This window comes from Schistocerca nitens, chromosome 5, assembly GCF_023898315.1.
Source record: "Schistocerca nitens isolate TAMUIC-IGC-003100 chromosome 5, iqSchNite1.1, whole genome shotgun sequence".
Lineage (NCBI taxonomy): Eukaryota > Metazoa > Arthropoda > Insecta > Orthoptera > Acrididae > Schistocerca > Schistocerca nitens.
Genome location: NC_064618.1, coordinates 327728822 through 327873000, shown reverse-complemented (window position 1 = coordinate 327873000; position 144179 = coordinate 327728822). Strand labels below are relative to the sequence as shown.

Below are 144179 nucleotides of genomic sequence, written 5' to 3'. Positions count from 1 at the left end.
AAACGACTGACCCAACCTACACACCAAGACAGGCAAATCGTCTTCCTTAACTACGACGATATTATCGATCTGGCAGTGCCGTATTCCTTCTGATGTACAAACCTGCATTGCTGCAGCTAATGCAGGTACCCATTAAATCACCTCTTCCAAAAACTGATTCAGCTATTGTACATACGTGTATTGCCACCTGTGACACCTATTAGCGGGAATCTCAGGATCAAGGGTTTAGGATAGGCACAAAGAGGGTTCCCCATTACATCTTCAATGTTCCAGTCTTCAAAAGGCTTGTCGTGCTTCACTGAACCAGCCTACAAATCTCCAATTTCAACACGAGTTTTCGTTGCTGAATGTGTGCCCCAGATGATTTATTTGACTGACAAATTCCAACCAAATTTTGTGTCAGTCAGTTTGTGGTGACTTGGCTTTTCTAACCTTCCTCTGTCTAAGATATTCAAGAAAACATCTGGTCCCAGAACCATGTCTATTCTGGCAGGTGTATAGAAGTAGAGATCATCAAGAGGCAGTATCAACCTGTTGTACCTGTTGTAGCTAGATGGTAACTTATTGTCGACACCACCCATAATGGCACAAGTGGTTATAAGTATTGGAACAAAGCCTATTCCACATTCCACAACACTCTGCATTGTTGCCAAATGTATCCAAGATGGCAGCGATGACATTATCCAAGATGGCGTCATGTAGACTTGGTAACAGCGCATGATATCTTCCAAGTGGTGGCGATGACGTCATTTAAGATGGTGGATTTTGGCTGGAAGGTTATTCACTCCTTTGTAAATTGTTCATTTGACTGCTTCTGCTCATTTAGTGCCTTTATTTAATTGAGAGAAGATCGATTGTGGTGTGTGGAAGACATGTTTGCCTGTTCTCTAGACATCAGAAAGACCTTAGTTGGCTTGCAAATTATAGGGGTGATTTAGAATCTGTTACATCACCTACTCCAGTATTCAAGAGTGGAAATATCAGTTTGCTATATTTGATTCTAGTTAGTTAGTGGTTTACAGCACACTGCACGTAGCTAAAGTTTGGGATTTGTAGAGAAATAATTTCCAGTCTATATGTTGGGAATTATGTTGCGCTAGCGATCGGTAGGATTCCGCCTAGTGCTTGATATCGAGAAGTACCTTGAAAATGGTATAATATTATGGCGAAAATATATGTGTTCTTGTAATCCCCGAGGCTGGAGATGTGCGCAGAAAAGCGACCAAGCAAGGAGCAGAAACTGTAATGCTTTCGTGCCGAGGGGAAACGAGTGCACGTTAGTACACGTTACAGAAACGGCTGATGGTGATTCCTTAGGTCTGAGGAGCATCGTGACATATAGCTGGTCTGAGTGTAGGCATACCATAATTTTTTCGGATGCTGTACAAATATAAGATATGACTGCACTGTTTGTGTAAAATATGTTTATATTGTATTGTAAAGTTACTATGGCTTATGTTGTGTAAAATGTATATATGTATATATATAGCATCGTAAAGTTACTATGCTTTATGTTATTGCATGACTAGAGAGGATGACTGTGTGTCCTATCGTGATGGATGTATAGATTCAGCACATCGATACACACAAGGGTATGAGAGAGATTTTTTACGTGGAAAATTATGTGCACTGTAGATACTGAGATTCGTTCCAGAAGAACAGTTGTCAAGAGGAGACATTACTTGTATATCAATCGGTGTCAGACTGTAGCAGCAATCGTGACATTTAATTGTAGTTACACTGGTAAATATCTTCCTGTGTCCAAATATTCTTGTGAGTCTAGTATGTATTTGATGATCTGTAGACAACTTTCTGGGTTTAACTGTCAATGCAATTTAGTTATCTGTCCAAAATAGTTTTACCAGCGAATGTCCCATCTGCAGAGAGAAAAATAAAGCGGATTGTGCTACGATACTGGTGGCATCAGTAATTCGGCGAGTTAACTCGATAAGAGCCAATCATAATGCTCAGTTCATTCACATCCTTTGTGCTGTGATATAAGAGCCTCTACATAGTGGTGAGAACATTTGCGTATGTTCAGAGCAGGTAGACTATCACGTTAGGTCCACGAGGAAGACTGCTTTTGGTGTTATTTTCGTAAACAGGTCCTGTTAGGGCAAGAATTTCCGTGCATACAACTGAGACATCAAGAAAGCGAGCGTTAACTATTTCTGGAACACTATACTATTCCCGAGAGGTCGACTTGCCTGTTATTTTTTACAAAGCCATGTGAAGTAAGAATAAGATTGAGAACGTTTTAGGTGGCGAGTCACCACACGGACGTTTCCTGGCGAGATGTCAGTGACACTGGGTGCGCCGGCACTGCTGAACATATCACACATGGTCTGTTACAAATGCTAGATAGAAAGCAGTTTGTGGTATTCTGCAACGGGTTTCTGCGGCAACTAGCTCTTCGCAGGACCACATGCAGGGTGAGGGTTCACATCGGCAGCATCGACCACACTCACGCCCGGCCCTGCTTGGAGCATCTGTGCTCTGTAAAAAATTCGTCACTCCCATCCGATAGCCTCATCAACGGTGTCTAGGTGATCACGTATTTAGAGAGAAATTTCTGAGGTACCAAGTATGAAGGGATGTTGCAGCCTCATGCTTGAGGGTAGCTGTGCGTGGTTTGATAGCTGACGGATGTGTCACTTCGTGGGGGGACCGGGGGTGGCGGAGGGTGCTTGTGTGTGTCTGTTGCATTGTTTTGCAAGCAGGTCTGTAGGCTGTGCTATGCGTTATTTGGACAGTTTACGAGTACTATGGATGTCTACACGTTACTGTACTGCGTTATTAGGAGTAGTCTGCAAGTGTGTACCGAAATTATTTCGTTAATTTAGGACTTGCTGGCCGTTGTCGCCGAGCAGTCTGGAATGGCGCAACCGCTATGGTTGCAGGTTAGAATCCTGCCTCGGGCATGGATGTGTGTGATGTCCTAAGGTTAGTTAGGTTTAAGTAGTTCTACGTTCTAGGGGACTGATGACCTCAGACGTCAAGTCCCATAGTGCTCAGAGCCATTTGAACCAATTATTTCTTAGAAGTTGTTTGCTTGTCTGGATAGCATTATTTAGAAGTAGTTTGCAGGTCTGTGGGCTGTGTGAGATGGCTCCCAAGCATGTGAAAAGGTCTATTTTGTATCAGTGTGATGCGAGGTTTGTCCGGAAAATATGTATAAAAGTTGAATAATGTCTTTATGTTACAAGTTGCAGTCACCGCCAGGTGGGTCTACTGCTGTAATCAATCCCATCAACTCTCAGTTCGAGTCAGAGCACTCTGTGTGAAGGTGGGAGTGTGCGGCAGCTTGTTGACAGTTACCCTTTTTCATCTGTCGACGGCATGGAGCTCTCTCTGATTGAGGAACAGAACGTCAACATCAAGTTTCTTGTAAGATAGGCAAGAATGGCGGTAAGATTTTTGAGTATTTGAAACAGGTTTACGGAGACAATTCTCTGAAGGAACCAACCGTGAACAAGTGGTTAAAAAGGTTCCGGGATGACTGAGAAGAAGTAAACGATGACCCTCGCCCAGGACGCCCGTCGACATCGAGTTCCGATGCAAATGTTGAACGAATTCGGGCTTGTCTTCTTAAAGATCGTAGATTGACAGTCAGAATGATTGCTGACGAGCTGTCAATCCCCAAAACAATCGTTCACGAAATCCTGACACAAAAACTTGAGATGAAGAAATTGTGTGCGAAAATCGTACCGAAGCTCTTGACGCCAGAACAGAAAGCAAAGAGGATTGAGTGCTGTGAGGATTGGTTGTAAGCAGAGGAACGACGGGACTTTCTCAACCGAGTCATCATTGGAGACGAGTCCTGGTTTTACGAATTCGATGTGGAGCTCAAATCTCAAAGCAAGGAATGGAAACTAGCAGGAGAACCGAGAACAAAAAAGTCGCGAAAATCAAGGTCCAATGTGAAGATAATGTTGATTGTTTCCTTTGATTCTAGGGGCATTGTTCACAAGGAATTTGTCCCTCCCAGCCAGAGAGTGAACGGAAAATTTTAAGTTGAAGTTCTGACACGCCTCAGAGCTCGTGTGGCCCGAGTTCGACCGGAGTTGGCAAAAGGGGGCAGGTGGATCCTTCATCACGACAAAGCGCCCGCTCTCACATCGCTCGTTGTGCGGGAGTTTTTGGGCCTAAGCTCAATCACCGTAACAGACCACCCGCCTTATTCACCCGATTTAGCCCCGTGTGACTTCTTCATGTTCCTGAAATGCTAAATGGTGCTTCGGGGGCGGCACTTGGGAGATGTGGAAGCCATCAAGGTGGAAACGACATGGCAACTGAACAACATCACAACTGAAGACTTTCAGCAATGTTATCAACAGTGAAACGGCGTTGTCAGAAGTGTATCGCGTTTCACGGCGAGTACTTTGAAGGAGACCATATTGTAATACCTGAATAATTGTAAAATAAAGTTATTATTCAACTTTTATACGTATTTTCGGGACAAAACTCGTAAATGTACTTCATCCCTAAATAAAATGTTCGAAAGCAAATAGAGTACACTCCTTTTTTACTGTACCCAGCAGCCCAGCGCAGTCTGAGTTATTTTTGCGCCCTTTTCCCCCTTCCCCACCATCTCGGATTATGTCAGAGGAGGGATGACAATACCCTCTGGTGGTAGTAATGTGTACTAGGTCATTTGGAGTCTAGATCTCGTGGTGGAGACATTGTTTGCAAAATAAAAACTTATGTCCATAATAGACAGAGTCGTTTTCCTGCCATTTACCCCCCACCATCTTGGATTATGTCATGCACTATGCATGTTAGTACACATTAGTGCACGTTAGCCAGACAACATGGGCTGGTAGGCAGATGTGGCGGTTGGTTGAGGATCGTGCTAGAGACTTTAACTATTTCATTCCAAGCATTCTCGAAAATTGGTTCCTAGTCCACAGTAGCTCTCTCTGGTGGTGTCAATATGTACTAGGCCTCGTGGTGAACATATTGTATGCCGCCATCTTGGATAACGGTACTTGCATCATCACCTGACCTCACAACACGGCCCTCTCGTGGCAGTACTGTGTACTAAGTTGGAGTCTGGAGCTTTTGGTGAAGGCAATGTTTGCCGCCATCTTGGATTACGTCACAGATGAGAGCGCCTTCTGGTGGTGGCTATGTGTACTAAGTCAGGTGGAGTCTGGAACTTGTGGTGAACACCCAGATGGCCAAACCGCTTGAAATAGTTTAAATAAAGACTTCTGTCCAAGTCCTTTCCCAACAAATCCTTAGGAGGGGGTGGCGGTCAGGTGACTGAGATTAGTCCAAGTGTCTTTTCTTTCGCGCATTTTCTTAGATGAGTAGAGAAACCCCAAGTGAGCTTTTCTTACCACCAAAATTTAAAACTGGCGCCAGTTCATAGGAGGTAGTGGCAGTCAGACGACTTAGGTTAGTGGAAGTAGCTAAGTGAACTATCTTCCGACGATTTTATTTGGTTGGTTGCAAAACCCCAAGTGACCTTAGTTTACCGCCAAAATTCAATCTTGGCGCCAGTTCATAGGAAGAAGTGCCAGTTGGGTGACTTACGTTAGTGGAAGAAGACCAAGTGACCTTTATTCCTGTGATTTTCTTTGCTTAGTAGAGATAACAGCGGTGTGATGCATTATCCTGTTGGAATTCAAACTCGGCGCCAGTTAATAGAAGGATGTGTCGACTTAGGTTAGTAGAAGTGACCTAACTTCCCGCAATTTTCTTAGGATGGTAGCGAAACCCCAAGTGACGTTTGTTTATTGCAAAAATTCAAACTTGGCGCTAGTTCGTAGGAGGAAGTGGCTGTCAGATGACTTTGGTTAGTGGAGGTAGCTCAAGTGGCCTATCTTCCTGCGATTTTCTTTGCTTAGTAGAGGAGTGATGCGTTAACCCATTGGAATTTGAACTTCCCGCCATTTTTCTGTGGGTCGGGGGTGTGGCACTTTCCCACCAAAGTTTAAACTTCCATCCAAAATCCGTCATCTTGAATGACGTCATCGCCGCCATCTTGGATGACGTCATGCGCTGTTGCCAAGTCTACATGGTGCCATCTTGGATGATGTCATCACATTAGATTAATACTAGTTCCATGGATCATGAATACGATATTTCGTAATGATGTGGAACGAGTCAAATTTTCCAATACATGACATAATTAAGTTAATTTAACAACATACGTTAGTTAATATAACAACTTTTTTATTTTTTGTGCTTTTTTATTTATTTATATTTTTATTTTTATTTTTTTAATATTTTTTTCTTAATTTATATCTAAAAATTCCTCTATGGAGTAGAAGGAGTTGTCATTCAGAAATTCTTTTAATTTCTTCTTAAATACTTGTTGGTTATCTGTCAGACTTTTGATACTATTTGGTAAGTGACCAAAGACTTTAGTGCCAGTATAATTCACCCCTTTCTGTGCCAAAGTTAGATTTAATCTTGAATAGTGAAGATCATCCTTTCTCCTAGTACTGTAGTTATGCACACTGCTATTACTTTTGAATTGGGTTTGGTTGTTAATAACAAATTTCATAAGAGAGTATATATACTGAGAAGCTACTGTGAATATCCCTAGATCCTTAAATAAATGTCTGCAGGATGATCTTGGGTGGACTCCAGCTATTATTCTGATTACACGCTTTTGTGCAATAAATACTTTATTCCTCAGTGATGAATTACCCCAAAATATGATGCCATATGAAACAATGAGTGAAAATAGACGTAGTAAGCTAATTTACTAAGATGTTTATCACCAAAATTTGCAATGACCCTTCTTGCATAAGTAGCTGAACTCAAACATTTCAGCAGATCATAAATGTGTTTCTTCCAATTTAATCTCTCATCAATGGACACACCTAAAAATTTGGAATATTCTACCTTAGCTATATGCTTCTGATTAAGGTCTATATTTATTAATGGCGTCATATCATTCACTGTATGGAACTGTATGTACTGTGTCTTATCAAAATTCAGTGAGAGTCCATTTACAAGGAACCACTTAGTAATTTTCTGAAAGACAGTATTGACAATTTCATCAGTTAATTCTTGTTTGTCAGGTGTGATTACTATACTTGTATCATCAGCAAAGAGAAATAACTTTGCCTCTTCATGAATATAGAATGGCAAGTCATTAATATATATTAAGAACAACAAAGGACCCAATACTGACCCTTGTGGAACCCCATTCTTGATAGTTCCCCAGTTTGAGGAATGTGCTGATCTTTGCATGTTATGAGAACTACATATTTCAACTTTCTGCACTCTTCCAGTTAGGTACGAATTAACCATTTGTGCACTATCCCACTCATGCCACAATACTTGAGCTTGTCTAGCAGAATTTCATGATTTACACAATCAAAAGCCTTTTAGAGATCACAAAAAATCCCAATGGGTGGTGTTCGGTTATTCAGATCATTCAAAATTTGATCGGTGAAAGCATATATGTCATTTTCTGTTGAAAAACCTTTCCGGAAACCAAACTGACATTTTGTTAGTGCTTCATTTTTACAGATATGTGAAGTTTCTCTTGACTACATTACTTTCTCAAAAATTTTGGATAAAGCTGTTAGAAGGGAGATTGGACGGTAATTGTTGACATCAGATCTCTCCCCCTTTTTATGCAAAGGTATAACAATAGCATATTTCAGTCTATCAGGGAAAATGCCCTGTTCAGAGAGCTATTACACAGGTGGCTGAGAATCTTACTTATCTGTTGAGAACAAGCTTTTAGTATTTTGCTGGAAATGCCATCAATTCCATGTGAGGTTTTGCTTTTAAGCAAGTTTATTATTTTCCTAATTTCAGAGGGAGAAGTGGGTGAGACTTCAATTGTATCAAATTGCATAGGTATGGCCTCTTCCATCACCGCCATCTTGGATACATCTGGCAACAATACAGAGTGTTCCAGAAAAGGCTTTGTTCCAATACTGTTAAATATGAGAATAATTAAACTTGGAAGACCTTACAAGTTTGTGACACAAACGTGACAAAGCTATTGTTTATGCTGTTCATTGGGAATGACTGTTTTCTTAGTTTCAGGTTCGGTGCCATGCCCTTGGATATAATGGATTGTTGGCTTGCACTGTCTAGGAGCGCCCTAGAAGATTGCTGTCTACTCATTCTGTCTTTTATATTGACAACAGATGTTGCCAACAATGTGTTACAGTTGACATGTGATCTCCCCTTAGTGACCTGTGAGACAAGAAGCATTTTCTAGAGTATTCAATCTGGCTGCACCCGTGTCAGATGACTTATGGAGCAAACCTTCCATTACAGGTCTTACAAGCAGGAACCTTGCACTTATTAGCAAATGATCAGGGCAGATGCACAACAAACACATCTCACTTTTCATGACAAATGCACATTGACCATTGGTATTTGTTGCTGTAAATCTCTTGCATTTGGTTACAGTGATGTTGGTTAGAAAATCTGTCATTTTCTTTTTTATCAGTGTAAGCCTGAGGTGCCTTCCTCAAATGCTTCATTTGACTTAAACTACTGGAAATACTTTGCTAATCTTCTGAATTATTGCAGCTAAATTGAACCAGCTCGAAGGCTTGACATTTTGTTTCTAAAAATTTCATCATTTGATTTAAAATGTTGACTATGGACTCAGGCATTTGTACCTTCCATTCATTACGATCTGTGGGTCGCAAACCAACCAAATTTGCTTCTGAAAGTATCACTTCATGAAGCGGAATGTCAGGTTTGAGAGCCACTAAAGCTTTCAGATGGCTACAGACATTATTAATTAATTGCTTATAATCGTTTTCCATACTGTAGGTATGGCCAACAAAATTTTTGCATGTCTGGCTGCAATTATTTTTAGATTATCGTACTTCTCCATAATGAGCCCCTAAGCTATAGATAAATTTCAGATGTGACAGTTACTTGTTTCAATAGATCTTTTGCTTCACCCCACGAAGTAGAAATTAGGTAATGAAACTTTTGTTCATCATTAATTAATTTGTTATTCGACAACCACTTAACTTAGTAGCCCCCTAAAATTCGGCAAGTTAATAGCAGGTAGATTCAAAGTGTTGACACTTCCTGTCGGGCTCTATTCTATAGACTATGGTAGCTGCACGCACCTCTCCATTGAACCTTTGGTCGTGGATTCAATAAAGTCACAGGAATCCTTCAATTCCGCCCTGTCCGTACTACGCTCTGCAGATTCGTCTTCAGTTTCCAGCCGACTCAAAATCAGCATGAACCAGCGTCATTCTGGTTAATCTTGATTCAAACACTTCAATACTAGCGCTTTCGGCAGTGTGCAAAAATTCCCTAAGTATACTAACCGTGTTTTCTCAGAGGAATCCATTTCAGTAATAGGCAGATGATAACAGGAAGCCAACAGTCCCATTTATGGGGTTGCAGTCAGTGCGAACTGGAACTGCAAAGACGCCTCAGAAGCTACAAGCTGGTATGGTAGGGACTGCAGTGTCCGACGGTGGGAGCAGAGTATGTGACACCAAGCGGAATACTAGAAAAAGTTGACTCGGAAGCACTGAGAACAAGGGAAACAGTCATTTTCCGTGACGACTGGAACAGATTGTTTAACGTGAATGACCACCAAATGTAGGGTAATAAATTCAATATGTCGCATCACAAGCCCTGGTGTGACCCCAAAGTTATTGGCAACCATTTTATAGATTTTTAAAAAAGTGCCCTTAGCTAAAAGTCTGGGGACTGCAATATACAATTACAGAATCGATCGCGTGTTTGACCCTGTGCGGGACTGTTTACATGTTTTAATCTCTAACAAACAGTGTTTGCAATTTGCTTCTCTGTATTCTCCTCCATTCACAACCATTCCATGTCAGCTAATAAATATCTTACAGAACAGTTGCTGCATGGTTTTGGTTTTTAACAACGGTGTGCTGTATGTCTATTGAGATTATAGGGATACATACAATATGACTGCCGTATTTGATGCTTTCCTGGGAAAGAGAACCATCTGCTTCTAAGCTGACATGGATCCGTGTTAAAGGATGACAGACAGTAGATGGAGTAATCGGTTGAGAGGGGTCGTAACGAGGTATGATTTAATGGTGGACTGATGATGCATTCTAGAGAGAGGGAGATGTTGCGGCAGGTCATTTACCACTCATTTAACCATTTTTCCCGTTGTTCTCTGGGGGTGTATCAGTTGCTTAGTATAACATGCGCTCGACTCGTATACAATTGCGTGTTCTGTGTGTGACTTAGAGCGCAATCTACCTGCGATTTGTTGACTGCAATCCTCTCCATACCACAGTCAGTAGAGGACTTACAGCACATGTGTGACGAATCATCTCCACCATGCCGATGGAAAATCTCTTTCGGCATCCTCTTCTAGACGAATGAAGAGGTATGCGAAGTACTCCATCCCCTTGCCACATCTCAGACATAAATCGAGTCTTCGGCTTCGTAACTGAAGTGATTGTAAGTTAGAAAAATTGTTCAAATGGCTTTAAGCACTATGGCACTTAACATCCGAGGTCATCAGTCCCCTAGACTTAGAACTGCTTAAACCTAACTAACCTAAGGACATCACACACATCCATGCCCTAGGCAGGATTCGAAACTGCGACCATAGCAGCCGTGTGGTTCCGGAGTGAAGTGCCTAGAACCGCTCGGCCACAACGGCCGGCTCTAAGTTAGTGAGTGGGGTTTTTGAGGTATTACAATCCCTGTGTATTTTATTGACAGATGTTGTGTGTGTGTGGAGGAGACTGTGTTCTGCTCACGAGGCTAGTGCAGCAAGGTATGTAATTTCACATGTCAAACACTGCTGCTATGCATTCCTCAATTTCGTCATAAGAAGTAGTAGCTTCAAGTATTTTCCATTCTTCGTGGTCATTTTATAGAACATATGCCAGCATAGCACAATTTCTGAGTCATAATCGGATGTGAACAGTGAGCGCTATACACCCATGGAAAGCTATATAATGCCATGTATCACAAAGAATCTTCTTTTTTTCCTTTGGTGCAGATGGTAGTAATTTTATCATCTTAAAGTTTCTCGCCATAGTGAGTGCGCTAGAAAACTGGAAGGGTGAATGTACGCCAGGTGTTCGAAATATATTTCCTGCGTTGGGATATTAAGAGCGTTGCATTCCACTCAATTAGTATATTGGAAACCACATTGATTTACCGCTGTACCATGTTTAAATGCAGAACTGTGTAGCCTTAGGAACGCGTGTTTTTTTCTACAATCATTTCTCTATTTCCACCTCCTTCCTGGTATGAAATCAAACTCTACAACAATACTACAGAACTGATAGCACAAGTAATTCACGTAAAATGTTTCAAACTCCTTCGATCTGGAGCTCCATCATACATAAGCCATACGTTTCTTCTGCTTCTTAATCGTCTGTTACATCACCACAACACTCTCAAATGTATTGGGCTCATATCTGCTGTACACCAATAAAGGGTACTAACCTCCTCAGTATGAATCCATCTAGAGAAATCGTATGTAATTGGATGAGTGACAAAAGTAAGAATGGTACAGAACAATTTTCATGGGACAGTAATACACTACTGGAATGAGAATACCGTTCTATATCACAGGCATCAGTTGGTTGAGCTAATTTGGAACAGGTATTATCCTCTTCCTGAAAGTAAATTATCGAAGTGTATTGACTACTTGGAACTCAGCCCGTTCTGTTCCTTAACGAGACGTCAAATATGGAGGGAATAGTTTGCTCCTACTTCTGGACAGTTCCAAATTAAATCAGAGATCATGTTGCAGAGTGGATGCGTTAAAGACAGAGGAGCATTTTCAAGAAGCGTAGAGAGACCATCTAGAGTTTTGCTCAGGATACACAAATGCAAAAATACGTTGTGACTTCCATCCACACAGGGAGAAATGGCCAATCATAATAAAATCATACCGAATTTATAAAGTGTTCCGACTAAGGAAAGTAGTTTTTGCACCTGTCCTCTGATGATGGCTACTTCCTACAGTAAGAAACAGTATTTTCATTATGCTGTGTATGCAGTGTAACAGGGTTTGCGATGTGTCCACGTGTATATAGTAGTCACAAAATTTTTAAGGGGAGTGTTTTAACCATGATGCACAATTTGAGATGCATGTTGTAATGTCATTGGCTGATAGCATCACGAGCTCGACGAGATGAGGAATCTTGTTGACGTGACAAGTCATCAAGTGTGGTGGTTTGGAACTTGGGTAATTGGGTAAACAGAAAACCTGGTAAAATTATGAAAATTGATGGATAATCCGTAAAACTAAGTTAATAAGAGAAAAATTTGGATGGGTGAGGATACTTACAAGCTTCCCTGGGTGTGCAAAACTCATTCTGTTCCTCCACTGGTGCAATTGACAACTGATGGTCCACATTACCCATGCTTTACGGGCTTAAGGCCTGGAGAGTACCCCTTGTTAAACGTATGGTTATGCATTGTAAGCTATAAAAATGAAACCGAGTAAGGTGGCTCAATGGTTAGCACACAGGACTCACATTCGGGAGGACGATGGTTCAAACCCGCAGGCTGGCCATCCTGATTTAGGTCTTACGTGATTTCCCTAAATTGCTTCAGGCAAGTGCTGGGATGGTTCACTTGAAAGGGCATGGCCGATTTCCTTCCCTTCCTTCGCTTATCCAATGGGACCAATGGCCTGACTGTTTGGTCCCCGCCCACAAATCAACCAACCAACCATGAAAGTGAAAAATGTAATATCCAAAGATTCGGTGGTCATGATGACTACCATCCAGGATACCAAAACGGTGACCATACATCTGGGTGCGATATACCCTGTTAATGTGAGGAATCAGTTCTCTTGGTCTCTCTGAAAATGGACGGCTGGGAAGTCTGCTACCCTGTTACTGTGCAGCAAATGTTTAAATGTAGAGGTCATAACCTTCAGACAGCTGTTTAGATACGCTCCACAATCCTGCAAACTCTCTCAGTTTCCATAAGTTGCGATGTCTTCCACATTTTTGCCGATAAGAAACATCGCCTCTTTCTTTTATTTTAACCATCCTGTGTGTAGTGAGAGCAGCTTAACTTAGACTTCGCGATGTCCTGCTCTCTGTGATAACTGATGGATCGAAATGTGTTAATGCTGGTGTAGCTCTTGGTACAGACCACAAAGTCATGTGGAAGAGGAAAATGTATAGCAGTGTACAAAGCTGTAGTCATACACTGCTTGGGTGTGTTATGGTAGGAAAACAATGTATCAAACTGCTTATGAACGAACAACACATAAAATCTCTCTTGTGATTGATAGTCAGTGGGATATAGACCTCTTACATTACCACGACAAAACTTTACACAAGGCTGTACAAGCGACTTTGATCACTTCTCCAATGGTCCAGTATGTGTAAATTTAATATGCCCAATATCAACACATAGATGGTATATGTGGTAGTAGAGAGACAAGGTAATATCGAGTTCCCTATCAGCTGACATTATCAAAGTTTTTAATAGTTCATAGTTTTGCTCGATTGGATGCTATAAAAATAGCGAAGAGAAAGAGAGAGAGAGAGAGAGAGAGATTGTGCTGTCGGCAAAGCCTCTGACACCATTGTACTGTCATATTTCTAACATAGTGATAGAAATATGATAAAGGAGATCAGGACATGTAGGGGGTGATATTTCTAGACTGACATTCGATATCAATGAGTTATAGATGTTATGCTTCTGAATTTCTTCGCGCACTCTGCTTATACTCTGCATCATTGTGAATATCCTCCTGTATGTTAGTGTGCTATTTTTCTCGTTGTGGTAGCTCTCTTCCTAGTCAGTGAGGAGTGGAGGAGTAGACAGCCTTCTAACTACTGGAACAGTGCAGTCGGAATGTCATGTGATTTCGAGAGAATTAACAGGGTTCTGTGACTTGGCGGGGGACATCTCCTACTCGTGAAAATCATATGGATTCAAATGCTATGTATGCCGGAAGTTTCGTGAGACGAAAGAGGAGTTGAGAGGTGAGCTCTTTCCGGTTTCTTATAAGTGTTGTGGGCAACAATATTACAATCTCTCACACTCACCTCATGGAGTGACTGCAGTGAGAAAATGGGGAACTAACACAAAAATTTTACCCAGAGAGACAATAAACAGTAGAAGTTCCTTCTTTTGTTTTCTCAATAAATGAGAACTAATATTCTTCCATGAGTTTTGTGTACCTATAAATCGATGGAGTGACTTCTTAACAGGTAGACAAAATTTACATTTACATTTACTTACTTCGCAAGCCATTGTATGGTGTGTGGCAGAGGATACCCCGTACTTCCCTTTCCTATTCCACTCATAAATAGAACAAGGCAAAAAGACTGCCTATATACATCCTTATGAAGGCTAATTTCTCATTTCTTGTCTCTGTGGTCCATGTGAAATGTATCTTCGTGGCAGCAGAATCCTTCTGCAGTCAGAATGGCGGTTCTCAATAATGTTCCTCGAAAAGAACATAATCTTCCCTCTAGGGATTCCCATTTGAGCTACCTGGTGAGTGTAATCCAACTGCTGGAAACAATTACCCACCATGCAAACGGACTGTCATGATCAATTTAATTAATTAGTCAATCAATTTGACATCGTTGATGTTCAAATGGTTCAAATGGCTCTGAGCACTATGGGACTTAACATCTGAGGTCATCAGTCCCCTAGAACTTAGAACTACTTAAACCTAACTAACCTAAGGACATCACACACATCCATGCCCGAGGCAGGATTCGAACCTGCGACCGTAGCGGTCTCGCGGTTCCAGATTGTAGCACCTAGAACCGCTCGGCCATGCCGGCCGGCGACATCGTTGATGTGCCGCCAGCTGGGTGGAAGCGAGGGTAAGAGTGCCACGGATATGATTCGAGAGTTGGAGTGGTAATCAGCCGTTTTTCCATTGTGGCGAAATTTTGTAACAGAATTTCAATCTCCCACCTACACAGGGAGGGATGATCACCGTAATAAAATCAGGTATGTTACTAAATTTGTAAATTGATATGTACTATAAACCTGAACTCCTCTGTGCCGCTACCTTGAGAGACTATGTAGGTGACAAGGCATTTAGTTACTTGAAGAGAGTTTGAATGCTAGGAGGCATCCTGTTACTGAGGTAGTGCATGCTCTTAGCGTTCTGTCATGAACCAAAAATTAGCTTTGTTCTAGTCCTATGATGCAGGCCATGGCAGATATTAAGATAATAAGAGAAGATTTTTTTTACCGGATGAGAAAGTACTTCGAGTAAATATTCCCTATGCCATTTTGTTGTACATGATACTTTTGCGATGTGAAAATGTGTGTATGATTCGATTTTTTTTCTGTCTTCAAAAATAACATGTATAAAAGGGAGAAATCTACACTCAAGTGAGAAATTCGAGGTTTGTGGTCAACGACATCTCTGTCTCGGTTTGGGTAAAGTGGATTTTTAAACTGGGCAGTCTATAGCAGGTTGGAATTTGTATGAATTACTGTATACATCCAAGCTGCTATTGCTTGTCTTGCAGTGCACTGCGACTGGCAGGAAGAGTCACAAAGAGTCGGTGACTGGAAGTCAGGGCATAAGGCTGTTGTGAGTGGTGGGTACAAAGAAAAATTCCAGCTGACCAGCTACTTGGCTCTTACTGACAGCTGCAGGAACAAGCTCCAGTAGTGGCCCTGATGGAGCCCTCTCGATAGCTGAATAGTGAGCTAGCCAGAATGCATGTAGGGTGGCGACAGAAGTGAATATGTGTATTGGATGAGAAGATTTAATATGGTGACTTTTGTGTTGGCAGAAGAGCCAACACCGTGTTACGAGTGGAGGCCGAAACGCACGTGTTTTAGCTCACACAGGCTGGCGTGAGGAGGGAAGAATTATACTGACGTGAGGTCTGGAACATGATAAGGAATGGGAATTCAGAAAGCGGACATAATTAGTTTGATACTTAACTTTAATCCATTCATGATGAACGTCGCTCTTGACGGTACATGATTCACAATATTATCTGTTCAGAATACATTCTTGAGGAATATGGCGCCTTGCTAGGTCGTAGCAAATGACGTAGCTGAAGGCTGTGCTAAACTGTCGTCTCTGCAAATGAGAGCGTATGTAGACAGTGAACCATCGCTAGCAAAGTCGGCTGTACAACTGGGGCGAGTGCTAGGAAGACTCTCTAGAATAGACCTGCCGTGTGACGGCGGTCGGTCTGCAATCACATAGTGGCGACACGCGGGTCCGACGTATACTAACGGACCGCGGCCGATTTCAAGGCTACCACCTAGCTAGTGTGGTGTCTGGTGGTGACACCACAGTGACGGTTTGCACTGGACAATTATTTCCTCTCATGTAAACTGATTAGTTAATGGGTGGATAGTCAAGGTGATACTCTAAAAAAAAAAAATGGTTCAGATGGCTCTGAGCACTATGGGACTTAACATCTGTGGTCATCAGTCCCCTAGAACTTAGAACTACTTAAACCTAACTAACCTAAGGACATCACACACATCCATGCCCGAATCAGGATTCGAACCTGCGACCGTAGCAGTCGCGCGGTTCCGGACGGAAGTGCCTAAGTGTCTGCTATGGAACGTGTGTGAATACCGAGAGATTGGTGCTTAACTGTTGATGTGGTCAACGCAAATAGCAAATCCTATTTTTCTGCAGTGTGGTGTGGTTGTGAGCCCGGTGGCGGATGGTGCGCCCTTTGCGATTATGGATGTTGCGCGTTTTCCCCAACTCTTACGTGGATGTTTGACACAGAAGAAGGTAAAAAAGACATTGTGGTACTCGGAGTTCCCCTATGTTGTTTTTTGATTTCCCATTACAGTAATTCATTTTTACATACCTTAATTTTTATTCACCCTGATAATGTTGGCTGTTAATGTAAGCATTTTATCAGCATTTTTTTAGAAAAAACAGTCATCTATAACAACTGTCATGGTTTGATGTTATGACTAGATTCAGCTATTGAACACTGTCATAGCTCAAAAACTGCAGACACCATCTGCTGAGAGTTGCATGCACTTGTATGTTTTGATATCCAGTGGGATGTGTGCAACCAGAATATGCACTATACTTCTGGCATGTTTATGATGTAAAGCTTTACTCTAAGTCTGATCCTGTTTGGTTTGCAATGGACTGCAGCACATGCCATAATAAGATAATCTGCTGCTTCCTTCTTATTTCCGGTGTGGGCTGTCAATTTAGTGGAAAAGCAGGTTACATGTATTAAAAAAATGCCTTTCAGTCATCTTCTGTTCCATTCTATTTTATAGGACATTGTTCAGTGTTTTTAAAGCTTTGACAAAGCGCATTTACCTGCTGGGATATTTGATGCATACCCATCGCTACCAAATATCAGTAAGTGGTTTAATATTTTCTTGGTAATCCAATCCCATTAAATTGTGTCAGGGTACTGTTAGGATTTTTTGTATTTCTTGTGTAGGTTAGTTTGAAGATGCCTAAATAAAGGTTAAACACACCATTAGGAAATGATAAAAGGTTTTAACACTGGAACCGAGACAGCTTGTTTCTCCATATCAGGGGAAAAGAGTTGTTCTTCATTTTTCAAGTGGAAACCAATTTCCTGAGGTGGGAAAGAAGGAAGATCAAGGATAGTACCAAAAATACGGAAGAAGTGAACATAAAGATTGAATTGAAACCTGCATTTCTGGTTCTGTGTATTAGTACTAATTTGATTTAAAAGTTGGTTTTCAGTTTGTATAATTTCTTAGTATTTTCTGCAGTACGGTATACATACATAACTTTGTCTATTTTCTTTATGATTGCAAGCTTGTTGTAGAAATTAATGCAGGCTATTAGTGCTTATAATTAATAATATTACTATAAAGTTTCGTGTTCTCTGAGTCTTCTTGTATCAATAGTATATGGTTACTACTGATTATCTGTTACCATTTTTATTACCTAAAGAATTTTGTTTTGCTGCATCAGTAATAAAATTTAAAGCCACTTCATTTACTTTGCATAAAACTTTCAACATGCTGTGTCTAAAATCATTATAAAATATGATCTATGGACAAAAACAGACTAATCTAAACTAAACTAAGAAAAGGTTAACGTTGTTTCTAATCACAAGGAATCCAGCAAAAATTTGTGTAACCTCTGTATATTATATTTCTAGCCATCCTCACTTCAGTTTCTTAAATCCCTCTGATACCTTCAACCACTGCCACTTCTTTACAATTTAATCATTTTCTTTGCCTTTCTCATTAATCCCAGTGATAAATTGTTTGCCCTCATGAAGTCAAAGTTGTGGCTTGTCATACACTAGCTGTAGATTTTCCATTGCAGATATATCTAGAATTTTTTTAATTTGCTATCCAATACCCTTAATGAGTTCTATGATAATTCACTCTTCCATGAATTTGTTTCTGGGTCCAGCTGCATGTACCTTAAAATTTCCCTTGGTACATGAGTCATCATTTTGTCCAACAACAAAATGGATAATCTTCAATTTCCTTCTTTCAGTATACCAACACTATGTCATTTTACTCTTAACATCAGTAATTTTCGATCCTGTTCTATTGTATTCAACCACTGTCATTAAAGGTCTCCTGTAGCCAAAGCAAACAGAACAATCTCAATACATAAGCAGCTCTAGTAATATTCATACTTACTCCTTCTGTGCATGAACTTAATTTAAAAAGTTTTGGTGAAATAGAATCACTTCTCAAACTCCTTTTTGATGTTGAATTGTCTAGTCCTCCAGTATAAAATAACTAAAACCCAGCTTTACTGTAAATCTCACTTGATCATCAATATCACCATCAGTCATTTGACATGCATCACTGAGTAATGACCTTTGGACTTATACATTCATTATTGTCTTCAGAAATATGAGTCCATGTTTCCCCTGTACATTTTCTGGCACCATCTCCCTGCCTTCCATTAGACCATTGTTTCTATCCATGAGGAACTTGACTGGTGTGAGGAACACTAAAAACTTCTACTTTGATGTATCTGATACGATTAGAGCCTTGGATTACAAATCTGCCTGGCCTTTCTATGTTGTATGAAATGAGGTTAAATGAAAAGGTGCAGACTTAGGTTCTACATACACCAATAAATATCACATGTGAACTGTCAGAAGGATGCATGTCACTCATCTACATCTACATCCATATTCCCCAAGCCACCTGACGGTGTGTGGCGGAGGGTACCCTGAGTACCTCTATCGGTTTTCCATTCTATTCCAGTCTCGTATTGTTCGTGGGAAGGACTGTCGGTATGCCTCTGTGTGGGCTCTAATCTCTCTGATTTTATCCTCATGGCCTCTTCGCGAGATATACGTAGAAGGGAGCAATATACTGCTTGACTCTTCATTCTCGAAACTTTAATAAAAGCCCGTACCGAGCTACTGAGCGTCTCGCCTGCAGAGTCTTCCACTGGAGTTTATCTATCATCTCCGTAACACTTTCACGACTACTAAATGATCCTGTAACGAAGCGCGCTGCTCTCCATTGGATCTTCTCTATCTCTTTTATCAACCCTATCTGGTAAGGATCCCATCACTGCTGAGCAGTATTCAAGCAGTGGGCGAATAAGCGTACTGGAACCTACTTCCTTTGTTTTCGGATTGCATTTCCTTAGGATTCTTCCAATGAATCTCAGTCTGGCATCTGCTCTACCGACGATCAACCTTATATGATCATTCCATTTTAAATCACTCCTAATGCGTACTCCCAGATAATTTATGGAATTAACTGCTTCCAGTTGCTGACCTGCTATTTTGTAGCTAAATGATATGGGATCTATCTTTCTATGTATTCGCAGCACATTACACTTGTCTACATTGAGATTGAATTGCCATTCCCTGCACCATGCGTCAATTCGCTGCAGATCCTCCTGCATTTCAGTACAATTTTCATTGTTACAACCTCTCGATACACCACAGCATCATCCGCAAAAAGCCTCAGTGTACTTCTGATGTCATCCACAAGCTAATTCGTGGTAAAAGAGAAATTTCAATAAATATTATGCTTTTTTTCATATTTGTATTATGTTTTTGTTTATATGCTTCCAAGCTAAAACGATCACAGGTGCTCTGAAAGGAGACAAACGAGACGTTACATCAGTGCAGAATGTCTACATACTGTCAATACAACCTGTTATGGAATACCGAATTTTGATGTAATTTCACAATAATAGCACAGGAGCCATATTGTGCTATATAATTTATGAACTATTTAAATAATAACAGTATTCTCATAAAATAATAAAATAATTATTCGATAAATGTTCCTATGTACTTACAAATTACTAGTGATAGGAAGAACCTAATGAAAACAATTGATTAATTCGGTTGATGGAAAACAATCACACATATGGCTTTTTTTTATGAATCAGTTGAATTATTCAATCATTCTTTTGAGTGAAACCAGTCTATGGGAGCAACCGAGACATCATTTTGGTGACTGAATTATTCAGTCATTCTTTTCAAGTGAAAAACATGTTATATTAAAAATATTTTTATTTAAATAGTTATTTTGTGCTTTAAGTCTTGTTTTGATGAGAGGCATGTGGTAAGTTTCAGGTTTATTGCAGTTTTATTTCAACTCAGTCAACCTATGTATTGCTTCCTTCTACATATATCTCGCTAAAAGACCCCAATCATACAAATTAGACAGAATCAAGCTGACATAGAAGCTTAGCATGAATCGTTCTTAACTGCAAAATATTTGCAACTGGGACAGGAAAACAGGGAATAGAACTGCTACACCAAGTACTCTCCACCAAACACCAGAAAAGAAAGACAGTTAACTGCTCTGTCATTTAGAAGTTCTAAGCTAAGTTGAACCTCTCAAGTCTTCAGCTTATTGGAAAGTTAGTTTAAAACCAGTTGAAAAATTTGTACCAAAAAGATAGGGATACTGAAAATCAAAGTATCCTTCGCCACACACCAGACTCTAAAGTGAGTTATTATTGCAGGGCCATCCATTTCTGAGCTATGATGAAAATTTCAAGTCTCTAGCTTATCCGGAAGTTAGTTTAAAATCAACAGTAAAATTTTTACCAACAAACAGACAAAAATTCAAAACAGACAAGAAATCGACCTAATAAAAATGTGTTAAAAAGTAATTTTTGATTTATATACACACAAATTTACAGTGTAGCACCAGTAAACTTTTGAAACCAACAAAATATTAAAGCTGTGAGTACCGGGCGTGAGTCGTGCTTCGGTAGCTCAGATGGTAGAGCACTTGCCCGCGATAGGCAAAGGTCCCGAGTTCGAGTCTTGGTCGGGCACACAGTTTTAATCTGTCAGGAAATTTCATATCTGCGCACTCTCTGCTGCAGAGTGAAAATCTCATTCTGCAAATATTAATATTTAATGTCACAAGTACGAAAATTCGCACTTGAGTAAGTAAATATACACATTTTGAAAATGCTTCATTTTTAGAAATATATTTTGCTTCACGTGTCTTTGAAATAAAATACTTTATTTGTCTCTAAAAAAGTTGTCAACCCTGGTCATGGTTCACGTATAACCAAAAGGCTGAAAAAGTATATAAACAAAAAAAGCACTCAAACCTAGAGACTGAGTGAAAACATTGATATCATGGCCACAACAGATAGAGACTTGTCAGTCGTTTGTCTCACATTGAATGAAACCGCTCAAACCCAATGAGTGAGTGAAAACATTCATATAATGGCCACCACTGAATAAGACTTGTTTCGAATTGAGTGGAACTACTTAAGCCTAGTGGATGACTGAAAACATTCATACATATTATATGGCCATAGAGGGTAGTTTCATTCGGTTCTTTCATTTGACTGGAAAACCGACTGAAGGATAAATAGTCAACTGATCAGTCAGTTGTTAAAAACACTCAAGCGTCCATCACTACAAATTACCTTTTTATTTTTAATTGCATAGGACTGATCATCTGAGATATTCCTGACACACTAACAATCACACTACATTGCAACACTAAGGTTGAAATATATACTCAGATCAGTGCAAAATTAAAACTCGGTTTTTTTAGTAATCTGGAATTGAATTAATCACAAAACAGGAGCAACTGCTATACAAGTACTTTCACTAGCGTTCAGCAAAAAAATCTGACATTTATTCTCAGTTATTCGTGTCTATTCTTCCATGATAAGTAAATGGAGTACTGCAGATAAAACCATAAGTTTTAAATAAGTTTCCCAACTGATCTCCCAATAAAATAAATATGCACACTATTGCTGACAATTTCGTCACAACTGATTCTGCAACTGTGTTGAAATTTGAAATTTATCCAATATTTCACCATTTCAGTTGGACCTTTGTTTTCATGATACTTGCTATCAAGACAGCGTAAGAAGATCCCTGACAGCTCGCAGTGCTATTGTCAACATTCAACTGTCACTCCATTTACATGGGGTTCCCAAAACCGGATTTCGTAAAACGATTTCTCAATACCGCATCTGAGTGGTCATGTAAACACTTCAAAATCGATTCTGGAAATCTGTTTCTAGTTGCCGGTTTTCCAATCCCGCAATCGCTTTTCTCTCACATTTAAAAGAAGAGGTTTTGAAACGTGCTTCAGTTGTCATGTTTCGTCTTGTTTTTTAAAAAAAATCGTCTAATATGGACGAAATGTCTTTTCTGACAGTGAAGGATAAGTAGAAATGTTAGACTGAAGCTGTTTATTATACCTTGTCTGATTGAAGAGAAGTAGGGATTGTGCTGACTAAATCAGAAACTGTAACAGCTGTTTCCCAGACGCCATATTTAACTGGGCTAGCAAATGTGCTTCAGACCTTAACATGTAAATCGAAGTTTGGTTTTCGTCTTTCGGAAGATGTGTCGTATGTAAAAGTTGTGTGTGAAGCGCTAAGGGCTGCAGACGAAACCAGTAACCATCTATAGAGCTGTGATAACGATGAGGCTTTGCAGAGTTAACAAAATCGCATTACATTGTTGGCTGGGGTAGCCCCTGACGCTGCGGTGCCCAGCCCCCTCCAACAGTTAGGGATCAACTTACCAAATCAGCTATAGTTTCGATCAGTATTTAGTCAGCTTCAGAACTATGTAAGTATGTGGGCAGCCTGTCATATCTAAACTGTAATGCACAGTTCTATGAACTACAGTACTCTGATGTGTTGTTCCATATGGATACTCTGCAGATGATCGAATATTAAATGAAACCAGTCATATTGAAAATAAATGTATAATGGAATCACGGAAATAAAGGATACATTTTGAAACAAAAATAATCAAAAGCATGTATCTGAACAGAAAAATTATTAAGATAGTGTGAGGTGTGCAGGACAGCATACGGCTTCTTACAACTGCAGAAATCAATTGTTTGAATTATTTCTGTCAGCATACCATCTTTTCCATCCCTCTAAAATATTGGTTTTGTAGCCAAACTCATTGAACATATCTTTCTTACATTATAAACACTGTGGCAAATTTTAATATTTATACATGACTAATATGTATTTACTTAATTTAGCTTTCTCAGTAGATATTAAAGTAGATGCCCATCTATTAGAGACATATGTAACATTTACATACAATAATCTATATACCATAAAGCAACTCAGTTCAAGTTCACAGTATGTAAAATCGTTACAGTTCAAAGATTTCATGACTTATTTAGAGGTCTTTTTTCCTCTGTGTCAGTTACAGCATTTTCATTAGGCGACTTTGAGACCATAGTGTCATTTAGCACATTGGTATTTGCTTGGTGGTTACAGACACAGGGGTTCTGAAAAATGGTAACTAGGTAACATCAGTATAAAAGCGAACATCCTTGTGTTTACTTCAGTAAAGGCATCTCTTCGTATTCTGCACATGACTCGTTAGTTTGGAATCGTCTCTCAACAACACATGAAACAATACAGCACACACTGTATTAACATTCAATATCTTAATGTTTCCTGAAATGAATATGTTCCCAAAAAGTAGTCTTGAAGCATGTTTACATCCTAAGTCTTGTCTGAACTTCATTTCATTGCTTTAATCTGGGAAACAGTTACCTTACAAATAAAACAACAAAACCAACAAACGTTTCAAAAACTGCATGCTTCAAAATTAATTGCAAAAATAATTTCTGTATGAATGAAAGTAGACTTGCCATCTTCTATTTCTTTGACAGATTCACCTCCACATTTGAATCATATATTTATGCTTTATTTATCTGCTGACCAGGAGCGCTTTAGCATATTCTATGCGAATTTCGTAACATCGTCACAATTTTACACTTTCAAACGGTAAAAATCGCTGCTGACAGAAGTCAGTGGTCAAGAGACGGCCCATTGTCATTTGCAACAATGCGTCTCTCGTTAAGTTCAAGCTAGCTTCACTGTATAGCGTCCGCAACTCGTAGCAAGAGCACAGTTTCTTCATACAATACAGAAATATGTGTGTCCGTCATTGGCAGTGAGTATCTGCATTGCAAGGCTTCGTAGCACAAGTGTGTTTAGCGTGATACTGAATCGTGACACAGCGCCCTATAAGATTGCATGTCCTCAAATCTGCATCTATATCGTGAAAACAGCTGTGAAGTATATGATACTGGATACCTCCAGTTATACCAAATATTAGCGTTTCTCTAGTTTCGTTTGAGTATGGAGTGCGGAAACAATGACTGCTTAAGTATAGTGTATAGACTGTTAAAATATAGTATTTCTTCTCGTTTCGTTTGAGTGTGAAATGTGGAAAGAACGACTGTTTATAAATGACCCGTTGCGAGCTGTGATTTTCTTCAGGGTCCCTACTTAGTATGTTTCTAAATTCTTCGCACAATACTGGTTCTTGAAATTTTGTAAGTAGGGTTTCGCGGGAAAGTTGGCCATCTTCAAACATCTGCCAGTTTTTTTTTCGGAATTTTCGGGTGTCAAGCAAATTTGTGAACGTTCATACTAGATGTTCAATATCCTCTTGTCTCTATGTGGTGCGGACCCTTCATATTGTAGGTTGGGACTCGCAAGTGTTTTGAAAGCATTCTCGTTTGTAGATTGAGTGCGTCTCTCAAGTATGCTACCAGTGTAACAAGTCGTATCTCCTGCTGTACCATTATCATTTAAAAATCCTACAACTTGTTATACTCAAGTATTTTTATGAGTTGACTGATTCCAACTGTGGCTGTTTATTGTACCCCTAGTTATTATTTAAAAGGCAATTTTTTTTTTTATTTATGGAGGACGTTCGGGTATTTCGTGATGATGGCGTAGAATGCCCTAGCATATGACAGCTCCATGCGCTCGAGGAAAAGCTCCAAGAATGTCTGTCGTGAAGTTCCTAACGGTACGAGACATATTGTAGATTCATCTTCTCGCCTTGAGATGGATCGTTATTATATTTGTGTTTTGGTTTCTATTTTCTAACTTAGAAGATACATTTTTTCATTATAATGCCATTACTGTGGTGTATTTGTTTTCAACAAAAAAAGGTAAAAGACCAGTAATACAATCCGCATAAATTAAGCACTTTTCAGATATGTTGACGCGAATAAGCTAAAACAAACGAAATTCTATTCCCGTTTCCAAAGTTTCGAAACCAGCGTGGCATCCGCATGTTCAGTATGGTTGTGTTGCATATCTCTGGCGACAACGGTAAAGTTCTGTGAACTTTTTATTTGTCAACAAGTCAGGTAGTTATTGTAACCTAAAGAAAATGTGAAATATTTTTCTTGTAGCGTTGTTGTGGAACGGGTTTGTCATTTTACCGGCATAATAACAGTTGTTACTGAAGATTTCTGGGATAAATATATAATTAATGCCGACTGACATAACCTGCTGTATCACAGTTCTGCATTGTGTTGTTTATATTAATCTCAGGTTGCAAAAATAAGAATGTCGCTTTACGATGATATGGATGCAATCAAACAGAAGTCGGAACAAGTTGCCGGCTGGTCGTCTGGCATAAAGTTACTGCAGTCCCAACTGCAGTTAAAGAAGGCTGTCCAAACGCAGGTAAGAACGAGGAATCGTGGTATTCCGAAATAGCCTGCTGCAACACAGGAAACTGCGGTACCGTTATCCTGTGTTTGCGTTTGCTATTCGTAAGGTAATTTATAATGAGACGTAATCGAAACTGATATCTTCAGTAACCCTTCTCAGTACTACACCAAATGCGAAAAAATACATTAAATTAATTTACTATGTCGAATCCCCCCCACTCTCTCACACACAAAAAAAGAAAAGCTTAACCTGTTACATTCTGAATGAACTTAATGGTTTTAAGAAGCCGAGATACACCTTTTCTCATTAGATGGTTTAGTCACTTCAATAAGTAGTTTAGAATAACCTCTCAGTGTTGTTTATTGTTAATTATAGTGTAGTAACTTTGTGATAGATTTATTTGTTAGGTCTTGTAAAATCTGTAAGCCTATAACGATCAGTATGATTAGTGTTAGTTCTAATTTTTTGTTATACCTACCTTATAGATGCTGTGTGCCATGGTTTATCTGCCTATTAATGTTTGTCTCATTCCTCGTGTGTGCTAGGATTTATGGAACATAAACGGATATCTGTCGGTGAATCATAACATACTGTAGTAATTTGCCCTTGGAGTAACAGTTTTCCTTGTTTTCCATTTCAGGCAGATTTTCAGTATCAACTGATCTCTGGTATCAGTTGGTATGCATCTTACATTAAATAACTGTAAATTGTATTAGTCACAGCGTAAGTCATAATTGTAGAATCAAATCCAAACATCTGTTAGATACAGATTTGAGTACCTCCATTTGAGTTGACAAGCATATATCTGCAGAGCTTTGAGTTCCTCATTTGAGAAAGAGATTATGTAAAGCATTCAAATATATCAGGGGTACGCAACTGACTAACTTCCTCAACGACAGCTAATAATTCGGCATATGATCACACCATAGATTTTCAAGGCACAAATGATACAACAGAGCACTGTACATGGCAGCTCAAAGCCCTGGTGGCTCCACCCATCAAAGGTTTAAGTTGCCATGCACGGTGATATCTCTTATTTGTGCCTTGAAAATGACACAGGTCTCACCTGTTGAAATATCAGCAGTTGTCAGGAGCATTACCTGGCAACATTTCCATGAGTTGTTTGAATATTCACTTAACTATGAAGTTTAAACTCACACCTCCATTTGAAGTAGCTTAACATGTGGCATTGGACTGAACAGCAACTAAACAAAAATAGAAAATTATAGAATTTGGAGCTTGCAGACCCAGTTTACTGAATTTATTGTTGAATGGATGAGATGTGAGAAAAAGAGTGTTGCAGTACAGAGAAGTTATATTTGAATCTTAAGTTAAGAGATATCTTTATTACACAGATTGGAATTGATATTCAGTAGTGGCATGCAACAAACAGGACGTAAATTCCAGTGAGGTAGAATAGGTACAGAGTAATAAGAAAGCAGGTAATGGTACCAGCACACAGCATTCCATCTGATATCTGTATACCCCTTCTGTGTGTCATTTGTGCTGAAAATTCGTTGTTCTCAAGAAGGGTGTTAATTTTATCTTTGTCCTACACGTCTGGTACCTGGAGTCCAACTAGTTTTAAGCTCTTGATGAATATCACGGATCCATTGTCCTCCTGACTTATTTCTAAGATTCGTCAGTACATGTTGTTTCCTTGCATTCACTAGATGCAAAATAAATAAGAGATTCTTGTCTTCTTCATTATGCTGGTGAGTGGATCAATCTCTTGAAAGACAGTTTCATTGAGGAGGATTCTCCAGACCCCCTTCACTCCGAATTTTTTTTATTTATGCTAGTTCTAATGAGAGTTTTGAGAAGCTGATCTGTTCTTCTTTCATTTTTAATTTAGAAGAGGGTTTCATAAGCTTATGTGGCTCTTGGGAGAGTACAATTTTATGCTGTTAAATTGTAGTGTCTGTCGACAAGCATCTCTTCTTATTCATTGACCAGGTTAGAAACTGAGCTGCTTTCATTTTGTTGGTTCTATTTCTCCATGTTTCCGTCTCACTTAATTTGCTTTTGATAATTTCTCCAATATATTTAAGCTGTAGAACTAGTTCAGGTTTTGGTTGTTTTACTTATACACATAGGCACGATCTGTTTTCTCAGAGGAGACAAAGAGAAAATTCTATTACAAGTTAATTAATTCATAATAACATACCCATTATTATTTAACTATCTGCTTTTACGTGTATTTATAATTATATGCTTTTAGACCCTTGCATTCAAACAAAATCCACACAAGAAAATGACTTTGTCGTATGCATAACGGGTTCAAATGATGTTGCGAAAAATGAAGCAGATGTCTGCGAAAAAGTGCTTCAGAACTTTCTCGAAAAATATAAATCAAGGAATACAGTTGTTGCTACAGTGCCTCATAGGCACGATCTAATCTATAGTTCGTGCGTTAATAAAGAAATTCGAAGAACGAATATTAAAATAAAGAAACTGTGCTCTGAATACGCAAATTGTGCTGTGGTCGATATAAGTAAACTGCAGCGTAACCTTCACACCAGACATGGGCACCGCCTAAACTATGAAGGGAAAAAGTTTGTGTGTGAACGTGTCAATGAAATAATTAAAGAAAGACTCACACGGAATAAAACAATCTACAAAAGTAGCAGTTTGAGTAATACCTGGAATGTACATCATTTTTTAGTATAAAAGTCTGTGAATCGGCGGGTAATAAACCTCCTGTACTTGAACTAGGTGCTAAAAGAGTGTTCACAGACAATAAACAATAAAGATAAATCTGTTACTGTGATGCAAACGAACATTCGCTGCATTAGGAACAAAGTATTACAATTAGAACATTTTTGCAGTATTGAAAACGTTGATGTTGTTTGTATCTCAGAACATTGGCTGACAGAAGATCAAGTACAATATTTTGTTCCTCAAGGGTATGCTGTTGGAGACATTATGTGTAGAAGTGAAAGAAAGAATGGAGGTGTCCTAATATTTGTTAAAGATAGTATAATGTTTACTAAAATAGATGTTAGCTCTTACTGTGCAGAACTAGATGGAGAATTTAGCTGTATAAGACTAAACATAGAGAATACTATAATTGTTAGCTTATATAGATAACCAGGAGGAGATGTAAATACATTTATCGAAAGATTTGAGCTGCTTATGAGGAAAATACTAAAATCTAACATAAAACTAATTATCTGTGGCGATTTCAACATTGAAATGGCCAACAGTGATGAACATGTTACTAGGACGTTTTTCAATATCTTAAGATCACTAAATTTACAATGTACAAATTACATACCAACACGGGATAAGGCTTGCTTAGATAATATTATAGTAAATTTTTCTAGAGATATGTATGATGTCAGACTTGCCAGTGGAGCCCTAGCTGATCATGAACCATTGATTTTAACATTCTCCTGTGATTAGTTGCCTAAATCAGACAAATCAGCCAGAATCAAGTCTAATGCCACATGGGTAAGAGGGCAGAAAGATGAATATATTAATTTATTTATTGACAGAATATCTGATGTTAACTGGAACTTTGTATACAACACACAACCTGAGAAGGGTGCTGGTGGAATGGTGTTTAACAACTTCCTGGAAATACTCGTAGAGTTATGGTAGTCAAGCTTACCATTAATCAAAAGTAGCCCTAAGCATAAACAGAAAAACAAACAGCTAAAATGGTATACAGATGAGCTAGCTCTCACTACGGAGGAGATGGTTCAAATGGCTCTCAGCACTATGGGACTTAAAGGGAGGAGATGCTCAGACTGTACAGAATAGGATATAAAAATTCTTGTAAACAAGGACCTGAGCTAGATAATACTTCGTATAGAGCTTATCTAAAATGTAAAAAAATCTACAAAGACAAACTGTCCTTGGCCAAAAAAACAAGCATGTGAACATTACATTGAAAGTGCTCCCAACAAATGTAAAGCAGCATGGGACATCATCAACCAATATAATTCACAAACCCATACACAAGATGCAATGCTGGTCCCAGAAGAAGTAAATAATTACTTCCTAACCTCAGTGAGCGAGCTGAAAAACAAAATCAAGCAAAATGGCACTTGTGCACTAGATCATCTTCATGCTGTGCCCCATAGGATGTATACTTTCCACTGGAATGTTGTCACCCCAGAGGATATTGTAAAAGATGTGGCAAGGTTCACCAACTCCAAAAGTATGGACTGTTATTGGTTTTCTAACTATGTAATGAAAAAAATAATACACCTTATCTGTCAACCTCTTTCTTTCATTTTTAATATGTGTTTAGAATCTGGAGTTTTCCCAGATGCACTCAAAACTGCTAAAGTGATGCCAGTCTTTAAAAAGGGAGATAAGCATCTGCCCCAAAACTATCGACCAGTTTCTATTGTCCCAATTTTCTCTAAAGTTTTTGAATATGTAATGTACAGTCAACTAAATAACTATTTTGATAAGCATGATCTCCTCTCCAACAGACAGTTTGCATATCAACATGGTAAAAATACCACTACTGCTGTCACTGAAGTTGTTAACCAGATGTTAACTGCATTCAAAAATAAGGATCTAGTATCAGTCGTACTATGTGATCTTAGCAGAGCCTTCAACTGCATACCATCTAACAACCTACTCGCAAAAATGGAATTTTATGGCATACACAAACCATCTTTGGATGTAATCAAATCATACTTAAGTAACAGGAGACAGTTTGTATCAATTAAAAATAGATGCTCCTCACTGAAGGAAGTTCGAACTGGAGTGCCTCAGGGCTCGGTCCTAGGTCCTTTTCTGTTCATCATTGCAATTAATGACTTACCTTACCATGTAGGTGCAAATTCAGTTGTGTGTTATGCAGATGATACAACATTGCTCAATACACACCATGACTCAACAGAACTGCATCAGGCAACACAGGAAAAACCAGAACTAGTAATGGATTGGTTTTCTTCTAATGAACTACTGTGTAATCCTGATAAAACACAAGAACTAATTCTGGGTTTAACTACAGCTGTTGAAAGCAAATCAATAAAACTGTTAGGATTCCACATTGATTCAAAATTAAACTGGGAGGAACACATTAGCCATATCTGCAAGAGAATAGCAAGAGTGTGTTATCTCATCTGGAGACTGACGGATGTAATCACTGATGAGTATCTAAAGGTGGTATATTTTGGCCTCTTTCAGTCACACATTTCCTATGGCATATTGTTATGGGGACATTCTTGCTTTGTCAGTGAAATTCTGAAAATTCAAAAAAAAAAAAAAAAGTAATCAGAATAATGAGCAAAGTTAAGCCCAAGGAACACTGCCGCCCACTCTTTATCAAGCACATGATATTAACTGTTGTGAATCTATACATCTTCACAGCACTGCTTTATGTCAAAAGCAACTTAAATGAGTTCGAGACCAGAGAGAACATACATCCCCACAACACCAGAGGCAAACTGGACTTCGACATACCAAGACACAGACTCACAAAGACTGCAAACTCACACAAAATAATGAGTTTAAAACTCTTCAATAAACTTCCAGCATCTGCTCAGTCACTGAACAGTAATATTTTCAAACGTAAGGTTTATGACTGGTTACTCAAACACCCATTTTATAGGATAACAGAATATTTTGAAATAATCATTGACATTAGTATATAAGAATATTCCTAAAAGAAAAGGAATTAAATTGTAAAAACTTTACTGTAAAGTTATTGTTAATTGTATATTTAATGTTCAGACCTATTCCGCTGTAAGTGGTCAATGGTGGATATACTGAATACTGCATGTTGCGTATGTGATGAGAGATTTTACAAGTGACTACATGATCCATAAAATAGGTCTTGCTTATCATTGGTATGAAGCAGACCATCTTAGTATGAAATGTATCTCAATTCTTACCAGTGGCACATGGCTGATAATGTATGGTAATATACCACAAATGTGCAGAGATTAGATAATGATACAAAATTTATTGGATGGCATTTAGATTAAACTTAATTTTGTGATGTTACTGAATTTGACAATGTTGTATCCTAATGCATCATTTCACAATTCCCTGTTGAGGGAACCTTTTACTCATGAACTGACTGTAATTTGAGAGATCCTGAAGTAACATGTCAGACATTCTCTCTTAAAGTGAACCAGCATTGCTCAGATAGAACATGAATGAAGAGAACAATGAAAATAATAGATGTGTAACTAACTCATCTTAGAAATCACGTCAGCGAGCAAGATGATGCAGTGTTTAAGAAACTGAACTTGCATTCAAAAGGAAAGAGCTTAAAAACTTGAACCTCCTGTACAGACTTCAGTCATAGGAAGCCATGGAGAAAATCACAAAAATGAGGAAGTTGAGGTATTACCAGACACATCTGAGAAAGAAATTGATAATTTCTAATGGATGACATAAGAAAAGACATAATCACAAGTTTATCTGATACAGTTTGAATTTGGGACAGAAATCCACCATAGACTGTATAATAATAATTGAAGAATTTGGAAGATGTCTCACAGAAGTGAAAGTGATTCCACACATTAATTTCAACTGAGACCACAGACTTTTGGTAGGAACACTGAAGAAATTCAGAAAATGTGCATGCGAAGGAAAAAAAGACAGGCAAAAATAGAGAAACCCAGGGATATAGAGGGAGAAGTATAAGACACAATTTCCTGTTGATGAGAGGATACATGTGGAGTAAAAATGGAGGAGATTCAAACATGCCCTAGTCAAGGCAGCAGAAGAAACATTTGGAAGTACATCAACAAAAATCAGACACAAAGAAGCTCCATGTTGGAATGAGGGAATTGCAGATGCAGTATGGAACATAATAGAGACAAATGAAAACAACTAAGCAGAGCAGCAAGGAAAATGGTAGCATTAGTCAAGATGTTTTGGGAAAAATTCACAAAAGAAATAGAAGAGAATTTTAATGATGACAAGAAGATATTATACCACATATCAGGTAAAAGAAGGAAGCAGAAAGAAAAACTTAAAAAGGCATCCAAAAAGAGGAAAAACCCATGTGGGAGGAAGAAGAAGTTTTGAAAGTGCAGAAAGAATACTTCCAGGTGCTATATGAAGGACACGATGTAACAAATACACATGATGAAACAGAGGGAGACAAAAGAAATATTACCATCACAGAGGTAATTGAAAGAAAGTATCAGCAGATGTTGTATCTAGATAAAGTTGTATGAGAAATGAAAAATGATGAAGTTCCTGGAGCAGATGGCGTCATAGTGAAAATGATCAAAACCACAGGACCTATCGGAATTCATGCCTGTGTAGAATAATGAGGATAGTGCAGACATATGAAAAGATTCCTGATGATTGGACAAAGGCAATTACTGCGCCTACATTTAAGAAGGGTAACAAGGGGCTGTGCGAGAATTAACAGAGGAATAGAACTATTGTGCCACTTCATGAAGATTTATGAAAAGATAGTTGAAAGTGAAATAATAAAAATCAGCAGGAAAAATAAATGGTTTAACTTGCAGTGAAAAATTATTAAAGAAGGTAGATGCTTTGAGGTATCTAGGAATTAAATCAACCAAGAAATAAACATCGAGGATGAAATTTCAGAGAGAATAGAGAATTATTTGAAATTTAATTACTGTATATTGGCCATAATTATAAATTAGAAAATACCTGTCAAAGCAAAGATCATGATCTGCAAGTCATTCAAAATGTTGGAATATCTAAACAGAATACAAGAAACAGAAATGTGCTTTCTATGAGGGACAAATAATTTACACATGGAGAGAGTGGTTCAAAACCAGAACGGACAATAACAGAGACAAATGGAAATAACTGATCAGAGCAGCAAGGAAAATGATAGCATTAGCTAAGAAGGTGTCTTGGGAAAAATTCACAAAAGAAATAGAAGAGAATTTTAATGATGACAAGAAAATGTTATTCAACATATTAGGTAGCAGAAGGCATCTAAAAGAAAATACTTCAAAAGTCGTCAACAAAGAAGGAAAAACCCATGTGGGAGGAAGAAATTTTGAAAATATGGAAAGAACACTTCCAAGAACCATATGAAGGGCGTGATTAAAAATAAACATAAAACCATACACACATGATGAGATAGAGAGAGACGAAAGAAACAGCACCATCACAGAGGAAGTAGAATGAGAAGTTTAGCAGATGTTAGATGCAGAGAAAGCTATATGAGAAATGATCCCTCCTGGGTAATATGAAAAGGGACAGAATAAGGAATTATGAGGCCCCTAAAAGAAACTAGGGAGAGTAATAGGCTTAAATCGTTTGGCCACGTCAAAAGAATGGGAGCAGAAAGACTTTCAAGAAGAGCCGTTGAATGGACACAATACAGACGAAGACCAATTGGTGGACCTTAAACAAGATGGAGAGACCAGGTGAAGGATGATGTGAACTGAAGAGGGCTGCCATGAGAAGAGATGCTAAATGATAGTCTGTGGAAGAAAAATAATAATAATAATAAGATGAAATATCAGGTGGATAAACCTAAAGTGATAACAAATAAACTGTATTTGTCAATATCAATGAAATTCGCCAACAGCCATGTAACTGAGATGTTATTTTATTTTGACTACCAGTTTAGGCATTCCTTTATGCTGCCTTCAAGCCCCATATGCTTCTCTGAAAATAAGCAATATTGTCATACAATGCAATATATTCCTGGATGTCCTGAATTCAAACCGTTTCACGAGTGCTTCATTTGAAGACTTGATAGCAATGACATCCAGGAAAATATGGGACTGTATGACAATATCATTTATTTTGAGAGATGCATATGGGGCCTGAAGATGGCATGGTGGAATGCCAAAACTGATAGTCAAGATAAAATAACATCTCAGTTACATGTTTGTTGGCAAATGTCATTGATATTGATAATTACTTGACCAGCTATTGTCTACTGTTGCATTCATTCCAGTTAATCACAATGTTATAACACACTAAGAGGATCTAAATGTGGGTAAGTTCTGGTTAAAGGAGACCACTCGCCGAAAAGCAGGTGCATTGAGTCATCAGTAGGCACCTGGACCTGAAATATTCCTACAGGAAATAGATGATGATTGCCAAAACAACCACCTTCAGCTTCAGTTTGAAAAGGCACTGTTTGTCACTACCTTCAGCTTTTGTGGAGCCTGCTGAAAATGTACATTGCAGAAGTGCTCTGCATTTCTTCTTCAACAGTATGTAGTTGTGAGAGTTTCATTGTGTTAACACCATGTATCGCCTGGTGTCCTGAATGTAGGCTAAAATGTTATTAGCCTGGCAGACACTTTTGATCCTAAACAAGTTTGGAGTCTTACAGAAAGGCAAAAAGATTAAGATGTAACATCCCGTCAACGACAAAAGGAGTTTTACAAGATCTATATGTAAACTGCTACATAAAGACAAGACATTGTTTCCAAAAATCTTGATAAAGGTCTTCATTGATTTAATTCACGTTTACACCATGCTCTAATAAACGTTCAAGTGAGAGGGGGGAGGATGGACATAGAGAGGCAGAAGGAGGAAATGGAGGGGGGGGGGGGGGGAGTAGGAGATGGATAAAGAGAGGAGCGGTAAACATTGTTTCCAAAAATCTCCAAAAGTTCTTGACCAATTTACTTCAGATTGTGACTCTAATAAAAATTCGAACAGACATAAGCCATGTGTTACTTAAAACAGCAATATACAGATTTTCTGCTAAAAGTGACTGTGATAAAGAAATCCTGTGCTGTGAAAATGTGCAGGTCATTTACCTTCTCACAGCAGTTTTAATTAGGTTAGCAGGACATTTAAACCACTAGACAAATTGTTTTTGCCATATATATTCTTTTTCCCAGTATATAATTTTCAACAAGTTTTGTATTTACAAAAATATGCCGTTTTGCTTCCTACCTCACAGTTGGTCTTAACAGAAAACAGGAAAGCTGTATTTATGACATATGATTAGAATACTACTAAGGAATCTGAAACTTCAAAATCCTACTCATTTGCAGATTTAAACTATGTGAAATAGTGTCATTGTAGCTATTATCCTCACAGATCCAGCAGCTGGATAGGTCTCTCTCATACCCATGCACCAATGATCCCAGCCAATTTACATGTTCATTTTAAGCAACTTCAGTTTCCATTCAAGGTTTCATTAGCAATAACAATAAACATGGTTGAAGGGCGGGGGGTGGGGGGGGTGGATGTAGGAAGGAGAAGAGAGGAGGGGGAGGAGTAGATGGACAGAAGGAGGGTGGAGAAGGAGATTAGGACTTCCACCCAATTCCCATACAGGGTTATTACAAATGATTGAAGCGATTTCACAGCTCTACAATAACTTTATTATTTGAGATATTTTCACAATGCTTTGCACACACATACAAAAACTCAAAAAGTTTTTTTAGGCATTCACAAATGTTCGATATGTGCCCCTTTAGTGATTCGGCAGACATCAAGCCGATAATAAAGTTCCTCCCAACTCCGCGCAGCATGTCCCCATCAATGAGTTCGAAAGCATCGTTGATGCGAGCTCGCAGTTCTGGCACGTTTCTTGGTAGAGGAGGTTTAAACACTGAATCTTTCACATAACCCCACAGAAAGAAATCGCATGGGGTTAAGTCGGGAGAGCGTGGAGGCCATGACATGAATTGCTGATCATGATTTCCACCACGACCGATCCATCGGTTTTCTAATCTCCTGTTTAAGAAATGCCGAACATTATGATGGAAGTGCGGTGGAGCACCATCCTGTTGAAAGATGAAGTCGGCGCTGTCTGTCTCCAGTTGTGGCATGAGCCAATTTTCCAGCATGTCCAGATACATGTGTCCTGTAACGTTTTTTTCGCAGAAGAAAAAGGGGCCGTAAACTTTAAACCGTGAGATTGCACAAAACACGGTAACTTTTGGTGAATTGCGAATTTGCTGCACGAATGCGTGAGGATTCTCTACCGCCAAGATTCGCACATTGTGTCTGTTCACTTCACCATTAAGAAAAAATGTTGCTTCATCACTGAAAACAAGTTTCACACTGAACGCATCCTCTTCCATGAGCTGTTGCAACCACGCCGAAAATTCAAAGCGTTTGACTTTGTCATCGGGTGTCAGGGCTTGTAGCAATTGTAAACAGTAAGGCTTCTGCTTTAGCCTTTTCCGTAAGATTTTCCAAACCGTCGGCTGTGGTACATTTAGCTCCCTGCTTGCTTTATTCGTCGACTTCCGCGGGCTACGCGTGAAACTTGCCCGCATGCGTTCAACCGTTTCTTTGCTCACTGCAGGCCGACCCGTTGATTTCCCCTTACAGAGGCATCCAGAAGCCTTAAACTGCGCATACCATCGCCAAATGGAGTTAGCAGTTGGTGGATCTTTGTTGAACTTCGTCCTGAAGTGTCGTTGCATTGTTATGACTGACTGATGTGAGTGCATTTCAAGCACGACATACGCTTTCTCGGCTCCTGTCGCCATTTTGTCTCACTGAGCTCTCGAGCGCTCTGACGGCAGAAACCTGAAGTGCAGCTTCAGCAGAACAAAACTTTATGAGTTTTTCTACGTATCTGTAGTGTGTCGTGACCATATGTCAATGAATGGAGCTACAGTGAATTTATGAAATCGCCTCAATCATTTGTAATAGCCCTGTACATATTCAGCCATTTTTAAGTATTGCTGTGTTCGCTAGTCTTATATGTAAACCTTAAGAAAAGAGGAGTGGAGAGTCTCTGTTTAAGTTTTCATTAATATGTTTGTGGTTTATTTGAATTAAGCAATGTGTGTTTCCCTTGCAGCCAAGAAGAGATGCTCTCCGCAAATCAGGACAGATACTTGCACCTGTCATTGATTTGAAATCTAAAAAGGATGATGAAGATTCAAATTCTAATTCCAGTTTTGGCAGCTATTCAGGAAAGGTAAACAGATAATCACCTGTTACACAATAACCCCAAAAATCTAATGCATTTATTTGTATATGTGTTATTCATTATTGTTTTAGGAAGGAAAAGGCAATAACTCATCAAGAGACTTGGATTGGAATGTGGAAGGTGAATATGATCCAATGTGGCCAAATGATTATGAAAAGGTGGTGAAAGGTATGTCTGAGAATAATGCATAATTTTGTTGCTTTTATATTGTGTTTGCTGACTTATTTAATCTCATTTTTCAGTTGATAGAGATAAAACTTATTTCAAAGAGAGCATGATCTAGTATCAAGACAACTGTTTTTGCTTGTACAGTAATTGCTGAGGAAGAGAACATAAGTACTTATTTATTTGTTTATTTTGATCTCAAGATCCCTATGTTGTTTAACGTACAAAGAATGTAGCACAAGTCATGTCCATATAAATTCAAAAATTTGGCAGAGAAATATTTTAAGGTACAATAATAAGCTATAACAGTAAATTATATAGCACAGCCCAACAAAAATTATGTAACTTACGTTTCACATTTATATACAACACATAAGTAAGACTAACATTGAAAATAATAAGAATTATAATACTACCAAAAGTGCAATAAAGATCTAAGTAGAGTTTATACAAATTGTCCTTTAGATGTCCATCAACTGAATAAAAATAGCGTGTAAGTAAAATGTTCTTAACTTTATCGTTAGGTAAAAAGTTCTTAACTTCATCCCTAAATGTATACCTGTTTCCATAAACTTATAGGGATAAATATTGTAGATCACATTGCCCATATTTCATACTACATAGAGCTTCCTGGTTGTATTTGGCTCTGAAGATGTTTGCAGTGGAACGTGTGTTCCAATATATAAATACAGAGAGAAGTCAGTATTTTTAATTCCCCAGAAATTAGCTTAGGGAATATTCGAAGAGACACCTATTTCATTATCTTTTTGAGTCTCTTTTACATCAGAAAATTTTTCCAATGTACTGACCTCCAGAACAGGCAACCATAAGAGATTGTCAGTGGGATTTGGAAAAGGAGACAGTTCAGGTAAGACTTCAGGCATATTCAGAGACAGAACATTGATGAACAAAAGGAAAAGCAGGGGCCCCAGAAATGAGTCTGGAGGGACACCATACCTAACTACAATTTCATTAGACAGAACTTTATTAGCATCTTTACTAGAAATTACAGCCACATGCATCCTATTTGTGAGGGGAAAAAAAAACTAAAACCACTTATTGCAAGTGCCTCCAATACCTAATGACTCCAATTTTTGCAGGAGCAATAGGCAGATCAGAAACGAAGTCCATATTGTGTTCTTAAAACCATTCTTTCACGGTATGTGCATGATGATTGAGTGCATTGCTATCTTTGAGAAATAAAATCCCTATGGTTGTATTTGGAACAATATCAGTTACATTTAGTTAATGCGTAAACATGAGAGGTCCAGATTCAAACTATGTAAATTTGTACTACGCAATACATCTGCCACAAATGACCTGTATCTTGGACTACATGAAAGAGGGACCCCTAGCCTCATGGCCACTTCCAGTTAGATTTTACTACATTTAAACCTACACCCATACTTCGCAAACAACTGCAAAGTGCATGGCAGAGGGTACATCCTCTTGTACCTGTTGTTAGAGTTTCTTCCCATATCATTCACGTATGGAGCAAGGGAATAATGATTGTTTGAATGCCTCTGTGCGTGCTGTAATTATTTTCCTCTTTCCTCACGATCCCTGTGTGAGGAATACAGAGGGAGTTGTATATTCCTAGAGTCTTCATTTTTAGTCTACATCTATTTTCAAGGGTCTGCCAGTTCAGTTTTTTCAGCATCACTGTAACACCTTCCCAGTTGCCAAACCTACCTGTGATCATACTTGGTGTCCTTCTCTGTATACATTCAGTATCCCCTATTAGTCCTATTTGCTATGGGTCCCACATACTTGCCCATTATTCTAGAACAAGTCCCACAAGTGGTTTGTCAGCAGTCTCCTTTGTAGGTTGATTGCACTTCCCCAGTATTTACCAATAATGCTACTACCTGCTTTACCCACAATAGAGCCTATGTGATCATTCTGTTTCATATCCCTGCAAAGGTTTACATTCAGGTATTTGTACAAGTTGGCCAATTCTAACTATGGCTCATTGATATTGTAGTCATAGGATACCAAGGTGTTTTTTTTTCCTGTGAAGTGCACAGTTTACATTCCTGAACATGTAAGGCAAGTTGCCAATCTTTTCTCCACTTACAAAGATCTGACAATATTTATACAGCTTCTTTCAGACAGTACTTCATTATAGATGACTGCATCATCTGCAAAAGGTCTGAGGTTACTATTAATGTTACCTGCAAGGTCATTAATGAACAACATGAACAGCAAGGATCCCAACACACTTCCCTGGGGCGCACCTGAAGATGACGACGACTCTCCATCCAAGATAACATGCTGTGACCTCCCGGTCAAAAAGTCCTTAATCTAGTCACAAATTGCACTTCATACCTTATATGATCAAACTTCAGACAATAAGCGAAGGTGTGATACTGAGTCAAATGCTTTTTGGAAGTCAAGAAATACCACATCTACCTGACAACCTTGACCCAAAGCTTTCAGTATGTCATGTGAGAAGTGTGAGTTGGGTTTGACATGATCAATATTTTCGGAAACTATGCTGGCTGGCATGGAGGAGGTTATTCTGTTCACGATACCTCATTTCGTTTGAACTCACAATATTTTCTAAGATTCTACAACAAATAATTGTCAAAGATAATTGACAGTAGTTTTGTGGATCACGTCTACTACCCTTCATTAAACAGATGTTACCTGTACTTACTTCCAACTAGTGTGTATGGCTTAATGTTTCAGGGATCAGTCATGGATTATATTTAGAAAAAATATAGTTAGAAGAGAGACTCCCTCGGCTGCAAATTCAGTATAGAAGCTGATAGGGATTCAATCAGGCCCAGGAGCTTTGTTCAATTTTAATGATTTCAGCTGGTTCTCATCACCACTGACATGATCACTGATTCCACTCATCTCTTCAGTGGTTAGAGGATTAAACTGTGGAATTCTCTTGAGTTTTCCTTTGTTAAGGAACATTTGAAAATAGAGCTAAGCATTTCAGATTTTGCTTCGCTACACTCAATTTCTGTTCCTGTCTCATTTGTTAGGGACTGGACTCTTAACTTTGGTGCCACTAACAGGCTTTACATATGACCAGAATTTCTTTGGCTTTTGTGAAAGATCATTTGACAGTATTCTGCTATGGTCGTGACTGGAGGCTTCATGCAGTTCCCTCTTGACTGCCAAATGTGTTTCATTCAGCATCTCTCTATCTATAGTCCTGTGCTTTATTTTACACCTATTATGCAGTAGTCTCTGTATCTTTATAAGTTCCTTTACGGTGACTGTATACAACGGAGTTGCCTCTGGTTATGAACTGTTGTAGTGGGTACATATCTGTCCAGTGCATAGTCAACTATTCTTTTAAACTTGACATATAGATGCTCTATGTGCTCCTGCCCTGTGCAGAAAATTTCAAGTTCCTCATTGAGGTATATCTCTGTTGATTTTTTATCTCATTTACTGAACATATACACTCCTGGAAATTGAAATAAGAACACCGTGAATTCATTGTCCCAGGAAGGGGAAACTTTATTGACACATTCCTGGGGTCAGATACATCACATGATCACACTGACAGAACCACAGGCACATAGACACAGGCAACAGAGCATGCACAATTCGGCACTAGTACAGTGTATATCCACCTTTCGCAGCAATGCAGGCTGCTATTCTCCCATGGAGACGATCGTAGAGATGCTGGATGTAGTCCTGTGGAACGGCTTGCCATGCCATTTCCACCTGGCGCCTCAGTTGGACCAGCGTTCGTGCTGGACGTGCAGACCGCGTGAGACGACGCTTCATCCAGTCCCAAACATGCTCAATGGGGGACAGATCCGGAGATCTTGCTGGCCAGGGTAGTTGACTTACACCTTCTAGAGCACGTTGGGTGGCACGGGATACATGCGGACGTGCATTGTCCTGTTGGAACAGCAAGTTCCCTTGCCGGTCTAGGAATGGTAGAACGATGGGTTCGATGACGGTTTGGATGTACCGTGCACTATTCAGTGTCCCCTCGACGATCACCAGTGGTGTACGGCCAGTGTAGGAGATCGCTCCCCACACCATGATGCCGGGTGTTGGCCCTGTGTGCCTCGGGCGTATGCAGTCCTGATTGTGGCGCTCACCTGCACGGCGCCAAACACGCATACAACCATCATTGGCACCAAGGCAGAAGCGACTCTCATCGCTGAAGACGACACGTCTCCATTCGTCCCTCCATTCACGCCTGTCGCGACACCACTGGAGGCGGGCTGCACGATGTTGGGGCGTGAGCGGAAGACGGCCTAACGGTGTGCGGGACCGTAGCCCAGCTTCATGGAGACGGTTGCGAATGGTCCTCGCCGATACCCCAGGAGCAACAGTGTCCCTAATTTGCTGGGAAGTGGCGGTGCAGTCCCCTACGGCACTGTGTAGGATCCTACGGTCTTGGCGTGCATCCGTGCGTCGCTGCGGTCCGGTCCCAGGTCGACGGGCACGTGCACCTTCCGCCGACCACTGGCGACAACATCGATGTACTGTGGAGACCTCACGCCCCACGTGTTGAGCAATTCGGCGGTACGTCCACCCGGCCTCCCGCATGCCCACTATACGCCCTCGCTCAAAGTCCGTCAACTGCACATACGGTTCACGTCCACGCTGTTGTGGCATGCTACCAGTGTTAAAGACTACGATGGAGCTCCGTATGCCACGGCAAACTGGCTGACACTGACGGCGGCGGTGCACAAATGCTGCGCAGCTAGCGCCATTCGACGGCCAACACCGCGGTTCCTGGTGTGTCCGCTGTGCCGTGCGTGTGATCATTGCTTGTACAGCCCTCTCGCAGTGTCCGGAGCAAGTATGGTGGGTCTGACACACCGGTGTCAATGTGTTCTTTTTTCCATTTCCAGGAGTGTATATCTTTCTGTTTGTTTTAGTTGCCCTTTGTACTTTGGTAATCGTTGTTACCACAGCTGCATTATGATTGCTGATACCAGTTTCAATGTGGACATCCTCAAAGAGGCCAGATCTGTTTGTTGCCATTAGGTCCAATACATTTCCATCATTAGTGGAGTTCTGAACTATCTGTTCTAGGCAATTTTCAGAGAAGGCATTTAATAATGTTTCACAGGATATCTAATGATACACACCACTAACAAAACTGTGGTTTTCCAAATTGATTGTTGGAATGAATGTACTGCTGAATGTACACTGAAGCCCAGATGATGCTCTGGCTATTTCTGCCATAGCCCATTATGAATGCCACTTGGGTGTGTAGAACATGCTTTTTGTGAATGTTGTGGGCTTGATCGCTGCTGTATTCATCCACAGCAGTGTGTTTGCACATATGAGTTGCCATATCTAGCTTTCACCTTGGATATCAGTTGGTTGTTAGAGCCTTAGTTGATACTAATACTGGTTAACTCCTAACTGTAGCAACTTGCATACATTCCACACATCTAAACATGAGGAAGAGGCCCTTGTAATGTGTCCTCTATCAAACACTGAAAAATCCGTTTCTTGTCTTTGTCAACTTATGACCAACTATGTTGTGCAATCGTTAGATGCTACAGGGCTGCATATACAGAATCATCCCAAAAGCCATTTGTCCCTTGTTCATGTTATCAGTTAATGATATAGTATTCTGTGATCACTCTTTGCAGAATGTTGGAGAGAATGTGAGGCAAAGTACCAGAGTATATGGGGAAAGGAAGAAGGACAAGAGTGAAGTGTTGCAGTATATTTTGAAAGTTAGTATGGATCATTAAGGACAGAAGTTTGCACAGAAAGTGCCACAGAAAAAAAGTTTAGAGAATACAGTCTGTATTTATAGAGGAAGTGAACTGTAAGATGTACAGGGTGTAACAAAATGATACCAACAACATTGAAGTATTTTACTAGGTGTCTTGAGGAGAAAATGAGGCTAGAAATCCCTGTCTGGAAACATTATCCTCCAATGCTACAGATATTCAGAAGTATAAGAGCCCACACCTGCCACTAGACCACCCTATCAACCGGAAATGAAAATTTGTGTGCATACTGTTGTTGTGACAGGAGTGGTCAGCGTCTTATTTTCTGAATGAATGCTGTCAGATCTATTGTGGGAAGGTGTGCTCACAGTTTGTCAGTGTACATGGTGCTGCCTAAAGGGTGACCTATAGATAGATGTTGGCCCCTAAAACCAGTCTATGACACTATTATATGATGTTACAGAGAGTGATTTGTACCTAAAATTTGTTCCTCAACATACCCTCTACAAGATGCTGAAGTTTGTGAATATCATTTGTTACATCCTGTATAACTGAAGGAGATTCCAAATAAATTTCAGGCAGTTTAAACTGAATGACTTATAAAGTATAAAAGTGGGAGAAAGAGAAGTGCGAAGTTGGTTTGGCATTGTACAGATAATCTGATAATGGTAATTTTTCCCAAAATGGGGGCCCCAGTTTGTACAATGAGAGATTTTTATTTATACAGCCTTTAGTATGTAACCATTAATACAGTACATTTAGTAGAGCAGATGAAATGAGAGATTTCTTAGGATTTTCAGATATTATAGTTCAATATGATTTGAATGCAGCTTACCTGCTGTCTGCAAACATTCCTAGTTGCAAGACTGATCTTGAATTTGTTCCTAAACATTTGCTTGTGCTTGGTTAGTACACCAGAAGTGGGTGGTTTTCTGGCTGAAGTGCAAATGAGAATCAAACAATATTATGAAAAGGAAAGTTGCCACTCACTATATAGCAGAGATACTGAGTCGCAGATAGCCCCCCCCCCCCCCCAAACACACACACATACACAAAAGACTGCAGCCTCTGGAAGCTGAAGCCACACTGAGAATCAAAAATAGTGAACCCATTTGTTGGGCCATGTCTCGGACAAATACCTATGTCGTTATTCTTCACTACAAATGAAATTACAGTTAAATCAATACAGTGAAATGAATACCCTTAGCTGCATACAGGCGTTGATACAAGCCAATGGGAGCAGTTGAAAATGTGTGCCCTGGCCGGGACTCGAACCCTGGATCTCCTGCTTAAATGGCAGACGCTTTATCCATCTGAGCCACCGAGGACACAGAGGGTAGTGCAATTGCAGGGACTTATCTCTGGCACACCTCCCGTGAGACCCACATTCCCAACTTATTGTCCCGCACTATATTCGTAGTGCTCCTGCCCATTACACATGTCCGAAAGAACAGATACCATCTTCATATATATTCTTCACTACTCCAACAAGATATGAAAGAACATATATGAATTTGAAAGACTGGAAGTGAAGGACATGCAAATTAATCTTTGTTTTAGGCTATGAGACATACTCAGCTGGCCCAGTTGGTAGAGCATTATCCACAGAAAACAAATGGTTGGATTAAGGGTCTGCTTCACCACAAAGCATTAATGTGTGAAGTAGGCTAAAAATTTCATTGTGATAAGAACAAGGCTTGAAAAATGTCTGTAATTGAATTTTAGCTGGAGATAAACTTACTTTTTTTATTTGTATTTATTAATTTTTGTAACTGTTTACCTACTATTTAGCTTGAGGATTATGTAAGTCTATGGATAAGGGGTAAGTGAAGTGTCCACTGTGAAATGTCTGTCTTGTAACTTATGCTGATGAATGCTGAAATTTTTGCAGATTTACGAGAAATAAGAGAGAGGGAGAAAGAAAAGGAAGAGGAGGAAAAGAGAAGAAAAAATAGAGATGACAGAGATAAACGAGGAAGAGACAGGTAAAGTATTCAACAACGTTATGAATTTTATTATTATTATTAGAAAAGAATGATTTAGTCTTTTAATTTTCCCACTTCCAGTACAGTCTCTTCCCTGTATTTTGTAGAGGTTCAGTATTTTTAAGGTTATTGGGTTTGTTCATAAGTTTACTATATCTGTTGGTGTAGTTGCAGTTTTTTTATTTGTGTATGGAGTGTTGGAATATTGAATGCTTAAATGTGTGTGTGTGTTCTAACTGTCCAGAAGGCAAGTTTCCAAGTACTGTAGATAAAATTATTTAATTGGATAGATAAAAAATCTACTCACCAAGCAGCAGCAGAAGATAAAAGATTGTTGTGATTGGCAAGCTTTCGGAGCCAGTGACTCCTTCTTCAGGCAGAAGGGTTGAAGGGGAGGAAGAAGGGTGAAGGAAAAGGACTGGAGAGGTCTAGGAAAAGGGATAGATTTCGGAAAAGTCACCCAGAACCTCGGGTCAGGGGAGACTTTACCGTACAGGAGTCTTTCCTTCTCATTCCATACGGTAAGTCTCCCCTGGCCCACAGTTCTGGGTGACTTTCCTGAAATCTACCCCTTTTCCTAGACCTCTCCAGTCCTCTTACTTCACTCTTCTTCCTTCCTCTTCAATCCTTCTGCCTGAAGGAGGAGTCACTGGCTCCGAAAGCTTGCCAATCACATCATCTTTTATGTGTATCTTCTGCTGCCGCTTCGTGAGTAGATGTTTGATCCATCCAATTAAATAATTTTATCAGTAATTGATTGTTTTCATTGTTACAAGTACTGTAGATAGATACATATAAAAATATCTTATCTTTTGGAACTGTCATTTCCTTCCTTAGGCAGGAAAACAGGGACAGATTAGGAGTGAGCAGATTGGAGAGGGGGGGGGGGTTACGAACAAGGGGCAGGTAACTCAGACTATTTGTGCTTTTATAATTATGTATCTTTCTGTGCGAAAAATAGAGTCATGCCAACAACTGATGTAGCACATGTGCAGGATTCAGTGAGTAGGGTAGAATGCTGCAAATTTTTGGGTGCACATATCAGCGAAAACTTGAACTGGAAGAAGAATAGTAATGAGCTTTTCAAATAATTAAGTTCAGTTACTTTTGCTCTTCATATAATTGTTAATCTTGGAAACAATCAAATTAATCTCGTGATATATTTTGCATACTTTCACGCAACAATGGCTTATGGAGTAATTTTCTGGAGTAACTCACCTCTTAGAAAGGAAGTATTGATTGCACAAAAGTAAGCAGTAAATAATATGTGGTGTTCACCCACGGACATCATGTAGCTACCTCTTCAAGGAGCTAGGCATTTTAAGGACACCATCTCAGTACATGTATTTGCTGAAGAAATTTGGTGTAAATAATCCATCAGAAATTGAGACGCACATAGAGTATCATATCTGCAACACTAGAGGGGAAAAATGATCTTTATGTCATTCAAATGATCAGTGGAACATATAACTGACAGTACTTAGAATCTCATCCCCTAAGGGTAAGTACTGGCAAGCCAATCTGTTTCTGTGTAATTTTATAGTTTTTTCCAGTGTATTTTCCTCTTCATACAACACATTAAGCAATTAAGTGCACATATTGTGGTATGAATATTGTAACACCTTCCTTCTTTTGTGATTTGGCATCTTCTGTTTTTGTAGAGTTATTTTATTTTAAACTTGTTGCTCCCAAAGTTTTATAGCTTAAAATATTTGGAGAAAGTCTTACAGTATTGTGTTAAGAGATAGCTGGTTGTAGCAAAATTCCTGCTGATGATAGCATTTGAAAGAGAAAACAAGAGCAGAGCAAGACAAAAGGTTTCTGTACACTTGCAAAATGGACACTGACAGGGTGTACAGAAAATGTGCTTTTTTTGGTTTGTTGGGTGAGGTGGTAATACCCCAGACCATTGAATGCAGCTTTCCTTTGCATTAGCATCAAAACCCCATGTCTTGTCACTGGTCTCTGTTCTGTTTAATAGGCCTTCTCAATCTGCAGTCTAACGGGAAAGAATGTTCAGAGAAGTGGTCATTAGTTAAGTTTTGTGGTTCTCTGAACGGTACTGGAACCCATTGAGTGCTGAACTTGTGGTATCTTAATTGCTTAGTAACATGCAAAACACACACAGAAATCTGCAGAAAGTTATCTGACAACTGAAACGTCAGCTTTTTATGAATTTTTCTATATCAGTTTGTTGCTCAGTACAGATGGACAGCCACTCTTGTCATCATCTTGAACGTTTGTCCTTCCATTCTTAAACAAATTATACCATTGACACACACCACATTCCCTGATCACATAGTTCACTTACACAGGACATATCTGACAATTAATTGAGATTTTTTGCCACTAAATACAACATTAAAGAAAGGATTTCATATTTGGTGGGATTTTCAATTGGAACACTTATGTTCGATGGATGTACAGACAAACAAGAAACAATGTGGCTTTCTCTCTATTGGAGCACTAACCACAATGACCTACTTCCCACACTGCCTGAAAATGGAGACTGCTTCCTGGATAGTCCCTGTGAATGACCACAGAGTTGTTCAGATGTGCCGCACATGATGAGTTAAGACATGTTTCCACCTATGTTGATACTTCACAGAAAAGCATCAAAGGCTGAACATGTGAAGGAAAGTACAATGAACAATAAGTGAAAGAGTAACACATTAAAATCTGTCATTGTGGGTGAGGAGGATGGGGTACCAGCAATAGTGAGAATTGCAGTTACATTGCTTCTGCTGCGAATATAGAGGATAGGGGTTAGAGTGAGCTTCTAAGAGCACCGTGCTATGAGAATTATGTCTATTGCTACAATCTGAATTATTTTATTCAGTGTAATTCTTCTGTTCTGCTCTGTGTTTTTTGTGTTGCTTGAGCCAGAAAGTCTCAGCAAATACCTCATGTTTGATGACAAACTGTGATCTTAAATACAGTATTTTCTGAGTAACTTCAGCTGTAGACAAGCCAAGAACAGAATGGGTTTATGGGCGACATGTGCTGCTGCTGAGTGACTGGTATAAATCGAAGCAGAAACCCAAAGTGCAATAACTTGTGAGAAGTTCAAGTGCAAATCTTTGATGCTTGCTAGTCCTTCACAGTGCAAGCAGTAATCAACATGAAAATTTTTAACAGCTATTATCAAACACAGTTGCTTCAGCTCATGTCTATATTATTTGACAATGTTTGCTACATTGATGGATCACTTAGTTATGTCCATGACAGATGCCAAATGAGGTGGAGCGATCGTCAACAATTTCCCCATACACATTCAGCATGTGTCAACAGGTGTAAAACAAAGAATACATTCAGGAAGTATGTTGATCATTGGACACAGCTGACGAGTACAATCATTGGTTCACAGATGCTCAGGAGCATAGACAAAAAGCCCCAACAATTTGTAAATGGTAAGAAATTTAGAATGTCCCACATGACATGGTTCAACATACTGAGTGGATAGGTAACAGGAGTGAACAGAACAGTAGCTATCTATGCAGATAAAATCAGTACAGTGGGGGAAGACAATAAGCCACAATGAAGATTGGCATATGCACTCCCACACAAACAAGAGCAAATGTAAGGTTAAAGAGGAAACCTCAGGCTGAAAAATAAACGTCAGGGTCTTAAGCTTAAGGGGACCACACTGTGGTTCAGGTTGAAAAAAATCGATTTTTGGTTTTCATCATATTTCGATAGATTAAGATTTTATTTAAGTACTCTGAAAGGATTTTGCTGAACAATTTTTTTTTTTCCCCGAGCATTTAAAGAGCATTTTTCTACCACGTGTGTTTATGTGCCACGCCGACTTTTCTGTCGCCCACTTTTCTGCATATATTTTAGATCTTTATATCCCCTACATTGCACGTTAGGGATCTTTTTTTTTTTTTTTTTTCTCCCGAGTGTGTTGGCCATCGTTGGAATGCAACAGTCGGTATTCTTTTGTTTGTGCTGTTTGTAAACAACACGCTTTCAAACACGCGGTTAGTTTTGTTCGAGTAATTGTTATACTTACATTTGCAGTGCTTGTTGACGTGTGTTTTGTTGTGTTTATTGAAGATGAAGAAACGTAAAGGCATTTTGAAGAAATGACAATTTAGAGGAAACAAGTTTAGAAGGCTTTCTGTACAAGATGTTATATCGCCTGGCAACAATGTTTCTAATTGTAATTCTTCAACAAGTGTATCATCAAAGAAGCTCTCACCATTTCAAGAGAGTTATAATGAATTTACTGTAAGTGACAAGGGGTGCAGTAACATTATTATAAATTTGAGAATATTATCAGATGTAATTTCTAAATTTGTACAATTTAGAGAGTGTGATGAGTCACAGAGTGTGAAAATTTGTGAGAGTGCCAGTGGGAGAAAAGGCCTAGCAATTGCTCTGGATTTAATTTGCACTAAATGCTCAGCTGTGATTTCATTTATGAGTTCTTCAAAACCAGATGCAAGTGGCCCTTATGAAATCAATACTAGAGTAGTTTATGCCTTATGATCCATTGGCAAGGGCATGGCTGCAGGGAGAACATTTTGGTCAGAGATGAACTTACATCAACCACCAAATAAATTTGAAAAACTGACTGCAATATTAGAGAAAGCTGTATATGAGGTCAGTGAGGAAAGCATGAAACTGGCTGCTAGGGAAGCAGTGGAATAAAGTGATGGATGTTCGAATATTGCAGTTGCACTTGATAGAAGTTGGCAGAAAAGAGGACATACTTCTCTGAATGGAGTAGTGACCGTCACGAGTGTAGACACAGGTAAAGTGTTAGATGTGGAGATAATGTCTAAATATTGCAAATGTTGTAAAGTCAATGAACATAAAGAACACAACTGTGTGGCTAATTTTAGAGGAATAGGTGGTGATATGGAAGTTCATGGAGTACAACAAATATTCCATCGCTCCGTAGAAACAAGGGGCGTACGGTACACCAAATATTTGGGTGATGGTGACAGTAAGGCATACAACAATGTGGGGAACTCTAAGCCATATGGAGATTCCATTATTAGCAAAATAGAATGTGTAGGCCATGTTCAAAAACGTTTGGGAACAAGACTGAGAAAAATTAACTCTTGATATGAGAGGAAAAAAATTAGAAGATGGAAAATTGTTGACCGGACAGGGTTGGTTAACTAAAACTGAAATAGAAAACTTGCAGGTATACTTTGGGCAGGCAATTAGGAGAAATAAAGAAAATCTGGAGGCAATGAAGAGAGATGTTTGGGCCATATTCTTCCATGAGTCCTCTACTGATGATAAGCCATGTCATGGATTGTGTCCATCAGAAGAAAAATACAGTAGAGCTCAGGCAACTGGAGAATCTTATTCTCACCAGCATTCTCTTCCTGCTGCTGTTATTACAGCAATTAAACCTATTTTCAGAGACTTGGCTCATCCTGACCTTTTAAGGAAATGTCTGCATGGGCAGACACAGAACCCAAATGAATGTTTCAACAGCATAATGTGGAACCGCTTCCTAAAACTGTATTTGTAGGCATGCATACAATGAAACTAGGAGTTCATCGTGCTATTATTACATTCATTTGTGGTAATATTGGAAAGTGTTGGATACTGAAGAAGCTGGGAATTAATCCTGGTGAAAATATGATCACTGAGCTGCAACATTGCGATAAAATGAGGATAGCCGATGCAGACAGGTCTGCATCTAATATGGCCAAGAAAGCAAGACAAACATCCAGGAAGGTGAAAAAGAAGCTGGAAGACCTGCTAGAGGCCAAAGAAGGGCCATCATGTGCAGCAGGACAGTTTTAATTAACTGTAAGTAACAAATTTTGAAAGATTTTTTCTTTAAAGTCAATTTCCCGCAAACTAAAATTTTCAGTATATATACCCCATTATATCAGAAACTATCATAGATAAATGAATGAAATTTTCAGAGACTCTGCATAACATAAAAAGCCATCTCTGGTACTACATTCATTAATATTCCCTCATTAGGAAGTTCACAAAAAATATTTTCTGTTGGAAAAAAATTAATATTTTTTGTTAATAAATTTAAAAAAGTACTTCTTAAAAACTATAAAATGGATAAAGTAGATTTTAGTGCAGTTGACTCTATTATCAGCATGTAACATACAGTAAAAATATTAAGGTCCTGCATCAAATAATTTTGTCAGAAATAGGTCAAATACTTGCCTAAATTAACATGGGTTAGATAGGCAGGGTGTGATCCCCTTAAGGGCACACCAAAGAAACAATAAGAAACGAGGGAACAATGAAAAAAATTCCGGATTTCTACTACATTTCAAAATACATGTACCAAATACATGTTACCGGCATTCATTAGTGCAGGCAGGCAACATCAATGACGATGTAGCACAGGTATCCTTTTGTTACAATATATTTATTCCTTCCTGAGTCATCTTTTCCTCATTTTCATCATGTTTATTAACCCTATACTTCAATACCTACATTCCTCCTGCAAACTTGCTCTTGCCATACCCAAAGAACCATTCTTCATATCTTTCCTGCAGTCTTACGTAACCTTTGGTTTTGCTCCCAAAGGCCTCCTCATATTAATTATACCCTTCTCTATTTGCAAAACATCCTTCCACCAGTCCCTCCTTAAATTCAAGTCCAAGCATTCCTAAGCCTGTAAGCACCTTGTCCTTGACCAACACTTGTACACTGTCTTTGCTAACCACCACTCTCAACAGCTGTCTAGAACCCCTGGATGTGCCAGCACACTCAATATAAGGTCCATGAAACAAGTCACAAACTTGACCCCCTGCGGGTTCGGGGGTTAAAATAGGCCCGCGGTATTCCTGCCTGTCGTAAGAGGCGACTAAAAGGAGTCTCAAATGTTTCGGCCTTATGTGATGGTCCCCTCTCGGGTTTGACCTCCATCTTTCTAAATTGTTCCTAAGAGTGAGCCAATTGGGGAAGGGCGCCTTACATGGTGCACTGTATCCGTCGTGCATTGAGACCTTTAGCCGACTTTTCGTCGTTGCGATGGTGTCCCGCCCGTTTTCCATCTCTTGGGCTAGGATACGTCCCTGGGTGCGATTACCACGCTGCACTCTGCAGTGTTGCTTTTATCTGCGACGACGACCTTGGACATTTTTGCACCTAAGATCCAGCACGGTAGCCAGTCCGTTGTGGTGGGGCCGCCATGTACCCTGTTGGTTGTAGCCCCCTGACAACACAGGGATCGCTCTACTGATGCCTGCGCCGTTAACTCCCCACGTATGCGAAGGAGTAGATGCCCATCTCCCTGGGGCATCAGGACTCCCGGCAATGGCCATCCTGCCAGGTGGCTATTGCTGCGGCTGGGTGGCGCCCGTGGGGGGGAGGGCCCTTGGTCGGAGTAGGTGGCATCAAGGCGGATGACCCGCAATGAAGTGTGGTACATCATCTCTCGCTGGCGGCCAGCCACCAGCAGTCTCTAAGCGTTCGAGGGCTCATTTTAAAGCTAACGTTTATGACCCCAAATCGTTCCCATCCCTGGCCACTCCATGGGAGGAACGAAAGGCAATGAATGACAGTGACGTCTATTCGCCCAGGTATCTTGTCTGCACCAGAGCTGATGGTGACTCGTTTCTATCCGTGAAGCCTCAGTTCTTTGTAGAGCATTTAGAGGACAAGTTTGGGGAGGTGGAGGGCTTGTCCAAAATGCGCTCTGGGTCAGTTTTGATAAAAACGGCATCCTCTGCCCAGTCATGCAGGTTACTTGCTTGTGACAAGTTGGGGGATGTTCACGTTACCATCACCCCACATAAGAGATTAAATATGGTCCAGGGTGTTATTTTCCATAGGGACCTCCTTTTGTAGTCTGATGACGAGCTGCACGCCAATTTAGAGCGCCGAGGTGTACATTTCATCCAGCGTGTTCATCGGAGTCCGAGGGACAATCAGGTAGCTACCGGTGCCTTCATCTTGGCCTTCGAAGGTGATACCTTACCAGAGAAGGTCAAGGTGATGGTCTACCGGTGTGACGTCAAACCCTATATCCCTCCCCCAATGCGGTGCTTTAAGTGCTGGAAGTTCGGTCACATGTCCTCTCGCTGTACTTCTAGCCTCACATGTCGAGATTGTGGACGCCCATCTCATCCCGATACTCCATGTGCTCCGCCTCCCGTCTGTGTCAACTGTGGAGAGCCTCATTCCCCTTGCTCGCTGGACTGCAGTATCTTACAGAAAGAACGCAAAATCATGGAATATAAGCCCTTGAACCAACTGACTTACACTGAGGCTAAGTGGAAATTTGAACGGCTACATCCCGTGCGCATGATGTCATCTTATGCCTCCACTGTCACTCCTGCTCCAACTCCTTCAGCTGCAAGATATACAGTCAGCTCTCAGAGTCAGAGGACCTCACCTGCCCCCTTGACAATGGGGGCCCCTTCTCTCGCTGTTGCTCCCACACCATCTACCTCGGGAGCAGCACCCACTAAACCACCGGGGACACCAGTCCCCACTTCTAAGCCGGAGAAGTGTAAATCTTCTTCGGCTTCTCTCGCTCGGAAGGGATCCCTTGGGTCACTCCCTTCCCAGGTTCCTACCAGCGGCACAGCAGACACCAACCAGTGCCTGAAGCAGCCACAGGTCGCTGGTCGACGGGCTTCGCGATCCTCTTCGGTCCCAGAGACTGACTCTGATAAGCCCTCTCAACAACGGCAACCAAAGGAACAGCGAGAGAAAACGACTTTGAAGACCCGTAAGTCCAAGACACCTGTGGTGGCACCTACTCCACCGCTACCTAAAAGCTCTGCGTCTGAGGATGAGGTGGAGATCCTTGCGTCCGCTGAGGACCTCGATCTCACCAATCCCTCAGACGCAATGGATAGCACTTGCACGGGTGCTCCATCGGAGGCAACAGGTGACCCAGCGGCGTAATCTGCCTTCCCAGTCCCGTCACGCCTTTCTCTGCAGTGGACAATACCATCCTCCAGTGGAACTGCAGCGGTTTCTTCCACCATCTAGCTGAGCTCTGCCAACTTATCAGCCTTCACCCTTTCTTCTGCATTGCTCTTCAGGAAACTTGGTTTCCAGCAATGCGAACCCCCGCCCTCCGTGGCTATCGGGGTTGTTATAAGAACCGGGCAGCATATGAAAGGGTGTCTGGTGGCGTCTGCCTCTATGTCCTTCACACTCTGCACAGCGAGTCTATCCCTCTCCAAACACCTTTAGAGGCTGTCGCTGTTTGGGTGTGGACGCCACAGGCTGTTACCGTCTGCAGTCTTTACCTTCCACCGGATGGTGATGTCTCGCAGCATGTCCTGGCTGCGCTGATAGCCCAATTGCCGCCACCTTTCTTGCTATTGGGCGACTTCAACGCCCATAACCCTCTTTGGGGTGGGTCAGTGGCAACAGGTCGAGGCGCCACCGTTAAGCATTTATTGTTGCAGCTCGATCTCTCGATTTTAAATGATGGTGCCTTCACACACTTCAGTGTGGCGCATGGCACATACTCCGCCATTGACCTTTCAATCTGTAGCCCTAGCCTCTTACCGTCTGTCCAATGGAGTGTGCATGACGACCTGTGTGGTAGTGACCACTTTCCGATCTTTCTGTCACTACCACGGCGTCAGTCTTTTGGGCGCCCTGGCAGATGGGCTATGAATAAGGCTGACTGGGACTTGTTCTCCTCCACTGCCGCCATTGAGCCTCTCTCTAATGATGACATTGATGCGGTGGTTCAATCGGTCACCACCGGCATCGTTACTGCCACCGAATCTGCCATTCCCCGTTCCTCTGGGTCCCCTCGGCGGCGGACTGTGCCTTGGTGGTCGCCTGAGATCGCTGCAGCGATTAAAGATCGCCGGCGAGCGCTACAGCGTCACAAGCGACATCCCTGCATTGAACACCTCATCACCTTCAAACGGCTGCGTGCGCGGGCCCGCCGCCTTATCCGCCAAAGCAAGCAGGAGTGCTGGGAGCGGTATGTGTCTACCATTGGCCTCCAGGTCTGGGCCAAGATCCGACGCCTCTATGGCTATCGGACCCCTGTCAGCGTCCCTGCGCTCTCACTGAATGGAGCAGTTTGTACAGACTCCGGCGAAATTGCCAACAGCTTGGCAGAGCATTTTACTCTTAGTTCCGCTTCTTCCAATTACCCACTGGCCTTCCGCTCCATTAAAGAGCGGATGGAAAGTCGGAGCCTTTCGTTTCGCACCCACCACCCAGAATCTTACAATGCTCCATTCAGTGAGTGGGAATTTCGCAGTGCCCTAGCCGCTTGCCCTGATACCGCTCCTGGGCCAGATGGCATCCACTGTCAGATGCTGAAACACCTTTCAGTGGACTGCCAGCGGCGCCTCCTCGATCTTTACAACCGTCTTTGGGTCGAGGGGGAGTTTCCGTCGCAATGACGGGAAAGCATTGTCATCCCCGTTTTGAAACGTGGAAAGAACCCTCTGGAGGTGGACAGCTACCGTCCCATTAGCCTCACCAACGTTCTTTGCAAGTTGCTTGAACGGATGGTGAGCTGGCGCTTGAATTGGGTACTGGAGTCTCGGGGCCTTCTGGCTCCGTCTCAGGGTGGGTTCCATAAAGGCCGCTCCGCCACCGACAATCTGGTGAGCCTGGAGTCGGCCATCCGTACTGCCTTTGCCCGCCGTCAGCACCTGGTCGCTGTCTTTTTCGACATGCGGAAGGCGTACGATACGACATGGCGTCATCACATCCTTTCTACGCTTCATGGATGGGGTCTTCAGGGTCCTCTGCCGATTTTTATCCGCAATTTTCTGTCGTATCGTACCTTCCGCGTGCAAGTCGCGGCCTCGTATAGTTCCTCCCACGTCCAGGAGAACGGTGTGCCACAGGGTTCTGTTTTAAGTGTCTGCCTGTTTTTAATAGCCATTAACGGGCTCGCTGCGGCCGTGGGAAGTTCTGTCTCCGCTTCCCTGTATGCTGACGACTTCTGCCTTTACTACAGCTCTACTGGCATTGCAGCTGTTGAACATCAGCTACAGGGCGCTATCCGCAAGGCGCAGTCTTGGGCTGTAGCTCATGGGTTCCAGTTTTCGGCAGCCAAGACCTGCGTTATGCATTTCTGCCGGCGACGTACTATCCACCCGGAGCCGCAGCTTTCTCTTAACGGCAAACTTCTTTCAGTGGTGGAATCACACAGGTTTTTGGGGGTGGTTTTCGATGCCCGGTTGACTTGGCTGCCTCATATCCGGCAGCTCAAACAGGCATGTTGGCGGCATCTCAATGCTCTGCGATGTTTGAGCCACACCCGCTGGGGCGCCGACCGATCTACCCTGTTCCGGCTCTACCAGGCGTTAATCCAGTCTCGTCTGGATTATGGGAGCCTGGCTTATGGCTCAGCTTCCCCATCTGCGTTGCGGGTGTTGGACCCAATCCTCCATAGCGGGATACGTCTCGCCACTGGTGCTTTCCGCACCAGCCCTGTGGACAGCATACTAGTGGAGGCAGGTGTCCCTCCACTGCGGTTACGACGCCAACAATTACTGGCTGCTTATGCTGCCCATGTTTTTAGCTTGCCCGGGCATCCAAATTACCGTGTCCTGTTCCCGCAGTCAGTCGTCCATCTGCCAGACCGTTGGCCCCGGTCAGGTTGTCCGATCGCCGTACGCGTCAAGGAGCTTCTCTCCGGGCTTGGGTTTTTCCCTGTTCCACCTCCTTTCCGGGCACCTCTGCGTGCACCCCCGTGGTGTGTTCCTCGCCCATGCCTTCGGTTCGACTTGGCACAGGGCTCGAAGGACTCAGTCCCTCCAGAGGCCTTCCGCCGCCGCTTTTATTCCATCCTGGCCACGTATCAGGGCTCTGGAATTGTTTACACTGACGGTTCGATGGTTGCTGGTCGTGTCGGGTATGCGCTAACTCTAGGGGACCATTCCGAACAACGTTCCTTGCCAGATGGCTGCAGCGTTTACACTGCTGAGCTGGTCGCCATCTTTCGTGCCCTAGAGTATATTCGCTCCTGCTCAGGTGAGTCCTTCGTTCTCTGTAGCGATTCCCTGAGCGGTTCACGAGCTCTCGACCAGTGTTTTTCTCGTTCTCGTCTGGTGATGGCTATCCATGAGTCCCTGCATACTCTTGCGCGTTGCGGCCGCTCTGTGGTCTTTGTGTGGACCCCCGGTCACGTCGGTATCCCGGGCAATGAACGTGTTGACCACCTGGCCAAACAGGCCACCGGTGAACCCACCCTGGACATTGGCCTCCCGGAGACTGATTCGCGGGCAGTCTTCCGCCGCGAAGTTCTCTCGCTTTGGGACACTGAATGGCGCAATCTGCCCACGCCAAACAAACTCCGTTCTCTCAAGGCGACGACGCGTGTGTGGCAGTCATCCATGCAAGCCACTCGCAGAGATTCAGTTGTTCTTTGTCGGCTCCGCATTGGCCACACCCGACTGTCTCACAGTTATTTATTGCGTCGTGAGGACCCGCCTCTCTGTCGCTGTGGGGCGGTTTTGACGGTGGTGCACATTTTATTAACTTGTCCGCTATTAACTGTGCTCAGGCAGACATTTGCGCTGCCTGATATGCTCCCTGCCCTTTTACTAGATGACTCTGCCATGGTGGACTTAGTTTTGCGTTTTATTCGGGCAGGGGGTTTTTATAGTTAAATCTGAGTGTTTGTTTTTTAGTGTTGATTCTGGCTTTTAGCCTCTGATTTTAAACTGAGTTTTTAATGTGTTCTTGGTGGTTGGCTTTTCCTCTTTTTTCTTCTCTATGGTCGGCCAACCACCGTCACACTCTGTGTGTTTTAATTTGTTTTGTCTGATCTCTGTTGGAGTCTTTCTCGTCCTGTGTCGTCTGACATCTTTCCTGCTGTTCGTTTTTTATTCTCTTTGGGCGGTTTTAATTTTTTGGAAAAAGGGACCGATGACCATCGCAGTCTGGTCCCTTTAATCCCACAAACCAACCAACCAACCACAAACTTGAACAATATGCCTCATACCACCTAAAGAAACCGTGCAGTCTGTTGAATATCTCAAAAATTCTCTCTCCCGCCTACACGCACACACACGTGCTTACACACACACACACACACACACACACACACACACATTTTCCTCTCGCACATCTTCCATCATTAGCACTGCACCAACTGCTCACCATCTTCCCAGCCAGCAAGACGTGCCTGGCTCCTTACTTGCCGACCCAATCCTGGCATATCTGCCCCCCCCCCCCCATCCCTAAGCACAATCATAACCCTAATGAAACTCCAACATCTCACAACTACAGCCCTCATTCATTCCTTAACCTCTCATTCAGACCCATCGCTGATCTTGAGCCAAAGTGCTAACCTTCTGTTCCACATTCAATTTCAGTCACAGTGTCCTAGATAAAGACTTCCTCTCATCCACCCATAACATCAACCGGAAAAGACATTTCACCATGCAATCCTAACCCACAATCAACGTTATTGCCCATTGAACCCTGTCCAGAACAGATCTAACCCAAATCCCAAAGGGACCCTCCTTCTCTCCCCCAAAACATCCTATCCAAATATTCCAGGAATTCCTCCCTTCTAGCACTGCTTCTCAGTTCTTCCGGGGGGGGGGGGGGGGGGGGGGCAATCGGAACACCTAATCTTACACAAACTGTGTCTCGAACTACCCATGAACTGAAAGCACACACACTATCATCGTTTTTCCTGCAGATAAAGTCTCCGCTACTTTTATACTTGACCATGAGATGTATGTTACAGAGTTGTATCGTCAGCCCTTGGGCACTTCGACATATAAAAGTGTTCCTCATGACTCCATTCCCTCCAACCAGACTGCAGTACAGAAAGTCTGTAAAACTGTTGGTTCCTGACAAGGATTCACAGCTGCTTCAATAGAACTCCTTATCCTTTCTGATCTATGCATCCAAATTGTGTATAAATACGTCACAAAATACAGAAAACCAACCATCTCCAGCCACCCCATAGTAGATGACTGTAAAGCTCCCACAGAACAGATCTCAGGCCTGGTTGATCTTCATCTCCAACTCATCATACAGAGCTTCCCATATTACATAAAAGATACCAACCACTTCTTGGAATGTATCAAATTCATCCCCCCCTCCCTTCCCACCTGGAAAATCTTTGTGACCTTGCTTTGCACTAACATCCCTTATCCTCACAGTCCTAGAACACTACCCCTCCCAACAGCTTCCTGAAAACCTTTTGAAAACCTCATTTATTGTCACCCTAACCAGCTTCCCCCTTCCCCATAACCACTTCACCTTTGAGGGCTAGACCTACAAACAAATCGGGAAGACTTCTTTTGGATCAGCAGGTTCCTGTCATAAGTCCCCCTTTTCATGTGTTGCATGGAAGAGGCATTCTTCAATATGGAGAATTCTCCCCCCCCCCCCCCCCCCCCTACTTAGCACAGATCCAGTAAGTTTAAAGATGTTGAGACGGGAACATCTGACCTGCATGACAAACAAGGAGTTGGACGTCCTGTGACAGCAACCACTGAGTTTCACAAGCAAAATGTTGACAGATCAATTCAGGACGATCGTCACATCACTCAGAAAGAAATTGCAAGCACAGTCAGCATTTCACAAGAACGTGTGGATCACATTATTGCTTTGCTTGGCTATCGGAAGACCTGTGCATGATGGGTACCCCAGATGCTGACCCCTGAAATGAAAGTGCACAGACTTGAAATTTGCCAGGAACTCCTCTCGCATTATAAGAATGAAGATGATGCCTTTCTCCATTCAGTTGTGACAGGAGACGAAACATGGGTACACCATTATGACCCAGAGATGAAATGTCAGTCTATGGGATATTGACACAAAGACTTGCCCCAGAAAAAGAAGTTCAAGACGTAGCCCTCAGCTGGAAAAATCATGGCCACAGTGTTCTGGAATGCAGATGGTGTTATCCATGTTGATTTCCTCGATCGTGTAACAACAATAAATTCAGAGCATTACGTCACAACACTACGAAGTCTGAAATGATGGCTAACAAGGGTACATAAGGGAAAGGGAAATGTTTTCCTGCAGCATGACAACGCCAAACCACACACTTCGCATGCCACCACAGCAGAACTTCAGAGACTGAATCTTACCACCATACGGCATCCTCCATACAGTCCAGATTTAGCACCGTCTGACTGCCATCTGTTCCTGATAATGGAAGACGATTTGCAGGAACATCATTATACTTCTGATGAAGACATTGAGAGAACAGTGAGACTGTGGTTGCAGAAACAGAGTGTCGACTTCTTCCGTGACAGCTTCAGAAATTTGTTCATCGTTGGCAGAAATGTATCCAATTGGCTGGTGATTATGTGGAAAAATGATTATTGGTTTTAAAGATCAAATCCTAAGGATTATTTCTGAATTTGATTTATTAAAATATTCCCATCCAAACCCAATTAATGAAGGCAGAGGCATTACATTTCAGTCAATCCTCAAATTTCTGTAAACAACAAAAAATTAAATAAATGATCAATAAAATACTTCTGTTTTTGAAGTACTGCTCCAGTTTCATTAAATAGCTGCTATTAGTCTCCTGTTGCTATTTTAATATATGCATAACCATGTTGATGTTTATCAAAGAATAACAGTTGCTACATATGAAGGAAGAACGACAACTGATACTGATACATATGAGTTAGAATTGCTGTGATTTACCAGCATCGTCATTTTGCATGTGTGTGGAAGGGAAGTTGCTGGACTTTTCTTGAAATATGAGTTCTTGATATTTTATCTGTAAACAAACCTCTGTGTGGAACAAAATGCCTCTCTTGTAGCACCTGTGTTCATTATGTTCTCACTCTTACTAATTGACTCTGCAACTAAACAAACTCTTATTCATATGACCAAGTCTATCCTACCTGGTAACGGCACCAGACTGATGAGCAACAGTTACAAATTCATATTTTATTTCATTTCCTTAGGATTTTCCTAGCAACTCTCTGTCTGTCATCTACATTTTCTACAAGTAGTTTTGTGCATTTACTGTTGTAATCCTGCCAGACAGATCCATGGATCAGTCAAAACAATTATGCATATATCCAGTAAGGTTGCTAGGTGCAGTGTGGAGTCATACATCTATCAGCACCAGTTCATGTTGGTAAACAACTTTGGCAGATTTAAGGACTGCCCTGGAACACTTGAAATATTTGGCTGTTTTCTGGACACTGAGTTAGACTATGTTGATCACTGACATTGACATTTGGCTTACACATGGACATATCTATTTCCCTAATGTGGTGCTGTCTTCATTCTACCATGTGTTGTGCCATCTGTGAGTGAACTGATGGTGTGTGCCTGTGCAGAGAGAGTGGTTTGTATTGAAGTGCTTCCCAGTCAGTCAAACTTTATGTTCTCTAATGCTAACATATGACTTATTCAGAAAGTCTCTAGAGCTGCAGACAGCAAGCCGCAGACCCACACGTCTTCTCCTTATGGCCCATGACTATTTTATAAATAAAGGGCTAATCATTTGGAGTCGTCATATTTGTGATAGAAAAAGGCAAATGTGTTCCAGAGCTTAAAGATCTTCAGTGGTTAATAGAACTTGGATTTTTGACAGATTTAACTAATGAGTTAAATATGCTGAATATGAGGGTTAAAGGAAAAACAAATTAATATCTTATATGCACACAGATGTAAAGGCCTTCCAAACAGAAAACAAGCTCTTTATGAAACATATTGATAAGAAAACATTGGACCATTTCTCAAATTGTGAAAAACTGTCTAGGAAGCTGGGGTAAATTTTCATTAGAAAAATGATAAAATGAAATGCATTTTAATGCTGCTACAAAATCAGTTCAGTGAGAGATGTGTGTGACTTCATGATGGTTTCTGGTAAACTGTAGGTTTTAGCAAACTCTTAACTCGTGATATTGAGGACATACTGAATAATGTACAAATTAATGTGATGGATATTCAGCCTGACACTCTAGAAAACTCATTCTATGAAATCAGTGATCTTGTTAAACTTTAAGCAATTTGCCATCAAATTTTGAAGAATTGAAAAGGATTGCTTAGCAAAGAATTACAAGTTTTGGTAGCACATATTTACATTGGGGGCAGGGGTTCTTTCAGATAAAGATATGGGGAGTAGGAGAAGATGGCCTAAATTTCTGTTGTTCTTTACTTATTAAACTTAACCTACCTCTTGCCATTTGATGTGTTTATGGATGGCAGCTATTAAGTTATTCACCAGATTAAGGAAAATGTTTGACAATGCATGTGTTTGCAACTGAGTTCTGTTCATTTTTTACAGGTATGATAATTCTGATGAGAGGAGATCAAAGCAGACGACTGGTTTTGCTGGCCGCAGAGACAGTGATGAAGAAGAAGAGGAGAAGCCAACCACACCACGCGTGGGAGGTGTTGCCATTGCTCCTCCTCCCTCTCTTCAGGAACCAAGCCCAGCTCCTGCTGCACCTCCTGGGGCAGATGGACAAAAGTTACCACAAGTTTCTGGTGAAAAATATGGATTGTCATTTGGAGGTTCCGTTGCAGCCAAAATTATGGCCAAATATGGTTTCAAAGTAAGCAGTCATGTAAAATTAGTTTGAGATATATTGTGTTATACTCTGGTTACTGTTTGAAACTCTCAAAATGAGGATCGTAGGTAATAGATGCTGCACAAGTATACAGCCCTTTCCATTTTGCATTTTGTGTATACAGTCCCCCCCCCCCCCCCCCCCACACACACACAAAATAGCACATGTGCGAAGTCACACATAAGAATCATAATAACCTTGTGATGCCATTGGAATGCCTTGTTGCAATTATGTTAATGGTGAATCAGCTACAAATGCCAATCTCTGTACTACAGTGGAAAGAACTCTGGGTGCAGTCCAATTTGTACCCACCACAACCCTGCCACAAACCAGATTGAAAAAGATAAGTGGTGCTTTCCCTTGCTGGATATAACAGGGTGTATAATCCCTGGACAACTGGGAAGTCTGGGAAAAACCCAGAATTTTTTCATCCAGGATAAACTCGGGAAAAACCCAGAATTTTTCATTATTTTAATTTTCAGTCAGATTTTTTTAATTTTGACTGGTAAGAACAGAATAACTCAAACAAAGAATTCTAATTTTGCCTGCTGCTGCAGTATAATGAGAGAATAACACCTAAATAAAATTTCAGTTGCAAAGAAAACGTGCCATTTACAATAACAAAACAGTGTACACACAAGCATCTACCAGCAGCAAAATGTTTCAAAGATTGTGCAGTACTTCATGACAACAAACTGCTTTCACTGTTTTTCTCGTGGACCTCGTTTCAATGAGGTAACGTCACAACAGTTTATATTCTAACAGGTCACGGTAAAATACTGTGAATCGTGGTTTGAGAACCGTTATTTTCAAATTAACTTTCTGTTTATGCAAGATGAATTATTTACATGTTAGAATGTGCAGTGAATTTCTGAAATCACAGAGTGTTAGACTCTCATTCAAAACTTAATGCTGAGGGCCAGTCACTAGAAAAGTGTTCATTCCAGAAGAGCAATCGTTTATGTCATTGTTTAATATTTTACTGGCACATTTGTGTTTGATATATCTTAAAAAGTAGAACACGCTAAAAAAGACCAAGTTGCAAGATTAGTTTTTCATATTTATTTTAGTTCTTTCATGGATTACAAATTTTGCAGTAGTAATGGCAAAAAAAAAAAAGAGAGAGATAGAGAGAGAGAGGTGAGACATGACTTCTTGAGAAATTGCACATTAATTTATTTCTCTATGTAAAGGTCGAAGTGCTTGATGTAACATGCGTTCATCCAAGTAACCCATGAAATGTTCAGTGCACAACAATGAAATTTATAATTGTGCTTGTCAGAAATATTCAGCTGCTACAATTTAAGCTGTCTTCTTAGGACCCTGCCTAAATGCACCCTCATGGGAAAAAATTTTTGACGACCAATATTGTGTGCGAAAAGCATAGCTTTTCTTGTAGCTATGGTCTGTATATATTAATTTAAACCATTAACTTCTCCTATTTGTGTGTTTGTGCTACTTGAGAGTGATGTTGCTATTGACTTACTGCATCATGTGTCTTATGCTCTGAATATCTGCTGTCATTGACTGGCGAGATAACGCGACTTGAGCTATGACTCGCTGACAAAAGGGCATCGCAATCTTGATTTCATTGCTTCAGAAGGGCCATGCTGTATTTCGTGGAAGTCCTGTCGCTGTATTTGGTAGGGTTCCTATATATACTTTCGCAATTCAAAAACGTGCAATGTAGATGTTGCCATGCATCAAAGATCTTTCCAAAACACGTTGTTTTTTTGCTGGGTTTCATTTCTTATAGCACCAGGAAGTTCTATGCGGGCGTATAAAACCTTCACCATTTGAGGGATTGACAAGTTTTACAGCTTTGAGGGAAAGTATATTGTCACTTAGCACAGAAAAAAATGTATGGTGTATTTTCACCTGGGAAAAAGTGTATTTTTAACCAGAAATTCTGGGGGAAATCTTTTTTCTCCATACACACCCAGTATAAACAAGTGGTCATAAAGCACATTTCAGCTGTGTATCTATATGAAGTGTGTTGCACATCCCTTTGTACATGTTAAAGTATGTTGCATGAATCTGGGAATTGAACATAACTTAAAAAGGCCTGGAACAGCAGGCACAAAAATTTCTATGGTAGTTGTAGTGCAAATGGACACAAAAGCAAGGCTAAGGCTAGGAACCTGTTGAGGAACTTTGGTTCAAATTTAGGATAGCTGACCAAGCACTGGATAGATGTGCACCTGGAAGAACAGTTCGTGGTGGTAGAGCTCTCCATGGCATACAGTCTCTGGAAAACAAAAAATTCTAATGAAACAGTGACTGATATGTTTTTCAGGTTTGCAGCAAGATCCTAAAAATCAAACTGATATAATGTTTTAGCATTCGTACTGTGCTCCTTTGTGAAACAGTGCTCAGTCAATACAGACTTTTCTTGTTGTTGAGATTTTCTGTGGTGACAGTGTTCTGTACAACTATCATAGGCCATAAGCTTTCTCACTTGAAAAAGAAATCTGTCCATGCCAGGCTCATTTAGTCCCAAATCATCCTCAACAGAGCCTAATAGCTCACTGATCTTTGGTAGTTGACAGAACAAGGTCATCTTAAAATTCTCCCACTTTTTGAGGACACACACTCAGTATAAGTAAGGAAGGCAACTATATAATGAAAAGGATAGTTGCTATTCACCATACAGCAAAGATGCTCAATCGCGGGGGGGGGGGGGGGGGGGGGGGGGGGGGGGGCGAACAAGGCCTTTGTCAAAAAGACTCTCTCTCTCTCTCTCTCTCTCTCTCTCTCTCTCTCTCTCACACACACACACACACACACACACACACACACACACACACACACGGAAATGCAATTCACGCTACATGATCACAGTCTCTGGCAGCTGAAGCGAGGCTGCCATTCCTATCTGCAACTCACCATCTCTGCTATATGGTGAGTAGCAACTGTCGTTTCCATAATATTGTTACATTCCATCCTGGATTTTCCATTGTTTAAAGAAAGAAACTGTTCTACATCCATTTTCCTGTACTTTTAGTGATGGTCCAAATGCCGTAATGTGAAAATCCACTAATCAGAGTAGGTAGACTTTAGGTGTTCAGTTTTTCTCTATTTCAGCGAGTATGTGTTGCACACTGGCCATGGTACACAGTACAATTGCATACAGTTTCTGGCAGTGAGCCGGAGCAGAGTCAATAGGCAGCATTCACTTGTAAGTTAGACAGTTTGTCCATAAGCAGAGTCCAATGTTGTTCATTAGCCCAAAGATTAATCTGTAAGCAATTTCTCGTAGATTAATCTGCAAGCGGAGTCCACATCACAAAGAAGTAAATGAGTGTGCAGGAAACTTGAGAAAGATGGAGCATGGTGAGTACCAAACATGGAGTGCCTGTAGCTGATTCTGGCAAACCTTGTATACAGTCCTGTACTAGCCTAACTGCTCAGGTCATATGGTGTCACTAGCATGGCATGTGAATATCGGCTGTGTTCTGATAGTACAGTAACTATTGCCAGCTTGGAGTCACCCTCCATAAATGTCATCAGCAACTTCTGTAATCAGCTCTGTGTTTATGCCTGCTGTTTGGTGCCCTCTTCGTTGTTGTGATCCGTCTCTGGAGCTAGCTCCATATTTATGTTTTCTGTTTCCAGCAGTGACATAAGGAATATCTTCTGGCAAGTTGTCAGCATTGAAGATGGCAGTGAGACACCTGTGAAGTTCGGATTATTCCGAAAAGCACAGGAAGATGGATGTAAAACAGTTAATTTCCTTCCTTGTGCTTGGAGTGTGTCCTCTAAAATTGGGAGAATTTTGAAAAGAGTTAACATCAGCACTTCATTCAATCTACTTGTCAAGACCAGAGCACTGGATGGCTGGATGACTTTGGATAAAGGAAGCCTGTCAAATACAAAATTCCATGTTCTGGGTGAAAAGCTCGATGTAGGCCATGCAGTTCGTATGGTCCATGATAGATGCACAGAACACTGTTGCCACACAAGATTTCAACAAAACAGGAAACCTATACTACTTGAGCACTGTTCAATTGAGGGTCACTGTAGGAAATGTGCTGACACATTAGCAGCTGCTGGTGCGTCAGTGGTATTGGAGTAGTGTCCTAAAGGAAACAGTAGAGATTACATTAAGAGGTAATCTCATTAACTGAGACCATGAGTTTCCTTTAAGCAAAAGTGGAACCACCCCATTTAACAGATATTACATCAAAAGCAGATCTGGCAGTTGTTTCAATTGTTATATATCTCCCCTCCCATCATTCATCACAAGTGGCACTGCATGTGCACTCTGTGAGGGAAGAGCACTGACAGCTTCTGGCACACACACAGTGGGCAATGGCTCTGGCTTTTCAACAGTTCAGCATTGCATCTGAGGTTGACTGCCAAGTTGAATGCCAAAATAGTATGTCAGTTTGCTTTTTTAGGGTCTGGCTGCAAACCTGACAAACATTCAACAAGCTGCTATACCAGAAAAGCTTCTGTGGTCAAAACAATTCTGCACAGTAAATGGAAAACAAGGCACTGAGCTGTAGGTAGAATTATGTTAAACAAAATATGTATTTCTGTCAAAAGGTTGAGCATTGTACCAGGATCTTAATGGAAGACTGTACCAAACCCAAAGAAATTCTGGACTATTTAAAATCTGTCAGTGGTACCAAAATTAGTGTCCAGACACACATGAAGGATACAGGAACTAAAACTGAGGGCAGTAAAGATGAGAGATTTTGATATTACTGTCAGTGGCATTGAGATAACAGCAGAAGTTAATAAAGTTGAAAAAGACTCAATTCCTGGTGTAATCCTTATTTCATTTCACACAGAATTTGCAGCTAAGTGAAACCCTCTTATAACTATAATATGCGATTGATCCATCTAACAAAAACTGCATCCTGTATTTGGAAAAAAGCACAGGTCACACCCGTCTACAAGAAGGTTAGCAGATGTGATCCATAAGACTAATATTGACATTCATGTATTGTAGAATCTTAGAACACATTCTAAGCACAATCATAATGAGGTATTTTGGTCAGAACGGTCTCCTGTATTCCAATCAAGTGAGATTCTGTGAACACTGGTCTTGCAACACACTTTTCTGACATGACATCTTGAAAGCCAAGTTCAGTATCTTCACAGGCATGACAACACTGCTAAACAACAGTGTTCACACAAGGTACGGTACAGGCACACGGTGGGTTGACAACAAGCTAGGGACCAGCACCCCACCAGAGGAATAAAATCTGCACGCGAGTCAATCTATGGGAAGCAGAAAATCTGAAACTGCTTAGAGCTGTGTTCAGGCATAAGAATAGCATACCTGTATGGCAGGCATGGGTGGCTGATGACTGAATACACAGAAATGGCACGATGTGCACGACAGTTGAACTCGGTGTTAGAACTGCCCCACCCAGCTTACTGCCACCAACTGGTAAACAATTTGATTGGTGGTCTTCCCATACGATGCGTCACGTGTCCCCCATGGCAGCTCAACTGCCTCTTATTGCTATGTCTGCTGGCAGGGATACTAAATCCCTTTCCTTGAGAAGGCCACATAAGGCCTAAAATTACCAGGGTTGGGCCTTAAACTCAAGCACTAAACTGGAGAGAGCGTTGGAGACACCAGTAACGTACCGACCTCTGAAGGAAACAATGCCAACAATGATGGCTCCACAAGAGGTGTGAAAAGGTGCAGAGGCTGAGGCTGCAGCTTGTCCACTGGCAGTGGTTGGAGCCAGGCCACATCTCCCGGCTAGAAGGGAGAGGAGGCAAGGGGTGTGATGGAGGGCAGGTCAGAATCCATGGACTCCGCATCGGTAAACAAGGTATGAAGCGTCACCAGGGTCGAAGGTTGCAGGTGAAGCGGAGGATTGCCGAGGGTGAAGGAGGACCACAATGTGGAAGCACGACACAGCAAGTGGGAGCCTGCCCTCGGAAAAATATTGTGAAAGCCCCTGCCAGGTGACTGGGAGAGTGTAGCAGTGATGGCCCAACAGCCTTAATGGGTTACTGCTCCCAACTGATATCCACCACAAACAACTGCTGATCTTTATGGTCGATCATGACATCCAGCAGCCACCCTTGCTGCCTGCTAAAAGACCAGCCCCAAATGGCAGTCTCAGGAGGAAAATGCAGCGGGGCCACAGTGGACCGAGGTATGTGACTCAGGTTGCAACAAATCCAGGAGACCCCATGGGTGGTGCCCATGCAACCGTTTCACTGCATTGCGCCTCTTGAATAGTGTCATTGAGTTCATAGCCAGAAAACTTGACAACACATTGTCGTAGGAAGAGGCAGAAATGGACTTCTTCATTTGGGTCTTGAACGTACACATTAAGCACTCCACCTCCAAGTTAGAAGCCGAGTGAAACAGGACAGTCCTCAAATGCTGGATGCAATTTCAAATGCAAAACTCTTCATACTCCTCTGACACAAACTGCCAGCCATTAGCAGACATGAGGGTCATGGGAGATCCCTCAGTAGCAATACTGACCAATAACACTCAAACAATAGCAGTCTATAGTGTGGAGAACAACTTGGGGCCATTCTGGGAATTGTACAAGGCATTGACCAACAACAACCTTATGCTGCCCAAATACCAAACAGCGGAATCGACATGGACGTGTGGTCCAGGATTGGCCAAGGGGAAATCTGGCTTGGCAGTGCAGCCTAGTTCTGCTCGCAGGCCCTATAAGCCCACACTAGATGTTTGATGTCACAGTTGATTGCTGGCAAGTATACATGATGCTACGCTAAAGCCTTCATACCGCAGTGAGAAGCATGCAGTAGCTGGAGTATACAAGGATGCAATGCTGAGGGAATGACCACCCAACAGCTTTGCTCCTCTGTGCCAAGCAGAAGGACCAGCTGGACATCGTGCACTCACTCATGTAGGAGACCTGACCTCGAAACCCAACCGCATAGCCGTAATGGTTTTTCAGAATAGTGGGTCATCCGCTGCGGCGAGTCACAACCTCTCTTGCTGTAATGGAAAATCCAACAAGGTTTGCTACCAGCTATCATCCAAGATGAACACTAGAGCCTCCTGCTGATTGAACTCTGGAGCAAGCCCCACCGAAGCCGCAGAAGCGCATCCGCATTTGTGGTCTGGGAGATGAATCAGTAACATATATCATAAGAATAATTACTGAGAAAAAGTGCCTATCTCTGCAACTGGTGGGCAGTACTGTCTGGCAGCTCAGAACAAGAACTGATAAGGAAATCAGTGGCATGTGGTTGGTGACCAGTAGGAACTTCACCCCCTACAAGTAAACGTGAAACTTGTTAATTCCAAATATGATAGCTAATGCCTCCTTTTTCATCTGAGAATAATTAAGCTGGTCTGTGGAAAAGTCTTTGATGTGCGAGTGATGTGCTGCTCAGTGCCATCTCATTTCTGAAGGGACAGAGTTGTGCAAATGCCATACTAGCATGTAACAGCCCAGGGGTAAAGGTTTACCCAGTGTGAAATAAGCCAAACTGGGAGAAAAGCACAAATACTGCTTGAGGGACTGAAAAGTCTGTTGACACTCCACAGATCAGAGAAACTCAGTGCCCTTTTAGAGAAAGCGATTAAGAGGATGGCAGATGTGAATGGTCTGGGGAATGAACTTAACATAATATGAACTCTTGCATAAAAAAGACTGGAGCATCTTCAGGTTCCGGGACACTGGCATGTTGCTGATGGCTTTGACATCGTCATCCGTAGGGATGAGGCCACCTTTGCTCAGCACATGTCCCAAAAAATGCATCCTTGTGGAGGAAAAAACTGCACTTTTTCAGCTTGGAACAGAGGCCATTCTCCAGAAGGCACTGGATAACTGACTTTAGGTTTGGTAAATGCTTCTCTTGTGTAGAACCTGTCACCCAGATGTCATCAAAACAGTTTACATGACGAGGAGTGTCCTGAATCAACTGTTTCAAATATCATTGATAAATTCCCGGCACAGAGGAGATCCCAAAATGCAAGCAGTTGAATTGGTAAAGCACGAAGGGTGTGTTGAGTACCAAGAAATTTAAAGAAACTCTACCTACAGCATCTGCAAGTATGCAGCAAGCAAGTTGATGTGTGAAACCCCCCTCCCAGCTGTGCGAGTCAATCTGCGAGAAGCAGAAAGTCCAAAACCGTGCTCAGGGATAAATGCATCACGAAGCATGTGTGGATGGCTGATGACAGAATGCACAGAAATGACACAAGACGTAAGGCGAGGCCTGCGGTAGTTGAACTTAGCATTAGAACTGCCCTGCCTGGCATACTACCACTGACAGGTAAACACTTCCATCAGATGATATGCCCATAGAATGTGTCTTGTGTGCCCCCTGGCAGCTGTCTGCATTATTCAACGGCAATAGCTAACCCACCTCATTTGCCTCCATCACAATGTCCACTGGTGGAAGTAATGCAAGAATCAAGGCAGTCATATGAATGCGGTATTTCTTGACTTACAAAAAGCAATTGCCACGATGCCACATCAACCAAATGAAAATGTCTGGAATATTAAACAAAATTTGACATTGAATTGTGACTTTCTTGGCAGATTGGACTTAACATGTTACCTTGAATGGAGAGTCATTACCGAATGTAGAAGTAATTGAAGGCATGCCCTGTTAAATGTATTAGAACCCTTGCTCTTCATGCTGTATCTCGTTGTACTAGCAGACAGTAGTAACCTCAGACTGTCCTGAAATGTAAAACTGGGTACTTCACAAAACACAGAAACATAGTAGTCCATATCTGAAATATAAATGAGTTGCAGTTGGAATGAATCAATTCCTAGAAATACCTGGCTGTAACTATTTGTGGGTATAGTAAATGGAAAAATCACATAGGATCAGTTGTGATAGAGCAGGTGGCAGTCTATTTCATTGGTAGGATATTACGAAAATACAGTCAGTCAACAAAAAAATCTGTTATAAAACACTCATCGCCCTATCCTAGAATATTGCTCGAGGATATGGAATCCATATCGTATAGAACTAACGGGGGATATTGAAATTATGCAAAGGAGGACAGCCCACATGATCACAGGTTTTTATGGCCCATGGGAGAGTATCATTGATATGTTGAAAAATCTAAACTGACCAATGGTTGAAGATAAACACTATGAAACTATGTTTAAGTGAGCAGTGAACTACAGCCTCCTAAATATTGTATCCATATGGAACATGAAGGCAATATTAGAATAATTGCAGCATGCATAGAGACATTTAAAACAGTATTCTTCATTTACACTGTACTTGAATGGAACAGGAAGAAATCCTTGTTTATGGTTCATGAGAAGTACCTTCTGTCATGCACTTCACATTGGTTAGCAGAGTAAGAATGTAGATAAATATGTGGTGTTGTAGATAAAGCCATGGATGGGCCTGTAGAACATATAAACTTGTTGATTTCTTATGTCAGTCACACAGGGATAGCTGTAAAGATTTGGGCTCTAATATTTGCATTTTGCTCTTATTCTCACTCTTATAGTTGCCTTCACTGCCAATTATTAAATAAAAAACCTGGGCTTGAACATTATGTGGTGCACCTGTTGTTTCTTAAAAAGGATGTGTGTTTGAAAATCTTGATGCAGCATTATGCATGGATATAACTGTTTTGATTAGAAGAAATAGATAATAAACTTCATCAGCTTCCATAGTGAGAGTAATCAGATAAGCTCTGTCTTATGCAGTGAGTGTTGTGTTAGAGAGAAAAAGGTTGTTTCCTCCTCCTAGGTGGTACAGTGTATCAGTGATCCAGTTAATGAATAATGGCATAAATTTTACTTTTAGCTATTCTGGATTCATCTCAAATGTTTTTGTACAACTTTGTATTATGGTAATAATTGTCCTACCAGTGTGAAATATTTCATTATGTTGTCCACTGTCTGTTGATTTATGAAGAAGTTATGAACTACCTTCTGTAAAACTAAGTGATTACCCCGGAACGTGGGGCACAGTACCAGTTGCAATTATCTGACAGCTTCCAGTGGCAAGAAAAATTTATTTTTCAAAATTTTGTTTAATGACCAAATTTAAAAATTTAAAATACTGTCATAATCTATTCATCTTATGTTAAAAGTTTAAACCAATAAGAACAAGTGCTGCAGTTAGAAGAGGTGTGTTTGTCTTGAGGCTGCATAAGACAGTGTGCTGGTATGCAACTAGAAGTATCCAGTATTTGAGAATGAGAGCTCTGAGAGACTCCCAATAAACTTTACACATAATTTCAAAACTATACAGATCTTTCCCTCGCTGACACCCCTCACAAAACAATGAAGGAAAAAAAATTATTGTGAACATTTCGCTATTCATGCAGCCAAACCTCAGCATCAGGCATGACATTTTAATTTGTAACTTATTAGAGAAGGAAAGTTGCTGATTTGCTGCTCACCATGTAGCGGAGATGCTGAGTCACGATAGGCACAATAAAAGATTCACACAATTATAGCTTTCAGCCATTAAGGCCTTTGTGTGTGTGTGTGTGTGTGTGTGTGTGTGTGCGTGTGTGTGTGTGTGTGCGTGTGTGTGTGTGTGTGTTTCAAGCTTTCGCAACCCAGAGGGAAAGACGAAAGGATGTGGGATTTAAGGGAGAGGGTAAGGAGTCATACGTCTGCCTGTGTCTGTATATGTGCGGATGGATATGTGTGTGTGTGTGTGTGTGTGCGTGTGCGTGTGCGTGTGCGTGTGCGTGCGCGTGCATGCGTGCGTGAGTGTATACCTGTCCTTTTTTCCCCCATAAGGTAAGTCTTTCCACTCCTGGGATTGGAATGACACCTTACCCTCTCCTTTAAAACCAACATCCTTTCGTCTTTCCCTCTCCTTCCCTCTTTCCTGATGAAGCAACCTTGGGTTGCGAAAGCTTGAAATTTGTGTGCGTGTTTGTGTGTTTTTTATTGTCTCCTATCAACATACCAATGCTTTCGTTTGGTAAGTTACAGCATCGTTGTTTTTAGATATATATTTTTCCCATGTGGTATGTTTCCCTCTTTTATATATATAAAAACAAAGATGATGTAACTTACCAAACGGAAGCGTTGGTATGTTGATAGACACACAAACAAACACAAACACACACACAAAATTCAAGCTTTCGCAACCCACGTTTGCTTCATCAGGAAAGAGGGAAGGAGAGGGAAAGACGAAAGGATGTGGGTTTTAGGGGAGAGGGTAAGGAGTCATTCCAGTCCCGGGAGCAGAAATACTTACCTTAGGGGGAAAAAAGGACAGGCGCACACACACACACACACACACACACACACACACACACACACACACATCCATCCGCACATATACAGACACAAGCAGACATTTGTAAAGGCAAAGAGTTTGGCCAGAGATGTCAGTCGAGGCGGAAGTACAGAGGCAAAGATGTTGTTGAATGACAGGTGAGGTACGAGGGTCGGCATCTTGAAATTAGTGGAAGTTGAGGCCTGGTGGGTAATGGGAAGAGAGGATATACTGAAGGGTAAGTTCCCATCTCTGGAGTTCTGATAGGTTGGTGTTAGTGGGAAGTATCCAGATAACCCGGACGGTGTAACACTGTGCCAAGATGTGCTGGCCGTGCACCAAGGCATGTTTAGCCACAGGGTGATCCTCATTACCAACAAACACTGTCTGCCTGTGTCCGTTCATGCGAATGGACAGTTTGTTGCTGGTCATACCCACATAGAACGCTTCACAGTGTAGGCATGTCAGTTGGTAAATCACGTGGGTGCTTCCACAAGTGGCTCTGCATTTGATTGTGTACAACGTCCGGGTTACAGGACTGGAGTAGGTGGTGGTGGGAGGGTGCATGGGACAGGTCTTACACCGAGGGCGGTTACAAGGGTAGGAGCCGGGGGGTAGGGAAGGTGGTTTGGGAATTTCATAGGGATGAACCAAGAGGTTACGAAGGTTAGGTGAACGGCGGAAAGACACTCTTGGTGGAGTGGGGAGGATTTCATGAAGTATGGATCTCATTTCAGGGCAGGATTTGAGGAAGTCGTATCCCTGCTGGAGAGCCACATTCAGAGTCTGATCCAGTCCCGGAAAGTATCCTGTCACAAGTGGGGCACTTTTGGGGTTCTTCTGTGGGAGGTTCTGGGTTTGAGGGGATGAGGAAGGGGCTCTGGTTATTTGCTTATGTACCAGTTCGGGAGGGTAGTTGTGGATTGCGAAAGCTGTTTTCAGCTTGTTGGTGTAATGGTTCAGGGATTCCGGACTGGAGCAGATTCGTTTGCCACGAAGACCTAAGCTGTAGGGAAGGGACTGTTAGATATGGAAACATTCCACGTGGGAAAAATATATCTAAAAACAAAGATGATGTGACTTACCGAACGAAAGCGCTGGCAGGTCGATAGACACACAAACAAACACAAACACACACATAAAATTCAAGCTTTCCCAACAAACTGTTGCCTCATCAGGAAAGAGGGGAAGGAGAGGGAAAGACGAAAGGATGTGGGTTTTAAGGGAGAGGGTAAGGAGTCATTCCTATCCCGGGAGGGGAAAGACTTACCTTAGGGGGAAAAAAGGACAGGTATACACTCGCACACACACACATATCCATCCACACATATACAGAGACAAGCAGACATATTTAAAGACAAAGAGTTTGGGCAGAGGCGGAAGTGAAGAGGCAAAGATGATGTTGAATGACAGGTGAGGTATGAGTGGCGGCAACTTGAAATTAGCGGAGATTGAGGCCTGGTGGGTAACGGGAAGAGAGGATATATTGAAGAGCAAGTTCCCATCTCCGGAGTTCGGATAGGTTGGTGTTGGTGGGAAGTATCCAGATAACCCGGACGGTGTAACACTGTGCCAAGATGTGCTGGCCGTGCACCAAGGCATGTTTAGCCACAGGGTGATCCTCATTACCAACAAACACTGTCTGCCTGTGTCCATTCATGCGAATGGACAGTTTGTTGCTGGTCATTCCCACATAGAATGCATCACAGTGTAGGCAGGTCAGTTGGTAAATCACGTGGGTGCTTTCACATGTGGCTCTGCCTTTGATCGTGTACACCTTCCGGGTTACAGGACTCTCCAGTCCTGTAACCCGGAAGGTGTACACGATCAAAGGCAGAGCCACATGTGAAAGCACCCACGTGATTTACCAACTGACCTGCCTACACTGTGGTGGTGGGAGGGTGCATGGGACAGGTTTTACACCGGGGGCGGTTACAAGGATAGGAGCCAGAGGGTAGGGAAGGTGGTTTGGGGATTTCATAGCGATGAACTAACAGGTTACGAAGGTTAGGTGGACGGCGGAAAGACACTCTTGGTGGAGTGGGGATGTGATTTACCAGCTGACCTGCCTACACTGTGATGCATTCTATGTGGGAATGACCAGCAACAAACTGTCCATTTGCATGAACGGACACAGGCAGACAGTGTTTGTTGGTAATGAGGATCACCCTGTGGCTAAACATGCCTTGGTGCACGGCCAGCACATCTTGGCACAGTGTTACACCGTCCGGGTTATCTGGATACTTCCCACCACATATTTAAATATGTCTGCTTGTGTCTATATATGTGTGGATGGATATGTGTGTGTGTGTGTGTGTGTGTGTGTGTGTGTGTGCGCGCGAGTGTATACCTGTCCTTTTTTCCCCCTAAGGTAAGTCTTTCCGCTCCCGGGATTGGAATGACTCCTTACCCTCTCCCTTAAAACCCACATCCTTTCGTCTTTCCCTCTCCTTCCCCTCTTTCCTGATGAGGCAACAGTTTGTTGCGAAAGCTTGAATTTTGTTTCAGCCTCATGTTACACTTTCCACCTTCTTGTAACATGTCACCCTCACAACGACCCCATTAAGTTTTATTTACATTCCCTCCGCAAACATGCCTTCACCCTAGCCAGATTACACTCCCATATTTTATTTACTCAGGCTTGTCTTACATTTGGGATTACCCCCTAAGGCCTCACACTTAAAGTTCCCATCTCTGGCTGTACCCCTTCTTTCCATCAGTCCCTATACCAGTTCCAGACTGAACAATCCATTGCCCTCACCCACCTAATCCTTCACCTACACATCAACTCAGCCAATGAACACACCTGACAACTCCTATCCCTAATAAAAGTCCTCAATCTTTCCTCTCCCACATCCACACCAGCTGTTCAGAGCATCCTCCTACAGGCCAACTGCAAATTAGAACAGCATGCCACCCTCCACCTCAAAAAACTATTAAATCTCCTGGTTTCCCACCTCTGTAAAGCCAACTCACTCACCCTCCACAACCTTTCCAACAATCCTCAACCTCCTCTCATTGCACACAGACCCAGTCTTTCCCATCTACTCAATCTCCCACTTCCAGCTCCACTCCCCCAAAACCTCAAAATTCTAATCAAACACAATCTGGAACCACAACACCCCAATTCAGTAGTTGTCCTGCAGAACCTCAACAAATTCTCTGGAGGAAACCCTATCCACATTCCTCCAGAACCTCAACAACTTCTCCCCCATTTGCCTCACGTGGTCCCACTCAACCCAACAAGTCACCTTCCTAGATGTTGACCTCCACCTGAGAGATGGCTACATCAGTACCTCCATCCATATCAAACCTACTAACCACCAGCAATACCTCCAGTTTGACAGCTGCCACCCATTCTATACCAAGAAGACCCTTCCATGCAGCCTTGCCACCCATGGCCGTCCCATCAGCAGTGACGAGCAGTCCCTCCCAAAATATACCGAGGGTCTCACTGAAGCCTTCACTGACCTTAATTATCCTCCCATCCTTGTAAAAAAAAAAAAAAAAATCTCCCATGCCTTATCTTTCCAGTCTCCCACCACCTCCCAAAGTCCTACAGCCCAGCCACAGAGGAGCATTCCCCTCATAACTCAGTACCACCCGAGACTGGAGCAACTGAATTACCTTCTCTGCCAGGGTTTCGATTACCTCTCGTTGTGCCCTGAAATGAGAAATGTCCTGCCCACTATACTTCCCACCTGTCCAATAGCGGTATTCCGCTATCCACCAAACCTACACAATATACTCGTCCATCCCTACACAACCCCTGCTCCCAACCCCTTACCTCATATCTCATACCCCTGTAATAGACCTAGATGCAAGACCTGTCCCATACATCCTCCTACCACCATCTACTCATCTACTCCACTCCGGTCACTAACATCACCTATCCCATCAAAGGCAAGGCTACCTGTGAAACCAGTCATGTGATTTACAAGCTAAGCTGCAACCACTGTGCTGTATTCTATGTAGGCATGACAACCAATAAGCTGTATGTCCACATGAATGGCCACCGACAAACTGTGGCCAAAAAACAAGTGGACCACCCTGTTGCTGAACACGCTGCCAAACATGATATCCCTCACCTTAATGACTGCTTCACAGCCTGTGCCATATGGATCCTTCCCACCAACACCAGCTTTTCGGATTGAGTTGGTGGGAACTTTTCCTGCAATACATCCTACGTTCCCGTAACCCTCCTGGTTTCAACCTTCGTTAGTCACTGTCCTCACCTGTCCAACCCCATCCTTGTTCCCATTCCAGCACTACACAGCCGTCATTTCACCGCCACACCCAATTCTTTTTAATTTCTTTTTATTTTTCTCCTTTCCGCTACTTACTTCCCCCCCCCCCTTCCGCCCTTCGTGTAAACTGCAGCACTTCACTGTCCACCAGCTCCACCATACTATCCCCCCCCCCCCCTTCACTGACCTTAATTATCCTCCCATCCTTGTACAAAAACAAATCTCCTGTGCCTTATCTTTCCAGTCTCCCACCACCTCCCAAAGTCCCACAGCCCAGCCACAGAGGAGCATTCCCCTCGTAACTCAGTACCACCCGAGACTGGAGCAACTGAATTACCTTCTCTGCCAGGGTTTTGATTACCTCTCGTCGTGCTCTGAAATGAGACACTAGCTTCCGCCTTACCCCCATCCAGTCGCCACTCCCATCATGCACTGGTGTTGCTGCTCGCAGTGTGGTTTCAGTTATCTGAGACTGCAGACGTGTGTGCAAGTTGCGTTTTGTGTGTGTGTGTGTGTGTGTGTGTGTGTGTGTGTGTGTGTGTGTGTGTGTGTTGCCGACAAAGTCCTTAATGGCCGAAAGCTATAATTGTGTGAATCTGTTTGATGTGGCTATTGCAACTCAGCGTCTCCGCTATATGGTGAGTAGCAACTTTCCTTCTCTAATATTGTTACATTCAATCTTGGATTTTCCATAGTTTAATTTGTAACTTATTTACTAACAGCTCTATTTGCAACTGCTCTATTTGCAACATACTTTGCAGACATATCTACATATATCACTGAGTGTACGTGTAAAATTGTGTCATTCTAGGACACTTAGTTCAGGAGATAAGAGGTCATAAACATCGAAATGCGTGAAAAACTACTGTTTGCTGTAAATGCAGCACAAATTACCAACACTGTATTCAACCAGCACTTGGTGACACACAACAGACGTTAAGCATAATTTCAAACCTTTCTAAAACTTTGTCTCTTTTACATGGAGTCAGTTATTTATCCTATTAATGCATTTGTAAAGTAATCGAATGTTTCAAGCTGTTTTGAACGTGGTAGTACCATTCTTTAAATAATCATGAGTCTACTGGTACAGACACATTACCATCTTCTGTTTCTTTTTCCAGGAAGGTCAAGGCCTTGGAAAACAAGAACAAGGCATTTCTATGGCTTTACAAGTTGAGAAAACTAGTAAACGAGGGGGCCGTATAATAAGTGAAAAAGAAATAATGCCACCACCTCCACCATCTGCAGGCTCACCATCTTCTGCTTCTCAGTCAGCACCACAGGGCCAGCCAAAGCCTGAGCCATCTATTACGGAAATCATGAAGAGCCCAGCAAAAGTTGTGCTGCTCAGGGTATGCTATCAGTATGCTATAGTTACCACTTAGTGAGGTATGGTGTCTTTTTTGAAGTCACATGATCAGTTTTGATCAGGTTACAATAGCTCTTGTACTATAACAGTAGTATTGTTTATTACATTGTGTGATTTCAATTAGTTTGCATCACTGAGTCCTAGGGCCATTTCTTTAAAAGAAATGTGATTAATTGTTAAATTTAAGTAAAATAACCAAGTGATGCAATGTTTTTTTGTACCTTGCAGCCAATTCACTACCGCTCATGTTTTTCACCACACAGTCACAGAGTTATGTTGAACAGTGCATTTATTTAGGTTTTATGCTGAAACTAACTCTTGCCCAAGCTATTTTGAGGATAATTTTTTCATTTAATAGAATTTCTCTAAGTTACTTGATGATAAACGAACTATCTGCGTATTATTCCTCATAGTTATTGTGGTACTTCAGAATTTAGTTATTTGTCACATTTAATTCATATAGTTTAGTTTGAAAAACATTGTTGCTGAGTAGATTATATATTGTAGATCATACATTGTGGCATATGAAATGTGCGTAAAGTATCAAAATTGTCGTAAAGTTGAGATCAGAAAAACATCTATATTGAAACTAGACTAAACAGATTTTTATGTGTTGGAGGTTTTCAGCACCCAAAGCTGCAGACAGAGGATATGACATATTCAGTGGCCTAACTAGTGTGACACCCTTATTTTATATTTTCGTATGGCCCAGACTTAATAAACGCAAAATTGAGGAAAATGCAGAATCTAGGAAAACGTTGAAATCCCCAAAATATGAGCAAGAATGTATGTAATTGACATACATGATTAAAAATCATAATCCTCTTCAATACATTGTATAAAATCTGTGTAAGTGAAGGAAATTAAATGTACAATACAATGTTTATGCAGTAATTCATGATTGTAAATTTCATCAGTGACATGGCACCACAGGTGTTGGCTGGGATAGATACTGGGGGAAAAATCAGACAACGCCCGAAGGCCAATGCTTTGAATACATGGAAGTTGTGGGTGGTATGGGCAGGCACCATTTCTCAATAAAAGCCCTTTTTTTATCTTTAAAATTTTACAACTTTATTAACTTGATTTTAAAATAGTGAGTGAACATTCGTTATCATGAACAACAAGATCCTCAATATAGTTTGTTAATGAAAGTTCCTGAAGTATTTTAACAGATAAAGAAAAAGTCTCAGAATCAATTTACAAGACTTAAAACTCAAAATCCCTTTTCAAGCTAAGGAAAAAAAAATTACAAATTGCATAATGCAAGGTTAAGTAAAAGATTGTAACACCACATGGCAATACCAAAATTTTCACAGATATGACCTGTGATCTCTAAAGGTAATGAGATATTGATCACAAAATTTTTAAATAAAACAACTTAAATGCAATAAAATCTGATTACTATCAACGTACACTCAAACCCTGTAGTCTCTACAATGCGCACCGTATCACAAAATATTTTCCTTCCTTTTAAACACTTTACACCATAAACATCCTTGCATGTGATGCGTACTACTGCGGAATTATGACAAATAATCAAGCATAAATGTTATAATTAATCAGGTATGTAAAACTTTTACTTTCAAAATCAAAAAACACAAATCAACTCTTAACCTCAGTGGTTATATCTGTTAAAAAATATACAATACATATCTTTTGATTTGGCCGTGGTCACACGCTGTTGTGCACCGTGCTGTCCTTCAGAATCGTTTGCGGCATGGGAAAGATTTTCCATGATAGATAAAACATTGACAGGTGCAACCAACTTACACAACTTGCATACTAGGATTGTACGTCGATGTGGATGCGGCTCACAGATCTTAAAATGGGGAAGGGAGTAGATGTGGTACTACTGAACACTTCCACTATACCTTACCACACCAAACAGCAGTATGGTGGGGTAGAAAAGAGACAACCCCAGCAAAGGTAGTAAGAAAATATTTGGGGGTTTAAACTGTTGGGAGGGCCACACCAAACCACAGAATGATGTCCCAAGCTAAATTATGAAAATACTATGGGTGATTTCGCCACAACAAGCAGAACTGTAAAATACCATAAGAAGTGAACTGCATTTAACACGATTCATAAGCGTCCAACTGAAAAGCTCCACAGTCAATCCTTCCCTTACTACAGACCCTTAACAATACCTCCAAGGTTCACTCATGGACACTACGAGAGTGTCAAATTACTTGTTACAACTGTAGATAACAGTTGAACTTGCTGGGGCCAACTTAGGTTTCTTAATAAGACAAGCAATGATTTGGTGCCTCACTTTGATCCACCTTCGATCCAAAACAGTCATTTACTTTAAAGCAGCTAAATATATGACAATGCTGATATCATCGCTCTCCTCCCAAGCAGCGCTCTGACTGGAGACTGCAGTACCGAAGCAAAGTTTACACCACTCACAAGTCTGGTATATGCACCTCCAATGTGCACCTTTTTCACATTCTTGTGTTCACCTCATGCACCAAACTTGCCGTAATTCTTTGTCGGAATCCAAGGGCAGAACCAAGAAATCACTTCTCATCCCTTAAATGACCGCACGATGATCACCCTCAGGACAACACTGGCCTCCACACTAGGATCTTCGAGCCCACGGCTTCCGTTCCCAACTGACTGCTTCTGCGGGGCCCACGGATCGAGCAACCATACCCTCCAACACCACGTTGCTCCTCACACATAGTCCAGCACTCACTCCCAACTTAAGCCCCTTCTTCCTCCTCCTGACCACCTCGTGGTGCGCGGGAAGCCAACTCGCCAAAGATATGTGGCAACCAGAGACTCCAATCCGATCTTAATATTGACATCTCGGCAAGTAGGTAATGAAGCTATTTTCCAACCTGCAACAGTCAAAAATTATATGTGTAAATGCTCGTTTTTGAGAGTTCCTGCCTTTGTTCTCATCCAGAAAAAAGCAAAAATTGATGAACATGGTGACTTAAACTGAGAGGCTGTGATGTACCGTGAAAGGTGTTGGAATCTAACGTGTGTGTGTGTGTGTGTGTGTGTGTGTGTGTGTGTGTGTGTGTGTGTGTGTTTTGGAGGGGGGGGGGGGATGGTGATCGTCTTCTTTCTGTAGCCAGTGGCAGTGCAGCATTCTCTGGTTATGCAAGCACAGTGATCTCTAGTGTATTGCTTGTAAACTTTTCATTTGCTCATTGTGCTGAGTGGTTGTGGTGGAGCATTCTGCAGTATTACCAATGCGTGCCCTTTGCACTCCGAACTCATCGCTTGCTGTAGTGTAAACAAAACAGGTTTTGTGAAAGCACATATATACACACAAGTTTTCCTTCACATGTGGTACTTATTTATACCAATGGAGATGAAATAAAGTTAAGCCTGCTGTGATTTTGATGTTTCTCTGTTCCAGCAATCTGTTACAGTTATAACAATCTGTCTGCCATTACAACACATTAAACACCATTGAGTACTGCAACAAAGACGAACAAGCTGTCACACAATTGTTCACTGAACACATCTTGTTAATTGTATTTCCACTCATAGCAGTTGAGTAGCCTACGTTGGCTGCAGTCGGTAGAGGCTCGATAAATTCGAGATTCTGATGACGGCTCCAACCAGAACTACTGTAAATAAAATTAATCCTCAGTAGTGAAGGGAGTATGAGGTATAATATAAAGTGAAAATTGCAGTCATGCCATTTGCTGTACACTGATCACATCAGACAACTTTGGAACAAGCTGCCAAGTAAGCTTGCTATTTATTGCTGTATATGATAGAAGTCCCTGCATTAGCATGATGTTGCCATGCTTTACAGATATTGGCTGCAGGTGGAAAAGTCACTGCATTAGCATGATGTTGCCATGCTTTACAGCTATTGGCTGCAGATGGAAAACAAACATCCAAGATGTCACAAACATGTGAAATGTTCCCAGAATGAGATTTTCACTCTGCAGCGGAGTGTGCGCTGATATTTCATGTGAAATGTTCTAAACCGGAAGCTTTCACCATATTTCACAGTTTTAAGTTTATTTCATCATGTAGGCTATAAATTTTTACTATTTTCAATGTGAACATAAAATGAACCCTCAAAACTGCATGTTTTGAGGTATAATCTGTGGCAGTAGTGTGGTGAAAAATGGCTCAATTACCTCATACATCATTAGCAAATGTGATAGTCTTTTCAGTTCTGTACCCTACAGTATTACTAGTGACAAAACCCACTTTTTTCCTAATAGGTCTACTATATTAAGTAAAATTTTGAAATTTGTTTCTTGTTTATTTATGGATTTGCAATTTGGTTATTTCAGTTGATGTTGTGAGCGTCCTGGGAGGAGAAGAATGACATTCTCACACCAAATTTGGTTTATAGCTTCTGTGGCTGTTTATAATTTATTATCCAGTACTTCAGGAATTTCAGTTGTTTTGTAGGCTAAGATCTGTAAACTTATTACTAGTGGCGGTAGGGATAAACACTGAGGGGAGGGGAAAAGAATCTCATGCAGAACAGATTCTGTACACTATTCTACTGAAGACTATAAATCACACAAAATCTCGGCACTCAGAGACAGCAATTTCACCCTTAATGTAAAGGAAAAATAAAATGCAATACCAAGTTTCCTGGGCAAGAGTGATAAATAATCTAAACTTAATGTGGTGAACATATCATGATCTTCCAGTAGCCACTAAGTGCTATTCCTTCTCATCACCTAGGACGACACTTCCGCGTGTAGAGGCGGAGTGGAAAGGAAGCGTGGTGAGGATGAGAACTGCGCATACGTGGCAGCAGAGAGTGGGCAAACAAAATCCATGTTGCCGAACTGCATTGCTGTGGACAACAGTGAGGCTCATTTGCCTACGTTACATTGTATTATATGTTCAAATCTATGAGGGCAATAATAAATATTAAAAACAATTACGATCAATCGTCATGAGGACATTGTGTCCACTGCTCCACAGATTTACTCTGCATGACGTCGGGAGGCGAGAACAGCTGACACAGCTTTGTGAAGACATGAAGTACTGTTTCTCTCAAAATGCAATTGTCTAACAACAAGGTCATTGAAACTGTTTGCAATGATTATCGTTTATTGATATTAAAACTGCACTATAAGTAAAAATTTAATACACACAAAATTAACTTCAAGCACAAATTGAAATCATTATATTTGCTTGACAACTGCTTCTACTCAATAGAATTTTTAAAAATGTGTAAGGTGTGTGTGTGTGTGTGTGTGTGTGTGTGTGTGTGTGTGTAGTTAAGTGTAATCACTGTGTGTAAAAATGAATTATTGGTAGAAGAAGCTAATGTAAAAGACTATCGTAAAAATGGTCAGTAAGTTGTCATATTTTTTGCTGTAAATGGGCATTATGAGTGTAAACTAACACGTTCGACAGTTACTGTCATTTTAGGGTCTTATCCAGTTCGTGCATTGAAAATGACAGAGGTTTACAAGTGGAAATGTCAGACTTCTGACGAATTTATCCAGTTGCATTCTCGTGCGTTATTAGAGCATACAGCATGGTGGGAGAAGCTGTACTTCTGCTTGGGCAATATGTTAAACATTATAGTCTGCATAATTAAAAAAATACAAAGTCCTAATGAAAAAGGCTTGAAAGTTCTCATTATTATGTATGCAACTGATATGGTGACAAACACATTTTTTAAACTATGAGTTTTTAGAACTAAGAAATATTATTACTCTGTTCCAAAGTCTACATCGTAATACCGTCACTTCTATTTGAGTCTGTTTCTGAACAATCTGATTGTAAATTTACAATGATAGGTTCGAAGCTTATATCCATTATCGCTTCCCTGTCAAGTTTTCCTTTCTGAAGCTTTTCAGCATGCCGCACAGATTGTGCCCATGCTAAATTTGGGATGTTGTCTATGGCCTCATGCACAAGTGATTCAGTGTATGTTATCTTCAAAAAATCCCATATAGCCTTAAAATCCGTTGCCCAAATTAATTCCATGGAGATGCACTGTCAGTTACACAAGGGTAAACGCAAAACTGTTTGACCCCATCCACGTGCAAGGCAGTCAAGTTTGTACGATCTGTCATGTGACTTGTATAAATTAACGAGCTACAGGAGATTGGCACGAGTCCAGATTACATTGTACTTAATATTTTTATTTTCAAGCTGGGGAAAAATATCCGCTTTTCTGGTGTTTGTACTTGGTGTTTTCTCTGTAACAGTTGAATTATAACGCAGTGACCGACTTCAAAGCAAGGTATGACAAGAGTTGTGAATCACATCACGAAACTGACAGCGTTCATTTCCGAATGGTAGTGACTGCTGTTTTTCTTAATGTAAATACATGTTTATTCTCAGAAACAAAACTAGAAGAGTCAGCATGCAGAATAATTATCCGAGAACCTATTCCTAAGAGAAATTTAAAACCACCAGACCATCACTCATTTCCCAGCAGATCTTCCTGGAACGATTCTAACTGATCCATGTTTCATCAAGGTAATACACTATTGAACTACCTCCTCCTCTTGTATCGTGAATCTTTATCTGGTATATAGTTCGTGCAGCACCTATGGCACTTCTTTGAACTAAAGACTCTCTTCTTAACATATCTAGAACCAACATTATTTAAAATTCTTTGCATTGATGAAGTGCTTACCAATGAAGCCTGCATAAATGTAACACATTTTTGTGAGGTCAGGCATTCATCGTTCACATGGAGCACTTTAAAACATCATTATTGAAACTGTCCGTTTTTGTTACAGATTCCTTGTGATTTTGATGCTTTCCAGGTGTCATGAAATGAACTTTTTCTATGGTTCCTACAGCCCTGACAGTTTCGTTTACAATTCTCTTGCCGTCACAACATGGTTCTGGAGTCAGTTCTTGTGTTTTCAAATATCAGCAGAAGGAGACCTGCTTACAAATTCACATTTGAAAAAGTTATAAATGCTGTAAATAGTCCCCCTTGCCTGCTTGTTAAGCACTTCACATTTATTGCTGTCATCTGGCTTTTTTTAAATCACACTTAAACATTTACATTTACACATTCACAGCTATACTGCTGCAAGAAAAAAAAGGAAACAAAAAAAAAAAATTGACAGTTGAATGAATAATTCAGTTGTCGCAAAGTACGGCAACAGAACAGTGCAGCATGAAGGAGCAAGCTTCTAGCTCTCTAGGCTTAACTCTCTGCTAGCCACTCAGAAAGAGAATGAATATTATTGGCTACCAGTGGCTAGTGGAGGGGGATGCGCAGAACGGCTGAAAATTGGGCCGCCTTCTTACATGATGTGGACAATAATAAGAAACATGACACAAGAGAAGGGTTTCCTTGCATATAAAATATGAAAGAAAAGTCATGTGACTCAACATCAATGATTCAGGCTATTAAATTGAATTGTTGAGAGTCAGTATGTGAAAACCAAAACAGATTTGAACTATTGAGTTTTATATGCAGGTTGATTATTTATTAATTATAATACAATATTCACTTCTTAATCCAGTGCAGAATACTCGTTTGTTTGGGTATTTCCTGCCACTTAAGTAAAGAGGACTTTTTATCTAAATTTGGTAACGTTGCTAGCATATTGTCTTCCATATCATGTTGCTGCACATATTTTGCAGGCCCTGTAGTGCCTGAAAGAAACTCACATTTTTGGGAATTTCTTTATCACATTCCTTCTCTTCTTGTTTTTCCTCTGTGGCACAACAATTAAGCCTGATATGCTCTTTCAGTGCGTGGTCAACAGAGTCTATTTCACATACGCTTAAAATTTACATCACACAAAATGTACTTGGTGAAACCTAACTCTGCTGGCTGCACTGCATCCCTGTCCTTTCACTTCTTCTTTGTCCAGAACATTAGGCACTCACTATAGTCTCCCCATGTGCCAAAAAAACACATTTTTCATAGCAATTTTGTATTATGTTGGGACTGTTCCACACCTCTGAAATAGAGCTAAGAGCAACGAGGATACTTATCTTTAGTGTGGATGCATCTCCAAGTCGTCCTCCGTCAATCATCTCAACTGCTTTCCACACTAGCTGCTTGTGGTAATTAAATTTAAAAGCATGGATAATCCCCAAATCTAGAGCCTGCAAGTGGTCAGTTCATTTGGGGGGGGGGGGGATATTACTTCAACATTTCTCAGATTTTTTGGATGTTCAGGACACTGGTCAATGAACCACTTTTTCTATTTTTTGCTCCCATTTGACGATCTGATTGGATGAGGACGTCTTCAGAAATTTTCAGTCATCCAGAAATTTGAATTTGCTGTGTACTTCATGGGCAACTTTTTAATATTTTTTAGGCAGTGTGGTTTTAAACTTCCCAATTACAAGAGGTGGAAGCTTTTGCAAGAGGTGGAAGCTACTGTGAGCCATGTGCATTGCAGCACAGCAAAACTGTGATGCTCTGTTTTGACTTTTTCTTTATATGAAAAAGTTTTATTTGGCTGCATATTATAGAATAGTCCTATTTTGTCTGCACTGAAAATATCTTTCAATTTGTAGTCCTCAATCAATTCCATCAATTCACTTTTTCGCTCACAAACAGTTTTTTCATTAACACTTACACTTTCACCCCACAACATTTTGTAAACTAGGAATTATCAGTTTCCAACTGGGCAGTAATTTGTAAGGCCTTTTTTTCACGTTAGTTGCATCTGGTAACATTCACTGTATGAGCTTGCTCGAACTACATCACAAGGGTGGATTGCAGTTCTTCAAATGGTGATTACTTCGTCAATTTCCTCTTCTTAGAAGAAAAAGATCTACAATGGTTGAAGTTCTTCTCAGTGTCTTCACAATAGTATTTAAAGGCATCACTGGAATTTCAAGAGATGCTGCTAACTGTACACGAGTCCCGATACTAGAGTCAACTTGTTTTAGTACCTGCATTTTTCTTCTAGCAAAAAACGTAACATTTTTTGTTGTATTTATTGTTCATGTCTGAAACAAGATTGCTGACTTGCTCAACTCACAAACACACGTAACAACTGTATCTACAACAATGAACTTGCAGTAATTCATATTCTACTGTTCACTATCTGTTGATTGTTTTGCTCAGAGTAGCTTATAATTTTGGGATTTTTTAAAAATTTTATCTACTGAGAAAACAATGAATAAAAGTACAGCACATTGTAGTTTTCTGTTGCAAAAACACAAGACGCAAATAGAAGAGCATTGTAATAGTGTATCAGAGGTTCACTGTAGTTGTGCCACCCCTGTGTTAATAGATACAACAAACCACATCATAATTGGAAAAAAATATCAAAAGTACGTGCATAAAAAAAGCAGTGCATATTGCGAACATTTTGTCCATTGGATTACAAACTGTACATGCAAAATAAATTCAGCTTTAAATTGAGAGGCGGCTTTACGTTTTTGCAGATCCTATTGAGATTTCATATTTAGCTAATATGAAGTTCACAATTTGTTATTTCCTGGAAACTCACTCCTCAGCAGTTTTGCTACACTCAAAATTTCCAAAGCATAAATTTCCAACAGCATAAATGCTGGGTACTATTTGCCAAGGAGCAAAAGTTTACATATTTGATGGTTTCGATTTAAATAAAATAATAACTATAAATGTGATGTGATGTAGACTCGGGTGAAAAGGAATCGGTCCGGGCACAGAAAGTTTCTGCAGCTACAAACTAAAGCGTCATTGTCAGTTTCGCAAAATAAGTTCGGAGATATAGTAAGTTTTATTTTATGTGCTTTCCGTGACGGAAATGAGGTAGCAAGGATCGTAGCAGCTAAGTGGTTAAACCATAAGCATAAATGTGGACATCTGGTTAATGATAAACTTTGTAACCATTACTGTTATTGTTTAATGCTTTTCTTATAAGACACACTTCACATGGTTACTGCACTTACTATGCTCCTCTCCATCAAAGTGTTTTTTTAGGCTCAATGAGAGAAATGGAGACTTGGAAAAAATGAGTTCACTTCCCCAGTTGACATTACAAGCTTATCAACAGTCGGCTCAGGGAATTTCTGTACACTCTGTAAAATGTAAATTTAAAAGAAAGCTCGGACATTACAGTTTTGCTTCATGCCTTCTATCCATTGCTCCATAGTTCAGATATTACGGCTTTGGCACCACATTTTTCTGTGGGGCATTTGCTGACACGGTTCACGAATGCGACATTCAGTTCTGACTTTTGCAGCTGTCATTCTCTTACGAGGTACTTAACAAAAGTTCCTGGAATTTATGTGTAGCTGGTGAAGTCTATCTAGTACAACGAAACACTGCCAGATGGTACCTCATACATGCTGTAAAGGTTCGTGACTTGAGGGGCTTTGTGCTAGGCGGTCGCATTTAGTTTATATACACATTTGCCCACTCTTGTGTGTTGTATACTTGCAGAACTGACAATAACGGATGTCTCAGAACAACGTGTGTCCATTAACTTTTGTTTCAGACTAGAAAAACCGCTACATAAACATGTGACATATTGAAGCAAGCATTTGGGGAAGACACCTTAGGTCACAGTCAGACTTATGACTATTTTAAACTTTGTCAAGATTGCAGAACATTGTTTGACAATAATCCCCATTCAGGACAGTTGTCAACTGGCATTTCTCCTAAAATATCGCTGCTGTGCAGAATATGGTGCTGCAAGATCGTAGGCAGTGTTGTCGTGCTGTCTTATCGGGTATGCTGGAGGATTTTGCTGACGAAAGTGGCGCATGGGTGATTGATTCCTCTATCATAACAATGCGAGGTCACACACTGCTTTGTTCATCCAGGAGATTCCGGCAAAAAACAAAAGGCAGTTTTTCCTCATCTGTGATATTCACCTAACCTGGCACTGAGTGAATTTTTTTTGTTTCCCGGAATGAAACTCAACTCAAAGAGCCAAACTTCACACAGTTGAGGAGATTTAGACAGAATTGAAAGTGAAACGTGGACGATAAATAGTTAGACAAGAAGAGAATAGAAGCTTTCGAAATGTGGTGCTACAGAAGAATGCTGAAGATTAGATGGGTAGATCACATAACTAATGAGGAGGTATTGAATAGAATTGGAGAGAAGGGAAATTTGCGACACAACTTGACTAGAAGAAGGGATCGGTTGGTATGGCATATTCTAAGGCATCCAGGGATCACCAATTTGGTATTGGAGTGCAGCGTGGAGGGTAAAAATCGTAGAGGGAGACCAAGAGATGAATACACTAAACAGATTCAGAAGGATGTAGGTTGCTGTAGGTACTGGGAGATGAAGAAGCTTGCACAGGATAGAGTAGCATGGAGAGCTGCATCAAACCGGTCTCTGGACTGAAGACCACAACAACAACAACTACTAAATAGGCTCACAAAAAAAATACATTCCAAGGAGCTCCTAATTCATGGGAAAACAGCTGGGAGTGGTGTATACACCCTCAAGGGGACTGCTTTGAAAGTGATGGTGCTTAGTAAGACCCTGGTAAATATAATTTTATTCATTGTTCTATTCTGGGAACTTTTGGGTAGCACCTTGTATTTTTGGTAACAGTCCTCTTCAATGACTGTCCATCACAGCTACTCAACACACACTTTTATGCACATTATGACATAGCAGATGATGTTTTTCCGCTTACCGTGTATGTAGTATAAATCTTTGATAACATTCCTCTAAAAAACCTGACACTTTGGATTATTTGGTTTTGAAACCACCCATCATATGAGCACCAAGAATTTTCCCATATTCAAATTCACTTAGGTCTGACACTGCTCTGACCACAACTGACACTTGCAGCACATCATGGAGATTGCACAGGCACTGTTTGTGGTCAAAGACAGTAGTGCAAACCACAGGCGTGTCTAGTATCTGCATTTAACTTCAAGCATGAATTTCTCATGGAGTTCCCATTTTTTTTTTTTTTTTTGTCCAACTCTCATATGTATTTTCTTGTAAAACACATTTACTAATATTTATTCCATGATGGTTCATGACAATCACCATGATCGTCAAACCTTGAACTGACTATATTCCCTCTCTCGCATGTAGCTGCTTTCTACATAAGTGTGTGGAATGCGTATGATATTGTAGAACTGTGGCACGAACAGTTAAACAAGATTTCATCTCCTATTCTTGTTATCTCTGTCAGGAGTCTGTGGAAAGATTTTGGCAGAAATGAGTTAACGTTCTAGGAGCTAGAGGGAAGTGTCTCATGAAAATGTGTTACTTAAGTGCAGTTAAAGTAAAAGGATTAATATTTCAATTGATGTATCAGTGTAAATTGCCACTGTTCTCAAATATTGAGTGGTTGTTAATAGAAATCTTTGTAGTAAAGGCAATGGATTTCTTTATTCACATTAACTGGTTTTCATTTTACAAGCCCATGCTCAGACTTTAACTGACTATCATCATCAAAGAAGCTACAATACAAAATTTTAAATTCTTTGACAACTACGAGGTTTTATCCAAAATTTTCTGGACTGGTGTTGCCATCTGTTGAAAACCTTACCTTTGGACTAATGGTCACCATCACTCTCAAAGTAGTTCCCATCCGCACATACACACCGGTCCCAGCACTTCTGCTACTGGTTAAACGTTTTCTGGACATCCTATTCTTTGAGGGTGTTTATCACCGCCAGCGATGCTTCTTGAATCATCTCTAGAGTGTCGAACCGACGGCCTATCAACTTGAGTTTCAGTTTGGGGAATAGCGTGAAGTCGCAAGCTGCCAAATCTGGCGAGTACGGTGGGTGGGGTACAACCGCCATGTTGTTTTTTGCCAAAAAGGTCCTGGTGAACAAGGACGTGTGACAGGACGCATTGTCATCATGCAGCAGCCAGTTCCCTTGACGCCAAAGTTCAGGCCGTTGTCGCCACACGTTTTCACGGAGCCGTTGCAAAACATCACAGTAGTATGTGCAATTCACTGTTTGGTTGGGTGGAACGAATTCTTTGTGCACAATTCCCTTGGTATCAAAGAAAACGATGACCATGCTCTTCACCTGTCTTGCTTTTTGGGTCTTGGAGAGCCTGGGCTCTTCCACTGGGACGATTGTTGCTTTGTCTCTGGGTCATAACCATAAATCCAGCTCTCGTTGTGGTAACCCATGGCAAGAAGGTCGGATCATCAGATGCGGTCTGATGAAGGTCCGTGCACACTTCATCATGCTGTGCCTTCTGATCGGCAGTCAAAACCCTTGGCACAAATTCTGCAGTGACACGATGCATGCCCAATTCATCAGTCAACATCCTTTGACATGTCCCATAACCAATACTCACTTCATCCGCAAGGTCTTGAATGGTTTGATGTCGAACCAATTGTTGAAGTTTGGCAACAATGTCTGGCATTGTGCGGCTAACAGGCCTTCCAGTGTGAGCATCATCTTCGACGTCTGTATGGCCGGCCCTGAACCGAGCAAGCCAGTGAAACACACGGGTACAGCTCATACTCTGTCCCCAAACACTTGTTGAATCGTTGATAGAGTCTATGTAGCACTTTTCCAGAGATTCACACAGAATTTGATACACATGCTCTGTTCTGTTCGCAGATCCATTGTAAAATCACAAAACACAGAGTATTACAGAAATCACTGTGGACATGCAAACTGTGGACACGCAACACATCCTCCCAGCTGAATGCCACTCTGCACACCAACTCATCAGATAAGCAGCTCCCACCACCAACAGTGCAAAGATCTACTACTCCAACTTTCCAGATGGCAGCACCAGTCCCAAAAATTTTGGATTCCAGCTCGTATAGTTAGTTAAAGGCTGATGACGGTGTTCTATCCCAAAAAACTGTTAACCTGAATAAATTAATCTTGTAGAATGTATGCAATATAGTGCTTTCATTTATTATGACAATGTTGTACCAAGAAGGGACAGAAGAATCAGTTAACAGGAAGTGGATGAGGTTATTGTGAGTGTGCCTATTTGCTTGAAAAGTCATATCCAGATGGTATGATCAAATGTACCACAAACAGTTCTGATTGAATGTGCAAACATTAGAGAGTGGTCAAGATAATAACACTGTAATACAGTAAATTAATGCAACTGAGACGGACAAAATAAAAAATAAAAATTATCTAATTTCTTAAGGACTCGACAGTTGCAGATGTACCATCCCTGGCAGCATGCCTCGAATCATCAACTGTAATACAAGGTCAGAAAATGCTTGGCCAAATGTGTGTGGGGGTAATTATGTGTTGGACTCATAGTCAGGTGGAGAAGGGGTGAATTCCTGGCAGAGCAGAATAGAGTGAGACTGCCTAAAAATCAATCTGGACAAGATACATACCTCTAACAAAAGAGACCACTTGCTTAGTTAAGAGAAATGAAAAGGGGTAGCCAGAACTGACGATGCTCTGAGCAGCATGCTCTTGCTGTTGAAAGTAATTTGGCAGTGACTACTCATGCTTGGGTGCAGTGACTGCAGCATAGCTGATAAACAACAGGGCTGCTCCAAAAAATAGTGTTTGTAGGAATAGATCTCACTCATGTGACAGGGGGTTAGATACTGGAAAAACATATAAATGGTTGAGAACATTTTGTTGTTTGGATAGGAGGGAAGGGGGCGGGGCTTGCAGGAGGTGAAATACTTCTCTGAGAGGAGTACTACAGAGTTATGGGCAGAATGTTGCTCTTGTTCTCTTTGTACATAAATAACCTGACAGGTTCTGTGAGAGGAAATCTGTGACTGTTTGCTGATATGGAATATGGAAATACTGTGTGGCTAGGACATCCTGTTGGGTAGACCGGTCGCCTGGTGCAAGTCTTTCGACTTGACACCACTTCGGTGACTTGCATGTCGATGGGGATAAAATGATGATGATATAAGGACAACGCAACATCCAGTTCCTGAGCGGAGAAAATCTCCGACCCAGCCGGAAATCGAACCCGGGCCGTTAGGTATGACATTCCGTCGCGCTGACCACTCAGCTACCAGGGGCGGTCTCTTTGCTGATGAAACTGTTATATCTGGGAAAGTGTTGCTGTTGAGTGACTGTTGAAAGATATGGGATGACTTAGACATAATTTATGTTTTGTGTGATGAAATTCAGTTCGCTCTAAATGTTTAAAAAAAAATTAGTTAAGGCAAATGAGTGAGAAAGCCAATCCTGTAAAGTTCAAATACAGTATTAGTGGTGTCCTGCTTGACACTGACACATTTAAATACTGTATGTAGGGGTAACATTTCATTTAGGCATATAGATTGTTGTTTGTCCTTCACCTCATTTGTGAGCATAACAGGAAAGGAAATGAGTGCAGTTGGTCTTTGATTTTATGTTATCCAATTTTACGTTTTTTGTGATTCTACGCCATAAATTCATAGTGCCTGTGAAAAACCCTTAAGATCAATGCTAAAAATTCCCTGATTTTACCTTTCTTCCTAGTAAGGTTTACCTCGATTCTGCATTCTTATTCGATGTCTCAGTTGACTTCATCCAGTTTTCTTCCTATTGGTATTTGATATGACTGAATGAGTTATAACTGGCACAAAAGACAGACTGTTCATACAGCAGGTGGAGATGAGGGAATATTTTAGGCTCTTCCGGAAAAGGGGATGTAAAAGAGAAAATGCTGACGTAATTCACGATTGGCATTGCCAACACAACTTGCAATGTTTAGCTTCACCACACAATCAAGATACAACTACTATTAGGTTGTGGCAGCAATGGAAAAACGAGACAGTCAGCATGTGCCATGGCAGAGATGTCACATGGAGATAAAGCAAGGGTTTTGCGATAGCACTTGTAAAAGACTTGCGTGTTCAAGTCTGACACGATACAGTTGCAACAACTACATGCACCACACGCTGTAGAATGTAAAGATTGGCATCAGTGATAGAAGGCATGAAGCAAAACTGTAGCACCTGAACTCGCTTTTAAATTACATTCTACACAGTGTACGGAAATTTCACCATTTCCTTCAAAGTTGCAAAATCATTTTTGTTAACGAATTTGGTGATTTTTCACTGTCTTATTGAATATTTACGTTTAGCTTTTTGCCCAGTCATCACTAGCAATAAGCTAAATTTTTCTCACAAATATGGGAATGCGACTGCCACTGTCCATTGTTATAATGTTCTCATTATCACTGTTCATTATCATCGTCATGAATAATTTTCCCATGTTTCTGAGTTGATGACTGCAATTTTTCATTTGTTCAATTCCTTTTCTCCAAATTTGAAGATTTATTTATTTTTTAAGGAGTGGGTATCATGATTTTAATGATGGGAACTTACAATTTGGATGAGCATCCGCAGAATTGATATCAGTCAAGGGCACCAAAATATGAGAGAAACATTTGTTACAGTCATAATCCTCATTGTTCATGCCTGTAGTCCAAGATGGAACCTGTAAAAATAATGCTTGGATATGAAAAAAGCATGTGTGAGCAGAGAGAGGGAAAGAGAGTGAGAAAATCCACACACCTAATCATAAAGACTTTGTTTGTCAGGCTTGGCATGTAATATCAAATCTTCATCCTTTACTATGAAATTATCATTCGTAATTTTAATAACCTGCTCTGCAGCCCATAGCTGTTGCTACAGGAGCCGCAAATAGAGAAGGATTGCTGGTAATCATGCCATTTCTGTATAAATTGGAAAAGCATAATGGGTGATTTTTTTTTTTTTCCAAAGCTGCTTCAAAAGTTTTAGTTTTGATGTTTCACCAATCACTTCACTGGTAGAAAATTCTTGATAGGTTTTCATTTTCCAATAAACTAAGGAGTTTTTATGGAAAATCACTGCAGATGCATAGCAAGACACTATTCACGACTGTTAGAGGCTGTTACAAATGTAGGTGAATTGGCAGAATCAGCAAATTGCAATGGGCCAACAGCCCACTCACATGAGATACTCTAGGAGCTTGAAAGGGGTATCAACATGTTTCTGTTCTCACAGTTTGAGCCAATTGTTGAGCTCCATGTTGTGTCCTCCCCTTTTTTGTGCTGTTTAAAGTCAGTATTGTTGAGTGTTAGTGTTACACGGTGGAAATGTCTTGACTTCCTTGAAGTGTAAAAATGCTTGTTCAGATGTGAAATGAAATGTGCTACTTTTAGTTTGATAAGGGCTTGCCCTTTTTTTAATATTCCTCATCTAATGAACCTGACATTGTGATTGTGATCATATTATTCAGCATATGACACCCAATAACACAATATTACCACACAGCTACGGTTTCCAGAGACATGCTCTCGCCAACTGGGTGTGTGTTTATGAACCTTGTATCAGAAGTACTTGTATGTGGAAAGTAGAAGTCATAAAATACCGTCAGTGGGATGAATAGTCTTCGACTTACTTTACAGTTTTCAATGTGTGACTCTTGGTCCCCTCCTGCCAAACCACTGCCAAACAACAGCTGATATTATTGCTCAAGGACATCTTGTGCAATGTGCAAATAACTTTATTTATGGTTACTATGTCGCATGCTCAAGTACTTCTGTTTGGTAATCTGAACATGGACAGTCAGATGAAACTGACAATGAAACACACAATTAATATTTTCTTGGATGTGTAAGCTGCCTTAGTGAGAAAAAATTCATATACCAAAATATTCTGTTTCTTTCGTTACAAGTCCTAAATATGCAATAACATATCTCGCAGAAGAAGCTTATTCCATGGAAATCCTGAATTTTCTTGAAAATGTATTCTGTCATTCGGTCACAAACTAAACTGAAGTGATGAATGTAAAAAGATATTCTGCATCTTCCTGTATATTAACAGTTTATAAAAAAAGAATCCTTGAAGACTACATGCATTAATAATGATTAAACTTGTTTTTACTTATTATTTCTTTCCATTGATATTAACAGTAACAGTTACCAAATGTTGTTTCATGAATAGAACTTTCACACTGCAGACAAAATGATGAAACAACTATCACTCAGAGGCAGTGGAACTTTGATTTTACATTCTCGAATTCTACATTTCTTATGATGCTATGTCGTACTTTTGTAGCCCTTGTGGAAAACCCATAAGATCACTGCTAAAAATTCCCAGATTTTAGTTTTTTCCTAGTGAGATTACCTTGAACCTACATTCTTACTCGATGTCTTGCTTGACTTTTTCCTATTTTCTTCCTATTGATATTTGATGTGACTGAACGAGTTACAAGTAGTACAAAAGACAGACGCTTTGCGCCATGGGTAGTGGTGGAATTAAGAAAATATTTTTGGCTGTAGCAGAGAGGGAGGGACGTGAGAGAGGAATTTCTGATGTAATCCACAGTCGCTGCTGCCAACACAACTTGCACGTTCAGCTTCACTGCACTGTTATGGTACAACTACTGCTAGGTTGCGGCAGCAATAGAAAAACGGACAACATGTGGCCAAGGGTCCCATCCGCCAACTTTTCTTATGCCACTTAAAACTCACTCCCGTCTTTTTGCTTGTATTTCCAATATATTGTATTGTATTGAGCAACAATATTAATTGTAAACCTTTTAAATTCAAACACTGAGTCTTGAAGAATATGCTCAGTCAGAATCCAGAAAAGTCGACCATTTCCGGCTAGTGAACTCTTATTGGCTGGCGACTTGTTACATCACTCAGTAGCCAGTGCAGCCACCACACCATACTAACACAGGTAAAATGATCTCATCTGCTGGAAGTTTGGAGAGTGGGAGTGGCCCTTCAACAACAGGAGGGCAGATAGGGGCAAAAGCACAGTGCTGAAAATATACTTTTCCTGCAGATCATGTGCTAGGGCAGAGATGCCACATGGAAATAGAACAGGGTTTTGTGGTAGCGTATTTTAAAGACTTTTGTGGTCAAATCTGACATGATAAAGCTGCAACATCTACATATACTTCTCAAGCATATACTATGCACCACACACTGTATATGTCATAAAGATTGGCTGCAGCAATAGAAGGTAAGAAGCAAAACTGTAGCACCTGAGCTTTCTTTTAACTTTATGTTTTGAACAGTGTACAGAAATTTGCTGAGCTGACTTCTAATAAGCTTGTAACTTTAATAGGGGATGTAAACTCATTTTTTCATGTCTATGTTTCTCTCATCAAGAGAAGGAAAACACACACCCTTAGAGTTAGATGCTGATGCCTTTCACCATACTTCACAGTTTGCAGTTTAATTCAACATGTTTATCAATATTTGCTTTTTTTCTGGTGAGCACACTGGAAACACTTCTCAAAAACATATATTTTGACATGTAATTTGTGTTCATTGCATGTCAGAAAATAGCTCGATTACCTCAGTTTTTTGACAAATTTTTACTTGCTGTTACACATCCATTATTTTTTTAAGAAATAATGAAATTCATTACCACAAATTATTGTACAAACATTGTATTCAACATTTAATTTCTTCCACATATACAGGTTTTATGCAGTGTATTGGAGTGCACTACAATTTTTAATCATGTAAGCCAATGACATACATTTCTGTTCATATTTTGGGGATTTTAACATTTTCCTTGATTCTGCATTTTCCTCAATTTTGCGTCTTTTAAATCTGGACCACACAAAAATGTAGAGGTTTTACTGTAGTAGTATTATAAGGTATGCTCCTTTATGTGCTGTATGGTGTCTTGTGGCATATGTATGTATGTATGTATGTATGTAGTTGAAGTCCTGGTGGACAATCTGGTTCAGGGTGTAGTGTGCAGTATGTTGCTTTGTGGCTTGTCAGTGGATCTGATTGAAGCTTTTGGAGCACAGGAGTATTTTATTGCATTGGACGTCTTTGTGGGTGAGATGACCATATTTGGGGAAAAGGTATGAGAAGGGATAGTGTCTGTCTGTAGCAGCCTTCATAATATTTTGGGAGAGTGGTTACTCAATGCTGTGGTTGTAATGTATGCAAACACAAGAGACTGTTTGACTCAGAGTATTTTAGGTGGATAGGTTTGCAGCTACAAAAATAGAGATATTGTTATTTATTGATAGGCTTGTTGTGTCAAGAGGCTTTTTTAGAAGCATCATTGAGGTGGCATTCAATGTCAAGGAAGATGACTTGCTAAGCTAAAGAGAAGCAAGTGAAACAAACTGGAGAGGAGCTGTCAGGGTAGAGGCTGTGATCCATTTCATGAAGATATCATCAAGTAATCCAAACTAGACCACAGATTGAGGATTTTGAGTGGCTCAAAAAGATTCTTTGAAGTATTTTCTAATTAATTTGTAATCTCAGCTACTACTCATAGCAGTAAGTTGGTGACGCAATTTAACTTGCAACCAAGCAGACACCCTATTACTAACTGATACAACTTATCAATAATACCATTGTTTGATATTAAAAAAAAATATGCATAACCATGTTTCTATGTTTTCCACTTTTTCTGATAAAACAGAAGATAGAAAGAAACTTAATTATTATATTTAGCTTGTATTTCTGAAATTCTTCCCCGCCCCTCCTCCTTGGGAAAGGGGGGGGGGGTGAGAAAAAAAGTATTTTTTTAATGTCCATAAATATTTCATGTTCCTCTTTTCTCTACAGAATATGGTTGGTCCAGGAGAAGTAGATGAAGACCTGGAGCCTGAGGTTAAAGATGAATGTAACACAAAATATGGTGATGTTGTTAAAGTTCTTATTTATGAACAACCAAGTGCTGCACATGATGAAGCTGTTAGAATATTTGTTGAATTTAAACGGATTGAATCAGCTATTAAAGGTAAGTCTAGCACCATTACACTTGTACATAACAGTGCATTTGTTGACAGTCAAAAAACTATTGTAAACAGCCATTGGTACTCTTACCTCGGACTTTCTTTAATATATGAAATGTTGCGCGCTTATTATCTCGTAATATGTTACACATACATTGTAAACAAATTGGCTAGCAGGTGCATGAAGAGAAGTATAAAATTTTCTTGCTTCTCTTCTGTGTGTATCACAGTATGTGGTGGCACACAAAAACATAAGAAGTTATTTTCCCACAGGGATCAACAGCTGATGATATTGCGGGTACAATGGCTTACTCACTATCACTAATCATTACAAAATTACTGACATGCTTGCAAGGCCGTCAGTAACAGCTAGTTGAGGAATAAGCTGTATATTCAGTCGGTAGGTTGGTATACTCTGTCAAAAAGTCCTCAGATATCTCCCTCCCTCCCTCCATGTCTGCCTCTCTCTCTCTCTCTCTCTGTCTCTCTTCCTAATCGAGTTTTCTCTCAAAGCAGCATGATGAGCAGGTTTCCCCAGTGGCATGTTTTGTACATCGTACCACTATTATTTTGCGCACTTTACTACTTCTACACTGGCCATCAGGGTTGCATGCGATAGCTTTGCTTCCTCCACATCAGAATTGTCGACAATGATGGGAACTTCGAGGGTAATCCCAAAAGTAAGGTCTCCAAATTTTTTACAAGTACAGAACTCTGTTTGTGTGGCAGTTGGTCACACTGTTATGAAGAGTGCTTCACGCACTGTGTGTAAACATGTACATGCCGCACTGAGGCACTCAGTCTTGGCTTGGCAGCTGTTGAGAATGGAGCTCCCGTTGGATGTTACCGCCAAGTGCAAATTGCACACAGTTATTCAATTTTTGAACGCAAAGGGCACTGCGCCAATTGAAATCCATCGCCAATTGACGGAAGTGCATGGTGAGTCGTGCATGGATGTCAAAAATGTTGGTAAGTGGTGTAGAGAGTTTGTAGCTGGTCGGACCGAAATTCACGATGAACAAAGGAGCAGGAGACCATCAATTTGTGAGGAGACAGTGTTGAAGGTTGAGCAAAGCATGCGTGAAGATCGGTGGATCACCCTGAGTGATCTCTGCACATTCGTTCCTGAGGTTTCCCGAAGCACCACTCACAGAATTTTAACGGAAACATTGAACTACTGGAAGGTGTGCGCAAGATGGATGCCACGCATGCTGACTGAGGACCACATGCGACAATGAGTTGGTGCTTCCCACGCATTTCTTCACCGCCTTGCAGCCGAACAGGACAACTTTTTGGACTCAATTGTCATGGGTGACGAAACCTGGGCATATCACTTTACACCTGAGACCAAGCAACAATCACGCCAGTTCATAACTGTCTGAACAGCATGGCAGCGAGCTGGTATGATGTGGGCATACAAAAACTGCCACAGTGTCTACAAAAATGCATCGGCAGAAATGGTGATTATGTCGAAAAATAGCTAAATGTTCAAGCTGTAAACTGATGTAGACCATTGTAGAAATAAACAGGTCTATGTACTTATAAAAAAAATAGGAGACCTTACTTTTGGGATTACCCTCGTTTAAAGCTGAATCCCCTACTGGTGCGTAGGAAATCTCACACACACAAAGTTTCTTCCTTTTCAGTTCCTCATCTTGTACTATCAATTTTACCACAGATAATGCATTTCTTGGCATTTCAGTGCTGGGAATTCTTTCCCTGTTCACTGCGATTCTTATCCAAGTAGTTGACCTTAAGGGACTATTCAAGTGGCAAGCAGTTTAAATGGCTTCCCAAGGCATTTGGAAATGCCTTGCAGCAATGTGGTAATATGGACTGTATTGCCTGAGACAGAATTAATGGTGTGTGTGTGTGTGTGTGTGTGTGTGTGTGTGTGTGTGTGTGTGTGTGTGTGTGTGTGCGCGCGCGCGCGCGTGCGTGCGTGCGTGCGTGCGTGTCAACTGTTCTCTCCCATTGGAAGTATATGTTGATAGCATCCTCTTACACCTCAGTGTAAGTCCACCAAACCTGAAGGCAGCCATACAGAATGTAAATGCTGACTTACTTACCTTAATATTGTGGGCTCAAAATTTAGGTTTCACACTTAGTGCATCTAAAATGCAAGCAGTTTTAAGTACTTTCAAAACAATTACTACTCCTCAGTTTCAAGAACCAGTTGCACCCCAAATCCTCTGGTATAGAACTGAGGTATAATAGTGGACTATCAGTGTTTGCATCACTGAACACACAACTGCAGTCTGTAAGACAGTACCAGCATCTCTTCCTGCACTACGAAAGTATAAAATAGTATCTTCTTTTGAGCCTAAAGAGGAACTCGTGGAATCACTAGTAATCCTAATTCTTGATTATGATGATTCTATTCTTCAAGGTCTTCAGCATAAGAGCTCGTGCTAGATGGAACTGCCAATGAACACCTGAGTACAATACATTTGTGACATTCACATTATTGTTCCCACCCACTGTATTATCACTCCTGCCTATGAACAAATATCTTAGCTACACGCAGGTAAACGCAAAGACTTAAGCACCCTCTGTTTGCTCTACCACCTACTTATTATTTAATTTGACTCTATAACACTTTCTGTCTGGACAACTTAGCAGAAATACTTTTCTCATCAAAGCAAAATTCTCTCTATACCACTGCATAACACAGCTAGCTTCTCAAAATCTTTTTCTTATCTGACTCTGGAACTATCTTCCTCAAAATCTCAGGGGAAATTGCACTCCTTTCCTGCTTCAGAAGACAGATAGTGGTGTGCCATCTATCACAGTAGCTCTCTCTTCCACATACATCTTCCAGCAAGCTCCAGTCTAACCTCCGCTGCCCCCAACTGTCCTCCCTCCCACTTGTTTTCAGAGCTCTCTATGAAACAGTCTGTGTTCTCTTTCTTAACAATTACTAAGTGATTATCACAGCCATATCAATCATCTACTTGTCATTATCCTTCATGTTTTAATTGATATTAAACATGACTTCCAAAGTGTTAAACTAATATTATTATTGTTCTGAATTTCTGTTGTTTTTAATCAGTACTATTATTTTTATTGATAACTCTCCAATGTTTACATAACTGAGCCATAAGTATGCGTAGATACTGAGAGCTTGGAAACCAATGTTTAGTAATAATTTTTGATATGTATAGTTCTGCATCCATATAAGATAGGGTCTGAAGCCAAGCTAAATAAAGCAGTAAATAAGTATAAATAAATAAATAAATTGAGTATGCCCTGTTTGATAGTAGGAAATCTACTCCAAGAATGGCATCATATTCGTTACCACGTGAGGAAATATTTCCTTTCATTCCAGGGAAATATACCCGTTAACATAAAGAAATAATAGAACTTACATTTGTTGCACCATGCCTCCCCCCTGCCCCCCCCCCCCCCCAATATCTCACGGTGTGAATCCCAGACCTACACACACACACACACACACACACACACACACACACACCATGAATCCCAGACCTTAGCAACCTTATGACCGATACAAAGGTCTAGTGGCCTCTGATAAGTCCATCAAGAGCATGCTGCTCTGGTTCTTGGATAATGACTTCATCCCATTTCCATTATGCACTTTTTCATAGATCTCGCCATTTATTCTCGTTGTCGAATCCACAGACCTTCACCATTGTTCTGTGTGATACTGTTCATTGTAATATCAACTTAAATTAGTAGCACTCCAGTAACATCTCGCATAGTCTGTCACAGGTGCATTTCTAATAGCACTTGATAAGTTGACATGCCTTACCCAACAATTTAAGATGCGTTATCCTTAATGGCTGTTCCTGTCTACATGTTATCAAAGTTATTGCTTCTTCAAATCCTGTTAAAACAGTACTTTCTGGAAAATGGGATTACCAGGTTAATGGCTATACACTCAAGCTTGAGGCTTGTGGAATAAGTCTCACTAGAACTTACATCTGCTTTCCCTCTTTCAGCTCTACTAGCTCATTTTGTAAGGTTAAATTAGTACTTTGCAACTGTGCTACTTCATTGAGCAAATGTGGGACCATGTCATGGGTGCCAGCCCTCTCAGCTGCTGTGAGTTAGGATTCACACTGTTAAATATTTACACTGTAGTGAAGAACAAAGGGAAATATAATACTTGAGCACATGCTCTACAGCAGCTTGTGGCAATACTGCTGCTGCTGATGTCCACAGGGATCCAGAATCAATTCCTGATGGAATGTGTAACACCTGATTTTAACACGCTATATGACTTCATAAGTAATTGGGGCAGATAGCTGATCTCACCAGGCAGACTACATGTATTCCAACATGGGCAGGCCTGGAGTGCATGGTAGCTACATTTTGGAGCAACAAAAGAGTAGTTATTTGGGACATAGCAGCATTGGACAGAGCCAGCAGGCAAACTTCAGACGGATTCAGTCAGTATGTTTATTGACAAATATACAAGCATTAGGAGGCAGAGTGTGTGAAGAAAACTGTTCCTAGAGATTTACTATTACCATGAATTTGAAATCAGAAAATGTTTAAAGAAAAACTGCATGAAGTAAATTAATATTGTATAAACCCCAAGAATCTGTTTTACTTCTGGAAACTTCAGAAGCAAACGTCTATATGATAAGTTTCCCAATCCTGTTCAAATTCTGACGGTAAAATCGTTTGATAGTGAAAACAGTAAAACACTCTGAAGCTAATTTGATAGATAAGGACACAGTATACTGTAATTCTGCTTACCAGTAACAGTTAAACCCAGATAAATTTGCATCTAAACATGATTGCATGGAAATATGATGCTAAGTGGCATGTAAACAAAGATCACTTACTTTGACAGCTGTTAGATTCAAAGTTACCTCTAGTACACTAACTTGAATCAATAGCGAGTAAGCTACTTCTTTGAAATTGGTGGGTGTAAAATAACTTAAATGGCGGATGCCTCAACTTACACTTTTGGCCACATTTCACAGTACAACACACAAATTCCTCTGCCTAAACGACTGTATGTACACATTGCAGTACACCCCTTTAAAAGACACACAGAACGCATGCAATGACTCGTATAAATACACAAAAAAATAAAAAAACAAATCAAATTATGGCAGTAACTACTGTTAGTGGTGGGGTCAACCATCACTTAAGGTGAACAGTCTTTACAGTACACTATTATACTTTTATTTATGGAGAGAAACATTAAGATATAGTCTGTTACAAAGTAGAAAAAAACTAAATTGGTTGCAGTTATGAGTTTCTTGAAGAGAGGAATCGTGTTGAGTCTTAACTGTTCTGGGTCGGTATGATGTGGTGACGGCGGTAGAAGCAGTTTGAAGTTGCTGATATGAATCCTGAAAGTTCATCCAGTCATGTCCTTGGTATTAATATATCCTCTTTCCTTACATCCTGTTTTGGCTGGCAGTGGTAATAAGTTGCATAGCATCCATCTGTCATAGGCCATTTATGCAGCACTTGAAGGTTTTACTAGTTCAGATGCAACTTTCACATACGATAGTTTGGTACAGTCCATACATTGTGTTTAAATTAACATTACATTTTCTATAATTTGCCAATTGCGAAGTTAGACAGTGTATCTGTTGTTAATATTCGTGTTCATGGTAACACTGTTCCTGCAAAAACAATCACTTATGTGGCAACACAGGTCACAGGTTCCCCACTGGCAGTTACTGTTTTTGCTTATGTCATATTTTGTTTCCAAGAAAACTGAGCAATATTAAATTCACAGTATATGTAATGCAGCTCAATTCTAAACAGACTACAATACTGTCTGTTCACGTGAGCATTATCACTGCCACAAGCATCATTTTGCAAAAACCAACGGTGTTCGCATAATACAATGTCCATTTAGAAAGTCCATCATAAAGTCAAATTTCAAACCATATCTAACACCTGAAAGTCCAGTATTAATATTGTATTAAATGCACACCATTACTACGCACAATACTTGCTTCCTTACCACCATGCTCATGCACCTTCCGCGACTGTTTATCACACACTATTCGATCCAACAACTATCGATACCTCTCTCGCTCCCCAGTTCTTACAACACTTCCGCTTATTCCGTTTCACACAATACATTTAATAAAACTATTTGAAAGATCATCAGAAAAAATCTAAGTCTTTACATAAGGAACTCATATAGAAAAGAGCAAAGTAAACATAGTCACGCTTCATGTTCTACACTATGTAACCAAATGAAAATTGTTCTACGTTATCAGAAATACATCTATGAAGTACAAGGTAGTAAAAGAAAGTGAAAAAAATTATATCTCGTTTGTAGTCATGGCATCACAAGAGCCAAGAGACTTGCTCTTATAGGTAGCTTGAAGCAAATAGCAAGGCGGTGATTTGGCTAGTCATCCTAATGACTCGGTTCTTTGAATTGCAACTACTCCAGTGGATAGGCTCCACTGACTGTCTACTTTACCAGAAAAAAAAGCTGCATGTTTATGGGCCACTTCCTGATGACAGTGCCACTTTTGAAGTACTAATGCTGCTGTGGCTTAACCCAGATCAGCAGTATACACTTGTAGATAGTGAGAGGTCACTACAATTTAAATCTTTGATGATACTCTGTTTCTATTCACCATAACTTCCTATCTCGCCTGTTGAATCATGACAGGTTTAAACACTGCAGAACAATCTTGCTTGGCACTAGCACATTTGAAGTAACTTGTACTATACTTCTGAATTTTAAATATTTAAGAAGTAAAGGAAACAACTTAATGAGAAGTAGATGCATTGAGCTGGAAAGAACATAAACAAAACTGGAAACTTTACTAGCTATCAACTGAATCGGCTTTTTTCAATTTTTTTTTTAAAAAAAAGGTAGATTTCACATTCATAAGTGCATACACAAATTTGGCTGGCTACACTATGCCAGCTGACAGCTCTGCAGCTGGACTGGGTTGGGGGTTTGTCAGGTTGAGGGGTGCACAATGACATGGAATTGGGAGGGATGGAGAGAGGGATTATTGGGATGTAAAATACAGTGATGTGCTACTAAAATACTGTGGACCTGTGATTTGTTGGTTTAGTGTATAGATGCATATCATACGCTGCAGTCGAAGCTGTTGCAACTTTTCCCCCATCAGTATTCCCTCCCACCATCCTACAAAATCCAGAATTGAAACTAATCCATGGCACTGTTTAAAACAACCACCAAAAACCTCATTCCTACAGAAGTTTCAGTACTATCCTAAGACCTCACCTTCAGCCACAAACTTGAAGTTCAGCCCCCTCCCAGTTCATACTACAATCCAAAGGTAACCCTTCCCCACTCCTATGTAACCACCCTAGTGGTTATCTCCCTGAAATTACTTACCTCCAACTTGGTCTCACCTCCTTTCGAAGGTCCCTTCCCACACACTCACATAAACCTCTCAACAGAGAAAATAACAGTGCCAGTAGGTTGTAATGTCTCCTTTGAACAAATCATGCAAATTCATGTTGATGCTGCTTCGTCTCAGCTCCAGAGGTTTTACCAGGAAACTCCTAGGGAAGCCTCTGTCTGATAGTTGCACTGGAAACATTTCTTGAGAAAGTTCTTCACCAATTTCTTCAGACTGTTCGCACTTAGATATTTCTTCCTTTAGAGTTTCCGGACTTTATTACTCACTCAATGAAAGTGACATATTTGTAGTAGCAGGACTACAGAAAGCATTGAAATGTAGAGAGTATACGCACAGATCTAATGACAGTGTGAGCACGCAGTGGCTCAGTCAGTCGCAATAGCAGTTTGCTACTGCTTCTATCAAAGCAATTCTATAGGCTGACAACAAGGGATGGCATATGGCAAGGGGCAGTAACTAGATGTTCCTACATGGTTCTCATACAAAATCCGTCAAGTTTTTGAGTGAAAGATGGCTTGCACATCATGAAACATCACAGCCTTAGATATAATAGGGCACAGTCATTTGAATAGTGTCATAGCCCAACTTGTTGTTGTGCTTGGTTGCCAAAGTGTTAAAAACACGAATTACTTACTTTACCACCTCATTACCACCTGGATCCCTACTAATCAGTTTTCATCCCACGTCCTTATACACCAGCATCACCCACGCACACAGCCTTGCCACTATCGAATACTACCTCTCCCAACTACCTTCTGATGCCAGACCCACCATCCTATCCCTTATACATCTAACCAGTTACATCCTCACTCATAAATGTGTCTTGTCCTTTGAAGGGAAGATGTACAAATAGATCCACATCACCAGCAAGAGACATGCATGGCACCTTCCTTTGCCAACATATTTACGGGCTATCTAGAGAGAATTGACCACACCATGTAAAATCCCAAACCCATAATCTGATTCAGGTTCATTAATTATGTTTTCATGATCTGGACCCAGGGCCATGACATGCATTCCTCCTCTGCCACAACACCTTCTCTCCCATCTGCTTCGCCTGGTCCCCCTGAGCCCAATTTTTCACCTGCCTGGACATTGACAAACACCTCTCTCATGGATACATTCATACCTATGTCCAAATCAAACCTACCAGCCATCAACAGTACCTGCATTTTGACAGATTCCATCCCGTCTACACCAAAAACTCAGTCCCATATTGTGCAACCAACCATGCACAGCATATATGCAGTGACCAGAAATCCCTTCTCCAGTTTGCCTTCACAGATAGGCACTATCCCCCAAATCTAGTCCACAGGCGGATTTCCCACACAGTGTCTTCACATGCCCCCAATTCTCCAATCACCATCAAGAATCAGATGCAAAGGAGCACCTCCACTTCCACCCACTATCATTCTGGACAGGAATAACTAAACCATATCCTTCGTGAAGGCTTTGACTGTTTATCATCCTCCCTCAAAGTGAGGAACATTCTACCCATATTCCTGTACCCACCTAGTCTGTGCAGTATCCTAGCCTGTCATTGCTCCACACCCACATCCAACCACTTGTCACATAGATCATACTCTTGTGGAAGATCCAGTTGCGAAACCTGTTCAAGATAGCCATCAGGCACATTCACCCCAGTCCCATCACAGGCTTATCCTATCTTATCAGAGACAGTACCACCTGTAGAAGCATTCATGTCATATACCAGCTCTGATGCAATTTCTGCACAGAATTTTATGTGGACATGACAATACAAATTGTGGCCAAGAGTGAAGTTAACCACTCAGTTACTGAACATGCTGCTAAGCAAAGTATGCTGGATTTCAATTAATGCTTTACAACCTGTGGCATCTGGATCATGGATAAATTACATATATGGGAATTATCCTTGTAACACATTTTCCAATCCTGTAATCCTCCTGGTATCAATCGTCGCTTGTATCCTAACTTCATTCATCCTGCACCCACACCCTCTTTCCTGTAGTCACTGCACCTCTCAATCCAGCTCCATGTTATTATGCACTGCATGAGTGTACCATTGTGGGTGTAGTAGGTGTCCTTGCCACATCCATATCCTGTGCACCTATTGCCTGCTCCCAGCATTCCTATCCTGCCTTTCTCCCCCAGCCACCCTTCCTCAGCCTTTGCTGCTTATCACTTCTTTTCTCCCCGTGCCCACTCCATCAGACACAACCCGCACTCAAGTGAAGCTACTGTACCTCTGTCCAGTGTAGCTACACAAGTGTGTACGTGTGTGTGTGTGGTGGGGGAGGGGAGGGGGCGGGGGCAGTGAGCATGTGTGTGTACTATAGCTTGAAAAAGGATTTATGTGAAAGCCATCAAAGTTGTCGCTGTTGATTATGTGTCTTTTGAAGTCTCAAGGCCTATATTGCTTAGTGAGTTGTTTGCTTTATTCCGTAAATATACATTCTACCAGGACTATTGAGTTTTATCCATTGATTTATCTCATCTTCATCCCTAGCTAAAAATGTTTCATATTGACTGCTCAGATAATCTTCAGCCTGTTTCCTGTCACACTTGGTAAGCAGAAATATTTTTATGGCTTTCTTAACATTCCTTTTGACACTTTTTTGTTGGTCCTAGAATATCTTTGTAGTCTCTGATTATATCCTCTAGAGTAAAGAATTGAAAATTTTGGGCCTGTTAGTTGCAGATCATCTACAAAAGCATCTAACTGCCATGATTGGTATTCAGCTTATCATTGCAGTATATATTCCAATTGGACTTAAAGATTTTGCTGCCTTTACCTTCTGGGGTCAGGCAGCTTTTTACCCTTAATTCTGGATGTTAATAAGTGACACTAATTCTGGCACCACACAAAGAAAAGTTCTGCAGTTAACTAATGCCATATCAACATTTTCTCTTTCTGACCTGCAAGGATTAATGTGCTCCTCCATAATTGGTGTGTCTGGCCTACTTCCTTCCCTTGTTATGGCACGTAATTCATCATCAAACCCATTTCGTCCAACCTACTCCCATGTGTACATCATATGTACTCTGGTATCCATGCAGTCAATTCCTTTTTGCTGTGTGTTTCTGCAGTCCTTCACCTGATAGCGGTAGTCCATAAATCTGCATCTGAGATCATTGTAGGATGCTTTGAGCCTCTGGTTTAAGCCTCCCACTCACCTCCAGACCAGAGGGCCACTTCATTCTGGATAATGCTGCAAATTGTGAGTCATATGTCCACCCTCTGTGTGAGGCTAGCTGTTGTCACCAGCTGTTTAAAGGTGTTAAGAATGATCTTTGAATCCAGGTGGCAGGTACCATTCATGCCATCACGAGCTACAATTTGCAGCTGGTTACAATGAATGCACTCAGTTGCTGCAGGCAGAGCGACCTCCACTTCTTGGATGAGACAAGTTTGCGTTATTATTATTACTATTATTATTATTATTATTATACTCAAGATTTCCTTCTAAGCTTTCCAGCTGTTTTCCAGAGGGGTTCATTGTTGTTGTTGTCGTTGGCCTCAGTCCAGAGACTGGTTTGCTGCAGCTCTCCATGCTACTCTATCCCATGCCAGCCTCATCATCTCCGAGTAACTCCTGCAACCTACATCTTTCTGAATCTGCTTAGTGTATTCATCCCTTGGTCTCCCTCTGTGATTTTTACTCTCCACACTTCCCTCCAATACTAAATTGGTGATCCCTTGATTCCTCAGAAGGTGTCCTATAACTGATCCCTTCTTCTAGTCTAGTTGTGCCACAAATTCCTTTTTTCTCCCCAGTTCTATTCAGTACCTCCTCATTACTTATGTATCTACACATCTGATCTTCAGCATTATTCTGTAGCACCACATTTCGAAAGCTTCTATTCTCTTCTTGTCTAAGCTGTTTATCGTCCATGTTTCAGTTCCTTACATGGCTACACTCCATAGAAATACTTTCAGAAAAGACTTCCTGACACTTAAATCTATACTTGATGTTAACAGATTTTTGTTCTTCAGATACGCTTTCCTTGAGATTGCCAGAGTACAATTTATATCCTCTCTACTTCTACCATCATCAGTTATTGTGCTCCCCAAATAGCAAAATTCATCTACTACTATGAGTGTCTCATTTTCTAATCTAATTCCCTCAGCATCACCTGATTTAATTTGAACTGTCCATTCTGCTCAACTTCCAGGTCCTTTGCTGTCTCTGTCAGAATTCCTAAGTCATTGGCAGATGTCAAAGTTTTTATTTCTTCTCCATTGATTTTAATTCCTACTCCAAATGTTTCTTTTGTCTCCTTTACTGCTTGCTCAAAATAGAGATTGAATAACATTGGAGATGTGCTACAACCATGCCTCACTCCCTTCCCAACCATTGCTTCCCTTTCATGCTCCTTGACTCTTATAACTGCCGTCTGGTATCTGCACAAACTGTAAATAGCATTCCGCTCCCTGTATTTGATCCCTGCCTTCTTCAGAATTTGAAAGAGGGTATTCCAGTCAACATTGTCACGTGTGTATGTCAAGGCTGTAAAACATTAACACAAATTCTTTACAGACGAAAGGAAAAACTGGTAGAAACCGACCTTCAGGAAGATCAGTTTGGATTCAGAAAAAATATTGGAACATGCTATGTAATAATGACCGTACGAATTATCTTAGAAGATAGATTAAGGGAAGGCAAACCTACATTTCTAGCATTTGTAGACTTAGTTCTCTAAGTCTCTCCCAAGATTATCAGTAGTTCTAATGGAATGGTGTCTACTACCGGGGCCTTGTGTCAACTTAGGTCTTTCAGTGCTCTATCAAATTCTTCACGCAGTATCATATCTCCCATTTCATCTTCGTCTATGTTCTCTTCCATGTCCATAATATTTCCCTCAAGTACATCACCCTTGCATAGACCCTCTATGTACTCCTTCCACCTTTCTGCTTTCCCTTTTTTGCTTAGAACTGGTTTTTCATCTGAGTTCTTGATATTCATACAGTTGGTTCTCATGTCTCCAAAGGTCTCTTCAATTTTCCTGTAGGCAGTATCTATCTTACACCTCGTGATATATGCCTCTACATCCTTACATTCGTCCTCTAGCCATCCCTGCTTAGCCATTTTGCACTTCCTTCAATCTCATTTTTGAAACGTTTGTATTTCTTTTCGCCTGCTTCATATACTGAATTTTTATATTTTCTCCTTTAATCAATTACATTCAGTATCTCTTCTGTTAACCAAGGATTTCTATTAGCCCTCGTCTTTTTACCTACTTGATCCACTGCTGCCTTCCCTATTTCATCTTTCAAAGCTACCCATTCTTCTTCCACTGTATTTATTTCCCCTGTTCCTGTCAGTTGTTCCCTAACACTCTCTCTGAAACTCTCTACAGTTTCTGGTACTTTCAGTTTATCGAGATCCCATCTCCTTAAATTCCCACCTTTTTGCAGTTTCTTCAGTTTTAATCTACAGTTCATAACCAATAAATTGTGGTCAAAGTCCACATGTGCCCCTGGAAATGTCTTACAGTTTAAAACCTGGTTCCTAAATCTCTGTCTTACCATTACATAACCTATTTGAAACCTTCCAGTGTCTCCAGGCCTCTTCCACATATACAACCTTCTTTGATGATTCTTAAACCAAGTGTTAGCTATGAAGAAGTTGTGCTCTATGCAAAATTGTACCAGGCAGCTTCCTCTTTCATTCCTTACTCCCATTCCATATTCTCCTACTACTTTTCCTTATCTTCCTTTTCCTACTATCGAATTACATTCCCCCATGACTACTAAATTTTCATCTCTCTTCACTATCTGAATAATTTCTTTTATTGCGTCATACATTTCTTCACTCTCTTCCATCATCTGCGTAGCTAGTTGGCATATAAACTTGTACTACTATGGTAGGCGTGGGCTTCGTGTCTATCTTGGCTACTCACATTTGGGAGGACAATAGTTCAATCACATGTCCGGCCATCCTGATTTAGGTTTTCCATGATTTCTCTAAATCTCTTCAGGCAAATGCCTGGATGGTTCCTTTGACAGGGCACGGCCAACTTCCTTCCCCATCCTTCCCTAATCCGATGATACCGATTACCTCGCTGTTTGGTCTCTTCCCCCAAATCAACCAAACCCTCTATCTTGGCTGCAATAATGTGTTCACTACACTGTTCATAGTAGCTTACCTGCACACCTATTTTTTTATTCATTATTAAACCTACTCCTGCATTACCCCTATTTGATTTTCTGTTTACCTGACCAAAAGTTGTATTTGTCCTGCCACCATACTTCACTAATTCCCACTACATCTAACTTTAACCTATCCATTTCCCTTTTTAAATTTTCTAACCTACATGCCCGATGAAGAAATCTGACATTCCATGCTCTGATCCATAGAATACCAGTTTTGTTTCTGCTGATAATGACATCCTCCTGAGTAGTCCCCACTTGGAGATCCAAATGGGGGACTATTTTAACTCTGGAATATTTTACACAAGAGAACACCATCATCATTTAACCATACAGTGAAGCTGAATGCCCTCAGGAAAAATTACGGCTGTAGTTTCCTCTTGCTTTCAGTCATTCACAGTACCAGCACAGCAAGGCCATTTTGGTTAATGTTACAAGGCCAGATCAGTCAATCATCCAGACTGTTCCCCCCCTGCAACTACTGAAAAGGCTGCTGCCCCTCTTTAGAAACCACATGTCTGTCTGACCCCTCAACTGATATCCATCCATTGTGGTTCCACCTATGGTACGGCTGTCTGTATTGCTGAGGCACGGAAGCCTCCCCACTAGTGGCGAGGTCCATGGTTCATGGGGGGAAAGGGTTCATTATCTGTCTAATATTGAAGTTCCTAATGGCCAACATACCCACACACTGTAATTGTCTGGATTTTGCAAGGAAATCAGCCATAGTTCACATATACTATGCTAACTGTGATATTATTTCGAGATTGGGGAGCACCGCAATCTGTTGATAAAATATGAGAGAACATCCATGTGGCTAATAACCACATTCACCTTCCATCCAGAGATATGCAAACCCATCTCAGTTCACCATTCTCCCAACATGTGACAATGAACTGGGAAAGTCTTGCACATCACAAGTCACAATGTCACCAGGAATTCAGTGGGTATCAGATGTGCCAAACCTTTTGTCATGTGTGCCCCTGTTATTTTGTAAACCACCAGCAACCTTTAAAAAAAGAAAAGAAAAAAGTCTGTGACAGGTTTTTGTTCCATGTTGCTCCTGTTTCTAAACTCTCACCTTAATTGAAGCGAGGAAGTTTCAATATTTTCAGCAACATGAAATAGGATAAATTGCTACGCACAACATAGATGAGATATTGAGGGGCAGACACGCATCTTGAAAGCCGATTGTTGGATATTATAAAGCTGTCGGGCAGAGTCCTTTTTCAGGTGTAGAAATATGTGCAGATGTGCGCGCGCGCGCCCACACACACACACACACACACACACACACACACACACACACAAACCAAGCAGGGTAGCACATTGATTAGTATGCTGGACTTGCATTTGGGATGATGATGGTTCAAATCCGCATCCGGCCATCTAGATTTTGGTATCCGTTATTTTCCTAAATTGCCCCAGTCAAATGCCAGGATGGTTTCTTTGAAAGGCATGGTCAAATTTCTTTTCCATTCTTAAAACATTTCTGAGCTTATGCTCTGTCTTTAATGACCTCGATGATGACTTTCAATGTGCCTGTCTGCCACTCAGTGTCTCCTCTATGTGCTAAGTAGCAATATTGTCACGTAGAAGAAAATGTAATTAGATGAATGACAAACACTAACTTCACTTAACGAAGGTTTATTCAGCCCTTGCACATACAAGAGCGCGGATCAAACTGCCTCCGGCCAGAACACATACAGTATATATACAGCTACAGAACATTCCAGTACAATGATTCTTGATATTTGTGGATATTTCTAGAATGTACTCGAACCGAATATAGAAATTAAAGTTGTACAGTCGAGGTGAGTTTTGAACTCATGACCCTCCATGCAACAGTTTCGTTTCATAACCACTACACCACGATGCTACTCAACTTGTTCTGCGACAATATTTTCTACTAGGGCAATACCAAAAGTAAGGTCTCATATATTTTTAGATTTACAAACAGCTGTTTATATTCTGTAACAGTTTATTTTTCTACATAATCACTATTTCAGTCAATGCATTTTTGTAGGTGCTGTGTCAGTTTTACAATGTCCAAGTCATACCAGCTCACTTCCATGTCCTTTATGAACCTTATCTTTCATCTCATTGTCGGAGCAGAATTGCCACCCAGACAAATGTTCCTTTAACTTATGCAACAAGTGGTAGTCACTTGGTGCCAAGTCTGGACTGTGTGGTGGCTGGGTGATGATGTTCCAACCAAGATTTTACAGAAGATGCACAGTCTGATGTACTAGGTAAGGGCAGGTGTTGTTATGGAGAATTCTTGTGCCCTTACTCATCATTCCTATTCTTTGGTTGTGAATTGCCCCTCTGAGTTTTTACAGTGTTTAAGAATATCTGTCACCATACATTGTTGTCTCAGCAGGTATAACATTAACCAACAGTACCCCCTTCTGGTTCCAGAACACAGTTTCCATGACAATATGGGAGACTACGTTTGTTTAAATTTTCAGGGCTTCAGCAAAGAGGGATGGTGCCACTCACATGGTTATTGCGTTGTCTGAGGATCAAAGTGGAATGTCCTGGTTTCATCACTTGCAACAATTGAGTCCAAGAAGTTGTCCTTTTCATCTGCATAGATGTTCAGAAATTTACAGAAATAAGCAACTCATTGCCCTTTGTGGCTTTACGTCAGAATATGCAGTACCCATCGTGCACAATTTTCTGATATTGCAACTTTTCGATTAAAATCCTGTGGATGTTGCTTCAGAAAACTTCAGAAACCAAAATGCAGGGAGCATCTAGGGTGATCCTCTGATCTCCATGCTTAATTTTGTCAACCTTCATGACTTTCATAGAAACTGAAGGTCTACCGCTCCTTTCTGCATTGTGAATTTCAGTACAACTCACTGTAAACTCTCTATACCACTTGCAAAAGTTTTTGACAGTGATGCGCGACTATTCATAACTTCTGTCAATTGGTTGTGAATTTCAACTGGTTTAATACCTTTTGCATTCAAAAATCAAATATAACTGCATCTACACTCTGCAAGCATCTTATTGTGTGTGGCAGAGGGTACTTTGTGTACCAGTGTCACTTCTCCGTTTTCCTGTTCCAGTCACGCACCATTCATCTGAAAGAATGATTGCCGGTAACCCTCCTTGTGGGATTGAATTTCTGTAATATTGTCTTGATGGTCTTTTTGTGAGATACGAATAGGAGGCAGCAATATATTGGTTGATTCTGTAGGAACATACACTATCGCAATTTCAAGAGTAGGCCATGCTCTGATGCAGAATGCCTTTATTGCAACAGCTGCTATTGAAGTGAGCTGAGCAATAACTGTGTGAATTTTGCACTTGGCAGCAGCATTCAATGGGAACTCCATTGTGAATGGCTGCCATGCCAGGTCTGAGTGTCAGAGTGAAGCATGCATGCTTATTTGGGAGTAGTGAAAGTGCCACTCACAACAGTGTGGCCAACAACTGTCATAATAGTTCGTCACCGTCCACAAAAAATAGAAGACCTTGGTTTTGGAATTTCTCTCATATTTCATCCCACATATTCCATTCTTCAATGTGTTTTCAGGGTGGCTGGCTCATAAATTTATTTTCTAAGTTATCAGGCAACAACAGTACCCTGATTTGTTATTTTAGATTTATTTTCTTTCCCTTTTTTATTTTATTATGATATATTTGAAATAAAGACTATATAACTTTGTTTACAATGTATCATTTTTGGGACTTAACAGCTATGACCTTTTGTGTAATTTTATGTATTAAATTTCATTTTGTGTTGTGGGAGATGATATATGATGTGGAGATAGGTGCTTCACTTCTCTGGTATTTGTATCTGGGGAGGAAAAAAGGCCACTTGCGGCAGAGGATACTTCTTGTACCTCTATCATTTCCCCCTTTTCTGTTCCAGTATCAAATGGTGCACAGGAATAACAACTGTCAGTAAGCATCCATATGAGCCTCAGATCTTTCTTATTTATTCGGATCTTTTTGTGTGATTTATGTTGGAGGAAGCCACATGTTGGCAGATTATTCTAGGAGCATTCACTCTTGGAATGTTAACAGTGTACTACATTGTGATACACAAAACCTCTCTTGTAGCATCTGCAGTGGGTTAGATGAGTGTCTCCATGGCGCTTTCGTGAACCTGTGACAAAAAACATTACTCTTCATGGTATCTGCTTTACTTCCTGTATCAGTATTACCTGCTAAGGGTCCCAGACTGAGCAGTAATCTACATCTACATCTACATGACTACTCGGCAATTCACATTTAAGTGCTTGGCAGAGGGTTCGTCGAACCACACTCATACTATCTCTCTACTATTCCACTCCCGAACAGCGTGCGGGAAAAACGAACACCTAAACCTTTCTGTTCGAGCTCTGATTTCTCTTATTTTATTTTGATGATCATTCCTACCTATGTAGGTTGGGCTCAACAAAATATTTTCGCATTCAGAAGAGAAAGTTGGTGACTGAAATTACGTAAATAGATCTCGCCGCGACGAAAAATGTCTTTGCTGTAATGACTTCCATTCCAATTCGCTTATCATATCTGCCACACTCTCTCCCCTACTACGTGATAATACAAAACGAGCTGCCCTTTTTTGCACCCTTTCGATGTCCTCCGTCAATCCTACCTGGTAAGGTACTCAAGTACTGGTCCACTGAGGATTTGGTAAGTTACCTGCTTCATTCAAGAGTTACACTTCCTGAAGAGTCTTCCAGTCAGTCTCAGTTTGACCTCTGCCTTTGCCGGCCAGTGTGGCCGAACGATTTTTGGCGCGTCAGTCTGGAACCGCGCAACTGCTACGGTCGCAGGTTCGAATCCTGCCTCAGGCATGGATGTGTCTGATGTCCTTAGGTTAGTTAGGTTTAAGTAGTTCTAAGTTCTAGGGGACTGATGACCTCAGATGTTAAGTACCATAGTGTTGAGAGCCATTTGAACCATTTTTTAACGTCTGCAATTAGTTTTATTTGATTGTTCCACTTTAAATCACTGTACACTCCTGTAGGTTTGATGGATGTGACTGGTTGAATGATTATTTGAAAACAGTGTAATCAAACAATAATGGGTCCATCCACCTATTTCTGCTCAGTATATTACATTTCTTAATGTTGAGGCTCAACTGCCAATCTTGTATAAAGCTTTGATCCTCTGCGGTTTGTCTTTCATTACACTAAAAACTATTTTGTTTTTGCAAAATGCGATGCTCTATATTCTTCATTCCAATAAAAAAACTGGTGTGCTATTCAATTTGCTCATATTTTGTTAATTGTGAGACTGTGCGAAATTATCCAATGCCTCCCAGAAGTCGAGGAACATAGCGGTGAACTTGGCATTAGTATCTACTGCCTTGTGGGTCCTCTCAATGAATAGAGTGCGCTGGATTTCTTAAGACAGTTGTTTGCACAGTCCATACTGATTCATGCATAGGAAATATTTGATACCCAGAAAATCCATAATCTCCTCCTTCTTCTTCTTCTTCTTCTTCTTCTTCTTCTTCTTCTTTTGCCTTTTCCCATATGGGGTTGGCATTGTTAAATGTGTTGAGGCAATGTTAGTGGTAGCTGGTGGCTGGATGCCCTTTCCGATGTGACCCCTCTCCCCTGGGATGGAATCTGTGCACCCCTCTCCCCTGGGATGGAATCTATGTACCCCTCTCCCCTGGGATGGAATCTTTATACCCCCTCTGTCAGCATGTAGAGTAAATCTGTGTTTGGTGTGACAACGTTTTTCTGGATGTTTGCGTAGCACGTGTGAGAGGTGGGATGTGGATACCAGCCTGGTATTAACTTAGCTGCATGTGGGAATCCAGAAAGGTAATAATACATAAGCATAGAAAGTGTTACAGAATTCTGTGGTTGATTGGTGTCAGTGGTATAAGCCTATAATTTTGTTAATCTGTCCAGTGACCCTTCTCAAAAATAAGAATGCATGCACATTTTTTTCAGTCCCTGGCTTTTTTCCCTCCAATGATCTACAATAGTTAGCTGTTAAAAGAATAGCAATTTCCAGTTGCCTTTCCTCTGTTGATTGATTTCAGTTGATTTTCTATCCCTTGGAACTCTTGTACAATCTTGTAACTAAAACAGTCTTGAAAAACAGAATGACAGTACTTTAAGACTTAGCTCTGAGTCATGTTAAATTCGCAAATCCTGCATGGATAGTAAGTATCATGACTGCTTGGACTAATGTACATGGGACTCATGAACAGGCAGCAATCAAGATTTTACACTAAAAGGATTTTAAATAAAGTATAATTTAAAAAATAATTATTTAGCCTTTTATCTTATTCTGCATTTATCAGTTAATGCACTGTCAAACTATAATGAAGTGATGAGTCTCTATCTTAGTATTGGTATGTAATGCTCTATTATGGGATGATCGCAACAATGCATTAAAACACAAAAGTTAAAATTGCAGACAAAAGCTAGTACCAGTAGATCACAAAAAAAAGTGTGTGTTTATGAAACACTGAACTAGAAAAAGATTGATGCATGCTTGTAATACAACATTTGCAGTGTTTTGTATTTGTGCCCAATTATTCAGCCTTTGTAGACTTCAGATAGCCATTCTTCTTTTATCTTATTATACTTACATGCAGATTTCAGTTGCACATTGCTTATTAGTTGTTTCAATTTCAGCTGTAGTGGATTTGAATGGACGTTTCTTCGGTGGGCGACAAGTGAAAGCTGGTTTCTATAGTTGGGAGAAATTCAACAATTTACAGTTGCTGGATTAAGTGGGCTACAAGGTAGGTGTTCTCATAAATGTGTTATAGTTCTTTCTGTGTACCCACAGTAGTGAAAAGATTGTACTGAGAATATTAGAAACTGTGCCATGTTTGATGGTTACATGAATGAACCAGTTCCATTGTTATCATATTTAATGGATTTATCTATGTCACATCAGATTAACAGTTTCATAATTAATTAAGAAATAAATAAGAAAATTTTGTGGATGTTCTAATAAGGTGATGTAAGCACAGCTGAAATTTGGCTTACAAGGGCTTCCCCAAGCCAGCTTATGCTTAACACCATAAACTTTCAGGAGAACTTCATAACAAGTGTTGAAAATGCCACATTTTGCATGTGTAGTAAAAGTAAAATTTGATTGTATGGGTATTATTATCAGAATTGACAAGGGAATGGTCCAATAAGACATGTCGAAACCTACCCTGAAATTTTTTACACAGGAAGAATACAACGAAAAAAATGCACTTTCGAAATTTTAGCTGTTAAGAGGCATTGCAAGTTTAAAAAAGAAAAAAAAAAGCTGAAAATTGCCAAATTCCTGGCACCCCAGGTGGTGGTAGAGACATACACCCCTACTGCCGCTGTAGCAGCTGTGCATGCACAACTAGGCACACACACAGCCGAGGTCGACTGTTCATTTGTAAACAGGAAACATAACACAACCCGATCATAATTAGTAAAGGACATTTCAGGTTAACGTTCGTTGATAGTTTCCCTGACACTACCGTACACAGTTACTATTCTCTCGAATTAGCCATTCAAGTAACACCTATTTCAAATTATCAGTTGCTTTTTGCAGTATTGGTAAGTATTGACAATACAGATAAAGCTGAATTAATATTTATTGTGCATTCGTAAGGCATGCCTGTTAATAGTACCTTTTTTTCTTCCAGTTTCACAGTAATGTGGAATCCAATTAATGTTCTCAATTTAGCAGTGATGAAATATGAAGAACATGGTTTCTAGCCGAAATCACCTACTTCTCCTGTGGCTGTACATATGTGTCATTTATTAGTTGATTTCCTTGACATTGATTCAAATGATATTGACATTTCATTTGAAATTGTAGATACATTAGAAGAAATATGAAATAACTGTGATAATGCAATGAACTGTTGTTCAGGTGACATCAGTTGTCCTGGTAACAGGTCTGCAGAAGAATACATTCCAAGCCTAACAAAAAAAAAAAGGAAGAAGACACGTGCTGCAACAGCTTTCAGTGACAAAGGAAAGGCAAAGAAATATTAGTTAAACGAAGGAGGGGAAAAAAACACTTGAAGTTATGCAGTGTGCAAAGGTGTTTTCATTTTTTAAAATCAGAGCATGAACCGTACAAATGGAAGAATGAATTACATGAAATTTGCGCCAAACGGAAACCCGAAACCATCTGAATGAAAAACAGTTCGAAAGATTTAGACCTGCTCATGAGAGGCTATGCACTGTTGCTGATGGAGATCTATGAGACTGGGCCCTCTGAATTGCATCTGACATGAACATTGCTAATTTCCAGGCTTTGTCGACCTGGCTATGCAGGTTCAAGAAATTGTACAAAATAGAAAGTTGCAAAATTACCAAGTTTATGTCGTGTAGAGCAGCTGTCACTGATAGACAATGCTATAGAGAAATTCATAGCTGACATAAAGACAAAACTTGCTGTTATCCCTGCAACTGCTGTTTATAATGCTGATCAGTCAGGTTTAGTGAAAGAACTGCATGCACACCACACTTTATCATTTCGGAGAAAAAAAAAATGGATTAGTTGCCCAACCAATGAACGCAATGACACATTCATATACGATAATGCCAGTGATAAGTATGAGTGGTTTACTGTTTCCACTGCTGTATATAATCAAGAACCGCAATGCAAATTAGGACAGTGCACATGCCATGCAAAATAATCCTCACTGAATAGCAAAGTTTCACATTGTGGCTCTAACTAGATAGAGTTGTATCCTGTATGCTGAATATTAGCTCCAAAAACAAAAACTAATAACACAGCATTTATAGGCAATGTTTGCTACCTCATGTTCTCTTCCATTTCCTCTAGTATAAATGATTCTACCCATATACAAGCAAGTGGTAGTGAATTTTCTGCAAATGCTCTTTCGTACATGTTTGCTTCCATTCGCTTCATTGTAAACCAGGCTTTGATGCTTGAAAATGGTGTCTGTTAACTCTGGATAATTCCGCTACGTTGTTCTGTGTGGGCAGAGTGTAACACACCGACTGGAGGTACTCAATATCGAAATTACAATGACAATGGACTGCACTGTACCAATGTCGCTATGCTGTTAATGTAAGGCTTCCTGCTTTGCAAAATACTTGGGCGAACCAATCGACCACTGCAGCTTTAATTAGGTACATTTTTTAATTTCACATTTGATGTTATGACTGCGGATCGCTATCTGATTTTAGAAGATTCCAGTCATACTGGAGCGCATGGTGACTACTTGGAGTCTAGCTCGTACCATAATCGCCCTCTCAAGGAACAAATTGAAGACAGATCAACCTTAGTATAATTACTACTTCAGCAAACTCAACCACTAACTATGCAGCTGGCTCGAATATCGAATAATGAAAGACAGCACCCTTACTTTACACAACATTGTGATCGAACAATGCCACGATTACACTATGAATAGGCACATCTAAACATTCTAATGACACAGATCATCAGTATCAAGAAGTAATTACGAGATAGGCCAATTTAGATAACAACTCTCGTTATCTAAGCTAGTGGTCAAATCAAAGCAACAAATCTGTTTAAATACAGTACCTATTTATATTATGTCAAGATAAATGTCGCTTCTAGCTTGCAGTTGTTCTCCCACACGACAGTACATTATCTCTGGAAGAGACTCATAACTTTTTAATTACTTACAAAATTCCTATTCCATATATCATTGCGTTATGACCAGTTTGTATTAAGACACTTTTACTGATCATTGCTATGTAAATAACACAACTTCATGTACTCCATCGATTTACCAATCTTTGTTATAGGTATAATAGTTGACTGTTCAGTAATAAATTACGAAAACTTCAGTTCTACTTGCATTTACTGAGGACACACTTTCCATATATGAAATTGTTTTAACTGTTCAGAATATCTGCCTTCTATATATTTATCGTGGATCCACTCAATCAATGAACTTTTGATCAGGTAACCTTACAAATACCAGTGAATACTTGTGTCCTGCAAAGCGGTATTAAGATCTCTGAATTTCACCCTTTGCTTTTCTTATAATATATGTATCTACACACCAGATACTAATTGAGCACACTTAAGATTTTTGTTAACTCAAGAAAACTCGAATTTATTGTCTCTAGGTATTTTAATACACTTTTATTCTTGTAAGTGTGCGAGGGCCATTAAATACTACAATTTTGAACCTCTTCATGCATTGACAATACTCAACCCGCTAAGTTCCCTACTTGAATTCGGCCACTCATCACTTTGGCTAACCAAGTTTTTGTTTAGCTGCATGTTGCTCGTAAAATGGTTTCTTTATTTTCTTGGCACTTAACCGCTCAACTACTGATGCACTCTATCACAATATAGTGAAACAGTTCATATTTGTTTGAGCCAATTCTCGGTCCGCTGTAAGATAGTGGTATTTAAACAACAACTGTGAACACCTGTTCGAGGCTTTCCCTTCTCGACACTCACACCAACCACTACCAAACCACTTCAACAAAACGACTAACAACCCAATTACCTCTGAGTGAGCCGCGACCACTAATTGTACAACATGGACAAGATATCGGTTCCACCGATTCCCAAAAACTCGGCACCTACAAATCTACTTCTCTCTCTAACCAGGCTCACACTGGATTTACCACAGCAAACTTTACGACCGAAACTGTCCAGAAGAAGACAATCAATTGATAACTCATGCACCTAAATTCACCAAAACCAGTGTATCACCAGCAACTATTCAGAAAATCCCACAGAATCTCTGTATACCCCGTTGCTTAGCATTGGGAGGAAACAACCATCACAGCCACGTATATGAGCAGGGGCCTAACAGACTAAATAGCCATGCTGCCTCCACGAACTGTACCGAAATTAAAATACTGGTACTACCAATCAAAACTCCTTTCCCTCTCCCAAGCCTTAACCGCTAGCTGCGATGCCTCACTACACCATGCAGTGGGTCACTCTACTATCAGGCCTAGACGCACACCGATATATCCGCTTAGTCAGTGAGAGGTCTACATGGGACTCACTAACTCTTTATGTCATACCATAGGAACCATTTAAAATGAACAAACACACAGTGCCATCCCAACTTTTGACAATTAATTATTCGTTGCTGCTGCCGGTTCTCTACGACAGAGGCCAGCTGCTGCGCGTCGATCAGGCAGCATCTCTGGACCCAGCGATGGCGAGTTGTTGCATCGCTGAAGTTGCGCGTATTCACCACCTGTTTTTTCGTCAACGCTCTTTGATCATCTACAACATTTTTTTTTTAATTTTATTTATTTTTTATTTTTTTCCCCCCTTAATACATTGTACAAGTATATTTACAGTAACCACCAGGTGTTATTATTAAGTTATTGGGTAGGATGCTCAGCACTAGTAAAGGCAAACATAACCTGTGCATTTTGACACAGCACAAGGGCTGTACAAACTGCTGTTTCGTGCGCCAGAAATGTGTAATGTCAAAATTTTTTTACGAAATACTTGCAGTGTCTCTTAGCTAAAATTTTGGCAGTGCACTTTTTCGTTCTCTCCTTCCTGTGTAAAAAATTTCAGAGTAGATTTCCACGTGTCTTATTGGACCATTCCCTTGTGAGAGCAACGTACAGGTAATATAAAGTGGTGTGAGAAATCAAACTGTGAATTTACGTGGTCCATCGTCAAATTTAAAAGCCTGTTCCTTGCCATTGAACTGCACATTAGTGGAGCGTAATCCAAACCTCAGCTGCCACGCCTTCCATGCATCCAAGGCATCTGCAGCAAACAAATACGCACCAAATCCCTCAATAAGTAGGTGAACAACCCCTCCTAGGCTTTTGTCTTCCTCAACTATCCATCAGATCTTATTTACAAAAAATCTGAGCTGTATCCTCCTGTCACTCTCAGACCAGTGCAGCTTCCATTTCAAAAAATTCAGAAGACCCCTGTTGTCACCAAGTGTCTCCCAGGCCTTGAAGCCTAAACACATTACTACACCAAGGCTGTGACTGACTCTCTCTCTCTCTCTCTCTCTCTCTCTCTCTCTCTCTCTCTCTGTGTCTGTGTGTGTGTGTGTGTGTGTGTGTGTGTGTGTGTGTGTGTGCGTGCGCGCGCGCCCACACACACATGTGCGCATGTGTGTGTAAAATAACAATACGGATAGATTGTTTCTTTATACTACTTAATATCAGCGTCTTTGTTAAATGTGTGTGTCCGCCTTTCAACACCACCTTTATCTGGTGAGTAGCAATCTATCCTTTTCATATATGTCAGTATATTAAGTAATATTTTCATTATTGTTTTTCACTGTTTCATGTTCATTTTCTTTCTGTCTCATCATCTATACACTGACTACCACAGTGCTTATCTGTGTATTATCTTTGACCTACTGCTTTCTCTGACACTTTCTGCTCCTTCTGCATCTCGTCTCATCCTCATTACATGTGGATTCCTTTCATTTTGGTGTCTGTGTGACCTGCCCCTCCCTTTTAAACTTACTCCTTGCTTCTCTGCTTGAAAGGAAGTAATAGTTTTGAAAGCAAGGTAGTTTCATTTACTTTTATATGTGTCTATCAGCATTACCAAGTTATTATTTGTAACAAATGTAAGAACCAGATTTCTGTTAGTTCCAGAGCTGTATAAAATTTTCACAGTTTTCTTGCTGTTTCACCTTTAAATTATACAAAATGTTAGACAAAATATCAGCACAACTTAAATTACAACAGTCCCCATCTAATGAAAGCAATGTAGAAAGTCTTATATAACTTAGAGATATCAGTTAAACTTAATCCAGTAAGGAAACTGGGAGAATTTAATCCCAGAATGTTCTTGCAAAAAATTATGTTCTGATAAACTCTAGAGTTGTTCATATCCAACCAGTCCAGTAGCTTCAGTTATAATTGATGCCCAAAGTAAAGGCTCCAAATATCAAGAGAAATGAGCTTAGGCTGTGATCTGCCTTTAGTATAAGGTCTTTATCATGTACAATGAAATATAGAATTTCATAGTTTTGCTTACATGAGATCAAATCGTGTGTTCTGTCTTCTCATGGTGTTAGCTCACATTTGCAGTACACAATTTCTTAAATCAGTACTTCACTTCGTAACTATAAATAATTCTTTTTCTGTGAATATTCTCTTTTCCAAATGGGCCATGATGATTATTTTGAAAATTGTGGAATGAAAAGGAAAGTGTGTGGCCAAACTGTCTGCTTGTACAGGATGTCTTAAAACAGAAAATAATTTTGTGGTAGCCGTGTCTAAGTAGTTATCTTCCACAAAATAGATAATATGTGCAGGTAGACTTTTAGAAAACTCTTAATTTATTATTGTTAGCCAGATAAGGCTTTTACTTTATTAACAAAATTCAAGCCATTTGGAATCTGAATTTTAATGTAGCTTTTGGTTTTATTAAAGCTTAATTTTTTGTGGCTGAGGAAGATAGAAAAACAGTCTGATAAACTGTTTCTTCATTTGTGTGTTTCAGATGGCCTAAGAGACATGATTTTCATTATTAATCTTCAACAGTTTTTTAAAACATTTTTTCAGTATTATAGTGTAAGAGGAAAGATGCCATTTCACTGAGCTGTGTTTTAAAATTGTACTTTATGCAGCACTATTAGTTTCGGTCATGGGTCTTGGCCCACTGTCAACTGCATCTATAACAGATGTGGATACATTGTCCTCATCTTTCTCACCATTTCAGTGAAACCTAGTGGAAGCTGTGGCACTAACATATACATTCTTGTGCATACTAACATAAATTCAAGCAATGCCTTATTTTTCAATGGCTGTTGCTGGTAATTCATGCTTATTGCTTTGGTGTATGATTTTGTTAATTACATGCAGATGGTACATTGCACTATATTCACTGCTAAACCAAGCTTGTTCCTATGCCTCATTAAAATCCAGTGCTTCTTCTATGTGAATGAAGATATTAGTGAAAGTCTTGTACATCATAGAGAGGATGCTGGTAGGTCTATAGCTTTGTCTTCTTTCTTCTTCTTCTTCTTCTTCTTCTTATTATTATTATTGTTATTGTTATTATTAGTATCATCATTGCTATTCATATGGTTTACATACTCATTTTACATTCTTATATAAATCATTATACATAAGCCTACATAAAAAAATACATAGTATGAAAACAAACAATGGAAAATCCAGGATGGATTAATGACAATGTTGTAAAAAGAATAGTTGCTACTCACCATATACTGAAAATGCTGACTTGCAGCTGGGCACAATGAAAAGTATGTCAAACAAAGCTTTCAGCCAAACTGGCTTTCATCAGAATTAGACAAAAAACACACACGTGCATACAAATGCGACTCACATACACATGACCATAGTCTCTGGCTGCTGAGGCCTTGGCTGAGACTGTGGTCGTGTGTGTGTGTGTGTGTGTGTGTGTGTGTGTGTGTGTGTGTGTTGTTTAACTCGACTCAACATCTCTGCTATATGGTGAGTGGCAGCTATCCTTTTCCTAATATTGTCATAATTTAAAAACACTCAGAAATTTTGTAACTGAATGCATAAGTTTCTTAACCAGTCCAAAGATCTTACTGTACCCCAATGCAGTTCATTGAGTGCACCAGGAAATTTTCATGATTAACTCTCTTCATGATGATGCTGTGTAGTTTCCACAGTAGCCCCACAGTCCCACGTCAGGGCATCCTTGGAACCCCAGTCAAACAAATGGGCTCCACGTCTTCCATATCCGGTAAACAGTCAGTTCAGAGCTGTTCATAAATTGTGGGGGAAGACCAAACCTATTTACATGTTTTGGAGGATCACTTACAAGGTGGGAATTTGTTGGAGGAAACTTCTGTAAAACATCTCTCCATTCTTGACACACATTATATATAAGATGTGCATCTTGCTTGGCCAGGTTAGTTTTCTTGATTTTGAGTATGCTGGTAGATACATTCTGTAGCTATGCTGAAGTGTGAGTAGCAAATTTTTTGGAACTCTCTTCCAGCTGTTGCTTCTCGTCTAACTGATGGTGGTGCAAATTACATAATACATGCAGTCGTGAAAGCGATGTTGATTTAGTAGTGCCACTAGTTATTCTTGTTGCTGATTTAGCTTTAACATCAACTTTGCATGCATGTGCACTGTTTTTCCATACTGGACAGGGTGTATAAGACCCGGGACAACCAGGAGATCCAGGAAAAACCCGGGAATTTTTTCATCCGGGAGAAAACCGGGAAAAACCCAGGAATTGTTTAGAATTCCAGGAATTTTTCATTGTTTTAGTTTACAGTTGAATTTTTGTGATTTTGACTGGTAAGAACCAATACTCTAAGAAAGGATATTATTGTATACAGCTACTGCAGAATAATACTGCAGCAACAAAACATGAACGGGAAGGGGGGGGGGGGCTGACTTAAGTTTCAAAGGAAATGTGCCGTATACAACAACAAAACAGTGCTCATACAAGCGTCTGCCAACAATAAACTGTGTCAAAGGCTTTAGGAACACTATGCAATGCTTTATAACAACAAATTGCCTCCAATGAGCATGACATGACAACTGTTTAAATTAGATTCGTTTGAGCAGTTGCGGGTGGGCTCTTGCGCATGCACAGTTGAGTCACGTATGAGTAGTACCTTCTCCCGCTTCTGGTTACGGAAGTGTGGCTGGGCGCCACTTCTTAATATTGCCCCTGTTCGGAAATATCGTAGATCCGGGGCTGATGCACAGGGCAGTCACAGTTATGGTGGGGAGGTGGGCTGTCTCCACATGACCTGTGTTTACGTTCAGTGATTTTGTTGTTTCCTCTTCGTTTATTGCTCTCACGTTAAATGATAACAAAATGGATTTTTGTGGCTGGGCGCTATCAAAACATAAAATACATTTGCATAATTACGGCAGGCTAAAATATGTTAATAGTTTCAGATTTTATTTCCACCTTTGACAGTCAAGCATTAATTGCCTTACAGAAGAATGAAGTTATTTTTGCCAGTTTGCTAAAGAGATTTGGCTTTTATTAATCCTTTCTACTGAGGCAGTCAATTATTTGAAACAAAGTGTTTAATTTCACACTATTAGCTAGTTTCAACTGTTTGCTGCATTTCAAGTGCTGTATGGCATTATGCTATAATAAAGAACCAAACATGAGTACTGGTACTCCAAGAAAATTTGCATACGGATGTGCATTTTAACCCAAATTGTTCATTTTAGTATGGTTCGTGAAATCCCAACGCTCTTGAAGTATCCTTCGATGTCTTGTTTCGTTTATGACATAATGTTTTACACTTACGAACATATGGGCTTCCTGCGTCATTGTAGTTGCACAAGCGTGGTGACGCCAGTTATCTGGCACTTTCTTGCAACTGCGGAAGTGAACCTATTTCTAACAGGTTGTGGGAAAATATTGCGAATGGTGGTTTGAAAAGTGTTACATTCAAAACAGATTTCCTTTTATGCAACATGAACTATGTGCGACAATGTACGATGAATTTCTTAAATCACAAAGCGTTTGACTCTCATTTAAAAATCAACTCTTTGAGGACGACCATTTAGAAGAATTTCGAGCCCAGAAGATGAGACATTTGCGTCGTTATTAAAAATTTTACTGGCACATTTGTGTGATGTATCTTAAAGTGTAACACGCGCAAAAAAGATCAACCTTATATGTGGAAGCTTAGGTTCTCTTGCAACTTATTAATCTTCGAGACCAATATTATATGTGAATGCTATGTGTATTAATTTAAGCCATTAACTTTTCTTATTTGTGTATTCGCGCTACTTAAGAGTGATCTTGCTATTGGCTGACTACATCGTGAGTCCTATTACTGTCATCAGCTGACGAGATCACGTGAATGAGCTATGACACTTACAAAAGCGCATCGCAATCTCGATTTCAATGCTTCGGAAAGTGACATGCTTTGTTTGGTGGCATTCAAATTCATACCTTCGTAATACGAAAATATGCAGCGTACATGTTGCTGCACATCAAAGATCTTTCAAAACGTGTTTCTCCCCATGAGTTTCGTTTTCTAAAGTGCCGGGAAATTCTACGTCGGTATATAAAACCATAAACATTCAAAGGCTTGATGACTTTTGCAGTCTCGAGGAAGAGTATACTGTCACTTAACATGGAAAAAGTGTATTTTCACCCAGGAGAAAGTGTATTTTTAACCAGGAAATCTGGGAAAAATCCGTGAATTTTTTTTCCTTGTCCACGTATACACCCTGCTGGAGTACAGTACTCTAGTCTACATCTACATCAACATACATACTCCACAAGCCACTGCAAAGTGTGTGGTGGAGGGTATGCTGTAACACTATTTGCCATTTCCTTTCCTGTTCCACTCTCAGATAGAGTGAGGGGAAAATGACTGTATATGCCTCAGTAAGAAATCTAGCAGCTCGCCTCTGAACTGTTTTGATGTCATCCTTCAATTTGACCTAGTGCAAATCCCACACACTCAAGCAGTACTCAAGAATAGGTCACACTAGCATTCTACATGTGGTCTTCTTTATGGATGAACAACATTTTCCAAAACCTCCCCCAATAAACTGAAGTCAGCCATACGCCTTCCCTACCACAATCGTCACATGCTTGTTCCATTTCATAGTGCTTCGCATCATTACACACGGATATTTAAACAACATGACTCCATCAAGTAGGACACTACTAATTTTGTATCCAAACATGGGTTTGTTTTTCCTACTCATCCACATTAACTTAAATTTTTCTACATTTAGAGCCAGCTGCCATTCATCACAATGGCTAGAAATTTTATCTTGGTCATCTTGTATCATCCTGCAGTCAGTGATGGTCAACACCTTCCCATACATCACAGCATCATCAGCAAACAACTGCAGCTTGCCGCCCAACCTATCCTCCAGATCATTTATGTATATAGAAACAAGCAATGGTCCTAACACACTACCCTGGGGCTCTCCTGATGTATCCCTGTCTCCGACAAATGCTCGCCTGTAAGGACAACGTAATTGGTTCTACTACTTAAGAACTCTTAAGTGTCGCCACATATCTGGGAGCCTATTCCGTATGCTCGTATCTTTGTTAACAGTCTGCAGTGGGGTAATGTGCCAAATGCTTTTTGGAATTCTAGAAGTAAGGAATCTGATTGTTGCCCTTCATCCATAGTTTGCAGTGTATCGTGAGAAAAGTGCAAGCTGAGTTTCACATGAGCGATACCTTCTAAAGCCATGCTGACATGGACATGAGTTTTTTGGTCTCTAGAAAATTTATTATATTTGAACTCAGCTAATATGCTCTAGAATTCTGCAACAAACTGATGTTGAGGATATTGGTTTGTAATTTTGTGGGTCCATTCTTTTTTCCCTTCATATATACAGGAGTCACCTGCGCTTTCTTCCAATATCTCATAGAGTAAACCAATATCATTGTAGCAGCATGAAGAGTATCTGCGTTTGCACCCCATCCTGACCCAAACTAGTTGGCTAATGATGTCAGTTCTTGTGTTCTCTTTTTTCACTGTATTTTCTAAGTGGTTCTTAAAAGCAAAGACCTGGTTCAAAATGACCTTCAAGTATTTTGGGTACAGTTTATGTTCCAGAGAAATGTTCTCAAATGTCACATTTAATTTGCGATTCACCTCACAAATATTGAAATTATAAGCATTTATCTGTTTTAGATGGGTTTGGCTTCAATCTACAGTTCTTAAAGTATTCGATCCTTTATGTCTCAATTTGTAGTCAAAGCTCTTTTGTACTCTTTTAGGTTTCCTGCTTGATTGGATCTCCTTTTTAGCATTATTGTTGGGCTTATCACTGGTATAAAGATAAAAAAAAGGGTTGATGATAGTACAGAATCCAGAGGTAGCCCATCATTCAGCCTTTGCCATCTACTACATTTCTCTCCAAAGAATACTTGAAATTGTGTGTTGCTAAGCATGCAATCCATTAAATTAACAAGTGTTTTGCATAGTATTAATTCTGAAAATTTAAGTAGCAGGTCATGGCACCATGCATATCAAATGCGTCTGTAAGCTCAACGAATAGTACTCCAGTCTTTAGTTTATGCTAGTAGACTGCTTCGTTAAAGGATGTTAATGTCAATAGCTGTAGAATAATTACAGGATTATATACTTACATGGATATAGTGTCTGTTCTTTTGGACATGTCCGAAAGGACAGACACCATTGATGACTTGCAGCCATCTATAACGAAATTAGAATTATATTAATACCTCCAGCTGCTAACGGGCATTGATATATATCAACGGATACAGGTGAAAATGTGTGCCCCGACCGGGACTTGAGCCCAGGATCTCCTGCTTACATGGTAGACGATCTATCCATCTGACCCACTGAGGACACAGAGGATAGTGCGACTGCAGGGACTACCTCGCGCACGCCATGTGCGGATATGTCTGAAAGAACAGGCACCATATCCATATAAGTGTATAGTTCTGGCAACACCAGCCATGACCTCCTTCTTCTGTGCAGATGCACACACATTCCCCGAACTCTTACGCGACTTGGTAAGAATGTCTTCCTCGAGTAATTAGTGTGTTGGGGTGGGACCCTATGAATGTAATGTGTGGACATACAAGGTGAGAATGTGGGTCTCGCAGGAGGCATACGCGAGGTAGTCCCTGCAGCCGGCTCAGATGGATAGAGCGTCTGCCATGTAATCAGGAGATCCTGTGTTCGAGTCCTGTCGGGGCACAAATTTTCACCTGTCCGCGATGATATATATGAATGCCCGTTAGCAGCTGGAGGTATTAATATAATTCTAATTACAGGATTTTCCAGTTTCAGACACTTGGTCGTCTTCTGCAGACATGCTGCGATCAATCAATCTCAATGCAGCTGTGATAAGAACAGTAGTCCTGAAATTAATATTGAATAGTATGGTATTTTATTGGTTCTGTTTCATTGTTTTACATGCATAGTTACAGCGAGGTATAGGTCAAGGCAAGTGATAAGATGTAATGTGTGTAAGTTTCCTGATGACTTACTGAATACATTTTTACACTAGTGAATAGTGAGAATCTAACAATTCTACAAATATTAGACATTATTACATTAACAGTTTCAGTACTTATACTATATTTTGTTAATGGAGTAGAAACGTTGATGTTACCACTTTGCACCCAGAACAGGAAAATATATTCTTGCAAACAGTAAAACAAGAAATATTTAAAATAAATGCATCTGTAGCAGCTGGAAGGTTATGGACACACACTGCTTGGTGTTAGTGTTTGCCGAACGTAAGAAGCTTCTGAGCTACTGTACCATTTTTAAATCATACTGTGAACTACCAGAAGTTATTAGGACAAAAATAAGAACATTTTGTTTAAAAAAACATATGTCAGTTTATTGGCTATAAACTTAAATTTCTAGTAAACGTGAAATGGATTTTAATTAAATGTACATGAACATTGCCTGCTCTTTGAGACCAACCAGAACCAAAATTGGGTATTTTTAGTTAGGAACAGGAGGCCAAATATTTTCAAAGCATGAACAAAACAATTTTAAAGATAAATCAGTTTGAAAATCAGTGAGTTCCCATTCCATTGCAGCATTGTCTTCTTGAAAATCAAAATGTTTCATGACACAAATAGTGAACTCTTCAGTATCAGTCTATAAAAGGCAATTAGACAAACTGTGTAACAGTTGAAGTGCTTTTGAAATCTTGGAAGCATTTGTTGAACTGGATTCTTAAACCTGAAGGAATTTCGACATATTAGTTGCTGCTGTTTGGAGACACTGAAGAGCCATGCTTGTTAAGGGTTTGTTTCAAACAGGCATCATATTCTCCTTGGATGAGATTTTTCTCCTCAGTTCCAGATTCTTTGAGAATGAATCAACATCAAAAATTGTTCTGCCAGTATCTTAATCTTTAGTTTAAGGCTACAAATAAAGATATTCAACTTTACAGTGATGACTATGAGCAAAGCAGAACCCTGCAGCCAAGCTGCAACTTCCAGTTCACAGAAGGATTCACCTAATTCTTTCAAAAATTCTAGTAAGGCAGGAGTCAGTTCTTTAAAACATTATAACACTCTTCATCTGTTACACAAACAGACTTCCATATGAAGCAGTAGGCCACCATACCAGCAGTCTAGTTCATCAGTCAATGGTCTGGACAAACATCTCTGAATTGCATACGCTCTAACTTTGTTCATACTTTTGTGACTGTTCTCATTACATTGGTCAGACTTAAAAACTTTCCACCCAATGACTGCTGGTGTATTACATAATCGTAAGTCAGAAATTTTAGATTGCTGTTGTCTTTATGACACAAAGCTATGAATCCTTTTTCTCCACCTACCATTGCAGGAGCTCGATCAGTTGCTAAGCCCGCCAATTTCTTTACAGGAATCTTTTCAGAGTCATGAAGATCTTTAATATGTCCTGTCCTGTAGAATGTCCTGTTAGTTGTATAATCTTTACCAGCTGCTCTCTTATTTTGAAATTATCAAAGCCCATTCTTGTAAAAATGGCCAGTTGAGCTGTACCAAACAAATCATTTGAGTGTCAAATTGTAGCAGAAAATAGCTGCAGCAACCAGGGTCAGTTTCAAGTTGTGAAGTAATGTCAGAACTTAGAACATCAGTGCCTCTCATTACTATGTTTGCACAAAGCTGTACAGAGTTAATAACAGACATTATCTCAGTTTTGTTTTTGAAACTAGCAAATAAGCTTTATTCTTGTCTAATGGTTTTAAAAATGTTGATTGTAGAGCATTAAGTTTGGATTTTAGCAGTCTTTTTCTTTTCTTTATCCAGTGGAAAACTCATTTTAACCCCTGAGTGAACAGTTTTGAAATGACTTTCGATGAAGTTTTCTTCTAGCTGATACTTTTTCATAGCACAGTAAACATGCCCATTTGTCTTTTACCTGGGTAAAGAAGTAATAGGTTTGTCATTTCAGATGACTGTGATAAGTTGTTTGGTTTTCTCCTTGAACATGCCATCATTAAAACAAACCTAACTCAATATTAATGTGTAAATTAAACTACCCATGTTAGCAAACATGTGATACACACACAAAACATGACATGAACATTCTCACCACAATCAACTGAGGCGGACAATGTAGTATTCTTGATTGACAATTGCAGTTGCATCGGAGAAACAGGCAGATCTCATGAGCACACTATGAGCTCAGTGGAGCAATCCAGGTTAGCCAACTGGACATTACTGTGAGCTGTTGAAAATGTCCCAGCGAGCTACTAGTAGCTTGCGTTCAACAGTTTGGCAATAACTAGTCTGTGACATTAAAAATTCATTGACATTGTAATTGCACTTAGTGGTACTTTTTAAGAACTGTTTTGAAGCTTTGACTATTTCGTATTACTTTAATATGATCAGATAATTTGTTGTAAAGCTTTAATAGTGCTTGCAATTGGTTCATTTTCTACATTGATTGTAGCATAGCCGTTACCTGTACAAATGTGCCCTCAGTAGCACTGTGCATCTGTTGAATCTGGTTGAAAAGTAGATGTTGGAAATAAGCTATTGTCAGTGACGTGTTCTCCAGCAAGATTACAGTTCAGACACTTTACTTAAACTTAGCTGTTGAATAACCTACAGTTTATAGCCAGATTGAGTCTCATGTACTGGTATTTAAATGTATGTACAGATAAACAGATAGCTACATACTTCACTGACTGATGTTCTGTAATGTGATGTGATGTTCAAGTGCAGTAGCTTAACACTGAAGTAACTAACCACAAACGTTCACCTGTGGAAGACTAAAAAGTTAACATAGACACTGAATAAAGTTATTGAATCACTGTCTTTGAAGTCTAGTAATCATATCAATATGAAAATGATGTGCACAGTAAGTAACTATTAGAAGCAACATCCAGTTCGCAACCTGGCTGACCCTATTGTTACAGTAGATGATGAAAATTGTTGACATTTGATACATTCCATGATAATAATTACACATTTACAGTGTAATTATTCAAAACAATCACTAAATTGTTGATTAAATTCTCAGACATGAAATTTTGTTAAACTGAACTACATTTTCCGTCTTGTAACTTGTATTAACTCGTCTGTGGTACATTTCCCCATACTGACAGAGGTAAATCTCGTACATTTCATAACTTTCTGCAGATTGACTAAATTGTTTCCAACATGCCTCTCGTATAAGTTTTCAATAATTAAAACTGAGTGTATCTCTTGTTATTTGCTGTCTTTTCATAAATTACAAATAAAATTTATGCATCTGAGTATCTGAACAACAGAGGGAGATTCATTTTCAAAGAAGACTTTTAGATATGACACTAGCGTCTGTTGAATTACACTGGTTAGTTTGCCTAAATATGGAATTCTATTTCTGTAACAATATTTTAATTAAGGAACCGCATTACTCTGGAGCTGAATGAACACAAATGTGGCTAACATATTTTCAACATTGGCTGGATGATTGCTATGGGAATATATCTTTTTCGTCTGCTCTGTTAGGAAGTCAGTAGTCAGGTGTGTGATTACAAATGAACCATGACAAAAAAAAAAAAAAAAAAAAAAAAAAAAAAAAAAAAAAAAAAAAAAATGAAATCATTGATGTTGTGTAATTAGCATGTTTTTTAAGCAAATTAAGCATACTAATGGATTCTAAATAATCAAAAGAAGGAAAATGGCCTCTAAATAACAGTGTTGAAGATGAAACTTCCTGGCAGATTAAAACTGTGTGCCGGACCGAGACTCGAACTCGGGACCTTCGCCTTTCATGGGCAAGTGCTCTACCAACTGAGCTACCCAAGCACGACTATGCCCAATCCTCATGGCTTTACTTCTGCCAGTACCTCGTTTCCTACCTTCCAAACTCTAGTTCTGCAAGGTTCTTAGGAGAGCTTCTGTAAAGTTTGGAAGGTAGGAGACGAGGTACTGGCAGAAATAAAGCTGTGAGGACATGGCGTGAGTCGTACTTGGGTAGCTCAGTTGGTAGAGCACTTGCCTGTGAAAGGCAAAGGTCCCGAGTTGGAGTCTCGGTCCGGCATACAGTTTTAATCTGCCAGGAAGTTTAATATCAGTGCACACTCCACTGCAGAGTGAAAATCTCATTCTGGAGTGTTGAAGATACCATGAAATTTAAAATAATAGTAATAATAATAATTTTGAGGGAAAGAAAGATGTAACAGCTGGAAGGGATCTACCTGCTGTATTACAGGATGATTTATTTGCAGTTGCAGCTTTTGAGTGGTATTGTATGTGTGAAGAATCTGGATTGTATGGACAAGTTGGTGTCTGTTCTTTGCAGTTTTCTTTGTAAATGATATGGTCTCCAAGATACGTAAGCAGTTTGTATTTGACAATCCCCTCTTAAATGGAAAGTTTGCTTATAAAGAATAAATATGAAGCAGTTCGTAAATTGAAGCACATTTTCTATGAAATTCCTAACATACATTTGAAATTTTTTCCATGTGTCACACTTGAAATAGAATGAATGGCAGTCATTTGGAGTCAGTCCTTTTGACTACATAATTTTGTGATCAATATGTCCATACCCCATTCTAATGAGTTCGACTGTAGATGTATCAATGGTCTTTCTGATGTCATAGAATTAATTAAAACAGAACCATAATCATCAAGATGTGAAATGTTTATATTGTAGCTCATTTGTGTCATCAAATTACGGCATTACTTGTAGAATGTAGATGACATGACAGAAAAAGTTCCGAAGTTCTGTGGACACCAAGTTTTAAGTAGGGAAAGACAGGGCTGGGTAAAAATGGGAATAAATGATTTTTTTCCCTCCACGATTAGATTGCTAGAATGTAAGTGGAAATATTCCACATCCCATAGGTAGCCGGCCGGAGTGGCCGAGCAGTTCTAGGCGCTACAGTCTGGAAGCGCGTGACTGCTACGGTCGCAGGTTCGAATCCTGCCTCGGGCATGGATGTGTGTGATGTCCTTAGGTTAGTTAGGTTTAAGTAGTTCTAGGGGACTGATGACCATAGAAGTTAAGTCCCATAGTGCTCAGAGCCATTTGAGCCCTCCCATAGGTCATGTTATGTGTCGTTACAAACACTATCTTGAAATTTAATTGCGTGAACACACACATTGTCTTCATTATTTCCACAGCAAAATGATTATTATGTCTAGAAATGATGGTTTCATTTTTGACATCAGAAGGTTTGTCATACACTTCTCGTGAAATTATGATTTGTTATATAATTCTCTCTCTCTCTCTCTCTCTCTCTCTCTCTCTCTGTGTGTGTGTGTGTGTGTGTGTGTGTGTGTGTGTGTGTGTGTGTGTGTGTGTAGGCAGAAATCAAATGTGACATATAACACTATAAATCAGGAATGAAGATTTAGCACATTGAACGCCTGCCTCGATTACACTGACAAACGCTGGTACTAGTGCTAGCACTAGGTACCTCCGTTTGTGTAGCAGCATCAGTTTTCTGCACTGGCTGTTTAACAAATCCACTTGTGGGAAATTTGTAAGGCTGCCCAAGAAGGAGTCAGATTCTCATCTCCTCCAAAGTGTGTGAATTGCTCTGGGGCTCACCGTGTCTGGACTAGGGACTGTCATGTCTTCCTTGAAGAACAGATGTACAGGAGATTAAAACCACAAGATAGATCCCCTATGGTGAGGCCAAGAAGATTTTAAGGCAACTTTCACTACCTCCTTTGCTTCAGTTGTTAAACAGCCAGTGCAGAAAACTGAAGCTGCTGCACAAATGGAGGTAACTAGTGCTAGCACTAGTGCCAGCATTTGTCAGAGTAATTGTGCTGCTGCAGTTACTTCACAACCTAAATTTCCTCCCAAAACATCATAAAAGTCTGTGGTCACTAATGTTGTGGAGGTTCTTCTCCCCCATAGGCTCACGTGGTCCACTGTCTAGTACTGCCACTGCCGCGATTGTGGCTCCGAAGCATAACCGTGGCAAAAAAATCAAAGGCTAAGCATCCACCACTGATGGAGCTGGGAAGGAAACTTGACAATGTCGACGTCATCCTGTCTGACGTCTCTCTTGACTCTTCCATAGAGCTAATGGACCTTGACGTTGGACAGGGATGATCATCTCGCTCCAAGATTGAGCCCTCACCCAATTTGGGCTCCCCTCCCAGAGAAAAACAGATTGAAAGTACAACCCCTGCCATAGAGAACTCGCATATTATAGTGGAACATTAATGGGTTCAGGACACATGTAGAAGAACTGAAACTGCTAGAGCAGGAATTCCCCCTGTGCATATGTTTACAAGAAATACATTTTAAAGCCACTGACACCCCTGTACTATGGGGCCATGCCCTTCACTGAAAGGATGACGTGACTAGGGACAGAGCCAAGGGAAGGGTTGGCCATGTTTGTCAGTAATGCGCATCGCTCCTCTGCTGTTCCCTGGATGCTGACCTGCAAGCAGTTGCAGTTGATATTCGTGGGTGTCGGAGGGTCACTGTTTGCTCACTGCATTTGCCCTCGCAATAGGCAATAGACTTTGAGGATTCTGTAGAACAACTCACACAATCAATTTTTCCTATTGGGAGACTTCAGTGCCAGTCTTGTTTTGTAGGGCTCGACCTCTACTTGCCCTTTGGGTCAGGTTTTGGAAAGCCTCATGATGTCTCATGAGCTGTGCATCCTCAGAGGGCCTATAACGCTTCCTTGGGGAATGCCAGATATTACTTCTCTTTTACTCGATGACTGTTTGTCAGTTATTACCGACTGTGACCTTTCTGACAGGAAATCGTGAATCTACTTACACAGCTGAGACCATACCCCATAGGCATGCAATTTAATTAGAAGTCGCTTATGAGGAACGGTGTCAAAATCCTCCTGGAAATCAAAGAATATGGAATTATTTGACATCCCCTGTCAATAGAACTCATTACTTCGTGAAAATAAAGAGCTAGTTGTTATTCACAAGAATGATACTTGCTGAATCAGAATTGGCTATTTGTCAATAAATCTTTTTCTTCGAGATGATTCATAATGTTTGAGCACAGTATATGTTCCAAAATCCTAGTGAAAATCAATATTAGTGGTATGAGTCTGTAATTCAGCATTTTACTCGTATTTTCTTTTTTTGGGTACCGATGTGATTTGTGAAGCTTTCCAGTCTTTGAGTATGCATCTTTCTATGAGCGAGGGGTTGCATGTGCTTGTTGAATATGGAGGTATTATATCAGCATACTCTGAAAGGAACCTGACGGTGGACAATCTGGACTGGAGACCTTGACTGACTTAAGTATTTTAAACTGCTTCCACTACATGGGGAATATCTACTTCTAAGTTACTTACGTTGGCAGTTATTTTTGATTTGAATTCTGGAGTACTTAACTTCATCTCATGAGTGACTTTTGGAAAACCATGTTTAGTAACTCCACTTTAGTGGCGCTGTTATCAGTAATGTCACTATTGTTATTGCACAGTGAACATATTTATTGTATCTTGCCATGGGTGTACTTTACATTTCAAGACGATTTCTCATAACTGCCATGACTTTCATATGCAGGATGGATAAGTGAAATGTGTGATTCTCTCGTTCAGGAACAAACTAAAATAAATCATGGTGGAAGTTGTGACAGTAGAGGGGTGATGATGGAAAGGATAAATGACCTGGAAGATGATTTGCTGTAGTTGTGCAAAGAATTTATACTGTTAGGAACTACTGTATTTGTCATCATCTGAGCCAGTTCTTACAGCATCAGCAGATGGTAACTTCACTTATTGTGTCCCCCCTCTATCATTAGTCAAAGAAAACAATATCATATTCAGTTTGGTTGCTTTCTTTAACTCACAATCCAAATTGGTGATTAAGTAAAAACCTGTTGAGTTCATGCTAAACTACAGTTTCCAAGACATTACAGTTTGTGATTAATCGATTCTTACATTATCTAAAATGTTCAAATTTATATTGTAGCCAACCATTCTGTGTAAGTATGGTGAACCCTCTTTAACAAGAAAGTATCTGAGTCCCTAGAAACTCATTAAAAAGCAATTTTATTGTACATCATTTTTCCTACAGTTTAAACCATTTCTATAGAAACTCTGTCCTCTCCAGGTGCCTTTCCTTTCTTCATACCTCAAATGCCATCAGGCAGTTCGTCTGTCATTAATTATGGATGTCATTGTATTTGTTAACATTTACTCCTTAAATCATTTATATTCCAGCAACAACTTTCCATTACCATATTTGTTTAATTTGTCTAATCTTAATTTTCAGTGACTGCAGCAGAAGTGGCATTTTATCTGACATACAGACTGATGGCTGCAACTGTTGGATCACCAGTAGCAGTCAGATTCCATGCACATTGCAGATAGACGACATTGCAGATAGACAAAACTTGTATATACTGTGGATGACTTTTGTGCTAGAAATGGACTGTTTAGTCAATTCTGTGAAAGACAGGATGTTGACTGTGTAAATTTATTCAGGTGATACTGAATAGCCTGAGATACTGTGATGTTAAAATAAACTGTGCTCATAGTTAATGGGTTTTTTTAATCTAATTTTACCCTATGGCTTTTTTAATAAAAAAAAGATCCAGTAGCATCTTCTTACGAGGTGTTGGTTTCACTGTAAATTTGTACTGAAGAGTACATATTACTACTGATTTCACTTTTATAAATACTGTTCACCCATTGCACAAGCTTTTGATCTAGGCCACATTTACTACAGATCTTTTCCATTTGTAAACTAATACTCTGAATGTAATAGCCCACTCATATATATTTTGCAGGGATCGTCAACTATGTGTTATACATTGCGGTTCTGTGATGATGTTACAAACATTCAGGGATAGTGGAGAAGGATAAACGTGTCCCCAGTTTTGATATTAAGCTTCTCGCTGTTCTCATTCGTGCTATTCCTCACTACTTCTATTGTTCTTCAATTTACTCCCAGTCCATAGTCTGTACTCATCAGACTGGTCATTCCATTCAGCAGGTCCTGTGATTCTTCTTCACTTTCACTGAGGATAGCAATGTCATCAGCAAATCATACCATTGATATCCTGTTGCTTTGATGGATACATTGAACAGTAGGGGTGAAAGAATGATTTTCACTCTGCAGCGGAGTGTGCGCTGATATGAAACTTCCTGGCAGATTAAAACTGTGTGCCGCACCGAGACTCGAACTCGGGACCTTTGCCTTTCGCGGGCAAGTGCTCTACCAGCTGAGCTACCGAAGCATGACTCACACCCGGTCTCACAGCTTTACTTCTGCCAGTATCTCGTCTCCTACCTTCCAAAGCACTTGCCCGCGAAAGGCAAAGGTCCCGAGTTCGAGTCTCGGTCGGGCACACAGTTTTAATCTGCCAGGAAGTTTCATATCAGCGCACACTCTGCTGCAGAGTGAAATTCTCATTCTGGAAACATCCCCCAGGCTGTGGCTAAGCCATGTCTCCGCAATATCCTTTCTTTCAGGAGTGCTAGTTCTGCAAGGTTCGCAGGAGAGCTTCTGTAAAGTTTGGAAGGTAGGAGACGAGATACTGGCAGAAGTAAAGCTGTGAGACCGGGCGTGATTCGTGCTTCGGTAGCTCAGATGGTAGAGCACTTGCCCGCGAAAGGCAAAGGTCCCGAGTTCGAGTCTCGGTCGGGCACACAGTTTTAATCTGCCAGGAAGTTTCAGTAGGGATGAAAGATTGAACCTCTGTCTTGAACCCTATTCTTGGTCCTCCAGTCTTATGATTCCCTTTTGGCTCTTGTGTATATCTTTCCCTGCAGTGTAGTGCTACTTTTCTTAGAATTTCAAACATCTTGCATCATTTCACATTGTTGAACACTTTCTGTAGATCAACAGTGTCCATGAGCTTATCTTTATTTTTCTTCCCCCAGGCTTTCATTATCAGGTATGAAGTCAGAACGGCCTCTCTGGTGCCTTTACTTTTCCTGAAGCCAAACTGATCATCTAACAGATTAATTTCTCTGGCTGCCAAAGCCAGACCAGACCAGACCAGACCAGACCAGACCAGACCAGACTGGCCTCAGCCCCCAAAGTTTGTAGCCCTTTATGTGTGAGGTTCATTTGTGTGTATGTTTATGTTGTTACAAACATTCAGGGATAGTGGAGAAGGATAAACGTGTCCCCAGTTTTGATATTAAGCTTCTCGCTGTTCTCATTCTTGCTATTCCTCACTACTTTTATTGTTCTTCAATTTACTCCCAGTCCAATGAAGCCCTTTTTGGCCAAAAGCTAACCTGTTTGGCTTTCCTTTTGTTGTTCCTTTCTGTGACTCAGCATCTCTGCTATATTGTGAGTGGCAACTATCCTTTTCATAATTTTGTCAAAAACAAAAGAGTGAGGGAAATAGGAGTGTAATAGAGAAAGATAACATTACTCACTGCTCCTTTCTACCTTCTTCTCCTACGCCCCAGAAGAACCAAACTTGATCTGTGAATTCCAAAAGGCACTATCTTTGTGTACACAAGTTGACGTGATGAGGTCTTCTTGGTTTTCAATTTTTGTTTTTTTCTTGCAGAGGATGAATTTGTCTTTTCAAAATGAGGGATACAGCTAGATGTTGAAATTTTGTTTGTTATAGTACACAGACTGTATCCACACATGGCTTCTGTTAAGACCATTACTGCAGAGGCATGGAGTAATTTGCTCCTT

General features: G+C 40.4%; 1 protein-coding gene across 2 annotated transcripts; it reads left to right on the top strand.

The window, feature by feature from the left end:
- The first annotated feature begins 25454 nt into the window (after positions 1 to 25454).
- LOC126259355 (splicing factor 45) lies at positions 25455 to 142057 on the top strand. 2 transcript variants are annotated; one of them, XM_049956083.1, is made up of 10 exons: positions 25455 to 25515; positions 25703 to 25837; positions 37530 to 37649; positions 37733 to 37829; positions 45396 to 45489; positions 62657 to 62927; positions 79492 to 79722; positions 100087 to 100261; positions 120365 to 120474; positions 141789 to 142057. In XM_049956083.1, exons 2-9 carry the CDS (start codon positions 25718 to 25720, stop codon positions 120460 to 120462), a joined length of 1206 nt encoding a protein of 401 aa, XP_049812040.1. In that variant the 5' UTR covers positions 25455 to 25515; positions 25703 to 25717; the 3' UTR covers positions 120463 to 120474; positions 141789 to 142057. The 2 variants fall into 2 exon arrangements, with proteins under 2 accessions (XP_049812040.1, XP_049812039.1); XM_049956082.1 differs by lacking the exon at positions 25455 to 25515 and having other exon boundaries at positions 25533 to 25837.
- Positions 142058 to 144179: the final 2122 nt, after the last annotated feature.

Coding starts and splice junctions, on each gene's coding strand:
- LOC126259355 (XM_049956083.1), top strand. CDS start 25,718: ATGTCGCTTTACGATGATATGGATGCAATCAAACAGAAGTCGGAACAA. Junction 45,490..62,656: donor GATAAACGAGGAAGAGACAG/GTAAAGTATTCA, acceptor CATTTTTTACAG/GTATGATAATTCTGATGAGA. Junction 79,723..100,086: donor CAAAAGTTGTGCTGCTCAGG/GTATGCTATCAG, acceptor TTTTCTCTACAG/AATATGGTTGGTCCAGGAGA.